The sequence below is a fragment of the Mobula hypostoma genome, chromosome 13 (assembly GCF_963921235.1).
Source record: "Mobula hypostoma chromosome 13, sMobHyp1.1, whole genome shotgun sequence".
Lineage (NCBI taxonomy): Eukaryota > Metazoa > Chordata > Chondrichthyes > Myliobatiformes > Myliobatidae > Mobula > Mobula hypostoma.
In genome coordinates, this window is record NC_086109.1 from 33015907 (window position 1) to 33143762 (window position 127856).

The window sequence follows — 127856 nt, forward strand, 5'->3', positions numbered from 1 at the left end:
GATCTCCATATTTATCGCCCAGGTCTGAGCCCCGGAATGGGCGCATCCATTGTCTACTTAGAGAGACGGAGCCATGGTGATTGAATCAAGTAGGGATTTCAGTCCTGCATCAGCAGCAACTGTTATCAAGTTACAGAGCGACTTCCCTAGTCTAATACTGGCTAAATACAGGAAAACCTGGTTCCAAAACTAAACTTTCATTATATCTAGGTGTTTGCCACAGCCAGCTGGAATTATTCCATTAAGATGAATGGAACAGATATATTTCAACAAGGAGATACAACAGTGAATGGGGGAGAAGGGGTAGAAAGGAAAAGGATGCACACACCAACGAGACCAGTCTGTGCTGTATATTCATTTGAAGCACATGTAAGTTGGGGAGGGGCGTGTTGTGTTCAGAGCCACTGTTCATACTTCAATATTCACATATAACAAATCAACAGCCTCAGCTCAACAAAATGGAATTAAATATTTCTTCTTTTAAAACTCAAGGTAAAGAAGTGGCAAATATTGATGGGGGCACTGTTAATGTCTAATATGCATTCTATCACACTTTGCAGCGAATGCAGGTCCCAGTCTAATACGATAAGACTGGCCCATGCACCTGACTAGCCGATGGCTCCACGGAGGACAGCTCTTTGGTTGCAGTGTGTACTGTGGTGCAGTCCACATTTCTGCAGCTACACACTTCAAAGTAGAATCCAGAAACCCCATGGACGTCAGATGTAAGTCTGCCTGACCTCTCATTCCACTTTAGACTCAATGTACCATCAGTAAGGTCCATCTTATACCATGCTCCTATACTCTATGCATTCATAGCTGGCACATCTCAAGGAGCCATGTTCATGTGAATTTGGTTTACCAATCTCCATTTCAATGAATATTTCATTTAATTTTTTATATTTAACTCTATATTCATGTTATGCATGTATTCAGATCAGCTAAACATGCATTTTTAATTATTAATTTTTTTCCAGCTTCTCCAAGGGTGTCTGCTCATTAAAAACATTCTGAAAGAGTGAAAAGGCCTTCAGCTACAAACAAATCACATTTATTAGGGTAGTCCATGGACAGGACTTGCGTTCCAGTGTCTGTAGCTTCACATTCTAACCAGTGAAACATCCGTGGCAAGATGTGACGTTTGTTGTATCAAGTATAATGCAACGACTGCAAACATTGTATCAATGCCTTCAAACAACACAGTCACAAGGTACATATCTTAGCCATCTACTCATTAATCACTTCTCTCCTTTTGAGCTTTTGCATCTGACTGGGTCAGATACACTTACGTTCTGGCAAGGATTTGTTTATGGAAAGCATGCACAAACCACACTGGCCTTAACTAAGCAACAGACATTTATTTACAACCAGGTATTTGGCAGAATTCTGTTTAAAAAGCATGCAAAGCCTCTCAGGTATTTCCGTATTTCCACATATTTTATCAACAAAAAGTCAGTATAATCTACAATTTACATTTCTTTATTCACTGCTATAAAAATATTTTTAACTCTTAAAGGAGACTGTACTTCCATTTGTCTATTCATTGTAGCTTTGAATGAAGCTTTGCAATAATGGACTCAGTCCCCATTGCCATCCTCTTAAAGGCTGCACAACATTGAAAAGATCATCTCTGCCTTATCAGAGTAACAATTGACATTTGTAAGCACAGATCTAAAAGAATGTTTTAATTTACCATTGTTGTAGGCTGTCTACAATTGCCTTTTAATATCTTTTCTTTCAGGATATATTCATTGGTAGGAATGATATTCTTTGTAAACTGAATATACACACATACAGAAATACACAAAATAATCAAATGAGTATTTTTCATAATTTTATTTTGTAATTAGTTCTTAACCATCCAGGACAGTGGGAGGGAACTCCTCCATTGATGGTGCAAATACATAGATAATCCAACATCAAGGGTGGCATAGTTGCTATTTTGTTGAACGTTATTTATTGAATAACTCAATTCTGATTGGTTGACTTGTTTTTTATATCCAGTAGTTCTTCCTTGCACTTGCAAGAATAGCTTATCATTCTCAAGGACGAGGCATCTGGCTGATTTGTATATCTGTATGGCACCTCACATGGTCTATACACACCAGCTCTGTGGTGAAAAAGGCACAACAGCACCTCTTTCACCTCAGACAGTTGAAGAAGTTTGGTATGGGCCCCCAGATCCTAAGAACTTTCTACAGGGGTACAACTGAGAGCATCCTGACTGGCTGCATCACTGCCTCTTATGGGAACTGTACTTCCCTCAATCTCAGTACTCTGCAGAAAGTGGTGCGGACAACCCAGCGCATCTGTCCACTATTCCGGACATTTACAGAGACAAGTGTGTAAAAAGGGCCTGAAGGGTCATTGGGACCTGAGTCACCCGAACCACAAACTGTTCCAGCTGCTACCATCCAGGAAACGATACCGCAGCATTAAAGCGTGGACCAACAGGCTCCAGGAAGTTTCTTCCACTAGGCCAACAGACTGATTAATTCATGCTGACACAATTGTATTCCTAAGGTATATTGACTGTTCTGTTGTATATCTTATTGTACATACTATTTATTACAAATTACTACAATTTTCACATTGCACATTCAGACGGCGATGTAACGTAAAGATTGTTGCTCCTTATGTATGTGAAGGATGTAAGAAATAAAGTCATTTTAATTCATCTGAACAAACGTGAAGGCTGCATTGTGAAAAACACTCTATTGTTAAATCAGGTCCTCCTCCTCGTCCTCTCCTTTCCTCAAAACACTGTGGCCTACCCATATTCACATCATACAATGACATTACCAGAAAATAATCAATATCTAAACCTGTGACAGGTTTTGACTGCCTACTCCTCATTACTTACTGTGTTAATATTTCTGGAGGTGAGGGTCAGGCAGATTTTGCTTGCCCTCCGCCAATGTTCACTCCTCCCTTCACAAATCTGAGATTGTGAGACTGCTCCAGCTGCTGTGCTTCATGTCTGCGAGGATTGCGGTGACTTGCCCCGCTAATATGATGAATTGAGACCGAGGCTTTCGGCCTACGCTGGGCTGTAGTGTCTTATCGTATATCACACACACAGAGTGTCAGTCCTTCTCTGATACAATGTTTAGAGAGTTGATTTCTTTGCTGCCAATTTCTATCCAGAAGAAACAGGGAAGACCTTCTTTCTTTGGACAGGATCGGGATGTACCACACTGGCTTTGTCTTAGGTACCCATGTCAAAATGTCTGTAAGTGGAATCATGGTGATAAATAAAGTCTGCCGCCTACCATTCAAAGGCAAAATATTCACGTTGCTTTAAACAACCATTCTCTTTGAGACAGCCCCTTAAGGAGAGTTAAGCAACCAAAATTTATGATCCTTATTTATACAGCAGTCATGCAAGAAATTCTACATGCTATTACCGTGCAAAGAAAACAGCATGAGTTCTCCACTCAACACATTTTAGGATACTTTATTTCCATTTGTACCTAAAATATCCTTTTATGACTCGTCTTGTAAACTGGAATTTGATTTCATATAACTTGTCATTCAGTTAAGCTCCACAATAAGTTTAGTGTTTTGACGGAATTAGATGGAATTCAGAAACAAATTACAGTTGAAAAATAAAATATGTGGCATAACATTCGGAGTATTGATTGTGGCTGATGAAATATTTGAGTCTATTTATTTCTCTGCTCCAGACACTCTTCAGTTAATGGATCTTTAAACTTCTTTCAGATTTCAAATTTAAAATAAGAAGCTCTTCTATGTGAACTAATAGTTCTCCGATATAATAATTTTTCATAATCATATTTTCACACGAGGTCAAGGAAGCAAACCACAAGGTGGGTATCCTACAGGAGAGTGATCTCGAACTGAGGTTAGTTTACTATCATTATTTAAAAATGCAAACACGAGGAATTCTGCAGATGCTGGAAATTCAAGCAACACACATCAAAGTTGCTGGTGAACGCAGCAGGCCAGGCAGCATCTCTAGGAAGAGGTGCAGTCGACGTTTCAGGCCAAGACCCTTCGTCAGGACTAACTGAAGGAAGAGTTAGTAAGAGGTTTGAAAGTGGGAGGGGGAGATCCAAAATGATAGGAGAAGACAGAAGGGGGAGGGATGGAGCCAAGAGCTGGACAGTTGATTGGCAAAAGGGATATGAGAGGATCATGGGACAGGACGCCTAGGGAGAAAGAAAAGGGGGAGGGGGGTCTTCTATATATTGGTGAGACCTGACGCAGACTGGGAGATCGTTTCACTGAACACCTACGCTCCACCCACCAGAGAAACCAGGATCTCCCAGCGGCCACTCATTTTAATTCCACGTCCCATTCCCATTCTGATATGTCTATCCACGGCCTCCTCTACTGTAAAGATGAAGCCACACTCAGGTTGGAGGAACAGCACCTTATATTCCGTCTGGATAGCCTTCAACCTGATGGCATGAACATTGACTTCTCAAACTTCCGCTAATGCCCCACCTCCCCCCCGTACCCCATCCGTTATTTATTTATATACCCACATTCTTTTTCTCTCTCTCTCTTTTCTCCCCTCCCTCTGTCCCTCTCGCTATACCCTTTGCCCATCCTCTGGGTTTTCCCCCCCTCCCCCTTTTCTTTCTCCCTGAGCCTCCTGTCCCATGATCCTCTCATATCCCCTTTGCCAATCACCTGTCCAGCTCTTGGCTCCATCCCTCCCCCTCCTGTCTTCTCCTATCATTTTGGATCTCCCCCTCCCCCTCCCACTTTCAAATCTCTTACTAACTCTTCCTTCAGTTAGTCCTGACGAAGGGTCTCGGCCCGAAACATCGACTGTACCTCTTCCTAGAGATGCTGCCCAGCCTGCTGCGTTCACCAGCAACTTTGATGTGTGTTAGTATTATTATTATTATTTTCTTTTAGATTATGTATTGCATTGAATTGCTGCTGCTAAGTTAACAAATTTCACCTCACATGCTGTTGATAATGAACCTGATTCTGATTCTGACTATGCAATGCAGCTCAGGGGAAACCTCTAGTGGTGACAGACGATACATTCACTTTTAAAGAGCTAAATCCTAACTGGCTCAGTTACAGTAAATAATAATTTACTTTGTGTAAACTTGATCAGGTTTTTAAGCTTTAATTAAGTATGATGTGAGTATGCTAAATAGCTAAGTAATAATTTGACCTCATCATCTTGTATGTTATTGATGAAATATTTATATAAATTAAATGTTATTATCATAATGAAATGGCAGCAGCAACTTTTAAAATACAGCTCTCATTACCCACTCTCCATTTGGCTGCTATCAGATTGAATCAGACTTCATGCATCTCCTCCAAAGTTTTCTTTCCTCCATCTCTTATTCTCCATCTCAAAGAATACCTCCACAAAAAAGTTACATATTTCAAGTCCACCACACTGAGCACTGATTAAGGCTGATTTATACTTGTGTGTCAACTCGACGCCGTAACCTACGCAAGTGACCTACTCGCGTTGTGAGCATTTATACTTGTGCGTTGGTGTGTCTGCGTCGCTCTGCAATTCAGGCACATTGCATATGCGCACACACCTGCCCGTGCAAGGCTTCGTGGTCGTGGTAGTCTTTCTCAGGGTAAACAAGTTTAAAGGGAACGTCTTTTTTCGGAAAAGCGAAATGTGTCCTCCATAATTTGGGAGGTCTGTAAAGCTTTATGGAAAGCATTGCAGCCAGAGTTCCTTCCCTGGCCTTCAGTCGGCCAATGAGAAGCTATTGCAGCATAGGAGGAAATGCGATGCTATCAAGCAGACCAATCACAGTTGTTGGGGTCTGCATTGCTGCGACGCGCAGTTACATTTTGGGAGAGGTGCGCGTCAGGCTACGGTGTAGGGAGGGATCCGTGTAGGCTCTGTGTAGGGTTCACGGCAACGCCGTACCTACAGCGTCGAGTTGACACACAAGTATAAATTAGCCTTCAGTGTCTTTGTTACCTGTAGATCTCATAATTCCACTTCTTTTTCCTTTCATTGTACTCTGGAGTTCTGCTTTTCACAAATGAAATGCATCCAAAACTACACATATTTATAATAACAACATACATCAAAGTTGCTGGTGAACGCAGCAGGCCAAGCAGCATCTATAGGAAGAGGCGCAGTCGACGTTTCAGGCCGAGACCCTTCGTCAGGACTAACTGAAGGAAGAGTGAGTAAGGGATTTGAAAGCTGGAGGGGGAGGGGGAGATGCAAAATGATAGGAGAGGATCTAAACTTCTTCGGTGTAGGCATCACCGGAAGAGGCTTCGCAGTAGTGAATTTAAACGTAAACAACAGGAATTCTGCAGATGCTGGAAATTCAAGCAACATACATCAAAGTTGCTGGTGAACGCAGCAGGCCAAGCAGCATCTATAGGAAGAGGCGCAGTTTTATAATATCTTCTTTTGTATCAGTGTGGCATCCATTCCCCCCACCTCCCTCCAACTGCACGCCACCTCCCCCATGTGGCTGAGCTTTATAAACTTCCTATCAAGTTTAAATTCCTTCTGGCCATGTCTTTCTTCAGGCTACAAACTCCTTTAGCCTCTTTGGAAGTTTGGTTGATTGCCAAGTTTGGCAAAATGTTTGCTGAAGTTTTGGCTCCAATCGAGAAGCCATCATCAGTGCTTTTTCAATTGGAGCTAAAACATCAGCAATCATTATGCCAACCCGACCCAAGCTAACCTGAGCTCCCAATATTCCCCTATATTACTTTTGCCTCTGTTGTGTGAAATCAGGTTCACTGAGTGGGGACAGAAGACACTCACCACCGGTAACTAGCTTAACTAGGCGAGCTACCAGAAAAATATGGACAGCCATAAATAGACTCAGAAGTTGACACGCCAAAACAGTACAAACACTACACCAATGGCGGACCCAACAAACCTCTGCTTGTTCCTGTGGTGCCCCAACACAGGATGTTCTCCACCTGGTCCAAACATGTCTCTCTCGCCAAGATCCAAGATGGCTTTGCTGCGGTCCATTGATGCGGCCACAAGTTGGAGGTGTGGCTTGACAAAAAACAATTAGAAGTGTGAACAGGACAAGGCAGACACTAAATAATAAGTAAATCCTTTGAGTTACACTCAGTTACAAATACTTACCTAAACTGAGCATCCAAAGTGGTAGGACAAAACAGACAATAAAAATACACACAGTGACAATTACTTATCTAAAGTGCGCACAAAGGCCCTATCTGTTTACCGTTTCCATGGCACCACTGATCAGCCTGTACCAACCGGGAGAGTGAAAAGAGGCTGCATGGTTTCTGCAGCCTCACAACCAACCATCCTTCCACCTGCAGTTCAATCCCACAAATACAATCAACCTAACATTCCTCCTTGGATATTTCCTTTCCACCAGCTGATGGTGGTGGTGTCGGGCCTGCATAGGGAGACACCACTCAGCCTATACCCAGCTAATAAGACTCACTTACCCCTCATTTCTAACTCCTCACCTGCAGCCTATTTAAACCCAGCTCTCATCCACAATCCTTGTTAACCTATCAAACCAGTCAGCCTCAACCAGTTGCTTCTGGCTTCAGCTGTGTTATTGCCTGTGCGTTCACCAGCAACTTTGATGTGTGTTGTCTTATTGCCTGTGGTGTTTAGTATCTGTTCTCTCTCGTTTTGTGGCCCATTATGGCTTGTTATTTTCACAGTTTATTATTAAAGTTATCATTTATCGCTAAGCTGTCTCCATTATTTTGTTTCTGGGTCAAGCCTCCTCTCCATTTTTTGACAGGATGGGTGAACTGGATGACAAAGTGAGAGTTGTGAGTAGAGAGCCGGGGTAAACCAAGATGAGAGGAGAGTTGGGAGAGCCGACAACAGGGATTGGATGCCAGCGCTGTGTTCTCCGATGCTCACGTGCATAGAGTACACAGTTGCACAATCGACTTCCTCCAGGGCAACACCCCTCCCCGAAGTCATCTGTTCTCCCTTTCACCCAAGCTATGAATGACTATGTTGCTGAAGCGGTACAGCACAGCATCATTCAACCATCCCGGTCCCTAGCTGGTGCAGGATTCTTCTTTGTCAAAAAGAAAGCTGGGTGTCTTTATCCCTGCATTAACTACTGTGGACTCTATAACTGCTACCCTCTCCCCTTGATGAATAGCTCATTTAAAACACTCCGCACCACGCAGATCTTTACCAGGCAGTCTTAAGGAGTACTTCGTAGAGTGCATACGTGATAGCTTTCTTGAATAGCACGTTATTGAACCTACAAGAGAACGTGATATCTTGAATCTGGTCCTGTGCAGGTAAATTTAGCAATCTTGTAGTTAGGGATCTTCTTGGAAAGAGTGATCACAGTACAATTAAGTTTATCATACAAATGGAGGGTGCAATAGTTCAATCTAAAACCAGTGTATTATGCCTAATCAAGGGAAGACCACAATGGGATGAGGGAGGAATTGGATAGGGTAGACTGGGAATACAGGCTATATGGTGGGATAGTTGAGGAAAAGTAAGACTTTCAAAGAGATTTTTCATAGTGCTCAACAAAAGTGAAAAGCAAGGGCAGGGAGAGCCAGCCATGGATAACTAAAGAAATAAAGGAAGGCATTAAACTAAAAGCTCATGCATACAAAGTCACCAAGAGTAGTGGGAAACTGGAAGATAAGGAAAACTTTAAAAAGCAACAAAGAACCACTAAGTGAGCAATAAAGAAAGGGAACATAGATTATGAAAATAAACTAGCACAAAATATAAAAGCGGATAGTAAAAGTTTTTGTAATTATATAAAGCGGAAAAGGGCGGTCAAAGTGAATATAGGTCCCTTGAAGGATGAGAAGGGGAAATTGATATTGGGTAATGAGAAAATGGCCGAGGATTTGAATGACTATTTTGTGTCATTTTTCACAGTGGAGGACACATCTAACGTGCCGAAGAGCGATGATATGGATGCGATGGAAGGTGAGAACCTCAATACAACAGCTATCACTAAAGAGGTAGTGCTGAGCAAACTTGAGGGCCTAAAGATAGACAACTCCCCCGGTCCTGATGGAATGCAACCTAGGGTACTGAAAGAAATGGCAGAGGTTATAGTTGAGGCTTTGGTGATAATATTCCAAAATTCTCTGGACTCTGGGCAGGTCCCAGCGAATTGGAAGAAGGTGAATGTCATGCCACTATTCAAAAAGGATGTAGGCAAAAGGCAGTTAGCTATAGGCCAGTTAGTTTAACATATGCAGTTGGGAAAATGCTTGAAGTTTTCATTAAAGAAGAAATAGCGAGGTATCTGGAAAGAGATGGATCCATCAGGCAGACATAGCATGGATTCAGCAAAGGCAGGTCCTGTTTGACAAACTTACTGGAGTTCTTTGAGGATATAACAAGCGCAGTGGATAAGGGGGAACAGATGGACATTACTTACTTGCATTTCCAGAAGGCATTCAATAAGGTGCCACATAAAAGACTTATCCATGAGATAGCGCATAGAGTTGGCATACGTGGATATTTCTCTGGCTGGCAATCAGTGGTGAATGGTGTGCCGCAGGGGTCTGTGCTGGGCCCGCAACTCTTCACGCTATACATTAACGATTTGGATGAGGGGACCTTGTGTAGGGTATCTAAGTTTGCTGATGACACTAAATTGAGTGGAAAAGCATATTGAACAGAGGATATGGTGAGTCTGCAGAGAAATAGATAGGTTAAGTGAGTGGGCAAGGGTCTGGCAGATGGAATACAATGTTGGTAAAGGCAAGGTCATCCACTTTGGAAGGAAAAATGGAAGATCAGATTATTACTTCAATGGTAAAAGATTGCAGCATGCTGCTTTGCATAAAGTCTTGGGAGTGCTTGTGCATGAATTGCAGAAGGTTGGTTTGCAGGTGCAGCAGGCTATCAAGGCAAATGGAATGCTGGCCTTCATTGTTAGAGGGATTGAATTTAAGAGCAGATAGGTTATGCTGCAACTGTACAGGGTACTGGTGAGGCTACACCTGGAGTACTGTGTGCAGTTCTGGTCTCCTTGCTTGAGGAAGGATATACTGGCTTTGGAGGCGGTGCAGAGGAGGTTCACCAGGTTGATTCCAGAAATGAAGGGGTTAGACTATGAGGAGAGATTGAGTCGCCTGGGACTGTACTCACTGGAATTCAGAAGAATGAGGAGATCTTATAGAAATATATAAAATCATGAAAGGGGTAGATAAGATAAAGGCAGGAAAGTTATTTCCACCGGTAGGTGATACTAGAACTAGAGGACATAGCCTCAAGATTTGGGGGAGTAAATTTAGGACAGCGATGAGGAGGAACTGCTGTTCCCAGAGAGTGGTGAATCTGTGGAATTCTCTGCCCAATGAAGCAGTGGAGGCTACCTCAGTAAATATATTTACGACAAGGTTCGATAGATTTTTGCATAGCAGGGGAATTAAGGGTTATGGGGAAAAGACAGGTAGGTAGAGATGAGTCCATGGTCAGATCAGCCATGATCTTATTGAATGCCAGATAGCCTACTCCTTCTCCTATTTCTTATGTTCTTATTAACATACTGCTATGCAAATTGAATATCCTCTTTCCTCTAATATTTTTTCCCATGATTGTCTATTCTGCTGTGCTGAGCCTCTTACACTGATTGACAGTAACTTTGAGAACCTCTTCCTCCTGTTTGATGCTACTAAGCTTTAATTTATTTGTTTGTTTATTTATTTATTTATTTATTATTTGAACAATAACATGTAGTCACTTGAGCAAAATACATGAATAGTTATAGAATATAAAACTCCAAATACATGATGAGGCTATCTGTGGTACACACGTATACTGAATGTGGTCATACAAATACATATGCAATATCCACACCTTGCCCCCTCCTCCCTCCTTCCCTCCCTCCCTCCACACACACATCTGCTAATGGAACTGGAAGGACTTTCATGAAACTTTAGGAACAGGCCACAGGAGAGCAGTCCAATTAGCCTCTTTAAGGGCCATTACATCATTTGTGCTGCTTCCATTCTGCAATTTTGACTGCAAGTATTAGCATTAGATCAATTGCTTTTTCACTTACTTTGATATCTTCAGTGTCTACATTAAGAGGAAGAACTGCAGTCAGAACAGTAGAATGCAAAGGCACAGGCTTTAGAATAAACTGATCAGATCATTGTTTTGGCAACTCACAACAGAATAGGATATATGCACTGTAGGAGCCATGTATCTGTTCTCTATTTGCATTGTATTCTGTGTTACCTGTCTTTATTAGGGTAGCTAGTCACATGACTGGGGGCATGGTAAAAGCAAAGGTAAAGTTACGTATTCCCTTTCTTTGATTATTTTGTAGCAGTTTCTATCTTTCACCCCATCACTCAACAACACTCAATAATGTTCAATTACACAGCTTACACTTGGGTACGAATAAGCTTCATCGCTTCCAGATTGTTTGTTTGTTAATTGCTAATAAAGGATTTGACTTTTGGAGCAGTGGAATTAAAATGTGTGCATCCCATTCCCATTCTGACATGTCTATACACAGCCTCCTCTACTGTAAAGATGAAGCCACATTCAGGTTGGAGGAACAACACCTTATATTCCGTCTGGGTAGCCTCCAACCTGATGGCATGAACATTGACTTCTCTAACTTCTGCTAATGCCCCACCTCCCCCTCATACCCCATCTGTTACTCATTTTTATGCACACATTCTTTCTCTCACTCTCCTTTTTCTCCCTCTGAATATACCCCTTGCCCATCCTCTGGGTTCCCCCCACCTCCTGTCCCATGATCCTCTCGTATCCCTTTTGCCTATCACCTGTCCAGCTCTTGGCTCTATCCCTCCCCCTCCTGTCTTCTCCTATCATTTTGGATCTCCCCCTCCCCCCCCCACTTTCAAATCCCTTACTCACTCTTCCTTCAGTTAGTCCTGACGAAGGGTCTCGGCCTGAAATGTCGACTGTGCCTCTTCCTACAGATGCTGCCTGGCCTGCTGCGTTCACCAGCAACTTTGAAATGTGTTTGCACCTTAGTTTCCTTTCAGTTGATGATCCACCAGAGACTCTCATTGATTGTATTGTTTTTCATTGTTTTACTGTGAATACTTACTTACTGCCCATTTTACCGTTCGCTTTAGGGCAGCAGTGAAGGTCCACCATCTCTGGCAGTGTTCAGAGCTTCCTTCATCATGTCAGTGGCTTCCCCTCAATTTTCACTACTGTCCGTCATGCAAGTCCCGAGTAGACACTCAGAAACACCATCACACTCAGATGCAGAGGGATTCTTCATTGCTGCATCTGTAACAATTTTGTTTTACCTGTCAGGGTTGTTAGCCCTGAGCTGAACCCCAAACCTGGAGGACCAGTGGACCACTCTTAGTCTGGCCTTTACCCTTTGACCTGTCTGGCATGGGTGACCCTACCAAGAGCCAAAGCATCAAGCCCTGACTCCAGCCAACATAGCTCTCTGGGTCATTGAGACACTCAAGCCTCCAAACCCTACAACAAGGGTTGTGGTCCTCTTGGAGGTCTATTGTGGATGCCTCAAGAAAATGAATCTCAGGGTAGTAAAAGGTGACACCCTCATCCTTCCCTTTTACCCATGATCCACTGTCCTCTCCTACCAGATTCTTTTCTCTCCAGTGCTCTACCCCCTCCACCTATCATCTCCCAGCTTCTCACTTCAATCCTCTCCCATCCACCTTCTCCCTCACCTGGTTTCACCTATTACCCGCCAGCTTGTACTCCTCCCACTCCCACACCTTCCTATTCTTCACCCTCCTTTCTAGTCCATGATGGATCTTGGCCCATAACGGTGACTGTTTACTCCTTTCCAAAGATGCTGCTTGACTTGCTGAGTTCCTCCTGAATTTGGTGTGTGTTGTTCACGTTTATATATTTCCTTCCTAAGTTTTCTTTGGGATTCTTTGGGAATGTTCCTTCAAAACCCATTAAGTTTAGTATAATGTGTATTAAAATAAATTATACACAAGAAATTTACAAAGTATGTTTTTTTTTGTTTATTTGTTTCCCTCAATTTTAAGCCTTTATGCATTTCTATGCTTCAGCATCCCAGAAACAGAGAATTGTTGGTGCCTCAGAAACCATTCCAGTAAAAGTTAGTGGCCTGGAGTTTGCTCAACAACAACTAAACCCAGAGTTAAGGTATTATTTACACTCTTAATTGCTGTACTAAAAGGTGTCCCTGAACTGAAAATTAACATTTACAAGCATGGATTCAGATCTTAACAGTGTTGGAGATTTTAAATCAAAAATAAAAATATTAAGTTTTACCTTTTCCTTTCATCTCTCTCTCTCTCTCTCTCACACTTCCTCCCTTTCCCTCTCTCTTAATCACATCTCCTCCTACCTCTAATTTGCTTTCTAAACTTGATTTGAGTTGAATTAACCATTCTAACTCTACCCGGCTTGGAAGAATTATTTCTGGTTAGGAAAATACTTGTTTGGCTCACAGTTGTGGATGGGTTTGCATTCACAACCACATTCCTGTGCAAAAGCTAATGACTAAATGTAAATATAATGAATTGCAGAAACCATACATTGGCCACCAATTGCAAAATTCAGGCCATGTTAATTCAAAGTAAGATAAGACAATGTAGGAAGAATATATATCTTCTACAAAGACACGGGGATAAATTGATATGCCAACTAGATTGACAGGTAAACAGACTGTTAGTCTGTCAGTTTCTTGGCTATAAACTTCTTAGGGTTTGATTTTGTTTTGGATCAGAGTATCTTAAACTCACTGATCAAAGTAGTTAAACTGTTCTAAGAGAACTTTCTCAACAGATAAACCAAACAAAACTGAGTGAACATTAATTCCAGTGTTTCCAACTCTCTCAATTAATACAAAATGTGAAATTACTAATATCATAAGAGTTGACATAAAATTGTAACATAATGGTTAAGTCCCATTAGATCTGTCAGGTTTTTGGTGCTCCTGGGTCTCTGTTGAATAATAAAATGGAAACAGTTAGCTTCTCAGATAGCAACTGTGTTGAACTCTAAAATCACAGTGAAAAATACATTTGCATGCTAATACTACCTTTTATCGATAATTATTTATTACTTTTATAAGTAGTTAGGGTTAGGGAAATATTCATAAAAGGGATCTTCCATGATAATCCACAAAAGATGCTGTATATTCCGCTTAATATTCACATATTACTTAATGACTGTCTTTCCTTTTAGCTTATCTCACCTTGGCTTTAACTTTGGTAGAATTACTTACCTTCAAAATTTTTAGAAGTTCCCCTCTTTAGCTGAAGCTCATGATTATATCAGGTTTAGGTAACACTCTACTGCCTCATCCATGTAATCATTGCCCAGTTCAAATCCAGATATTGAGCAAAATACGTTGCAGCCTTCTGGACCTAAATGTCAAATTCTCTAACCTTATGTAACTCACTCCTTTTGTCTACCATTAGAAATGGCCATTCTGCCTATCTTTTGTCTGTGTTTTGGGGTCAGTTTTTCTCTTTCTACTAATATAGCTTGGCCTGCTGTACATATCCTTCAGTCCTGCTATTAGCAACACATAACACAGACATAATCTGCTTCTAGATGTAAAAGTAACCCATTTGGTACTACTTTATCAGAGATATTTCCCTCCATTTCTCTCCCAATTAAATCTACATGCTTTTTTTAAAACACTGATACTTTCATTGGATTTTGGTTTCACTGGAAGGGCTATCATTTACTTCCCTTGAGAAGCTGCCAGTGAGTTCCCTTTCTCCAACATTTTATAGTGGGATCCCACAGGGATGTGAAGTGAGTGAAAAAAAAACAGAATCAAGTAAAGGGACAAAAAGGGAAAGTTGAGAAATAAACACAGAAGCTGTTAAGGAAACTCAATTATTATTTATCAGTCAAATTAATGCTAATAAATGAATGACAGATGCCAGAGTTCTTTGGGGTGATTCACAAGAATGGTCAGATTTCTTTGTGAACAATCAAAGGGACAGGATAGAACGAGGTTACGACAGAAATAATATTTGTGGTTAGTCTCAGTGCATAGATTGATAATTGGGAATAAAATTGGAATTTTAGTTGGTTTATACAAGTTGAAATATAGTGAAAACTTTGCCTTGTGTAGTGTTCATACAGATCAGATCATTACCCGTCGAATGGTGAAGGGTCTTGATAGAGTCGAAGGGGAAAAGAGGTTTCCTATGTAGGGGGAGTCGAGGACAGAGGACACAACCTCAGAATAGAGGGACGTCATTTTAGAATGGAGATGAGGAGGGATTTTTTTAAGCCAAAAGTGCTGTATCTGGGTAATTTATTGCCATAGGAAACTGTGGAGGCCAATTCTTTATGTATATTTAAGGCAAAGGTGAAAAGATTCACCACTCCAACGCATGAAGGGGTACAGGAAGAAGACAGGAGATTGGGACTAAGAGGAATAATGGATTAGCCATTATGAAATGGTGGAACAGACTTGATGGGCCAAATGGCCTCCTTCTTATGGTCTTATTACACATTGTATTGATGTAGGACAAGAAATAACAATGCAGACTATAGCATAATAGCTACAGAAGAAGTGAAGTGCAGGAAACCAGTGATATAACATTACTGACATATAAAAATACCACATGCAGCAATGTACTCTTATACTTTTGTTTTTTGATTTGTGCTAGTGGTCATCATGAAAACAGTGACTGAAGTGGCATTTCTAAAGAGGCATTACCCTCTTCCCCACTCGGCATACCATTATCTTTGAACCATTTCATTAGTCTCCTAAAGACTTGGCTTCAACACTCATTTAATCAACTTCATCACAAGAGGTATCATGAAAAGAAACGATACATGATAAAAACTCCTTCATGTGGCTTGGCAACAGAAAACTTTGCACAGAGAGCAGCACCTGTGAGGGAATGTAGACATCCCACCTCTCCCGGAACTTCCGGGAGTCTCCCGCATATGAATAGTGGCTCCCTGATGCCCGCAAATTATATACAATATCACGGAAATCAATTTTTTTGAGAGCGAGTGAGAGAAAGCAAGCGAGTGCGCGAGGGACAGAGAGCGAATGAGAAAGCAAGCGAGAGAGGGAGAGAGAGAGAGGGAGAGAGAACGAGAGAGAAAGCAAGCGAGTGCGCGAGGGAGAGAGCGAGTGAGAAAGCAAGCGAGAGAGGGAGAGGGAGAGAGAGTGAGCGAGAAAGCAAGCGAGTGCGCGAGCGAGAGATAGCGAGTGAGAAAGCAAGCGAGAGAGGGAGAGAGAGAGAGAGAGAGGGAGAGAGAGGGAGAGAGAGCGAGAGAGAAAGCAAGCGAGTGCGCGAGGGAGAGAGAGCGAGAGAGAAAGCAAGCGAGTGCGCGAGGGAGAGAGAGCGAGTGAGAAAGCAAGCGAGAGAGGGAGAGAGAGAGAGGGAGAGAGAGCGAGCGAGAAAGCAAGCAAGTGCGCGAGGGAGAGAGAGTGAGCAAGCAAGCGAGAGCACTTGAAAGCGCGCGAGCGACCACGAGAGAGAGAGAGAACGAGCGAGAGCGAGAGCACCCCATGGCAGAGTGTTCCAAAAAAATATAAAACGTACATCACCCCAGACTACCCTAAAGTGTACCCCTGCCTACTAGGGGTCAAAATAATGACAGTGCAGCTCGCTGCACTGTTTGCAACAGTGACTTTTCTATTGCCCATGGTGGGTTAAGACTGTAAAAGACATGTTGAGGTGAGTTTAATAGGTGTCATTCGTTTATTAGCATAGCTAACGTTATTTAAACTAGCTGGCTAGCTGCTAAGGTGCTACTCTATTGCAAACATCCCACCTCTCCCGGAAGTCTCCCGCAAATTGATGATGCTACCTCCCTGAAATGAGTTTTTGCAGGGTGGGATGTCTGGGAATGCTTGTTTAAAGGAAAGTCAATGGGTTTTTATCTCTATGATATATTTGTATAGAACATTGGTTGGACGTCAGTAGACATTTAGCCTTTGTTTCAGGGAAGAAACAGATCTCTAGCAGTTCCTGACATTCACTGAGATGTGATAAGGTTAAACAGCAATGCCACAGTGCATTAACTTGTCAAGTACTCATTTTTGATTAGAAGGTTATTTGCAGCAATATTTCTGTGTTTCTAGGAGACTGACTCATTTCCCACTTGACTGACCAGTCTCATTCTGTATTCAGGTTAATGAACTACAACAAGAAAGCAGACTGCTCTACGCCCTCTATTATTCCCAAAATAGAGAAATACACTTCTTTCTCTAAATCTCAGTTGAAGATATGACAAGTATGAGCAGCCTGAATATAGAAACACATGGTCTTTGAACTTGTCCTATGTTTGTTCTTCAAATTAATAGTGGACAGGTAGGGAAAAATGGGCATTTTTGTTAAACTGGTGGGAAGAGAATAAATATGCAGAGAAATTTATTCATTAATTCTTCTTCAACGTGGAACACTTCAAATTTTTAAAGCCCCTATGCTGTGCGAATGCACAGTGTTTAAACTTGTAGAAACAGTTACAAAATGGTGAATATCTAGCTCAAACAGCCTTCTGAGTCCCAACCATAACAGACTTCCCCTTCATCTGCCTCCCTCCATCAAATCTGCTCCATTTTCTAACCAAGGATTAACTGAAGGTAAGCAAGGAACATTCCTGACACTTACAAAGCAAAATCACATGTGAAAAAGAGCAAAATGCAAATTTATAGGAAAGGACATTCTGGGACTTCTCATTACAATGAGGAAGTTTACTTCCACATGTTTAACTCCAGTTATAGATAATTGTACTTTCCCAGTTCTCACAATTGTGGTCTCTCCAAGTGCTGGGGTTGGAGGTCTTTCTGCCAATTGCATATTCTCTTTCCAGCAGTTTAACAAAAATAACCATGCTTTTTGCTTCTATCCACTCTTAATTTGAGGAATGGACATAGAGCAAGTTCACAGAATCAGGCCAAGAAAATGTCAGACATAACAGAAACGTCTAACTTCGGTTTCAAAGCTTGACAAACATGGCGACATTCGTTTAAGCGATGATACAAGTTTGAGAACTATGTATATTTATCAAATATAGTTCCCAAATAAAAGTTTGGAAGAAATAAAAATGAGCAGAAATAACTACTCATTGAAATAGTCTAACAAAAATCACACTATTGAGATTATGGCTGTTTGAATAAAATATAATCCACAGTGCATTAATGTGAACATAATACAGTACACATTAATAATAATACAATAAAATATAATACAGTATTACATTCTATAATATTATACTGTATCATTTTGATGGATTATCACCTATTGCAGTGGTTTTATGTATTTTTGTATCCATTGAAAAATAGGATAAAGCTTATCTTGCAATTGCTTTGGAAGAAATATTAAAAGGATATTAATTATGAAGAAATATTTAACCTTTCCCACAGCTAAAAAAATTATATGATATATTTTTTAAATTTGTAGCTCACCACTTAACTTCTAAACCAGGAAAAAACTTCTATAGTTGTACCATGGAGAGCATTCTGACAGGCTGCATCACTGCCTGGTATGGAGGGGCTACTGCACAGGACCGAAAGAAGCTGCAGAAGATTGTAAATCTAGTCAGCTCCATCTTGGGCACTAGCCTACAAAGTTCCCAGGACATCTTTAGGGAGCGGTGTCTCAGAAAGGCAGTGGCCATTATTAAGGGCCTCCAGCACCCAGGGCATGCCCTTTTCTCACTGTTACCATCAGGTAGGAGGTACAGAAGCCTGAAGGCACACACTCAGCGATTCAGGAACAGCTTCTTCCCCTCTGCCATCCGATTCCTAAATGGACATTGAAGCTTTGGACACTACCCTCACTTTTTTTAATATACAGTATTTCTGTTTTGCACATTTTTTAATAATCTATTCAATATACGTAATTGATGTACTTGTTTATCTATTATGTTTTATTTTATTTAGTTTTTTCACTCTGTCTGCTAGATTATGTATTGCATTGAACTGCTGCTGCTAAGTTCACAAATTTCACATCACATGCCGGTGTTGATAAAGCTGATTCTGATTCTGAGTTCCCAACTGAGTTCATGGGCCCCTTGGTTAATGGTATTGGTTCATGGCATAAAAATGGTTGGGAACCCCTGTATCTAAACAGCGAATTATTAAGTTTCAATTTTATGATTTTCTTTGTAAAAGGCAATTATATCAACATAATGTCTGTGTCCAGTATAGTTTACACATAGAGGAAGGGACCCAGCTCTGTAACTCCTGTTAATATTCTAATCACTTCCAGAATTAAGAATATAAGAATATAAAATTTAATATATTATAGTTTGGCTTAGAGTCCTAGAACCATAGAGAAGTACAGCACAGAAATAGGCCCTTTGGCCCATCTAGTCCATACCGAAACCATTTAAGCCGCCTACTCCCATGAACCTGCACTGGCACCATATCCCTCTATATCCCTACATTATTTAACATTATCATTCAGATCATTGATAAAGATGACAAACAACAAAGGACCCATCACCGATCCCTGCGGCACACCACTAGTCACAGGCCTCCAGTCAGAGAGACAACTCTCTGCTACCACTCTCTAGCTTTTCCCACAAAGCCAACGTCTGATCCAATTTACTACCTTATCCTGAATGCCGAGCAACTGAACCTTCTTGACCACCCACCCATTCAGGACATTGTCAAATGCCTTACTAAAGTCCATCTAGACAACATCCACTGCCTTGCCTTCATCCACTTTCCTGATAACTTCCCTGAAAAACTCTAAGATTGGTTAGACATGACCTACCATGCACGAAGCCATGCTGGCTATCCTTAATCAGTCCATGTCCATCAAAATACTTATATATCTGGTCCCCTAGAATACCTTCCAATAACTTTCCCACAATTCATGTCAGACTCACTGGCCTACAATTTCCTGGTTTATGTTTAGAGCCTTTTTGAACAGCCGAACAACATTGGCTATCCTCCAGTCATCTAGTACCTCTCCTGTTGCTAAGGATGTTTTGTCTCTGCTAGGGCCCTGGAAATTTCTGCACTGCCTCCTGCAGCGACTGTGGGAACACCTTGTCGAGCCCTGGGGATTTATCCAGCTTGATTTGCCTCAGGGTAACAAACACCTCCTCCTCTGTAATCTGTACAGGGTTCATGAAGTTGATGCCATTTTGCCTCACTTTTATATACTCTGTATTTGTTTCCTGAGTAAGTACAGGTGCCAACCAACCGGAAGGATTTTCGATCCATCGGATGGACCGCACAGCGTCTTCGGGCAAGACGAGGGGAGGTGGTGTCTGCCTACTGATCAACACTGGGTGGTGCTCGGACACAGTGGCACTGACAAACTCCTGCAGCCCGGACCTGGAGCACCTGTCGGTGAAGTGTCGTCCCCACTATCTGCCAGGGGAATTCACCTCGGTCGTACTGACAGCGGTCTACATTCCCCCCCCAGGCAGACGTGGAGTGTGCTCTGAACATACTGTATGCCAACATCAGTGAACTTGAGACCAGGTATCCGGAGGCTTTGCTCATTACAGCTGGGGACTTTAACCAGGCCAACCTCAGAAAAGCGCTGCCAAAGTTATACCAACATGTCTCCTGCCCCACTAGAGGCCCGAATATACTTGACCACTGCTACACAGCAGTCAAGGATGCCTACCATTCCGTCCCATGACCTCACTTCGGAAAATCAGACCATCAGGCCGTACTCCTCCTCCCAGTTTACAAACAGAAACTGAAGCAGGAGGTCACAGTGTCAAAAGTAGTGTCACGTTGGATGGAGGAAACGGATGAGGGCCTCCATGATTGCTTTGAATTTGTGGACTGGTTAGTATTCAAGGACTCGGCAGCTAACCTCGATCAGTATGCCTCAGCTGTCACGGACTTTATTTGGAAATGCACGGAGGACTGTGTGTCTCGCACGACAATCTGGGAATTCCCTAACTGGAAACCTTGGATGAATTATGAGGTCAAGTCCCTTTTAAAGGCTAGAGCTGCGGCTTTTAGGTCCGGGGATACCAGTCGCTACATGAAATCCAGACGTGAACTCCGGAAAGCCACTATGGGTGCCAAGAGGCAATATCAAGCCAAGTTGGAAGCCCAAGCTAACCAAAGGGATGTCAGTAGACTATGGCAGGGTCTAAATGAGATCACTGGGCGTAAAGAAAAGGCTGGGAATATCAATAACTGTGGCACTTCTCTTCCTGATGAACTTAACGTATTCTACACAAGATTCGAACAGAAGAGGAGCGTCCCATTCTTTCCGGATGAACCGGACCTGGTGGCATCGAGATTCACCGTCACCGAGGAGGACGTTAGAAGGGCCTTCCTGAAGATAAATCCAAGGAAGGCGATGGGCCCAGATGGCGTCCCAGGATGGGTTCTCCAGGCCTGTGCAAGCGAGCTAGCTGGAGTGTTTGCTGACATCTTCAACTGCTCCTTGCTTCAGTCTAAGATCCCCTCATGCTTTAAGAAGGCAACGATAATCCCAGTGCCGAAGAAGAGCAAGGTGGCATGCCTGAATGACTATCGACCTGTGGCTCTGACATCAATTGCTATGAAGTGCTTCGAGAGATTGGTTATGGCACACATCAACCACAACCTACCGGTCAACCTCGATGCTTTGCAATTCACCTACCGGAGCAACAGGTCAATGGCAGATGCCATCTCTCTGGCCCTACATTCCTCCTTAGAACACCTGGAGAATAAAGACGCATACGTAAGGCTCCTTTTCATTAACTACAGCTCTGCCTTAAATACCATCATTCCAAATAAACTGATTCCTAAGCTCTGGAACCTGGGCCTTAGCACTCAGATCTGCAGCTGGATCTTCAACTTCCTCACAGACAGGACCCAGGCTGTAAAAATAGGGGACAAGCTTTCCTCTACAATCACTCTGAGCACCGGTGCCCCACAAGGCTGTGTACTCAGCCCCCTGCTGTACTCACTGTACACCCATGATTGTGTAGCCAAGTTTCCATCAGACTCAATACATAAGTTTGCTGATGACACAACAATTGTAGGCCGTATCTCGGGTAATGATGAGTTTGAGTAGAGAGAGGAAATTAAGACCCTGGTGGCATGGTGCGAAGACAATAATCTATCCCTCAACGTCAACAAGACAAAGGAATTGGTTGTTGACTTCAGAAGGAGTAGCAGACCGCATAACCCAACTTACATCGGTGGTGCGCAAGTGGAACAGGTCAAAGCTTTAAGTTCCTTGGGGTCAATATCACAAATGACCTGACTTGGTCCAACCAAGCAGAGTTCACTGCCAAGAAAGCCCACCAGCGCCTTTACTTCCTGAGAAAACTAAAGAAATTTGGCCTGTCCCCTAAAATGTTCACTAATTTTTATAGATGCACCTTAGAAAGCATTCTTCTAGGGTGCATCACAACCTGGTACGGAAGCTGTCCTATCCAAGACCAAAAGAAGCTGCAGAAGATCGTGAACACGGCACAGCACATCACACAAACCAATCTTCCGTCCGTGGACTCACTTTACACTGCATGCTGTCAGAGCAGTGCTGCCAGGATAATCAAGGACACGACCCACCCAGCCAACAGACTTTTCGTCCCTCTTCTCTCCGGGAGAAGGTTCAGGAGCTTGAAGACTCGTACAGCCAGATTTGGGAACAGCTTCTTTCCAACTGTTGAACGGAACCTGACCCGGATCTGGGCCATACCCTCCAAATATCCGCACCTGCCTCTTGGTTTTTTTGCACTACCTTACTTCCCATTTTTCTATTTTCTATTTATGATTTATAATTTAAATTTTTAATATTTACTAATTTTAACTATTTTCAATATTTATAATATTTAATATTTGTAATCCAGGGAGTGGGAAGCGCAGAATCAGATATCGCTGTGATGATTGTACGTTCTTGTACCAATTGTTTGGCGACAATAAAGTATAAAGTATAAAGTTATATAAAATATAAATGTTATCTGCTAACCATAAAAAGAATTTAATTATTCATAGACACAAACAGCAAATTTGTTTTGCTACTGGCAGAGCAATATTTATCACAAGCTATATTGTTAAATAATTTTACAAAAGAAATTGTAAGAGTCTCAGACATGAGAAGTAAAAAAAACTGGAGAGGTAATAAAAACAGTAAGTGCTCAGTAGGTCAGATTGCATCTGTGAGAAGAGAAACAGAATTAGCATTTCAGGTCATCAAAGTTGGGAAGAGACAAAAGAAACTCAATAATTTGCAGGGAGGGTGGGGGAGATGTCTGATAATGTAAATAGTGACCGTGAGAATATGTTGTAAACAATGTTATCTGATCAGTGAATGAATGGGAACAACTGGACAGTGAACTCTAGCTTGTATCAGTCTGCCAGGGTGAGTGACCCTGAGCTTCCCATTGACTTCCGCTCTGAATCCCCCACCCCACTGCACCGTTACAATGAGGCCCAGCACAAGCTTGAAGAACAGCACGCCAACTTCCAGCTGGTCAGGCTGTAGCTTGTTTGTGAAACTCATACTGAATTCTGCAACTTCAGGGAACTTGATTTCGCTGAGGATGCTGGAGGGAATCCACAGCTCATGCAGGATCTATGGTGAGAAACAGAGAGTTGGTCGATGTTTTGGGTCGAGATCCTTCAGCTGTACACTGGAGGAGCAGCACCTCACGTTCCATCTGGGCAGTCTAGAACCCGACAGAATAAGCAATGAATTCTCCAGCATCTGATAAACTGCTCTCCCTCTCTCTCTTTTCTCACGCTTCCTTTAGAGAGGGGGCAGAGGAGATTTACCAGGATGGTGCCTGGAATAGGGAATAGGTCCTATGAGCAAGCTAGGGCTTTTCTCTTTGGGGCGAAGGAGGATGGGAGGTAACTTGATAGAGGTGTGTAAGTTGTAAGAGGTATGGATGGTGAGTGCAGTCAGCACCTTTTTCTCAGGGAGGTAAAGGCTATTACTAGAGGGCATCGTTTTTAAGGTGTTTGGTGGGAAGTATATGGCGGGGGGGTAGTCAGCGGTAGGTTTTATCCCAGAGAATGGAATGCACTGTCAGGGATGCTGGTAGAGGTAACATATTAGGAGTATAGGCGCATGGATGCAAGGAAAATGAAGGGCCATGTGGGAGGGTAGGGTTACATTAATTTTGGAGTAGGCACAACACTGAGCTGTACTACTCTGTATCCTGTGTTCATATTCATTCATTCTGCTCCATGCAGGTTAACATCATGATCCCTAAAAGGTCCTAGCCTTTTGTTCCTTTATGCATTCATCAGACTGTAACTGGGGCACCACAGTGGTGCTGCAGGGAGCACCTCCTTTTCACGGCTGCGGAGACTCAAGTTCAAACCTGACGTCTGTATGTATGGAGCCTGCACATTCTCCCTCGGACTTCACCACTGGATGCTCTGGTTTCCACCCACATCCCAAGGATGTTAGACTAGCTGGCAATTTTAAACTGTCCCTATTGTATTAGGTGCCAATGGCCACGTATAATGCATAAGGTAACAATGAAATGTGATGGAAAAGGAAAATTAGGATTAGTCTGAGAGCCAGCATGGACTTAATCGGCCAGTAATCTTTCTATTTTACCTTAAGCAAATATGAGAGTTGTTGCACCACAGGAGATTAGTCAGTCCATTGAGTCTAGGTCAGCATCTGGCACAGTTATCCTTTCAGCCCCATTTCTCCAAATGAGCCTGCAAATTATTCTCTCTCACTATCCTTTATGGGTATTTGCTGAGTTAGCAACTATCCATAATCCACCATCACCACCACTAATCCTCCTGTGCACACCCATTACCTCCACAGTCCCCACCCAAAACTCATGTGTCCTAAATCAGAAAAACATTTTCAAAGACAACAGATCAGTTGTTTTTCCCTTGTTGCCCTTAGTGAAAACTCTGTGCCAAGGAATTATTTTTATCACAAATTATGGAAGAATTCACCAAAGTGTTAGAGCCAAAACAAAGGAGTGACTTTCATTTTCATCTGTCAGCATTGGATTCAGGCAAGAAAAAGAGTAGGAGCACTTTCCCGTTTCTGAGCCTCACCCTTCCACACCCTGGGAAATAGAAGGTATACTGCCCATGATTTTCCAGTGATTCATTTTAGAAGATTGAATATAAATTTCTGCTCTAATCTATTCACTGTAAGGCCTTCCTTCCTTCCTTCCTCCTTGCGTCCTCCGGGTGGAGTCGTTGAGGTGCTGTCATGTCAAGCTTTGCAGCAGTCTGTTCCATCTGTTGCAGTTGTGTGCCAGAGCCTGAGTCACCTCAAATGTTTTCCCTGTCCAGTTTTTAATGTTGTCCGTCCATCTTATCCTCTATCTACCTCTCCTTCTTTCCCCTCCACAGTTCCTTGTAGAATGGTCTTTGCAAGGCCACTGGATCTTGTTACGTGGCCGTACCATCTCAGCTTTCTTTTCTTCACCATTGTGAGAAGGTCATCATGGGGGCCAACGTGGTGCTGGATGGTCTTGCGGACCTGCTCGTTTGTGATGTGGCCCGAGTATGAGATGCCCAAGACGTTGCGATAGCATCTCACTTCCAATGCCTATATCTTCCTCTGTAGCTCTGCTGTGAGGGTCCATGTCTCACATGCGTACAGGATGATGGAGAATACCAATGCACGCAGGAGTCTGATCTTGTACTTCATGATGATGTCACTGTCCCTCCATATTGTCTTGAGTTTGGATAGTGCAGCCATTGTCAGTGCGGTTCTTGCCAAGACTTCTGGTCTTGATCTTTCATCATGTAAGGTCATGATCCCCTTATGGATATTTATTGCATCTGCTCATAAAACTTTTTATCCTATTAAAGTCTGGCTGAGAAGATATAAATTGGTAAATTGGTAAATGAGAGAATGGTCATCAGCCATGGCAAATACATATATTCAAATCCAGACAGAAAAGGCTTGAAATCTCCATATTAGAACGAAGATGAGGAGGAATTTCTTCAGCCAGAAAGTGGTGAATCTGTGGAATTCTTTGCCACAGGCAGTCGTGGAGGCCAAGTCTTTATGTATAGTTAAGGCCGAGGTTGTTAGATTCTTGATTGGTCAGGGTATGAAGGGATATGGTGAGAAGGCAGGAGATTGGGGCTGAGAGGAAAATTGGATCAGCCATGATGAAATGGTGGAGCAGACTCGACGGGCCAAATAGCCTAATTCTGCTCCCGTATCTTATGGTTTTATGGAATATGTCAATGATAGTAAATTTGATTCTGAATATTTTAATATTACGTGTTTCAGAATAAAATATTACTTGATTCTCAACTTTAATGTTTTTTTTGCCTTATTTTGGTACTTGTTAAACAAATACAATCAAGGTTACCTTGTGACTGGCAGTGACTAAAGTTCCCAGCTGAGTATCATCTGTAACACAGGTCTGCAGGTGCCAGAAGTCCAAAGTAACACACACAAAATGCTGCATGAACTCGGCAGGCCAGGCAGGAACAGCCTGTTGATGTTTTGGGCTGAGACCCTTCTTTAGGACTCATAATCTCCAGCATAATCTCTGACTTGTTTCCTCTGTTTTGCACTATCAACAACATCAGTCGTTTGGCTTCAGTATTCAGTGTGTAAGCAATCATCAGCGCGCCTTAATTTTACAAAATAAAATACTGTAAAATTAAGGTCTGCAAAGAGAAACCGGGTTTTCTGATCAGTGATCCTTTGTCAGCCTGAAATGCCACCACTGTCTAGTCTGCTGAATATTTCAAGTATTTGCAGATTTTTTTTTAATTTCAGGTTTCCAGCAACTAAATGTTTTGCTTTCATAGAAGTTTAATTATGGAAGCTGGATTTTCTCAAGGTGTGTTGGTATCCTCCAACTTCCTAATGAAACACAGGATGGTCCCTAGTATGTAGGTTATGAGTAGAATCTGGGAAGTTAATGGGCATGTTTGGAGAATAAAATGGAACTATTTTAAATGGGTGGTTCATGGTCAGCACAGACACAATGGCACGAAGGATCAGCTTTTATGCTCTATCCTTCTAAGACTACTTTGAAGGGGACTGTTGGATGAAGGAACTATTGGTTTCACTTTTAGGGCAGTAGTTAACTGGTACTTTAAGCAACAATTACTCAGTTTACGGTTCCTAACACTGAAATTATAACAAGACACACAGGGACAGTACAATTCACCACAATTAAGTGGCTGCTCCAATTGTCAAAGTTTCATAGATATAGCTAAAAAAAAAACAGAGTAACAAATTACCTATTTAAATGAAGTTATAGAACAAATTAGAGCACTACCAATAGTAGTACTACAGTACTATAAAACTGTGTATTAGTTCCTATTAGTTACCAATGAAGGAATTCACCCATTGGAAGCAAGGAACAAAATCAGCATAGACACCTGGTACAGAGGTGCCTGACGACCTTCATACAATGCTTTCGATGCCTGCATCCTTTAAAATCATCACATCAAAGTTCCTATCTTGCTGAAGTAATGAAATCTTTTCATTTTCACTCCCAGCCGTTTCCAACATCTCCAAGCCTGAATGCTTGAAACCGCAGCGAGCCAAGCAGTTTGGAATTGTCTTACTGCTTATTTCTTGCCAACTCTCAGTGACAAAAATGACTGCTTTTTGAACACAAGCGCATGCAGCCGATGGTATTTTAAAACTATCCACTCTAAACAAGGTCTAACAGCCATATAAGAGCACACAACTGTCCAGTTAGAACCTACTTGCAACAGTCTTCTGCCCTAATTAAGCAGTGTGATGTCCCAAATAAATGAAGGAAATACCAGCAATATTCTCAATTAGTTTTCTTCTTTAAGATTTGTCCCAACAAGCAGCTGCCGTTATTAAGTGATGGCTCAATTAACCAGAATACATTGTATATACTGTATATGAACACAAATTATTATTGTTACTGTTTAGGAACGATCTTTCAAGAGTAGAGTACTAGAAGTCAAAAATGAAGTAAAAAGAATATTTTGTTTGCACTGAGATTTGGTCAGACTATATCTGAGTTGGATACTGAACATCAGAAAGGTATCTGGGTCTTTTAAGGGACACAGTGCTTCAATTAACCTGAATAACGCCTGGGGGTGTGTTGTAAGGACAGTAGGCATAAATCCTAAAGATATTTCCTCAATTTCCTGAAGTTGTGGGTCAATCTAATGCAGAATGAGATTTTTTTTTAGAAAATATATTTTCACACCAAGGGCTGCTGATCTCTGGAGCTCTTGCCATGAAATACTGAATATGCTAGGAATGATCAATCTTTATCAGTTAAGGGTATCATTAGAGAACAAAGACAGGGAAATGAAATTAAGCCACAGGATACCAAAGACTTAAGTAAATGGTGCAACAAGCCAGAGGGGTGGATCAACTACTGGTCTTCATTTGTTTCTCAGTTGCTAATAGACGGACTCAAATTTAGAAACAGCTTCCTCTGCTGTCAACACAATCTCAATGTGGGCTGTGCTAAAAAGCAATATTGTATTAAAAAAATCCTCCCTCTATTGTTTGAACAAAAGAAAAATAAATAATCTTTTCTTGTAATCTCTGTTCAAGATTTGGAACACAAGAAAACAAGGAAGAAAGTTCACTCTGTCATTAAAATTAGCGCCCATTCTTCTCAAACATGAGGAAATTTGCAGATGCTGGAAATTCAAGCAACACACACAAAAAATGCTGGTGAACGCAGCAGTCCAGGCAGCATCTCTAGGAAGAGGTACAGTCGACATTTCGGGCCAAGATTCGTCAGGACTAACTGAAAGAAGAGATAGTAAGAGATTTGAAAGTGGGAGGGGGAGGGGGAGATCCAAAATGATAGGAGAAGACAGGAGGGGGAGGGATGGAGCCAAGAGCTGGACAGTTGAACGGATACAAGGCTGGAGAAGGGAGAGGATCATGGGACGGGAGGCCAAGGGAGAAAGAAAGGGGGAGAGGAGCCCACTATAGTGAGAGGGACAAAGGGAGAAAAAAAGGGAAAAAAATAATAATAATAATAATAAATAAGTAAATAAGGGATGGGGTACAAAGAGGAGGTGGGGCATTAACGGAAGTTAGAGAAGTCAATGTTCATGCCATCAGGTTGGAGGCTACCCAGACGGATTATAAGGTGTTGTTCCTCCAACCTGAGTGTGGCTTCATCTTTACAGTAGAGGAGGCCGTGGATAGACATGTCAGAATGGGAATGGGATGTGGAATTAAAATGTGTGGCCACTGGGAGATCCTGCTTTCTCTGGCGGACCGAGCGTAGGTGTTCAGCAAAGCGGTCTCCCAGTCTGCGTTGGGTCTCGCCAATATATAGAAGACCGCATCAGGAGCACCGGACGCAGTATATCACTCCAGCCGACTCACAGGTGAAGTGTCGCCTCACCTGGAAGGACTGTCTGGGGCCCTGAATGGTGGTGAGGGAGGAAGTGTAAGGGCATGTGTAGCACTTGTTCTGCTTACAAGGGTAAGTGCCGGGAGGGAGATCGGCGGGGAGGGATGGTGGAGGGGACGAATGGACAAGGGAGTCGCGTAGGGAGCGAGCCCCTTATTTATCTCTCCTCTCTCCCCCCCTTTTTTCTCCCTCTGTCCCTCTCACTATACTAGGCTCCTCTCCCCCTTTCTTTCTCCCTTGGCTCCTGTCCCATGATCCTCTCCCTTCTCCAGCCTTGTATCCGTTCAACTTTCCAGCTCTTAGCTCTGTCCCTCCCCCTCCTGACTTCTATCATTTCGGATCTCCCCCTCCCACTTTCAAATCTCTTACTATCTCTTCTTTCAGTTAGTCCTGACGAAGGGTCTCGGCCTGAAACGTCGACTGTACCTTTTCCCAGAGATGCTGCCTGGCCTGCTGCATTCACCAGCAAGTTTTGTGTGTGTTGCCCATTCTTCTCAGTCGTTTCTTAAATTCAGATAGCCAGGGGTAAATGATTGGCAGAGTGATACCAAGCTAAAAGCACCAAATTGTGAGAACTAAAATAGAAAGACTGAGCACGTGCTCTCTTGAATTAAACCGATATTTAACTGGATAATTTAAAAGATTTGACCGAATTGATATGGGGAATCTGAATCAGAATCAGGGTTTAATATCACTGGAGTATGTCGTGAAATTTGTTGTTTTGAAGCAGCAGGGGTGCAATACATTACAAAAACTATAATTACAATAAGAAACATATTAAAAAATAAATTAATTAGGTGGTGCATAAGGAGAGCAAATAAATTGTGAGGTGGTGTTCATGGATTGATTTACTGCCTGGTCTTTTGTGAAATCTGATGGCGGAAGGGAAGAAGCTATTCCTAAAATGTTGACCGTATGTCTTCAGTTCCTGTAGCTCCCCCTTCATGGTAGCAATGAGAAAAAACGCATGTCCTGAGTGATGGGGGTGCTTAACGATAGATGCCACCTTTTTGAAGCATCACCTTTTGAAGATGTCCTTGATGCTGCGGAAGCTCGGGCCCCTGATGGAGCCGGCAGAGTTTGGAACCTTCTGCAGCTTTTTCTGATCCTGTGGGGCAGCCCCTCCGTACCAGATGGTGATCCATGGTACATCTGTGGAAACCGGTTTCTTTGATGGGTGAGTTGTAACTAGGCTACTCAAGGGGTAATGTTAAAAACCCCTTTTTCACAAAACTGCTCTTCCTACTTCTTCCACTAAACCCAAATGCTTTGCTGGGATAGGATATTGGGTGAAAGGTGAAAGGTGAAAAGCTTAAGGGGAATATGAGGGAGATCTTCTTCATTCAGAGGGTCAAGAGAGTGTGGAATGAGCTGCTAGCACCAGAGGTGCATGTGAGCTCGATTTCAACATTTAAGATAAGTTTGGATAGGTAAATGGGATGGTAGGGTATGGAGGTCTATGGTCCTGGTACAGGTAGATGGGAGAAGGCAGAATGGCTTAGCACAGATTGGATGGGCCAAAGGGCCTGTTTCTGTGCTGTACTTTTCTATGATTCCATGACTCTATTGCAGAGTATTGAGCCAAGGAAGGTAAAAGAATTAAGAAAGTAGTCAGCCATGACTTAATTGATTAGCTGAACCATTTCAATAGTAACATGAAAGCATATCTCTGTTCCTTCAATATGTTTGATGTAAATCTTTCAACTCCTTAGCCAACAGCAGCGACTGAAGAAGGGAACTCACCGCCATTTTCCTTAATCAGGGACAGGTGTGCTATCCTTACAAGTGACACCACAATTCCAAAATGTGAATGAAAAGCAGAGAAACGCTCTTTTGTTCCATAATGAACAAGCGTTTATGACTTTTCTAAGAAATAGCATGCTTTGAAGCCACTGATTTCACAGTAATGAATATCAGTCTTTAACGGCGGATAGGTTATAATGTATTTATGTTTGAAATAAGATTTCATTCTTTAGAGATTACCATATGCATAAGGAAAAGAGTGAGGTGTGTGGAATTATCCTGTTTAACACTGCAACTCAGTCTACTGAGCTGTAGATTCCCATTCCCGTTCCAACATATTGATCCATAGCCTCCTCCTTTGCCACAATGAGGCCATTTTCAGGGTAGTGGAGTATGGGTAGCCTCCAACCTGATGGCATGAACACCAATTTCTCCTTCCGGTAACTTTTGTTTTCCTTCTTCCTCCCCCTTCTTGCCCGACACCAGCCTCTTACCCGCCTCCTCACTTGCCCATCACCTGCCCCTGCTGCCACTCCATCTTCCCTTTCCCCCACAGTCCACTCTTCTCTCCTATCAGACTCCTTTCTCTCCAGCTCTTTGCTTTTCCTTCCCACTTGTCTTCACCTATCACCTTCTTGCTGTCCTCCTTCCACTCCCCCCCCCCCCCCAAACTTCTGGTGTCTTCACCCTTCCTTTCCAGTCCAGAAGAAGGGTCTTGGCCTGAAACACTGACTGTTTGTTAATTCCCGTAGATGCTGCCTGACCAGCTGAGTTTTTTTTGGCATTTAGCGTGTGTGGTTTTTGTAAGTTGTTTGGAGTAAGTGGAACTTACCTTCTGCATGGTTTAGATAAAGATGTTCAACTCATTACTATGCAAATAGAACTAAACAAAGTCTGGCTGCTGGGGTATTATAAAATATGATCTTCTCACAATAGCTCAACACAGTTTAGATCCCACACCCCGAGTTTGAGTACCTAATAAAACTTCAACTCAGCTGTTTCCGAGGTGGTTGCTTATTATGGGGAGGAGATGATGAATTCAATGATGCAAAAAATCTAATTATAAAATATATCAAAAGGCAATAATAGAATCATTTGCCAGTATTTATATTTTCAGCGTTGGGGATGGGGTATATAACACCCTTCAGACTTGCAGACTATGAAAAAGTGGGCATGTCACCTATGCATTTCATCTGCTTAATCTTAACGGACAGAATATCAAGGATGAAGCTTATTCTTCAGTGTACTATCACTTACACGTAGAAATATAAATTAGTACATACATGGCAGCACATTTCCAAAACTTTCAGAGGTTGATAGATTCTTGATTAGTCAGGGCATGAAGGGATACTGGGGGAAGGCAGGATATTGGGGCTGAGAGGGAAAATGCATCAGCCATGATGAAATGGCGAAGCAGATGCAATGGGCCAAATGGCCTAGTTTTCTCCTATATCTTATAGTCTTATTATGGCAAAATCCATTAGGTGCATAAATAGTAATGGATTGAATATGCACAGATCTTATTAAGAAGAACGAGTGGAAACACTGTGCTGTTTCATCAACACAAAACTTTCATCAATTCTCATAAAGAGGCAGAAGACCCAGGCAACCTTTTATGCCATTCACTTCAAGGTTTCCATTTCTTTTTATGCCTTGTTAACGTTTCACTGATCATTTTTTTTTCAAGAAAAATAGATCCTTCTCTAAGAAATAAAAAGACATTTTCATACCTAATAAAGGCATCGGTTTCATATTCACAATAAATATTCTAATGTAGGAATAAAATGCTTCAAAATGCTGATTTCTTACCTGGGCTTTGTGGCAATTCAGTACCTGTTGTAAAGTAGGAAGAAGGCAGGCTTGTAAATAGTTCAATCGGAGTTTATTGCAAAAAGTTAATCATGATATCATGTACAGTATACGGTAACCCACAATTCTGGGATAGGTGGTAATTATGTTCCTCTGGAGCTAGAAGTTTGGTGCAAGGATAAATAAGTAGCAGATTCCACAGTGGCTAGCATCTACTATCATTCAAAAAGCACAATTTGCCAGGATTCTTCAATCAAGATAGAAGCTCTTTCTTTCTTTCTTTTTAAATCTTTTTATTGAGTAAGTATACAAAAAAGGTAAGCCATATAAACATTAATACAATGTTAAAGTATAATAAAATTCCAAAAGATATCAATACCAAAAAAAATACTACAAACAATGTAATGTAAACATAAGAAACCAAGATAACATAATAGTATACTAAATTTTATATATATCAATGGAAAAAAAAAGAAAAAAAAAACCCCCAAAAAAAACCCACCGTGCAACTAACTAAAAGCAAGGCAAAGCAATGGGCTAACTTGAAACCAAACAGAGTTAAAATTAAAATCACGTCCTCAATCCCAAAGCTCTTTAGTTAAAGGGATGCCACTCAACCTACTTTCAATCTATGGGGGAACATTCTACCAGACTTACAAAAAAATCATTCCTTCTTGTACTGTAGAAGCACATTCTGCATTAATTGTGATAAGAATTTGGACTGAATGTGAGGGCCATGTATGAGGCTTTGTCTCTCAGACCTCACGTTGCATCACATTTATGGAGGAAGAAGAACCGTTTACTGTAGTGGAAACTAGACAGATCAGCAGAGAAATTTGATAATACTGTAATTCAAGTCTAATCCATCCTTGAAACTGTTTAACTCTGATGCATATCTGAGTCCTTCTCTAGAACTCTAGGATGCTGTGTTTTAGTTTTTAAGTAACCACTTTTCATTAACAAGGGTCTGTACATCCAATATTGAAACTTACTGCATGGAAGGGGGCTATTCTGTTCATTGGGTCCATGTTCTCTTTTCACAGATGCCGACTGACCCATTAAGTGTTTCCAGCACTTTCTGTTTTTTTTAAAACTTAGATTTCCAGCATCTACAGTGTTTTTCATTACCATGTGAAAATCTTGGGAGTCTGCCTGTTGCATTGTGAGCAGTTTTGTGCCCCATTTCTGGGAAAGGATGTGCTGGCATTGGAGAGAGTATGGCGGAAGCTTACGACTGTGATCTCAGGAACGGAAGGGTAAACTCAGGAGAAGCATTCGATGGCTCTGGACCTGTACTCGAAGGAGTTTAAAAGAATGAGGGGAGGGATCTCATTAAAACATACAAAATACTGAAAGGCCCAGACAGAGTGGACGTGTAGAGGATGTTTCCAATAGTGAGACCAGAGAGAACAGCCAGAGAATAGGATTCCCTTTAGAACAGAGATAGGAAGGATTTTTTTTAGCCAGAGGGTGGGGAAGCTGTGTAATCCTTTGCCACAGATGGATGTGGAAGCCAAATCTTTGAGCTTATTTAAGGTAGAAGTTGATGATTTCTTGATGAGTAAGCATAGTGAGTAATTAGTAACTGATCCTGGGGCACTCCATATTTATGCAGCACATTCAAAATATTCAAATCTATTGTGGTGTGAATGTTCTGGGGCTCTTGCACATAAATTCACAAAACGTAATAAATATTCTTAGAAATGAAGTAAGAGATTGCCCCTTGAGAAGAGCCATTGACATAAAATTATGTTGGAGAATCTCATGCTTTATATGAGAGAATAATTTTTTTACCTGGACATTTTTTTTCAGGCACAGACTAGTGTAAGTGGTGATCCTTTCACTAGTGAGAGGAAGAAAGAGAGCCTCCAAAGGAAAAAAAACAGTGATCACCAGAAAAACCTTTGGCCCTCCTTTATATTCAGAACAAATCATGAACATTGGCTACATCCCCATAAACAAGCAGCCTGACTTTATCTTGCCCTATGTTTAGGCTTTAGTTGGTGACTAATAATGAGAAAGAGTTTTGAAGCAGAATAGCCTTGGGAAGGAGAAATGAGATTTCTTACCTCCTATATGCTGAGTAGAGGCTGCAAAGGAAACTTAGAATAATCTTCAACTTGAAGTTAAATCTGCAGGCTAAAATTAAAGAGAAAAATTAAATATCTAGTGTAATTAATGTGCCAAAATCATAAATATTAAACAAACTAGTTCCAGAATAAAATGGTTGTTCCTTTCTGTGCCTTCTGGTGCATAGGGCTGCAACCTGGCCTTTCCTTTAGCATTTTTGTCTGTATTTTACGAGGCAGATTTGCTAGTTCAATGCTCAACCCAGCACGGATGGAAAGCGTGCAGGGAACCGGCCAAATTCGGACCTGGGGCCACTCACCTCCACTCCGGTGTGGATGCCATTACAACACCAGCCATCTAATAGTTAGGACTAATGAACATTAATCAAAATTTAGATAGAAGTTCTCATCTACTTTTTTTAGACAGAGATGCACATCCACAATTGGGGTGCTCAATGAAGAATTATATTATTCGTCATCCAGCTCGTCCATCTTTAGAAAGTTATATTGTATGTACTATATTATTTTCTTAGAATTTTGTACCAGTTACTGATTTAAGATACAGACACATGCAGAGATGGGGGGCAGTGAACACGCCTTCATCAAAATCTCGACACTGAGAATGTCTGACTAAACTCCAGATTACACAGAGAGCAAAACTATCCCAGGGACTTTGCCGAATAACTGGAAATTTAATGTGTTGTGGAATTTAATCTGGGATGAGGCAAGAGGAGTGTTGCAGTGACAGGGGACTCCAATATTCGAGGAGCAGACAGGAGATTATTTGGACGTGAAAGTGATACCCAAGTGGTGTGTCACCTCCCAGAGGCCAGGGTCAGGAATGTCTCCAATCATATCCCTAGCATTCTAAAGGGTGAGGGCAGACAGCCAGAAGTTGTGGTGCATATTGGTACCAACAACATACAGTACTGTGAAAAACTGTGTTGGGCACATATACACTAATACAGTAGCTAGGGTGCCTAAGACTTTTGCATAGTACTGTAGTAATTTTATGTATTGCACTGTACTGTTGTCGCAAATAAAAACAAACTTTATGACATGTGAGTAAACCTGATTGTAATATGGGTCTCTACTGTGGACTGAGAGTGGGAAGGGGGCAGGGAGAGTGGAATCATGGTTGGAGAAAGGAAAAGGGAGAAGGGAGGGAGTGGGAGGAACACCAGAGAGACATTCTGTAGTGATCAATAAACCACTTGTTTGGAATTAAATGACCTTGTCTGGTGTCTCAGGGCTGGTTGTGTCTGCACCTGGACATATATGTTTGTGTGTGTGTGCCAAAGACTTTTGTAGAGTTCTGTAGGTAGGAAAGGAGATGAGGTCCTGAAGAGAGGGTATAGGGAGTTCAGTACAAAACTGAAAAGCAGGCCCTCCGGATTGCTGCCTGTGCCACTCACCAGTGAGGATAAGAATAGGATAATTTGGCCATTGAATGCATGGCTAAGGATTTGGTGCAGGTGACAGGGGTTCAGATTTCTGGATCATTGGGATCTTTTCGGGTGAAGGTATGACTTGTACAAAAAGGAACCGAGGGAGATCAATATCCTTGTGTGCAGGCTTGCTAGAGCTGTTGGATAGGGTTTAGACCATAAGACTATAAGACATAGCAGCAGAATTAGGCCATTCAGCCCATCAAGTCTGCTCCACAATTCCATCATGGCTGATCCCAAATCCCACTCAACCCCATACACCTGCCTTCTTACCGTATCCTTTGATGCCCTGACCAATCAGGAAATGGTCAGCTTCTGCCTTAACTATATGCATGGACTTGGTCTCCACCGCAGTCTGTAACAGGGTATTCCACAGATTTGCTACTCTCTGGCTAAAAAAATTCCTCCTTGCCTCTGTTCTAAAGGGCCAACCTTCAATTGTGAGGCTGTGCCCTCTAGTTCTGGATACTCCCACCTTAGGAAACATCCTCTCCACATCCAGCCTATCGAGTCCTTTCAACATTTGGTAGGTTTCAATGATATCCCCCCGCATTCTTCTAAATTCCGGTGAGTGCAGGCCCACAGCTGCCAAATGCCCCTCATATGTTAACCCCTTCATTCCCAGAATCATCCTCATGAATCTCCTCTGGATTCTCTCCAAATGACAGCACATCCTTTCTGAGATATGGGGCCCAAAACTATTGGCAATAATCTAAGTGCAGTCTGACTAGTGTCTTATAAAAGGTCAGCATTATCTCCTTGCTTTTATATTCTATTCCCCTTGAAATAAATGCCAACATTGGATTTGCCTTCTTTATCATATACTCAACCTGTAAATTAACCTTCTGGGAGTCTTGAATGAGGACTCCTAAGTCCCTCTGCACATCTGATGTTTGAGCCTTCTCCATGTTTAGATAATAGTCCGCACTATTGTTCCTTTTACCAAAATGCATTATCATACATTTCTCAACTCTGTACTCCATCTTCCACTTTTTTGCGCATTCTTCCGATTTGTCTAAGTCTTGCTGCAATTGCATTGTTTCCTCAGCACTACCTACCCCTACACCCATCTTCATATAATCCACAAACTTTACCACAAAGCCATCAATTCCATTATCTAAATCACTAACAAACAATGTGAAAAACAGCAGTCCCAATACTAACCCCTGAGGAAACCACTAGTCACCGGCAGCAAACCAGAAAAGGCCCCCTTTTTTTCCCCACTCGCTGCCTCCTGCCTGTCAATCAATTCTCTATCCATGCCAGTATCTTTCCTGTAACACCATAGGATTTTATCTTGTTAAGCAGCCTCATGTGTGGCACCTTATCAAATGCCTTCTGAAAATCCAAGTAAATGATCCAAGTAAGTTGGCAGGGGGATGGGAACTATAGTGATGGGGCAGTTGGTATACAAGTAGATGCAGTGTGTAGTTTAGAAAGCATTTAGCTTCTGATAACAAGGGGGACAATATTGAAAATGATGATGAATACAGAACTGAATGAGTTATATTTGAATGCCTGCAGTATACAGAATAACATAGATGGTATTGTAGCGCAGTTAAAGATTGGCAGGTATAACCTCATGGGCATCACTGACTTGTGTATGAAAGATCATAGTTGGGAGCTTAACATCCAAGGAGCTTAACATTGTACCAAATAGACAGGCAGGTAGGCAGAGAGGGGTGGTGGCTCTTAAAATGAAATCAAATCCTTTGAAACTAGGGCATAGGATTGGAAGCTGTAGAAGGAGAAGGTGCTTGGAACCCGAAAGGTCTGAGGTAGATTAATTATCTGGACCAGATGGATTTACACCCCAAGGTTCTGAAAGAGGCAGCTGAAAAGACTGATGGCATTAGTACTGATCTTTCACGAGCCACGAGTTTCTGGAATGGTTCCAGAGGACTGGAAAATTGCAAATGTCAGTAACTTTTTCAGAAGGGAGAGAGGCAAAAGATAGCAAATTGTAGGCCAGTTAGCCTGAGTTCAGTATGTCGATTAGCTGTTGTGATGCGTCTAATGTTGTAGTGTAGAGGGGAGCACCTGTCACTCTCACTTTGTTTCCACTGCTGATAGCAGTCTTGTCAAAAGGAGAGCTGAATGTGTGAGTTTCTCCCTGCCAGTACACAGGGGTGTATGGGGTGTCAGGGAGGGGTAGCACCTCTGGTGGGGGAACATGTCGCATCCTTTTCAAGGCAGTTAGTCTACCTTTGGTCCCCACCTGGCACTCAGCTCTCACCTGTGGCTCCCCATAGCTGTTTGCATGCGACAACAGCCACACCCCAGACAACGGCTTTGACAAGCTGGCTAAACTAGGTGAGGGTAGCCGACGGGTCTCAAACCCTCGGTGAGATAGGGAGTTGTCTATCCCAGCATGTGAAGACAGACTCCGGCGGACTGAGTGGACGAGACCAATGGAAGGTCCAACGGTCAAGAAGGCAGTCTCTGTAAGCGTCATGGAACGTGTAGAGCATGACAAGACACAGAAGACGTCCTGGTCATCCACTGCGCCTAGTCCCATCTCCAGCTGTCTCGACTCTTGTCTTGCCACTGGATCCAGAGGGGAATTGGGAAGAGAGAGTGAGGCTGACGCTGTGCAACTCTCCCTCACTTAAATCCATATCAAGCACTAGTCTCGACACCATCATGGTGTCGATGTCTTCATCGACGCGATGGACGAACAACAACACAGCCTCTGCAACAACAAGGCTCATGTAGTGCCTCCTCACTGGCGACACACGGAAACTGAACTCCTTTTACACTCAGGCTGAACTACAGAGGACGGGGAGGAGGACTGACCTCTCCACACACAGCACACAGGCCTTGGTTCTTGTGAACCAGATCCCCAGTGATGGGTAAGTAATCCCACTGCCTTGTGGGAAGCCTCGGGAGAGACAAAGGTTATGGGAGTAAACCCAGACCCTAAGGCAGCAAGACATCACTGAACATCCTCCCAGCAAGCTCCTACAGTCAAGCCAATGCCAAACATATTACTTCGCTTTCCTTTGGACTACACCAGTGAGGCCAAGAGGCAGATCTTGACAACTGGGCACCCCAGGATCTCCATACTTTCTGCCCAGGCTGGTGCCCTGGAGAGGTAATCCCAGTGCCGCTATCTATTGTCCTTCAAGACAGACAGATGCCATCAATCAGTGGTTGGTAAAATGTTGGAGTCCATTACTAAGGATGAGATTTTGGGGTATTTGGAGACCCATGATATAATAAACTGAAGTCAGTATGGTTTCCTTAAGGGGAAATCTTGCTTGACCAACCTGCTGGAGGCCTTCAAGAAAATAACAGGCAGGATAGACAACGGAGAGTCAGTGGATGACGGATTTTCAGAAGGCCTTTGACAAGGTACCGCACATGAACAAAATTATAGCCCATCGCATTACTGTAAAGATATTAGCATAGAAAGAAAATTGGCTGACTGGCAGGAGGCAAAAAGCGGTAATAAGGGGGCCTTTTCAAGTTGACTACCAGTGGCTAGTGGTGTCCCTCAGAGGCTGGTGATGGGACTGCTCCTTTTCATGTTATATGATTTGGATGGGGGAATTGACGTCTTTGTGGTCGAGATTGTGAATGATACAAAAATAGATGGAAAGGCAGGTGGTGCTGAGGAAGCAGGGAGAAGAACTTAGACAGATTGGGAGAATGGGCAAAGAAGTGGCAGATGGAATACAACAATGGTCATGCAGTTTGGTAGAAGGAATAAAGGCATAGACTATTTTCTAAATGGGGAGAACATTCAGAAAACAAGTTGTTTGGGATCCCTCATGTAGGATTCTGTAAAGGTTAACTTGCAGGTTAAGTCAGTGGTAAGGAAGGCAAATGCAATGTTAACAGAATGTTAGAATGTAAAAGCGAGGATGCAATACTGAGGCTTTACAGAGCTTTGGTCAGGCCACACTTTGAATATTGTGACCAGTTTGGGCCCCTTGTCTAAGAAAGGATGTGCTGGCATTGGAGAAGGTCCAGAAAAGGTTCATGAGAATGATCCTGGGAATGATAGGGTTAATGTATGAGGGGCATTTGATGTTTCTGGGCCTGTACTCGCTGGAGCTTAGAGGAATGAGGAAGGATCTCCTTGAAACTTATCGAATACTGAAAGGCCTAGATAGAGTGGATGTGGAAAGGACGTTTCCTTTAGTGGGGCAGTCTCGGACCAGAGGAAACAGCCCTTTAAAACAGAGATGTGAAGAAGTTTATTTAGCTAGAGGGCGGTGAATCTGTGGAATTCATTGCCACAGATGGCTATGGAGGCCGAGTCATTGAGTACGTTTAAAGTGGAGGCCAACAGGTTCTTCATTAGTAAGGGTGTTGAGTGTCAAAGCCTATGGGGAGAAAGCAGAAGAATGAGGCTGAGAAAGATAACAAATCAGCCATCGTAAAATATAGCATCAATGGGCTGAATGGGCTAATTCTGCTCCTATGTTTTATGGTTTTATAAACCAGAAAAGAAACAATTGCCACTATTGCCAGTCCACTTGTTGTCAGTCTCAAGAGAGCCTTTAAGCTGTTCGGTATTGAATCCAACTGGCAAGACTAGCACGTATTATGAGCTGGAGTGACATCCCATATGTACCATGTGCCCAGATCTTTATCCACCAATGAACACCTCCCAAATCCCCATCATCCCACAATCTAAAGGCATCGTTTGTTTTCAAAAGGAAGCCATTTTGTAGTGTGGGCCTGTAGAATTTTTACCCACAATCACTAATTCAGCCAATCAATACGATAATAATAATTTCAAATCCTTGTATCGCAAGAAATATATTTCCCACGTTCATCTTTCCCACAGTATTGTAGCACTGTTATACAATGCAAACCCAACCCATCCATCTCATTTCCAAGCTGTTTCCAAATCAGTAACGTTATTATGTGGTCATTAGTATTTGCAATTAAGCATTGATTCTTACCAGTTGTGCCTGCCTTGGAAGCTGCAAAGTAATCAAAAAGCAAACTTCAGTGCTAAAGAGTAACAGTTAAAGTAACTATACAAATTGTCCAAGAACTGAGAAGAATATTGACCAGACTTCAGATCTATAACTGCAGCGTGATGTCAAATCAATATTGTAATAGAAAGAATTAACCCTTCTTCTGATCCTTTTTTTTCCCCAGCTTTGGTTCAGAAGTTTCAGATTTGACTTTTCAAGGGTCAGATCAGCTTTCTGCATCATCCTCTGCCCCTGGGGACCACGAAAATGCGTGAGGTTTGTAAACTGAAGGCTGAGTCGGTCCCTTCAGTACCCTGCTGGTTAAAATTACCCTGGTGCTTCAGATCAAAGGGAATGGGTGAGGTCAACACAGCAGATTCAAGATTCAAGATTGCTTAATGTTATTTCCAGTACACAAGTGATAAGGAGGACAAAATAATTGTTACTCTGGATGAACATGGCACAAAAAATAAGATAATATATATAATAATAATAACACAACAAATATCAATACATATGATAGCTTATATACATAGATTGACTGTGTGCCGTAAAGAGATGCTACGCACAGGATTGTCTATACATAAGGTGACACTGACAGGAAATGATAAAGTAGTGGTGGTGGGGTGTGTGCAGGGGTGGGTTAGTTGGTGGAGGTGTTGATCAGCCTTACTACTTGGTGGAAGTAACTGTTTTTGAGTCTGGTGGTCCTGGCTACGTAGCCTCCTCTCTGATGGGAGTGGGACAAACAGCCCTTGAGCAGGGTGGTTGGAATCCTTCGTGATGTTACTGGCCCTTTTCCGGTATATATGTCCTTGATGGAGGGTAGGCTGGTACCAGTGAATCTTTGTGCAGTATCGTCTGCTCGTTGTAGAGCTTTCCTGTCCACCCCAGTGCAGTTTCCGTCCCGTGCATTGATGCACTATCGTCTACTCGTTGTAGAGATTTCCTGTCCACCCCAGTGCAGTTTCCGTCCCGTGCATTGATGCACTATCGTCTACTCGTTGTAGAGATTCCCTGTCCACCCCAGTGCAGTTTCCGTCCCGTGCATTGATGCACTATCGTCTACTCGTTGTAGAGCCTTCCTGTCCACCCCAGTGCAGTTTCTGTCCCGTGCATTGATGCACTATCGTCTACTCGTTGTAGAGATTCCCTGTCCACCCCAGTGCAGTTTCCGTCCCGTGCATTGATGCACTATCGTCTACTCGTTGTAGAGCCTTCCTGTCCACCCCAGTGCAGTTTCTGTCCCGTGCATTGATGCACTATCGTCTACTCGTTGTAAAGATTTCCTGTCCACCCCAGTGCAGTTTCCGTCCCGTGCATTGATGCAGCTTGTGAGGATGCTCTCTACCGAGCAACGGCAGAAGGACGTGAGTATAGTTGTCTTCACTCCAGCTCTCTTCACCTCTTCAGAGAGACAGGTGTAACAATAGTGATGAGGCAGTGAAGGCAGAATCAAATTGGCTGAAGTGTGGCTTCTGTGATATTGAGGACACGATAACAAAGCTAAGCGGGATCGTCCACTTTGTACTTTCACTTGGAAGTGGTACTGAATGGTTCCATACAGTAACAGACCTTCCAGCCCAATGAGGCCACACCTCCAATTACACCCATGTGACCAATTAATCTACCAATCCATACATCCTTGAAACGTGGGAGGAAACCCACGAGGTCACGGGCAGAACGTACAAACTCCTCAAAGACAACCGCAGAACTGAAGCCGGGTCAATGGCACTGTAATAGTGATATATTAACCGTTACGCTACTGGGCCTCCCATTCTCCGAACCCTAAGTTATTGAGGATGGGAGTGTTCTCGGTCTCTCCTCCTCAATTTAACTGTCTAATCAGGACACGATGTGACAGGACTTCTGATCCATGAGCTGTGAGATCAGAATCGGAATCAGGTTTATTATTACTAACATATATAGTGAAGTGTGTTGATTTGTGGCAGCAGTACAGTGCGATGTGTAAAAGATGATCGTAAGTTACATTGAGAAATATTTAAAGTGACTAAGTAGTGCAAAAGAGAGCGGAGAGTGAGGTCGTCTTCACGGCTTCATGGACTGTTCAGGAACCTAAACCTGGCAGATGGGAAGAAGTGTTTCCTAAAGCATTGAGTGTGTGTCTTCAGGCTCCTGTAACTCTTCACTGATGGTAGTAATGAGAAGAGGGCTTGCCTCAGAAGCTGAGGGCCCTTAATGATGGAATCCATCTTCCTAAGGCACAGCCTTTTCAAGATGTCCTTAATGGTGGGGAGGGTTATGCCCATGACAGAGATTGCACAATTCTGTTCACTTACATGTCGTTTTAGCTCTTTAAAATGCATTTTATCCTGTGTTGTAGCTTCACCAGGCCAGGCACCTCTTTAGTATTCCTGCGGCTGTTCACGACATAACCTTTTGCAGTCCTTTCTGAGGTGAAGTTAATAGAAATAGTTATACCACACCATGAGGTTACAAATGGTGGTATGTACAGTTCTGCTGCTGTTGCTAGTCCACTGAGTACAACAGTAAGGGAGACATGTTGCAGCAATATAAAACTTTGGCTCGGCTGCATTTGGAGCATTGTGTGCAATTCTGGTCTCCCCATTACTGAAAGGATGTGGAGGCTTTGGAAAAGGCGCAAAGGAGGTTTTCCAGGATGCTACCAGGAATAAAAGGAATCAGGAGAGGTCGGACAAAATTGAGTTTCCTCTGGAAGCTGAGGGGAGACGTAATAGAAGTTTATACAATTATGAGAAGTATGGATAAGGTAGATAGTCAGATTGTTTACCCCATAATAGAAATGTCAAATACCACACAGCATAGCTTTAAGGTGAGGATGAAAACGTAAAGGAGATGTGTGGAGCAACGCAGAGTGAGGTGGGTGCATGGAACAGGGATGGTGGTGGAAGGAGTTCAGGCAGTGACATTCAAGGGGTTGTTAGGTAGTCACAGGGACATGCAGAGAATGGAGGGATGGATATGGATCATGTACAGGCAGAAGAGACTTAGTTTAATTTAGAATCGTGTTCAGTGCAGACATCATGGGCCTATGTCCTATGTACTGCTTTCAATGTAACATGGCAGTGGTTTACAGTGGGAAGAAAGAGCCTTAAAGGGGATTTGAGGGAAACGTTTTAGTTTTAAGCACAGAGGGTAATTGATATCTGGTATTTGCTAACAGATGAGGTGGTAGAGTCATATACAGTCATTACATTTAAGATACCTCTAGTCAGGCACTTATGTAGGCAAGACACAGGCTGCACACCTCATGCAGTTAGTAGAATAGGTGTAGATGGGAAAAAAGGTTGGAATTGAAACAGTGGGCTTTAACGCCTGATTCTATTGGGTACAACTCTATGAAGGATCTAACACGGAAGAATGATGATTCCTCTGCGGAGAAAGGGCTATAGGTGCTAACCATCAGGATGGTTTCCATGGGAATGTTTGATCTGGTGCCATTATGATTTCAAGGAGTCCGGAGTCAATGTTGAGATTCCAAATGCCAATCTCATTCACTCATTCATTATGTGCCATGCTGTATGACATAGGTGATCATGATCATTCTTTGCAATTTTTTTCTACAGAGTGGTTTTCCGTTGCCTTCTTCTGGGTAGTGTCTTTACCAGCTGGGTGACCTCAGCCACTATCAGTACTCCAGAGATCATCTGCCTGGCGTTACTGGTCACATAAGCAGTGATGTGCACCAGCTGCTCATATGACCATCCACCACCGGCTCCCATGGCTTAACATGACCCTGATCGGGGCTAAGCAGGTGCTACACCTTGCTCAAAGACGACCTGCAGGCTAGCAGAGGGAAGGGATGCCTCACACCTCCTTTTGGTAGAGATGTATCTCTACCCCACCACCCTACTACTGCTAGTCTCTTCCACCAGTACAAATTGGACAGAACATTTTTTTCCTCATAAGATCTTATTCTATGATGATGTCAGTTCGGATTCTTGTTTTTGGATGTTTATGAGGACATTTTTATGAGGTTGACTGTTATAGCAATATTTTGCCAGACCTGAATTTGGTATCTAGGTTGATGCCATGTGATCATTCATTCTCTCTTTCAGTATTGCAGTTTCATTACAGGTTGATATAGGGTTGTCCAGCTCAGAGGGAATTTAAGAGTCAATCACTTGGTGGGTAAGTATGGAAGACAAATTTCACCTCCTTGATGGGCATCAATGAACTGGATATGTTTTTGCAATAATAATTTTTTTGTAATCATCATTACTAATTTCAAATTAATAATGGAATTTACAAACCATTGCTGGTAGGGCAGGATTTCTCAAATACTTCTCTGACTTATAAAGTTGTTTACTTTTGTTTCGTAATGGCTTGTATGCCTGCTTTCTTTTGATCATTAATCATCATTATCATCAGGTGTCGTGCCCAGTCTGAGCTTTGACTGCCATGGCCCACACACTTCTGTTTCAGGTCAAGTGGATCAATTCATTGGTATTCATTTCCAATTCTCTGGCTGCTGTCTCCATCATCATTTGTCTTTGTCTTCCTTTTGCTTTCTTCCCTTCAGTCTTTCCCATAATTACCACACACTCTAACTCTTCTTTCCTAATCACATGTCCAATGAAGTTACGTTGCCTTTTCATGATCTCATACATTATTTCTCTTTTTGTGTTTGCTCTGTTCATGACATCTTCATTAGATATTCGTTTCGTCCATGATATTCTTTGCATCCTCCTCAAAAACCACATCTCTACTGCTACAATTTGTTTCCTCATGTTACTAGATATCGTCCAACATTCTGAGCCATATAACATAACTGGATAAATGTAACATTTCAGTACTCTGAGGGGGGGTTGTCATGCCTAGTTTAGCATTGGTCAGTCTTTTGCCATCCCTATTCTTCTTCTGATGTCCAAGTCGCACCTGCCACCTGATGTTACCCAGCTTCCTAAGTAGCAGAAGTTCTGTACTTGTTTTATGTCTTCCCCATTTATTCTCAGTTTGCATATAGGATTCTTCTTCTTTTTGGATATCACCATACATTCTGTCTTTTTTGCAATTGATAGATAGACCCATTTTTGCACTTTCTTCAACAATTATATCAATTAAGCTTTGTAGTTCTTCCTCCATACTTGCAATTAACAGAGTGTCATCTGCATATCTGAAATTATTGATCTTTTCATGACCAACTTTGATTCTCAAGATGTCTCTTATTTTTTGTAATATTGTTTCACTGTACACATTAAATAAATCAGGGAAGAAAACACACCCTTGTCTAATGCCTCTCTTGCTTTTTGTAAACTGACTCACTTCTCCATCTATTCTTACAGAGGCAGTTTGTTCCCAGTACAGATTTCTGATTAGGCGGAGGTCTTTCGAATCTAGATCTAGAGTTTCCTGTAATATTTCAAATAACTTATTGTGCTTCACTTTATCAAATGCTTTTGTGTAGTTGATAAAACAAACAAATCTTTTTGCACTTGAATAGCTTGTTCTGATAGTATCCTTAACATCAATATTGCATTTCTTGTACCTTTGTCTTTCACAAAACCACGCTGTTCTTTGCCTATTTCAGCTTGTATCTTACTTTTAGCTCTTGTCATCAAAATTCTTAGAAGTATCTTGGTGATATGACTCATTAAACTTATGTTCCTATGTAATCCACATTCTATTAACCATATAATAATTACAGCACAGAAACAGGCCATCTCGGCCCTTCTAGTCTGTGCCGAACTCTTACTCTCCTCTCACCTAGTCCCACTGACCCGCATTCAGCCCATAACCCTCCATTCCTTTCCTGTCCATATAGCTATCAATATTGCTCCAGCTTTCTAAGGAAGAGTGATAAATACTGATTTTTTTCATCTCTTCTGGTATTATTCCAGTCTCATAAATTTCATTAATTACAATCACTAATAATGGGCCAAAGTTCAGGCTGGCTATTTGTAACAGATGATTGGAACTGCATTTAGTAGATTTTTAAATGGCTTAGCCAAAAATGGCAAAGGTTGCCACTTCCTTTCCCTTCCTTTCTCCCCCACCCTTCATCTTCCTGTGTTCTGTGTCTGTTTCTGTGCAGCTGGTGACAAAGGTCAAGTCCTCAAGTTGGCAATGGCAGGTGGTGTAGAGCAAACCAGCAGGAGTATTGACACCATCTATACTGAGTACTGTAAGCTTTCCCAGGACCGTCCAGTCATTGAGCATTCTGGATCTGCTCTATCACATTCAGTATGTTCATGCCAACAACGTCGGACTGATTCCAGCACCGAGGTCACACACCATGTCCAGACTGGATAAACACTTTCTTACTTTCCTCTGATTACTCTCAGAGGAAGAGGCTGACAAGGAAAGTCCAAGACAAAATGAAAGGGCTTCCAATATTGCAAAGTATGGAATCTAGAAGATTGTGAAATCTTTTTAAAAAACACCAAAAGTCAACTAACAAAGCAATAAAGAAAGAAAATATGAAATTATAAAGTAAGCTAGCCAATAATATAAAAGACGATACCAAAAGTTTTTTTTTCAGATTTAAAAAGACTTAAAAGAGAGGAGAGGATGGAGATGAGACCACTGAAAAATGACCCTGGAGAGGTGGTACTGGGAGACAAAGAAATGGCAGACAAACTCAATAAGTATTTTGCATTAGTCCTCACTGTGGAAGTCACTAGCAGTATGCCAGAGATTGTCAGAGGGCAGAAGTGAATGTAGTTGCTTTTACTGAGAAGGCGCTTGGGAAGCTGAAAGGTCTGAAGACCATAAGACCACAAGATATAGTAGAATTGGGCCATTTGGCCCATTGAGTCTGCTCTGCCATTTCTTCATGGCTGATCGAATTTTCTTTTCAGCCCCAGTCTCCTGCGTTCCCCGTATCCCTTCATGTCCTGACCAATCAAGAATCTATCAACCTTTCCCTTAAATACACATGAAGGCTTGGCCTCCACAGCTGCCTGTGGCAAAGAATTCCACAGATTCAAGACTCTCTGGCTAAAGAAATTCCTCCTCATCTCCATTCTAAAAGGGTGCCCCTCTATTATGAGACTGTGTCCTCTGGGTCTTAGACTCTCCCACCATAGGAATCATCCTCTCTGCATCAAGGCTTTTCACCATTTCAATGAGGTTGCCCCCTCATTCTGAGTTCCAGTACAGGCCCAGAGCCATCAAACACTCTTCATATGACAAACCATTCAATCCTGGAATAATTTTCATGAACCTCTCTGGTTACACCACACGCTTTCTAAGATAAGAGGTCCAAAACTGCGCACAATAGTCCAACTGAGGCCTCACCAGTGCTTTACAAAATCTCAACGTTTATATTCTAGTCCTCTTGAAACGAATGCTAACATTCTATTTGTCTTCCTCACCACAGACTCAACCTGCAAACTAACCTTCAGGGAATCCTGCACAAGAACTCCCAAGTCCGTTTGCACCTCAGTTTTTTGTATTTTCTCTTCGTTTAAAAAAAGTCAGTCGTTTTAGCTCTTTCACCAAAGCGTGTGACATTACACTTACCGACACTGCATTCCATTTGCCATTCCATTCCCCATTCTCCTAATCTGTCTGAGTTCTTCTGTAGCCTCTCTGCTTCCTCAAAACTACCTGCCCCTCCACCTATCTTCAAATCATCTGCAAACTTTACAACAAAGCCGTCAATTCCATCATCCAAATCATTAACATATGAAGTAAAAAGAATCGGTCCCAAAACAGACCATTGTGGAACACCACTAGTCACCAGCAGCCAGTCAGAAAAGGCTCCCTTTATTCCCACTCTTTGCCTCCTGCCAATCAGCCACTGCTTTATCCATGCTGGAATCTTCCCTGTAACACCATGGGCTTGTAGTTTGTTAAGCAGCCTCATGGGTGGCACCTTCTTAAAGGCCTTCTGAAAATCCAAGTACACAACATCACTTGGCTCTCTTTCTCCGGCATGCACACAGGCAGGGGCTAAAGAACAAGGGTCCAGAGATTAGGACAACAAGGAGGTAGTTGTGGGAGGCAGAGGAGAGGCTATGGGATCACTTTGATTCAGTTGCATTGGCCGTGTTCAAGGACTCATCAGTGGATCTGAATGAGTGCACCATGGTTGTCATAGACTTTATAAAAGCCGTGGTAGATGAATGTGTGTCCACAAAATCATTCAGGGTCATCCCAACCAGAAGGCCTGGATAGACCATGAGATCTGTAATCTGCTGAGGGCCATATCAGAGACACCTGGGAATGGCAACCAGTAAGTTACAAGAGGTCCCGATACAATCTCTAGCAAGCCAACTCATGGGCAAAGTGGCAATTCGGGACCAAACTTGAAGTAATGAAGGATGCCTGACAGCTGTGGCAGGGCTTGAAAGAGAACACCTCTTACAAAGTGAAATCAAGTAACATAAGTGACAACAGGACTTTGCTTCCAGATGAGCCCGATTCCCTCTATGCTTGCTTTGACTGTCAAAAGATGGAACAACCTTCTCAAATCCCCACAGGCCCCAGTGACCCTGTGATTTCAGTCTCTGAGGCCGATGTGAGGTCGTCCTTCAGGATGGTGAACCCACGGAATGCATCCAGCCCAGACGGGGTACCTGTCCAAGTACTAAAGACCTGTGCTGATCAACTACCTGGAGCTTTCACCAATACCTGTAACCTCTTGCTTCGTCAGTCAGCGGCACACACCTGTTTCAAACAAGATTCAGTTATACCGATGCCTAAGGAAAACATGGTAGGCTGCTTCAAGAAATATCACCCGATAGCACTTACATCCACTGTGATTAAGTGTTTTGAGAGGTTGGCGATTAAACATATCAACTCCTGCCTAAGAAGTGTCTTGAATCCATTCCAATTCGCCTACCGGCACAACAGGTCCATAGCAGATGGCAGTTCATTGGCTCTTCACACAACCCTGGACTATTTGGACAGCAAAGCTGCATATATCAGGATGCACTTTATTGATTACAGCTCAGCATTCATTACTATCAGCCCCTGGAAGCTAATCAATAAGCTTCAGGACATTGGCCTCAATACATCCTTGTGCAATTGGATCCTTGATTTCCTCTCTTGCAGTTTGGATTGAAAACAGCATCTCCTCCACAACTTCCATCAGCACCGAAAGGCCACATGCTTTGCTCCCTGCTCTACACTGCAAGGTAGAGCTGGTGATCCATGGAGAGGTTCTGCAGGCTATGTACAATACTTCCAAATATTCCTCTTTTGAATTGCTCTCACTGCACCCTGCGGCTTGTAATTTCCTTTAAGCAATGTCCTTTTAAATCAAACTTAGATTTCACAATCTTCTAAAGGACTCAGCGGACCAAGCAGGGACAAAGGTTCATCACCATGGCGGAAAGCAAGGCAGGAAGGGGGTAGGTGACTCCAAGCCAGGCTGAAACACAGAGTGATGAGGCCCCCTCTACCCAGCATCTTGCTGGCAAATGTGCAGTTGCTGGAGGACCTGAGGGCAAGATTGCTGCATGTTCCAAGTATGTCTGAGCAAGGCCTGGGTTTCTCTGGGCATACCAGATACACCAATCAAACTGGAAGGCTTCCCTATCTGCTGTATGGTCCAAGATGCTGATTCAGAAGAAACAAAACGGTGGAGGTGTGTCTTTCATGATAAACTCTTGGTAGTGCTCCAATGTAGTTGTTTTGTCGAACTCATGTTCCCCCGACCTTGAACACCTGACAGTCAAATGCCATTCATTCTATTCACCTAGGGAGTTCTCCTCCATAACCCTGGCCGCAATTTACATACCACCAATGGCTGATTATAATCAAGCACTTAAGACGATATATGATGTCCTCTCCAAACAAAAATCAGTCCATACCAATGCATTTCAGATCATAGTCAGGGATTTCAACCAGGCTTGTCTGAAGAAAACCCTGCCCAATTACCATCAGCACATAACCTGTAGCACCAGAGGTCCTAACACACTAGACCACTGTTATACTAAGATAAGCAATTCCTAATGTTCCATGCCCAGATGGCACTTCAGTAAACCTGATCACATGGTTGTCCTTCTCCAATCTTCAGACAGGCAGAGGCTAAAGAGCAACACTCCAGAGGTTAGGACAACAAAGAGGTCACAGGAGACAGAGCAGCAGCTATGGAGTTGCTTCGAGTCAGAGAGCTGGGCCGTGTTCAAGGACTCATCTGTGGATCTGAATGACTACACCATGGTTGTCACAGACTTCATTAAAAAAAAGTTGTAGACGTGCGAGTTTCCACAAAATCATTGAGTCTTCCCCAATAGAAAGCCCTGGATGAACCATGAGATCCGCAGCTGCTGAGGGCCAAATCAGAGGCATTCAAGTCTGATCAAAAAAGTCACAAGAGTTCCAGATACAATCTCCAGAATGCCATCTCATGGCAAAGTGGTAATTCCAGACTAAATTTGAATCAACAAAGAATGTTCAACAGTTGTGCCAGGTCTTGAATATTATCACCTCTTATAAAGTTAAATCAAGTGACATAGGCGACAGCAGGGCTCTGCTTCCAGATGAGCTCAATACCTTTTATGTTCACAATGATCGGCAAAGCATGGAGGAACCATCACGGACTCCCACAGCCCCTGACAATCCTGTGATTTCAGTCTCTGAGGTTGGTGTGGGAGCAGCCTTCAGTGGGGAGAACCCATGAAAAGCATCCAGCCCAGAAGGGGTACCTGGCCAAGTACTGACGACCTGTTCTGATCAACTGGCTGGTGTGTTCACTGAGATCATTAACCTCTGGCTTCGGCAGTCTGAGGTACCCACCTGCTTCAGGCCAGCTTCAGTCATACCGATGCCCAAGAAGAACGTGATAACCTGCCTCAGTAACTATTAGCACTTACATCCACAGTGATGAAGTGTTTCGAGAAGTTGGTGGTGAAACTTTGAACTCTGAATTATCCATCTAGTTTAGAATCGTGAATTAACCTATGAAACCACATGGCTTTGAGATGTGGGAGTAAGCTGGAACACCCCAGGCAAAGAGAAAATGCAAACTCCATTCAGGCAACTTTAGAAAACAGGATGAAATGAAGTTTGCTGGTGCTGTGATACAGAAGCAGCCCCTGCTGCACCCCTCTGCCACCTCTATTTCCACGTTTTGGTTTGCAGTTGGCCAGATCCAGTTATCATAGAAGTTAAAGATTGAAGTAATCATAGTTGCTGCCATGATACAAGGAACGCCATGTTGCCCTGCAAATGGTCAAACACTTATGGGGTATTAAAGGCATTCAGCTGTTCCAGATCTCAGAGATGACTTGTTCCATCCACAAAGTTATTATACATGCAGTTAATAACACTGTGCCCCATGAGGAAGCCTCTCACATATATATGTTCCCCTGCCAGGTTCTACCTTCTACAGCAAGGGAGTAGGTTGTAACCTGTTCTCTGAACAGAGTTTATCACTGGTCAGTGTGATCTTGACTGGAAACAGCAATGTAGTAACATACAAACTGGTGAAGGAACTTAGTGGGTCAGGCGGCATCTGTGGAAGAAAATGGACAGTCAACGTTTTGGGTCGAGACCCTCTCTCTGGATTGGAATTCAGTGTTGTTTATGGCCTACTGCCAGGTTGTTGCCTTCTGAAACAAGCAGTAGATTTAAGTGAAGATGTCAATGTAAGCAGCAAGATGTCTCCTGCAAGTTAAAGTTGGAAAATTGTTCAGGATAATTCTGTAAAACTCTTCTCTCCCTACCATGCTCCTCCCTGTGGACTTCAGTACATAGAATTATATTTTAAAAAGTCAATAGTAACCAATTTACAACTAACAGTGATTTTGGTTCATATTGCTAGTGGTAGGCCCACTGCTGCTGATTGCTTGTTTAGCTGCACAGGTATCAGAAAGAAAATTAGTCAGGTCATAGTGGTCTAGAATGCAGAGCAGCATCAAATCCACACTGCATGCCAATTGTTGCTACAGCTTACCCACTTGAGAGTGTTTGTTGCACTTACAGTCTCACCAAAATAAATCTGGTATAACTCATGTCAGATATTAGTTTGCAAACTTTTAGTATTAAGTTGGAACAACTTCAAAATCCATGATATTTTAAAGAGATAAATAGCGGAGGAAGATAATAAGTCAGTGAACACAAAATAATCTGCAGATTCTGGGGTCAAAGCAACATTCACAACACGCTGGAGGAACTCAGCAGGTCAGGCAGCATCCGTGGAAACGATCAGTCAACATTTTGGGCCGGAACCCTTCATCACAGGGAGGAGGCAGAGGCCCTATAAAGAAGGTGGGGGAAGGGGGGGAGGGTGGGAAGGAGAAGGCTGGTAGGTTCCAGGTGAAAAACCAGTAAGGGGAAAGATAAAGGGGTGGGGGAGGGGAAGCAGGGAGTTGATAGGCAGGAAAGGTGAAGAAGGAATAGGGGAAACCACAATGGGTAGTAGAAGGAGGTGGAACCATGAGGGAGGTGATAGGCAGCTGGGGGAGGGGGAAGAGTGACATAGGGATAGAGGAAGTTGGGGGGGGGAATTACTGGAAGCTGGAGAATTCTATGTTCATACCAAGGTGCTGGAGACTACCTAGACGGTATATGAGGTCTTGCTCCTCCAGCCTGAGTTTAGCCTAATCATGGCAGTAGAGGAGGCCATGTATGGACATATCTGAATAGGAGTGGGAAGCAGAGTTGAAGTGGGTGGCTACTGGGAGGTCCTGTCTGTTGTGGTGGACGGAGTGCAGGTGCTAGATGAAGTGGTCCCCCAATCTGTGTTGGGTTTCACTGATGTAGAGGAGGCTGCACCAGGAGCACCGGATGCAATAGATGACCCCAACAGACTCACAAGTGAAGTGTTGCCTCACCTGAAAGGACTGTTTGGGGCCCTGAATGGTGGCAAGAGAGGAGGTGTAGGGACAGGTGCAGCACTTGTGCTTACAGGGATAAGTGCTGGGTGGGAGATCCGTGGGGAGGGACGTGTGGATCAGGGAGTCGCGGAGGGACCGATCCCTGCGGAAAGCGGAGAGGAGTGGACAGGGAAAGATGTGCTTAGTGGTGGGGTCCTGTTGAAGGTGGCGGAAGTTGTGGAGGATAATGTGCTGGATCCGGAGGCTGGTGGGGTGGTAGGTGAGGACAAGGGGAACTCTGTCCCTGTTGTGGTGGCGGGAGGATGGGGTGAGGGCCGAAGTGCGGGAAATGGAGGAGATGCGGGTGAGGACGTCATTGAAGACAGCAGAAGGGAAACCATGATCCTTAAAGAAAGAGGACATTTGAGATGTCCTAGAATGGAAAACCTCATCCTTGGAGCAGATGCGGCGGAGACGGAGGAACTGGGATTAGGGAATGGCATTTTTGCATGTGGCAGGGTGGGAAGAGGTATAGTTGAGGTAGTTATGAGAGTCAGTGGGCTTGTAGAAGATGTCAGTGGACAGTCTGTCTCCAGAGATGGAGAATGAGAGATCGAGAAAGGGGAGAGAAGTGTCAGAGATAGACCAAGTGAATTTGAGGGCTGGGAGGAAGTTAGAAGTAAAGTCGATGAAATTGACGGGCTCAGCATGGGTGCAGGAAGCAGCATCAATGTAGTCATCAATGTAGCGAAGGAAAAGTTGGGGAGCAGTACCAGAATAGGTTTGGAGCACAGACTGTTCCACATAGCCAACGAAGAGGCAGGCGTAACTGGGTCCCATGCGAGTTCCCATAGCTACACCCTTAGTCTGAAGAATGTGGGAAGAGCCAAAAGAGAAGTTATTGAGTGTGAGATCCAGTTCCGCCAACCGGAGGAGGGTAGCAGTGGTGGGAAATTGGTGAGGTCTATTATCCAGGAAGTAGCGGAGGGCTTTGCGGCCTTCTTGATGGGGAATGGAGGTGTATAGGGATTGGACATTCATAGTGAAAATGAAGTGGTTGACACTGGGGAACTGGAAGTTATTGAAGAGGTGGAGGGCACGGGATGTATCCTGGATGTAGGTGGGGAGGGACTGAACTATGGGTGACAAAATGGTCTGCCTACCTGGACTCCCTGGGCCCCAAACAGTCTTTCCAAGTGAGGCAACACTTCACTTGTGAGTCTGTTGGGGTCATCTATTGCATCCGGTGCTCCCGGTGCGGCCTCTTCTACATCAGTGAAACCCAACGCAGATTGGGGGACTGCTTCGTCGAGCACCTCCGCTCCGTCCACCACAACAGACAGGATCTCCCAGTAGCCACCCACTTCAACTCTGCTTCCCACTCCCATTCAGATATGTCCATATATGGTCTCCTCTACTGCCATGATGAGGCTAAACTCAGGTTGGAGGAGCAACACCTCATATACCATCTAGGTAGTCTCCAGCCCCTTGGTATGAACATAGAATTCCGGTAATTCCCTCCTCCTCCCTTCCTCTATCCCTATGTCACTCTGCCCCCTCCCCCAGCTGCCTATCACCTCCCTCATGGTTCCACCTCTTTCTACTACCCATTGTGTTTTCCCCTATTCTTTCTTCACCTTTCCTGCCTATCACCTCCCTGCCTCCTCTTCCCCACCCCTTTATCTTTCCCCTTACTGGTTTTTCACCTGGAACCTACCAGCCTTCTCCTTCCCACCCTCCCCCCCTTCCCCCACCTTCTTTATGGGACCTCTGCCCCTTCGCTCTACAGTCCTGACGAAGGGTTCCGGCCCGAAACATTGACTGATCATTTCCACGGATGCTGCCCGACCTGCTGAGTTCCTCCAGCATGTCGTGAGTGTTAATAAGTCAGTGACAATTTAGCTTCAATTATCATGCAAAAGCATACTTACTGCAAAGTTTATCAATGCACTTATATTCAGGTGGACATGCACTGCAGGGAGCTCCTTTCTTATATGGTTTTGAACCAACGTAATTACCTCTGAGAAAAGAAATACCATGCAAAAATCTGATCAGAATTTTCAAATGTTTTGTATTTACAAATAATGCAAATCTATTTTGGATCTGTGACTTTTACTCTTCATGCACTTATTTATATTAATGGTGGCATATTATTACTTCATTGTCAATAATCGAATATTAATTGAAGAGATCAGAGAAGCAAAAGTGTAACATAAGAAAGATATTTTATTCTAGTTTGGCTAAAAGATCCAATTACCTTGCAGATAATTTGTACTTACGGAGGTGCATAGTTGCATACCAGAATAGAGAGGTTTTCACTGTTCAGACCTTGCAGTTTATCACAAAGGTGAGCAGCACAGCCCACTTTGTCACTAGTGGCCCATACTACCTGTAAAACAATGAAATCGAACATTTTGCTAAAGTGAACTTACAATGATCTGTAAATGTGAGGTAAGTTTGTTGGCATTTATGATCAAGAATAAATGTCGTGCCCTCAGATCAGTTCTGAAGAGTCAGAGCCTCTGGTGTGCACAAGCTTTTTTTTAAAAAACTGCTGTCGAAATCTTAACCTTAACCTAGAAAATTTCCACAGTTTTGGTTAAGCCTATGGTTTCTCCATCCTGCCATTGTTGTCTTATTTCTTTTAAAATCTCCACCTTCTGCTTACTGTTAGCGGTTCCACCATTCTTCACTCAAATAAACACAACTAATATTGTTATCACTGGGAAAGGCAACTTGGAATATTTTAGCTTTTAGTTTGCCAAGGTCCAAATTTCTCTAATGACTGTAATATTATTCCAAGTTTTTCACATTCCCCATGCTGTGGAGAAGTCTGTTCCCCAAGCCAATGATTCATTTTGTGATTACTTCTGTAATTTACTTTCTCAGAATTCAACCTCTTGCCTCAAAGTCACATGTCGGTTTCAATTATTTCTAATAGATTCATATAGCATGAAGTCACCCAGCCCACTGAGACCAAAGATAATCATGCACCTTTCTGTAATAATCTCATTCCCTCCCTCCATACCATACATCAGGGCAAATTACATTGCCTATTAATTTATCAATCTACAAACACAAGACAATCTGTGGATGCTGGAAATCCAAAGCAACACACACACAATGCTGGAGGAACTCAGCAGGCCAGGCAGCATCAATGGAAAAGGGTGAACAGTCAATGTTCCGGGCATTGTTCGTTTATCAGGACTGAGCGAAGTTAGAACGGGGGAAGAGTGTTAAAGTCGAGATCGTTGATGTCTCATCGGCAGTTAGCAATAAAAAGATCCAGAGCAGGTAGAAGACCAGGGCAGGGTGTCAAGGAAGAGGAGTATTGAAGGTGGGAGAAGGGGGTCATCAGTGCAGGTTGGAGAGTCCTTGCCAAAGAAGTAGGCATGGAGATGGAGGTGACAGAAGAAGAGCTCAGCGTCATGGCGGGCACAGAACTCACTAAGATGCAGGCACAGGGGGACAAAGGTGAGGCCCATACTGAGGGCAGAATGTTCTGCCTCAGAGAGAGGAAGGTCAGAGGAAATGGTGAAGACCTGACATGGATGAGAGCTGGGATCAGAGGGAGGAAGATGGTTGGTGGTGTCTGAGGAGAGAGGAGGGCTGGGGTGTTCAGGGAAGATGGGGTGGGAGGAATATGTTAGTCCTCAGTGCTGTCGGTCAAGGTATCAATCTACATGTTGTTGGGATACTGAAGAAAACTGGACCAATGTGAGACAAAACACACAACGTCACACAAAGAACATGCAAATTCTGCACAGACACCACAGGAAGTCAAGTTCGAACCCAGGTCACTGGAGCCAACAACTGTTAATTGTTTCACACTTTAAGGCGATCATCTCTCAGCAGCCTCCATTCCGGGCTGAAAAGCCCAAATAGCTCCTCATAACTCTGAACTGTGATACCTTTGATGAAGAGCACAGCTCACTTCTGCATTGCTTACTGATCAGAATAGACAAAGCACACAGGGCCAGGCCTTAACTTGAACCTCCAGCTTCAGAATCAGATCAGGATTAATATCACTGGCGTAAGTTGTGAAACAGCTCTTACTATAGTTTAAAAACATGCTCTCAAGATGAGGCTTTTCATTCCAGGACGAGGGAGATGTCCTCTTTTTTTAAAGAAAGGGACTTCCCTTCCTCCACCATCAACACTGCTCTCAAACGCATCTCCCCCATTTCACGCACATCTGCTCTCACCCCATCCTCCCGCCACCCCACTAGGAATAGGGATCCCCCTGTCCTCACCTACTACCCCACCAGCCTCCAGGTCCAAAATATAGTTCTCCGTAACTTCCGCCACCTCCAACGGGATCCCACCACTAAGCACATCTTTCCTTCCCCCCCTGCTTTCCGCAGGGATCACTCCCTACACGACTCCCTTGTCCATTCATCCACCCCATCCCTCCCCACTGATCTCCCTCCTGGCACTAATCCTTGTAAGCGGAACAAGTGCTACACATGCCCTTACACTTCCTCCTTTACCACCATTCAGGGCCCCAGACAGTCCTTCCAGGTGTGGCGACACTTCACCTGTGAGTCGGCTGGGGTGATATACTGCGTCCGGTGCTCCCAATATGGCCTTCTTTATATTGGTGAGACCTGACGCAGACTGGGAGACAGTTTCGCTGAACACCTACGCTCTGTCCGCCAGAGAAAGCAGGATCTCCCAGAGGCCACACATTTTAATTCCACGTCCCATTCCCATTCTGACACGTCTATCCAAGGCCTCCTCTACTGTAAAGATGAAGCCACACTGTTGGAGGAACAACACCTTATATTCCGTCTGGGTAGTCTCCAACTTGATGGCATGAACATTGACTTCTCTAACTTCCATTAATGCCCCACCTCCCCCTCATACCCCATCCATTATTTATGTGTGTGTATATATATTCTTTTTTCTCTCTCTCCTTTTTCTCCCTCTGTCCCCCTCACTATACCCCTTGCCCATCCTCTGGGTTTTTCCCCCCTCCCCCTTTTCCTCCTCCCTGGGCCTCCTGTCCCATGATCCTCTCATATCCCTTTTGCCAATCAACTGTCCAGCTCTTGGCTCCATCCCTCCCCCTCCTGTCTTCTCCTATCAATTTGGATCTCCCCCTCCCCCTCCCACTTTCAAATCTCTTACTAATTCTCCTTTCAGTTAGTCCCGACGAAGGGTTTCGTCCCGAAACGTCGACTGTACCTTTTCCTAGAGATGCTGCCTGGCCTGCTGTGTTCACCAGCAACTTTGATGTGTGTTCCTTATGATAGATCACAGTTTTTATTATTATGTATTGCTGCACATATCAAATTTCATGATACATGCCAGTGTAGGAAACTTTGTCACATGGTGTGAGCAGAATTATCTACAGCTTAATGTGAAAAAGACTAAGGAGCTGGTGGTAGACCTGAGGAGAGCTAAGGTACCGGCGACCCCTGTTTGATCCAGGGGGTCAGTGTGGACATGGTGGAGGATTACAAATACCTGGGGATACGAATTGACAATAAACTGGACTGGTCAAAGAACACTGAGGCTGTCTACAAGGAGGATCAGAGCCATCTCTATTTCTTGAGGAGACTGAGGTCCTTTAATATCTGCCGGATGATGCTGAGGATGTTCTACGAGTATATGGTGGCCAGTGCGATCATGTTTGCTGTTGTGTGTTGGGGCAGCAGGCTGAGGGTAGCAGACACCAACAGAATCAACAAACTCATTCGTAAGGCCAGTGATGTTGTGAGGATGGAACTGGACTCTCTGACGGTGGTGTCTGAAAAGAGGATGCTGTCTAAGTTGCATGCCATCTTGGTCAATGTCTCCCATCCACTACATAATGTACTGGTTGGGCACAGGAGTACATTCAGCCAGAGACTCATTCCACCGAGATGCAACACAGAGCGTCATAGGAAGTCATTCCTGCCTGTGGCCATCAAACATTACAACTTATCCCTTGGAGGGTCAGATACCCTGGGCCAATAGGCTGGTCCTGGACTTATTTCATAATTTACTGGCATAATTTACATATTACTATTTAATTATTTATGGTTTTATTACTATTTAATTATTTATGGTGCAACTGTAACGAAAACCAATTTCCCCCAGGATCAATAAAGTATGACTATGACTATGATATTAAACCTGATTCTGATTCTGAAACTACACGATTTAAAAAGTTAAATTAATTAAGTAGTACAAAACGAGAAAAAAAGTAGTAGGGAGGTTGTGTTCAAGGTTTCAATGTCCACTCAGAAATCTGATGGAAGAGGGGTAGTAGCTACTCCTGTAACACGAGTGTATACCCTTAGGCTCCTGTACCTCCTTCCTGATGGTAGCAATGAGAAGAGGGCAAGTCCTGGGTAATGGCGGCCCTTAATGATGGATGCTGCCTTTTTGAGGCATCATTCTTTGAAATTTCCTGGATGCTGGGGTGTTTGTATTCTCCTTCCATGGTTTTGTAGTTCCGTAGTTGATAATTCTTCTGAATTATCTTTTGTTAGGCATGTGCGTCTGATACATTCGGATACACGAAAATTCGTACTGTCCCACATTAAATTTGAGATGTCATTTTGACACCAATTTACACTTGGTCCTTCCCATTCTGTTATTTCTAATCTGATTCTTTTACCCCTTCTAGATCTGTGAATATAAGCGACTTTCACATCGAAGTCAGTAATAGTGATGAAAAGACCTTTAATTTTGAAGATGTGTATTCAAAGACACAGAATAGACAACATGTTGCAGCTGTGTAATTTGATTAATTTTAAGCTAACAGGAATCTTTGAATCAGATACACGTTGAATCAGAGAGGTAAACATATAAATGGACATAGGATAAATTTAACAGCTCTATTTGTTTTTTATTATTCTTCCCTGCCCCCAAAACCCATACTTTATTTTATATATGGAAGCGATATACATATGCTTACCCAGATCTAGGGACAGATAGGAGTGAATAATGAGCAAAATGAATGAGCAGGTGACAAAATAAATACGATCAGTGATGTCCTAAGATGGCAGTGTCTGCTATGATGTCAAAAAATACTTCTTTGAGAATTGTTATTAACAGACACTCAAAAAATGAAAAAAGTAGTTGCAATGACAGACTCCAGATTTGGAGTAAAAAGAGTTTGCTTTGATAATGAGTCAGACTTTGAATGCAAAATAAAAACCAATTATGATATGAAGCTTAGATTTAAATGATGAAAGAGAATTGTATGGATGCTTAAAATTCAGAGGTTCAAAAATGGATACTAAGAGAGCTCTCCAGCAGCATTGGCCACTTTGACCCAAATGCTGTAGCTAATAAAGTAATTTATAAAAGCAGGGTTTATGAAACTAGGCAAGTTTTAAGAAGCTGCTTATGTGATTTTAGCCCTTGGATTGGAAGAGCAGTCGAAAAGGATCCACATTCCCTAGAGGGACATGTGAGCAATGAAAGCAAGTGTGCATTTCCTGAACTCAGATGATTGTAAGTAAATGAAGGAGCACACCAAAATCTGCAACAAATCCAATTCACCAACAAATCAGGTATAAAATATAAAGTTATGAGGTGGAAATTCACATTGCATTAAGATAAAGACATAAAAGAGATGGAAAGCCTTATTCTCATTTTCCTCTCTAATTAAATAAGAGATTCAACACTTTTATAAAGGTAATTCACAGAGCAAGAAATTATTTGGTAGTGGCACACTTCACACAATTTGAAAAGGGTATTTAGACTGTATGTGCAAGTTCAGACCTATTCTAAGGTGTTCATTTCATCAATATCAAGCAACTTCCTCAATTTCACAATATTCCAAGCTTGATGAGGTAACACAGTTGCACAGCTTTTAAATAAACTAAGGTAAATAAATACAATAAAGTTTTGAGAAGCAAATAAGAAATCATACCTGGGTATAGTGCCCACACATCTTTCCTGGAGTACACGCCATTGTGTCATATGTGTAATCTTTAACTTCTAGATACCAGTCCTCCACTGCTTTTGCTGGATTTAGCGGACCATTTGTTGCATATAAATTTTCTCCTATCCTCCCTCTCTTTGGATTGTGCGCCCACACACATTTCTTTGCATATTTTTGAGCAATTTTCTCCAACTGTCTGTCCCAGCTCTAAAAGTAAATCCGTTGATCAGAAAATGTAAAATCAGGACGTTATCAGAATTGAACGAGCAGCAATAACTCAGTCCTGTTCTGAGCAAGTAAATGTGGTGATATAAAATTTAATCCGAGATAAACATTATGAGACATTGTTTGATAGTACTATGTAATGCAATGGTTATGCATAGTGAGGTCGTTAATGCAGTCTACAGTATTAAGAATGTAGTCTTTATATTTCAACTTTATTTCTTGTCCTTATGTACAGTCATGCCTACCAATGCTTTACGGATATGCAATCATTCTGTGTATATAAGTTATCTTATGTATTTATATTTACTGTGTTTTTTTAAATTATCACTTTCTTTAACTTATATTTGTTGTGCTGCATCAGATCCGGAGTACTATTATTTCATTCTCCTTTCCACTTGCTTACTGGAAATGGCATTAAACAATCTGGAATCTCCATTGTTCATTGCCTCCAGCAACCCTCACAAGCAGCTAGCTCAGTGAGCGTCTACTTCTCCAAGTCTTGTTGAATTCAACAATCGTTTCCCCACTACTAGTGAGGTTTATTTGTGAGAGACTTCAACAGGACAGTGAAACAACCCTGATGCACCTCTCAGAATCAGTAAGAAAAACTTCACCCCCTTACCCTGCTAGGGATCAGATACAAACAATTGTACAGGAAGTCATTGTTACATTGTCACCTTGCATCTGGTGGAAAATACAGACCTATATCAGAATAGTCCTACGCTTGTACAAAGTATTTTGAAATAGCAGATGCTTCACTATTCTTTTAACTGAAAAATAATTACAAATGATATACAATACTTTTCATGCCCTATGATAATCCAAATGTGCTGCATACATAATGATTATTTTTGAACTTCTGCAAGTTAATACGGCAGCCAATTTGCATGTACTATGATCCCACAAAGGAGAAAATGACGACTGATCAATTGCTGGTCAGAAAATAGACCTGTAGAACTGTTCTAAACTCTGGGACATGCAGACTTATTTGAAAGATTTCCCCTCTGACAGTGCAGAAATCACTCACTACATTACTGGATCTGTTTAGATTGTGTGTTAGAATGGGTTTTGAACCCGCCAATCGATTCCCGTGGGACACGTCCACCTACCTCGAAGAGCTGACAACAACACACTGCATCGATGGAAACCTGAAAAGATGCACTACTTACTGAGGAAGCATGGGAAAACAGCTGGGCTGCTGGTCAGATTGAAGCTGAGGGGCTTCGGGGTCCCTATGCCCACCATCCTACTAGCTAATATGCAAGCCATAGAGAACAAGGTGGATAATCTTAAAGGGAGACTCACCTACTGCAGGGAGATGCAGAACCACTGTGTATTCTGTTTCACTGAGACCTGGCTCTCCCCTGCCACCCCCGACTGTACCATCCGACCGGAGGGATTTTCGATCCATCGGATGGACTGCACAGCATCTTCGGCAAGACGAGGGGAGGTGGTGTCTGCCTGCTGATCAACACTGGATGGTGCTCAGACACTGTGGCACTGACAAGCTCCTGCAGCCCGGACCTGGATCACCTGTCGGTGAAGTGTCGTCCCCACTATCTGCCAGAGGAATTCACCTCGGTCGTACTGACAGTGGTCTACATTCCCCCCCAGGTGGATGTGGAGTGTGTTCTGAACATACTGTATGCCAATATCAGTGAACTTGAGACCAGGTATCTGGAGGCTTTGCTCATTACAGCCGGGGACTTTAACCAGGCCAACCTCAGAAAGGTGCTGCCAAAGTTATACCAACATGTCTCCTGCCCCACTAGAGGCCCGAATATACTTGACCACTGCTACACAGCAGTCAAGGATGCCTACCGTTCCGTCCCACGACCTCACTTCAGAAAATCGGACCATCAGGCCATACTCCTCCTCCCGGCTTACAAACAGAAACTGAAGCAGGAGGTCACGGTGTCAAAAGTAGTGTCGCGTTGGATGGAGGAAATGGATGAGGTCCTCTGTGACTGCTTTGAATCGGTGAACTGGTTAGTATTCAAGGACTCAGCAGCTAACCTCGATGAGTATGCCTCAGCTGTCACTGACTTTATTTGGAAATGCACGGAGGACTGTGTGGCTCACAAGACGATCCAGGTATTCCCTAACCAGAAACCTTGGATGAATTATGAGGTCAAGTCCCTTTTAAAGGCTAGAGCTGTGGCTTTTAGGTCCGGGGATACCAGTCGCTACATGGAATCCAGGCGTGAACTCCAAAAAGCCATTAAGGGTGCCAAGAGGCAATATCGAGCCAAGTTGGAAGCCCAGGCTAACCAAAGGGATGCCAGTAGACTATGGCAGGGTCTAAATGAGATCACTGGGCGCAAAGAAAAGGCTAGGAATATCAATAACTGTGGCGCTTCTCTTCCTGATGAACTTAATGTATTCTGTGCAGGATTCGTCCCGCTCCCTCCGGATGAACCGGACCTGGTGGCATCGAGATTCATCGTCACCGAGGAGGACATTAGAAGGGCCTTCCTGAAGACAAATCCAAGGAAGGCGACGGGCCCAGATGGCATCCCAGGTCTGGTTCTCCGGGCCTGTGCAAGCGAGCTAGCTGGAGTGTTTGCTGACATCTTCAACTGCTCCTTGCTTCAGTCTAAGATCCCCTCGTGTTTTAAGAAGGCAACGATAATCCCAGTGCCGAAGAAGAGCAAAGTGGCATGCCTGAATGACTATCGACCTGTTGCTCTGACATCAATTCCTAAGAAGTGCTTTGAGAGATTGGTTATGGCACACATCAACCACAGCCTACCGGTCAACCTCGACGATTTGCAATTCGCCTACCGGAGCAACAGGTCAACGGAAGATGCCATCTCTCTGGCCCTACATTCCTCCTTAGAACACCTGGAGAATAAAGACCTATACGCAAGGCTCCTTTTCACTGACTACAGCTCTGCCTTTAATACCATCATTCCAAATAAACTGTTTCCCAAGCTCTGGAACCTGGGCCTTAGCACTCAGATCTGCAGCTGGATCTTCAACTTCCTCACAGACAGGACCCAGGCTGTAAAAATAGGGGACAAGCTCTCCTCTACAATCACTCTGAGCACCGGTGCCCCACAAGGTTGTGTACTCAGCCCCCTGCTGTACTCACTGTACACCCATTATTGTGTAGCCAAGTTTCCATCAAACTCAATATGTAAATTTGCTGATGACACAACAACTGTAGGCCGTATCTCGGGTAATGATGAGTTTGAGTAGAGAGAGGAAATTATGAACCTGGTGGCATGGTGCGAAGACAATAACTTATCCCTCAATGTCAGCAAGATGAAGGAATTGGTTGTTGACTTCAGAAGGAGTAGCGGACCGCATGACCCAATTTACATCGGTGGTGCGCAAGTGGAACAGGTCAAAAGCTTTAAGTTCCTCGGGGTCAATATCACAAATGACCTGACTTGGTCCAACCAAGCAGAGTTCACTGCCAAGAAAGCCCAACAGCGCCTTTACTTCCTGAGAAATTTGGCCTGTTCCCTAAAACCCTCACTAATTTTTATAGATGCACCGTAGAAAGCATTCTTCTAGGGTGCATCACAACCTGGTATGGAAGTTGTCCTGTCCAAAACCGAAAGGAGCTGCAGAAGATTGTGAACACAGCCCAGCACATCACACAACCCAATCTTCCGTCCGTGGACTCACTTTACACCGCAAGCTGTCGGAGCAGTGCTGCCAGGATAATCATGGACACGACCCACCCAGCCAACACACTTTTCGTCCCTCTTCCCTCCGGGAGAAGGTTCAGGAGCTTGAAGACTCTTACGGCAAGACTTGGGAACAGTTTCTTTCCAACTGTGATAACTGCTGAACAGATCCTGACCCGGATCTGGGCCGTACCCTCCAAATATCTGGACCTGCCTCTCGTTTTTTTTTGCACTACCTTACTTTCCATTTTTCTATTTTCTATTTATGATATATAATTTAAAATTTTAATATTTACTAATATTTACTATTTTTAATGTTTAATATTTGTAATCCAGGGAGTGGGAAGCGCAGAATCAAATATCACTGTGTATGTTCTAGTACCAAGTGTTTGTGACAATAAAGTATAAAGTATAACCTATTTTATAAATAACAGTCCAAATGTAGACCATTTTGTTTTCTTTTCTTTTGAATTATAATAAAAAATACTCTGTTAACACCCTCTCTATCCATCACCCTCCCCGCCCTGTTCTATAAAAGTACATTTCAAAAACATTTTTACTTGTGTTTCCTAATGCTGCTATTAAACTGCAACTATCTCGAGGAATTATGTGTAAATTAACATTAATCTGATCGGCCCTTAGATCTTAATCAAGGAAAAGTAAATAGCTGCTAAACGGCACAAAATGCTGGAGGTACTCAGGAGGTCAGCCACCATCAATGGAGAGGAATAAACAGCCAAAGTTTCAGGGCAAGACCCGTTATCAGGACAGCAACAGAAAGGGGAAAACGGTGGGGAGAGGGGGAGGAGTTCAAGTTAGCAAGTTTCTGGTAAACCAGGTGGGTGTGTGGAGGAGGGGAGTGAAGTGAAGTGAGAATTTGGGCCGTGGTTAGTGGAAAAGGTAAAACGCTGAAGAAGGAGGAATTTAAAAGGGGGGTGGAGTGGAGGAAGGGCACCAGAGGCCGGTGAGAGACAGGTGTGGAGAAGAGAAGGTGTAAGCGGGGAGCCCGAATGGGGAATAGAAAAAGTGTGGGGGGAGGGAAGGGGTGGAAAATGCAGAGGTTATTGAAATCAATGGTCATGCCGTCAGTTTGGAGGCGACTCAGTTGTAATATGAAGTATTGCTTTCCAACCTGAGCATGGTCTCATAATGGCAGCGGAGGAGGCCATTTACCGACGTATCGGAATGGGAATGGGAAGTAGGATTAAAGTGGGTGGTCACCCGGTTTTCCAGCCTGTTGCGGACAGAGCGAAGGAGCTCGAAAAAGGGTCTCGGCCGGAAACGTCGACTGTTTACTCCTCTCCATAGATGCTGCCTGAGCTGCCGAGTTCCTTCAGCATTGTGTGTGTGTTACTCTGGGTTTCCAATATCTGCAGAATATCTTGTGTTTATTCAGATAGCTCTTTTTAGATATTACATGGACGGACTCCGTCCCACCAGAAAAGTAATAACCAATTAGTTTGGAGAGACCTGCATCTCTCCAATTAGCTTGGAGAGACTTTGCAAGTTTCACCCATTGTGGCCGTTCTGTTCTTCATGAAGCACCCTTTCCTCTCTTCCTGCTTCTATCTGATGGCCATGACCCTTTAAGCTCAGGTAAACTAAACTTCCATTCACTTTATCCACCTCACTCCGGTGCTGCTGTTTCCTTCTCGTCAAAATCATCTCCCTGGTACGAAGCTACGGGTGTGAAAACTGTATTCAAACGGGACAGAACATCGCGGGCGGCGAACTTCAGATGCGCTCCGCCGGGCGTGAGTGTGCAAAGCCAGACTTCACCAGACCGTCGAAATTCGCGCCCTCGCCGCAAGTAATTGAAACACGGTCAGTGAAGAGTCATCGGGCAAATTTTGAGTGACAGGGACAAACCCCGCCAGTTTTTTCTGTTATATTTGGATCCGGTGAGAAAGAATTAACTCCACTTACCATTTTCAGCATGTTGGCTGCATCGGGTACCTCAGAGCGAAACTTATTGTGCTCATTAAGCACGCGGGTCTTTTCTGCAGAGGTGAAAGCGGGAGCTGGCTGGGGCATTTGCAGTGCAATGAACAGCAGCACGAATTGCAGAGTCGGAGCCATCCTTCCTCGCTGCTCCCGTGCCGGATCAGAAGTGGTTCACTTAAGTTTATAGGTGGGCGCTCCCGGTGTGAGGGAGAGGAGCGGGTGCCCATTGCCCGTGATGATAACCCTGGAAACAATGACGCCTCGACTTTGTGACGCCTCCACTTTATTTCGCAGCGCCGTTTCACATCAAAGCCGAGGCTGGTGGCAATTATTAACGGGTTTGAATCAGGAGACACAGATGATGAAGGTGGGGTTCTCTGATCTCCCGGAAAAGGGGCTTTAGGGGAGCCGATGTACACTGAAGCACAACTGTACGTATGTTCCCTGTTGTCTCGGAGAAGGTGGTGCCGAACTGCTTTCTTGAAGTATTGCAGTCCTTCAGAGTCACTGCACATCACTCTGATGTGAAATATATATGTATACATTGTACGTATATATAAATATATATATATTGCTTTAAATATAGACGTTATCAGAATCAGATTTAATATCACCGGCATATATCGTGAAATCATTATATTTCTTATTAACGTACAGTATGATAATAAAGTTTAAGGTATCTCTATATATACACACACAAACGCACACATAGAATAAATAAATAAATAAATAAATACGCACCCCCAAAGATTTGGCCTTCACAACCGTCTGTGGCAATGAATTCCACAGATTCACCACCTGCTGGCTAAAGAAATTTCTCCTTATCTCTGTTCTAAATGGGTGTCTCTCGATTCTAAGCTGTGCCCTCTGGTCCTAAAATCTCTCACTAAAGGAAACATTCTCCCCCACATCCACTCTACCTATGCCTTTCAATATTCAAATGCTTTCATGGGATCTCCCCTCATTCTTCTAAACTCCAGTGAGTCCAGACCCAGAGCCATCAATCATTCCTGATATGTTAACCCTTCCATTCCCAGAATTATTCTCATGAACCTCCTCTGGATGCTCACCAATGCCGGCATATATTTTCGAGATAAGGGGCCCAAAACTGCTCACAATGCTCCGCTGCAGTCTGAGCAATGCCCTTATAAAGCCTCATTATTACATCTTTGCTCTTATATTCTAGTCCTCTTGAAATGAATGCTAGTACTGCATTTGCCTTCCTTACCACTAACTCAACCTGCAAGTTAACCTTTAGGGAATCCTGCACAAAGACTCCCAAATCCCGTTGCACCTCTGATTTTTTTAATTTTCTCCCCATTTAGAAAATAGTCTCTGCCTTTATTCCTTCTACCAAAGTACATGACCAGACACTTCCCTCTACTATATCCTATCGGCCATAAAGCGCGATAAAAATCTTAATATCATTACATCATCATGTCCAACCAGCTTCTCAAAGTGAACCCCAACTCAATGTTGGTGACTGTGAATTATGTATGTTTCCACTCATTACTTTACCCTTCACAGCTCACCCCCACCCAGAAATCACCAAACTGGCATTGTCAGCCTGTCCGGAGCTCTGGCGAGCTGTTCGGCTTGGGGCTTATGCTCTACAGGTGTCATGGTCCGGTCCGTGAAATCTGCATTCCGGTTCATGGTCCGGTCCATTTCCTTTATCCAGGCCAGGTTTTCCGGTTTTCCCCAGTTTCTGTTGAGGCAGCTGATTCTCATTTGTGCTGGCTTCATAAATAGTTTCAGGATGCAGCTTCTGGTTGGTAAAATGATAGGGAAACACCAGACAGGATTGTGTGAGGAACGTCAGGAAGAGGAGTCAGTAGAACATGTAGGGATACAGAGAGAGATGATGAGAAATAAATTAAGGAAGTTGGGGATGCAGGAATTCACATTAAAAGGGTTGCTGGGCATGGGTGAGAGAGCACAAGTCTGGGTATTTTTAGCGTTTTTAAGGGGTACAGGGGTTTTTTATAGAATATGATGAATAAACAGGAATAAGATACTAGTATGGTCAAAGATGGGAGGGTGAAGTGTAGGTTTGTGTGTGTGTGTGTGTGTGTGTGTGTGCGCGCGATTGGGTGAAGGGATTTAGAATGTATGTCTAGTGCACATTCTGGAGCAGAGGGTGGTGGTAATGCACCATTAAGCTGGATGCCAAGCGCTGTAAAACAAGATACAGACAGACAGCTTCTGGTTGGGACAGGAGTTTGGATGATAATAGCTTCATAAATTTGTTTTTCGCTCTTCAGGAATTGTAGGAAGCTGTCCAATCAGGTTCAAACACTTCTCCTGGTAGGGATGGACTGTGTTATGAATTGCTTAAGCATTTAGATGACTCTGTATTAATAGAAATTTTAGTATTGTTTATTCAGTGTGGAAAGAAGGAAAATTACCAGTGGAATGGGAGCATGTGGTGGTAGTTCAAGTTTTAAAGCCAGGTAAGGATGTGTCTAGTCCTAGTTTGTATTGGCCTTAAGCTTTAATGTCAGTGCTTTGTAAAACTATGGAATGAATGGTCACCAACAGACTTGTTTATATTTTAGAAAATAAGGGACATTTTGCTGCCTATCAAAATGGTTTTAGAACTGGAACAATGGAATCTGTTGCCCTTTTAGATCATGATATTAAAAAAGCATTTCAAAATAGAGAAGTAATGGTAAGTGTATTTCTAGATATTGAAAGAGCATATGACTCACTATGGAAGGATCGCTTATTAATTAAACTCTATGATGTGGGAATTAGAGGTAGAATGTTTAATAGGATCAAAGATTTCCTTAAGGAAAGGACAATTCAAGTTAGAATAGATGGAACAAGCTCAAAGTCAGTTAAAGTAAGTAATGGTACTCCTCAAGGAAGTGTCATTAGTCCAATTCTTTTTAATGTCATGATAAATGATATCTTTGATCAGGTAGGGACAGGATTTGGCAAATTGTTTGCAAACGATGGTGCAATCTGGAAAAGAGGAAGAAACATCAAGTATATATTAAGGCAGGTACAAAAGGCTTTAAGATCAGTTGAAAACTGGGCTAATAAATGGGGTTTCAGGATTTCTGCTTCTAAGTCCAAATAGAAGAAAGATTCCTGATTGTGAATTGTGTCTATATGATTCTCCACTAGAAAGAGTCAAGGTATTCAAGTTTTTAGGTGTCTGGTTTGATGAAAGAATTACTTGGACGGTTCATATAGATAAAACAATTGGAAAGTGTGAGAAAGTTTTAAATGTTATGAGAAGTATTGCTGGATGAGACTGGGGAGCAGGGTGGGAAACTATGTACTTAAGATATCTAGCTATGATTAGATCAGTTATAGATTATGGTTGTATTGTTTATGGTTCCGCTGCTACGCAGTGCTTGGAAAACTAGACACTGTGCAGTCCAAAGCACTTAGACTCTGTTGTGGAGCTTTTAGAACAACATCAGTTCCGGCATTATGTGTGGAGATGGGAGAAGTGCCTCTACATTTAAGATGAATTCAGTTGGGCCTGCAGTATTGGGTAAAACTAAATGGATTTAATCACAGCTGTCCATCAAAGTGTCTTTTGCAGGGGAAGTCAGAGTGCCGAAGTAAAATTAAAAGATACCCATTTTTAGATTTGGTTAATAATTGGGCTGTGAAATTGAAACTGACTGAGGAAGACATAGTTGGCCAAATTTGCTTGCCACTGGTCCCTTTTTGGCTCTTTCCAGAACCAGAAGTAGACCTATTCCTCCTTTTTCAGCTTAAAGGAAGCAGTGCAATTTCATCAGTGTTGATCACAAATGAATATTTAAATAATAAATGGAGATCTTATCTGAAGGTTTTTACTGATGGCTCAGTGGACCCAGAGGGCAGGATTTGGGATGTATGTGTCTCAACTTGGAGTTAAAATTGGTCACCGGGTTTCAGATGGTGTTTCTGTCTTTGCAGCAGAATTACTAGCAATCCTCTGGGCCTTATGGTGGATAGAAGACTCTCAACCACGTAGGGTTATCATCTGTTCGGATTCTGCTGCTGCCTTAGAGTCTATAAAAGGGAGTAAATCAAAAGCTCATCCTGACATAGTTATTGAGATTTACTTAGTGTTGTTTAGAGTAGGGAAGATGAGTTGTGCAGTTAGATTTTCATGGATACCTGGGCATGCTGGGGTGGAGGAAAATGAAATTGTGGATGGCATTGCAAAGTCTTTCTTACAGAGCAGGCAAGTAGAAATTAGAGTTCCCCTATGCAGAGCAGAATTGAGAAGTAGGTTTAAAAAAGGTATAGAGAAGTGGCAGGAGGATTGGAAAAATGAATTAAGGGGCAGGCATTATTTTTCTAGTCACCCACTAGTTAAAAAGGTCTCGGACTGTTACCTTTTAAGTCGCAGAGATATGGTGAAATTTACAAGACTTGGGTTGGGGCATTGTGGGCTAAGCTATTATTTAAAGATAATAGGAAAACATCCTAGTGGATTATGTGACTGTGATAGTCCAGAGACAGTCCAGCATGTTTTGCTGAGCTGTAATCGATACAAAATTGAAAGAAGTATGTTGTTCAAGAGGCTATCTGGCTTAAATTTATTTTCGTTTTCTATTAAATCTTTCTTTGGCCATCAAGAGAAGCAACATCTGATTGAAGAGTCTATCATTCAGTTTATACGTGAGACTAAGTTGTAGTCGAGAATTTGAGTTCCTTGAAGTTCTGTAATTAATTATACATCCTGCGGCGGGCTGTAATATGCCTAGATGTGTCTAAACAGCTGGAAATAGAAGAAGAAGCCTCTGGTTGCTGGATTGTCCCCTCCCCCCCTCCCTCCCTTCCCTCTCCCCCCCCCCGTCAAGTTCAATTGCTGGAGCAAGATAAAGAATTGCCTATCGTTATTTTGAACTGTCTCTGTGTCCACGCCTTCACAAGTAGGTCTGGCTGTTTGCTGCTACCTAGTGTTGGGAACTGTCTGTGTCCATGCCTTCGGTAGGTAGGTCCAGCCATCTGCCGCTGCCTTAGCTAAGATAGACTGGCAAATGACACTTAAAGGATTGACGGTGGATATGCAATGGCAAGCATTTAAAGGTTGCATGGATGAACTACAACAATTGTTCATCCCAGTTTGGCAAAAGAATAAATCAAGGAAGGTAGTGCACCCGTGGCTGACAAGAGAAATTAGGGATAGTATCAATTCCAAAGAAGAAGCATACAAATTAGCCAGAGAAAGTGGCTCACCTGAGGACTGGGAGAAATTCAGAGTTCAGCAGAGGAGGACAAAGGGCTTAATTAGGAAGGGGAAAAAAGATTATGAGAGAAAACTGGCAGGGAACTTAAAAACGGACTGTAAAAGCTTTTATAGATATGTAAAAAGGAAAAGACCGGTAAAGACAAATGTAGGTCCCCTGCAGACAGAAACAGGTGAATTGATTATGGGGGGCAAGAACATGGCAGACCAATTGAATAATTACTTTGGTTCTGTCTTCACTAAGGAGGACATAAATAATCTTCCAGAAATAGTAAGGGACAGAGGGTCCAGTGAGATGGAGGAACTGAGCGAAATACAAGTTAGTAGGGAAGTGGTGTTAGGTAACTTGAAGGGATTGAAGGCAGATAAATCCCCAGGGCCAGATGGTCTGCATCCTAGAGTGCTTAAGGAAGTAGCCCAAGAAATAGTGGATGCATTAGTGATAATTTTTCAAAACTCGTTAGATTCTGGACTAGTTCCTGAGGATTGGAGGGTGGCTAATGTAACCCCACTTTTTAAAAAAGGAGGGAGAGAGAAACCGGGGAATTATAGACCGGTTAGCCTAACGTCGGTGGTGGGGAAACTGCTGGAGTCAGTTATCAAGGATGTGATAACAGCACATTTGGAAAGCGGTGAAATGATCGGACAAAGTCAGCATGGATTTGTGAAAGGAAAATCATGTCTGACGAATCTCATAGAATTTTTTGAGGATGTAACTAGTAGAGTGGATAGGGGAGAACCAGTGGATGTGGTATATTTGGATTTTCAAAAGGCTTTTGACAAGGTCCCACACAGGAGATTAGTGTGCAAACTTAAAGCACACGGTATTGGGGGTAAGGTATTGGTGTGGGTGGAGAATTGGTTAGCAGACAGGAAGCAAAGAGTGGAAATAAACGGGACCTTTTCAGAATGGCAGGCGGTGACTAGTGGGGTACCGCAAGGCTCAGTGCTGGGACCCCAGTTGTTTACAATATATATTAATGACTTGGATGAGGGAATTAAATGCAGCATCTCCAAGTTTGCGGATGACACGAAGCTGGGTGGCAGTGTTAGCAGTGAGGAGGATGCAGGGTGACTTGGATAGGTTGGGTGAGTGGGCAAATTCATGGGAGATGCAATTTAATGTGGATAAATGTGAAGTTATCCACTTTGGTGGCAAAAATAGGAAAACAGATTATTATCTGAATGGTGGCCGATTAGAAAAAGGGGAGGTGCAACGAGACCTGGGTGTCATTATACACCAGTCATTGAAAGTGGGCATACAGGTACAGCAGGCGGTGAAAAAGGCGAATGGTATGCTGGCATTTATAGCGAGAGGATTCGAGTACAGGAGCAGGGAGGTACTACTGCAGTTGTACAAGTCCTTGGTGAGACCACACCTGGAGTATTGTGTGCAGTTTTGGTCCCCTAATCTGAGGAAAGACATCTTTGCCATAGAGGGAGTACAAAGAAGGTTCACCAGATTGATTCCTGGGATGGCAGGACTTTCATATGAAGAAAGACTGGATGAACTTGGCTTGTACTCGTTGGAATTTGGAAGATTGAGGGGGGATCTGATTGAAACATATAAGATCCTAAAGGAATTGGACAGGCTAGATGCAGGAAGATTGTTCCCGATGTTGGGGAAGTCCAGAATGAGGGGCCACCATTTGAGGATAGAGGGGAAGCCTTTTAGGACCGAGATTAGGAAAAACTTCTTCACACAGAGAGTGGTGAATCTGTGGAATTCTCTGCCACAGGAAACAGTTGAGGCCAGTTCATTGGCTATATGTAAGAGGGAGTTAGATATGGCCCTTGTGGCTACAGGGGTCAGGGGGTATGGAGGGAAGGCTGGGGCGGGGTTCTGAGTTGGATGATCAGCCATGATCATAATAAATGGCGGTGCAGGCTCGAAGGGCCGAATGGCCTACTCCTGCACCTATTTTCTATGTTTCTATGTTTGTGTTGAGAACCGTCTTGTCGTATTCTGCATTCTGTGTAATGAGTCCCGGCCCTACGTCCTGTACCCAAGGAGGGGTCCCGGCTCTGTGTTCCATGTTCCTGTCTCTCCCTCGACCTAGTCAAAGCTTCGGGGTCTTGTCCAGTCCTAGCCACGATCCGCGAACCTTGTCCTGTCCAAGCCATGGCTTTGTGTTCTCGTCTTGTCCATGTCTTGTCCAGCCCTGTCCAGCCCTGTCCTGTTGCCCCTCCTCATCCTGTAGCCATGTCTTGTCTTCACCTAGTTCTGGAGTCCAAGCCCGAGTCAAGTCCCATGTTCTGGGTCCTTGCCCAGTCTCTGGCTCGGAGTCCATACCCAAGCCCCACCACGTCCTCGCCTCGATCTGGGGTACGAGCCTGAGTCAAGACCCAGATTCTGGGTCCTAGTCCAGTCTCCGGATCAGAGTCCTAGCCCAGACTCCTAGTTCTAAGTTCTATGTCCTGGTTCCACTATCCTAGTCAAAAGTCCTAACCCAGGCTCTGTATCCTTGTCTCGTCCAGGGCCTGTGTCATGTCCAGCATCCTTTCTTCCCCACTTCCCTTGCTTTCTTGACTAACCTAGTCCTGCTCCTAGTACTTCAGTGTCTGTGTCTTGCATTTGGGTCCACCTTCCAGTTCCCCCCCCCCGCTTATGACAACAGGGGGAGGAACAGCCAGTGCTTCTGCCACATCCGGAGGTGTGTTGACATGCTCATGATACCAGGGGAATGGCAGTGGAATCCTCCAAATCTTGGTGGGCCAGTTTAAGGCTATCTACCAAAATACATTCAGATTTACCCCTCCTATCTATGATTGAAGTCTTTTCTCTTCATTCCAAAATGCAGATCAGGCCATCGTAAGGGGGCCTAGGGGGATGTTGGTGTGTGTCATGGTGGACGAAAACAAACGAGGCAGAATGTAGGTCAACAGGAGCCCAAGAGTGCAGTACGCCATGATGGGAGGTAGGAATAGGTGCAAAGGGATTGAATTTACTGAGGAGGGTGGAACACTGAGGATAAACAGGCAGTTGTAACATCAGGAGTAAAATCACCTGGCACTCGTAACGCTGCCCGTATGCCAACTCAGCCGTGGACGACTGTAGTTCCTCGTTTGGTGCCAGTCTGTGCAGATGGGGTGACAAACCAAACAACCCAAGTGTTGATGAATGCCTGAGCCACATCTGTGACCGTCGTCAATGCTGGAGGGTTGACCTCTGGCCACGTGGCAGTATGGTCCGCCATGGTAAGGAGGCGTGTGACACCATGGGTGGGGGGTGGTTTGGGGGAAGAGGAACAACCAGGCCCATATTGACAAGGTCAAACCATTGCTCAGGGATGTTAAAAGGCGTCAATTGTGTCTGAACATGACGGTTAATTTTCGCCCAATAGCACTCAACACAGGCTGTACTCCAATCACGCATGCCCTTTCTAACATCCTGCCACACAACCAGTTTCTGTGAGGCCTTCCACCCTAGTTGTGAGAGGCTGTGAATGCAGTTATAAACAGACCACCTCCAGTTTGTGGTCACAATGGGACAAGAGTGAGTGGTTGAGACATTGCACAGGAGAGAAACCCCATCTTCCCCATACTTAATGTCAGCCAACCGCAGGCCCGTGACTGCAGTTCAGTAAGCCTGGACTTCAAGTCAGTAACTTGGTCAGCTACCATGCCAGCACAGTCAGCCCCCATGTGTACGGCCTCGATCACTGGCCATGAGAAGCAATCGTGGAAGGATTCTAATCCACCTACGGTCTTTTATTGGCTTTCCTCCATTACATCCTGTTTAAGTTTAGAGAAAATAAGAAGATGGACACTTGATACATCCCTTAAATTTGAACAAATCTGGTGACCTTTTATTCAATATTTTCATTTAATTTGATTTATTACTGTTCCAATTTTTTTCGAAGTTTTAGATTTGATTAGAAAATCTTTCTTTTGTTTTGGTCGTATCCTCAGAATGGACTGCCCAGTCCCTTTTTTTTTGTCTTTGTTTTGTATAGTGTAGTGGTTTTCTTTTCTTCATTTAAAATTCAAAGTTTTTTCTTTCCTCTATGAACTGATAAGAGGAGAATTGCTGTTTTCTTTTTTATTATATTATATACTAGCTTAACACTACATATGATTTTGATAATGTCTATCTCAATCTCGGTTTGTATTGTTATAGATATATATTTATTTGAGATAATTCTCTTGTTTGTATTTATGTTCCTTTTAAATCAATAAAAAGATTAATAAAGAAAGAAGAAAGAGAAGCAATCAGCTACAGCATCGTTCTTCCTCTTGATACAGTATGTTGTACATCAGTTGTGAATTCTGATATGTAGGCCAGGTGGAGATGCTGCCTGCAGACCAAGTCTGATATTTTGGCCATCGTGTGCACAAAGGGTTTGTGATCAATGAACGCTGTGGAATGGCGACCCTCGAGTAGAAAGCAAAAGTGGCGGAAAGCCAGATAGAGACCAAGAAGCTCACGGTCAGCCATGCTGTGCTTCCTTTTGGGGAGACGGAGCTGCCGGCTGAAGAAGGCAAGTGGCTGCCACAAGCTTCTGACCAACTGTTTAGTGCACAGAACCCACAGCAGACTGAAGAGCATCATTAGTAATGTAATGGACTTCCGCCTGTAGCGCAATGGAGTAACACACAAATTCTTTTGAACCCAGCAATGGAAAGGGAAAAACTTCAAAAGCAAAATCAGAAGATATGCCTGTCTGGGCTGAGCGTTTGGAACGTGCATTGATGGGTCTCGACAACAGAATGGACAATAACACTTCTGAGTTGAAGTCATTCCGACAGAGTTTACAGACTATTGAGGAAAACATTCTTTCCTTGAATACTGAGTTTGAAGAATTGAAACGTCAGATTGCAGATATTTCAACCCGATTGGAACAATGCAAAAGTGTCGAAATAACATTCGTATTTTGGGCCTTCGGGAAGGGCCTGAAACTGGGAATTTATTGGATTATTTTGCCAATCTGTTTCAATCTCTGTTTCCAGATATTTTATCTCAGCCTTCCGATATTGAAAGAGCTCACAGAATTTTTACTTTGTCAGGTGAAACTCGACCAATTTTAGTCAACTTTCTTCGCTTTAAAGTTAAAGACCAAATCAAAAAATGTGCAAGAAAACAAAGTTTATGAAGATTATCCACGGGAAGTTATGGAACAACGGATCAAATTCATACCGGTCATGAAAATCGCTTACGAAAAAACACATTTTCCATCCTTGAGATGTCCAGCGAGACTAAAGATATTTCCTAAAGATTCTACCCCTCGTGTCGTCTTGGATCCCCAAACGGCATTGGATTTTGTCAACTCTATTGTGGAATCAGCTGATGTATGAAGGATATTAGAGACTCTGAATAATTCTCCGAAAGAAAACAGGTTTTGAAGATTTCGGTATGCTGAAGATATCTTTTGATCGATGGATTACTTAAAGAAAAGGTGGTCTTCTTCGTTTGACTAAAGAATGACTTTTTTTGAAGACTGTTTAGTATACGGAGTGAATTAATACAGCGGATAGATTGTGAACTGGTTTGATTATATGTTTCTATTTTTCTTAATTTCTTTATTAATTAAGTGATAGTTTGCTTGTAGTTAGATTTATTTATACTATGGAGTGTTTAGTAATAGATAATTAGCTTTATTTCTTTTGTTAAAGAAGGTAGTAAGTTAAAGAATAATAGCGCTGCTTTTCTCTCTTTAGAGATTAAACTGTTTGGGTTAATAGTGTTGTTTTGGTGACTTTGGAGACTGTCTTTGCATTCCTTTAGCTCATTTTCAATGATTAAGTATAAACACTTTTTCTTTGCTGGGCTTTCTTATCTTAAGGTTACGTATTTTCTTTGTAAGGGGGAGGGGGGAATTGGGAGAAAAAACTTTTAATCATTATTTAAATTGAGCGGCATGCGGAAGTCCATTCTTACGTCTTTTTCTTGGGGATGCGTTCCAGTTTTTTCTCTTTCGCCAGATTTCCTTCTTTGGGGATGGTGGGAGGTTTGGGGGTATTTTTGAATTTTGGGGTTTATTGTGGGATTTTTTTTTCACATACTTTTTGTATTTTTCTCCCCCCATTATGGAGTTCCGGAACATGTGCGTTTTCTATTCGGTTATATTCATCACCGCCATCTTTGATTAGCCCGCGATGGTATGCATGTATTGTGTTTAAGAATAATATCCAATGGTACTTAAACAGATAAACGTTATTAGTTGGAATGTACGTGGCTGGAATCACCCTATTAAGCGAAGGAAGACATTTAAAGTTATTAATCGATTCCAGCCCAATATAATTTTTGCTCAGGAAACGCATATCAGAACAGGCGACCAAAATAGATTTTTTAAAACATGGAAGGGCCTTCAATACCATGCTACTTGTCAAAATAAAACAAAGGAAGTAATCTATTTTTATTAAATCTAATATTTTATTTATTCAGGAAGACATTGTTTCAGATAATAATGGTAGATTTTTAATTATTAAAGGAACAATTTGTAATAGAAAAATTGTTCTGGTTAAATCTATACGGACCTAATGTAGATCCTTTTTTTAAAAATGCATTTGGTTTATTACCAGACTTAAATGAATATATGCTGCTGATGGGAGGTGACTTCAACTGTTGTTTAAACCCTTTGATTGACAAAAGTTCAACCAATCAGCAGCTTCCGAGTTGTTCAGCAACGCTTATTAATTCCTTTCTAACTGATCATGGTTTGATAGAAATCTGGAGAAATTTGCATCCTAATGACAGAGATTATTCTTTTTATTCACATGTTCATAATAAATATTCGAGAATTGATTATTTTATAGCTGATTTCTGTCCAAAGTCCAGAAATGTGAATATGATGCTATTGCAGTCTCGGACCATGCGCCTTTAAGCTTAACTTTTGAGTTAAATGATGTTAGTTATGTAAACTTGCCTTGGTGCTTTCCAGAAAATTTATTACAAAGTTCGGACTTTGTTAAATTTATAGAGATTCAGATAAAAAAAATTTTCTTTTTAATAATACGGGAGATGTTTCGAAATTGATTATATAGGATACACTCAAAGCATATTTGCGAGGTCAGGTAATATCTTATTTGGCTAAACTTAAGAAACAGACAAAAACAGAGTTGGATAGAATTTCCAAACTAATTAAAAATCTGGATAATACTTATGCAGTTTCTCCTAATGTTGATTTATTTAAACAAAGGCTTGAACTTCAATCACAATATAATTTACTATTAACTTATCCTATTGAAAGAAATTTGCTTAAATTAAAAAGTCAATCTTGTATGTTTGGAGATAAAAGTAACAAGCTATCTGCATCTCAACTTAAAGCAGTTAGAGCCAGAAGACAAATTTTAAAAATTCGTAAGGGAGATGGTAGTTTAGCTTGTGATTATGAAGATATTAATAAAATTTTTCAAGACTATTACAGTGAACTCTATAAATCTGTTTCCAGCTGACCCTTCTAATATGTATGCCTTTTTACAAAAGATTGATTTTCCTAGAATATCTGTTGAAGATCAGCATATTCTTGATGCTCTTTTTACTGAAAGAGAAATTCAGAAAGCTATTCTTTCAATACAATCTGGTAAAGCTCCTGGATTGGATGGTTTTACTGTCTGATTTTATAAAAAAATTTGAACATTTGCTTACTCCTTGTATGTTGGAAATGCTTAAAGATTCTTTTCTGTTAGAGTTACCTTCCACATTTTATGAAGCTTCTATTTCTTTAATTCTTAAGAAAGATAAAGATCCTACTGATTGTGCTTTGTATAGACCTATTTCATTATTAAATGTGGATGCCAAAATTCTTTCAAAAATAATGGCTATCGGATGTAGAATATACTAGCTAAAATTATTTCTCAGGATCAAACTGGTTTTATAAAAGGCCGTTATTCTTTTTCTAATACTTGGAGATTGTTAAATATTAGATACTCATCCCTCTCTAAGACTCCCCAATGTGTTGTTTCTCTAGATGCTGAAAAGGCATTCAATAGAATTGAATGGAAATATCTATTTAAAGTTTTAGAGAAATTTAGCTTTGGTACTAATTTTAATAAATGGATTAGATTGATATATAAAAGCCCTATTGCCACTGTTATTACTAATAACTGTAGATCCCCCTTTTTCCAACTCCCCTGGGGTACGAGGCAAGGATGTCTGTTATTTAATTTGATATTGGAATCCTTGGCTATTGCACCTCATGAAGCTAAAAATATTCAAGGAATTTCTATAAATTGGACTATTCATAAGATCTCCCTTTATGCGGATGATCTTTTGGTTTATGTTTCGAATCCCGAAGAATCTATTCCTAGCTTATTGAAATTATTAAATGAATTTGGATTGTTTTCAGGATATAATTGAAACCTGCATAAAAGTGAATTATTTCCTTTAAATGATTTTGCTTCTATATATGATAATATTCCTTTAAAAGTTACGGATTCTTTTAAATATTTAGGTATTATCATCACTAAAAATTATGGAGACCTTTATAGAGCTAATTTAGTTCCCTTAGTGGATTTTATGAAGCAATTTTTTTCTAGATGGAATCCACTTACACTTTCGTTAGTAGGTCAAATTCATGCAGTTAAAATGATGATTTTACCAAAACTTTTATATGTATTTCAAAACATTCCCATTTTTCTAACTAAGAAGTTTTTTGATCAGGTTGACTCTATTACTTCATCTTTTGTTTGGAATAATAAAAGACCAAGAATTGGAAAATGTCATTTACAAAAATTAAAGGATGGAGGTCTTACTTTGCCTAATTTAAGAATGTATTATTGGGCGGTTAATATATGTTATGCGTGTTCTTGGTTATATTGGACCGATTAAAAAGGAACGACCATCTTAGGTTGATTTGGAATTGAAAATTGTGAAACAATTTCATTTAACTTTGTTATTAGGAGCTCCTTTACCTGTACAATTAGCCAAAATTTCTATTCTAAATATAAATCCTATGATTAATCAATCATTACACATTTGGTACCTGTTTTGTAAGTTTTTTAATCTTAAAAAATTTAACCTTTTTAGTTTAATTTATCAAAACTATTTATTTAAACCTTCACTTAGTGATCCAACCTTTTCTCTTTGGGGTAATAAACTTGGACTTGTTTCAAGAAGGCCGATTGATATCCTTTGAGAAATTAGTAACTAAATACTCTCTCTCATATTCACATTTTTTGCAATATCTTCAGGTCAGACATTTCTTACAAGAATATTTAAGTAATTTTCCATATATACAAGACTCTGACCTGTTAGACATTATTTTAAAAAGAACCCTTTAGTGAAAGGTTTTATTGGGAAAATTTATAAATTACTATTACAGCAGGATAATTATCCTTAAGATTAAACAAGATTGGGAAAGAGAGCTTAATATGATCTTGATAACAGAGGATTGGTTGCGAATTAATTCTTCTTCGATTTGTGCCAGTCATTCTCTAATTCAATTTAAAATTGTACATCGTTATTATTTGACGAAGCAGAGATTGTCTAAAATATTTCCTAATGTAAATAGTCAGTGTGATGGGTGCAAAACTGAGATAGCTCCCTGACACATATGTTTTGGTCGTGTTCTGTGTTGAAACAATTTTGGAAATCTAATTTTTCTACAATCTCTAAAGCTTTAAAAATTAATTTACAACCTAATAAATTGACAGTTTTTGGTATAATTCCTCAACATATTCACGATATTTCTATAACTCACCAATACGTAATTGCATTTGTCATATTATTGGCTAGAAGGGCTATTTTATTAAAATGGAAAGATGCCTCTGCTCCCACTTTGATACAATGGTTCTCTCAGGTGATGTTATGTCTTAGTTTGGAAAAAATTAGAAGTTGAACTTTTGATCCTAAATTTGACTTTGAGAAAAGGTGGGGTTCTTTTGCCTGTTATTATCATTTGACTTGAGTTAATACAGATGGTCCTTTTCTGATGCTTGGTTATATGGATTTGGTTGGCGGTTTGCTGTCTTTTTTTTTGGAAGCTTGTATGGCGCATAGATCCAGGTTTGTGCTCCAAGTGTTTTTTTCCTTTTTTTTTAGTTATTAGGGGTTTTCTCTGTTTTAGTTAGTAGGGGTTCTTTTTTTCTTTTTTCTATTTTTTTAAAAAAAAATTTTAATACTTTGATTATTATTGATATACTGTTTAGCCTGGTTGATAGTTTAACTCTTACTCTACATATGGATATGTTACCTTGATTATTTTGATGTATTTTTCTCTGTTGATTTTCAATAATTAATAAAAAGATTTAAAAAGAAAAGTAGTGTATATGAGTGCATTGGGGAGCGGGTGTGCTACTAGGGTGGCGTTGGAAAGAGCTTGTTCAGTGTCATCAAATGGTCCGGTCATGTCTGCTGACCAGTCAAGCATGAAGTTAGGGGTACTGCCTATAAGGAAACGATGCAGGGGGAGCATAAGTTCAGCATCGCGCAAAATAAAGCTGTGATAGAAATTCACCACACCTTAAAAACTCTTGTAATAGTGAAAGGCATTGTGAGATCCTTAATAGCAGTTACTTTTGTTGGGAGGGGTTTTGCACCTTCTGTGGAAATGCGATGGCCAAGAAAATTGATGTTTGACAATGCATACTGGCATTTAGCAGGATTAATAATCAACCAGTGTAGGCTTAAGCACTTAAAGTCTGCAGAGATGTGATACGTGTTCGGATATGGATGCACTGTCATCAGGTATGTCATCCAGGTAAATAAAGAGAAAGTTTAAGTCTTTTAATATAGAGTCCACCAGCTGTTGAAAAGTCTGTGCTGCACTTTTCAGTCCAAGCAGCATGCCGAGAAACTGAGAGGCCAAACGGGGTTATCACAGCCATCTTAGGAATGTCCTTCCTATGGTAGCCCCTAACTAAGCCAACTTTAGAAAAAAATTAACTTCCTGGCTAAACATGCTAAAATGTTTTGAATATGTGGGACCAGGTAACGATCAGGGGTGGTAAACTCATTAAGACATCAGTAATCACCACATAGGCAACAACCACCATCAGATTTGGGGATGACGTGGAGGGGCAAGGCCCAGGGGTATTCAACCTGCATACAATGCCAAGCCTTTCCACGTGGGCAAACTCAGCCTCCATGGTTGCCAGCTTTTCTGGTTCCAGTCTATGCACACAGGCATGGACCAGCAGGCCAGTTGTGGGAATGCGGTGTTTGACCCTGTTTTGTCTCTGTAATAGAGAATATGGACTTGGCAAGCTTGAAAGGGTGTCCATAATGAACAGTAGATGACGCTTGCAGCTGGAACCCGCAGTGTGCACAGACCTCTGATGCCCCGATGCACTGGCACTTTTGAAGCTGCAAGACCATCGATGCTTTCTAGAGTTCGTACCAAAGCAAGCACGGTAAAGGCACAGACCCGCCATTGCCTGTTTTGCAGCTGCAGGTCTCCATGTGTTGGAGGCTCTGCTGATGGGGCTTACTGAGGCAGAGAAAGTAAGAGGAATGATGCACCCGTGCTTGGCTAAGTGTAGACTATCAGCCATTTCAGCAAGCTCCCTATGGTCCTTCACAGCTGCAGTAGCGAGGGCTATGTGAACTTGATCAGGCACTTGCTGCATTAACAGTTCTTTAAAAATAAAACAAGGATGGTGATTTCTCAGGAGAGACAGCATGTAGTCCATTAGTTCCGAAGGCCTAGCATACCCCAGGTGTGCAAGGTGAGCAACTGTCTGGCGTGCTCAGACTTTGATAGTCCAAAAGTCCGTATTAGGTGACTTTTCAGCGTGCAATATTTTGTTGTTTTGTTTCTATCACATCTGAAATCCTGTCTGCCCAGTACCCTGGACCCCCATCAATTTTCCTATCGCACCAACAGGTCTTCAGAGGACTCCATCTCCACAGCACTTCACTCTGCCCTGATCCACCTGGACAGCCCCAACTCTTATGTCAGAATGCTGTTTATTGACTTTAGTTCAGCATTCAATACTGTGATCCCCTCCAAGCTGATCACCAAACTTCACCAGCTTGGTATCAGCTCATCCCTCTGTAATTGGACCTTGGACTTTCTGACTAACAGATCCCAATCAGTTAAGTTAGACAACCTCTCCTCCTCCACTCTCACCCTGAACACCAGTGTGCCTCAAGGCTGTGTGCTGAGCCCTCTTCTGTACTCCCTTTTCACCTATGACTGCATTCCTGTACATGGTTCTAACTCCATAATCAAGTTCGCAGATGACACCACGGTGGTTGGCCTGATCAGAGGGGTTGACGAGACAGTCTACAGGGATGAGGTTCAGCACCTGGCTGCGTAGTGTGCCGACAACAACCTGGCCGTTAACACCCAGAAGACCAAGGAGATCATTGTGAACTTCAGGCATGCTAGGAGCCACACTTGTGTCCCCATCTACATCAATGGAGCTGTAGTGGAGCGTGTATCAAGCTTCAAATTCCTTGGTGTCCACTTTTCCGAGGATCTCACCTGGTCCCTGAACTCCTCCATCCTGATCAAAAAGGTGCAATAGCGCCTTTATTTCCTGTGGAGCATGAAGAAAGCTCACTTCTGTCCCAGGATACTGGCGGACTTTTACTGCTGTACCATTGAGAGCATACTCACCAACTGTATCTCAGTGTGGTATGGCAATTGTCCCATATCTGACCACAAAGCACTGTGGTGAAAACTACCCAGAAGATTATTGGCACCCAATTGCCCACCATTGAGAACATCTATCATAAATGCTGCCTGGGCAGGGCGAAAAGCATTATCAAGGATGGATCTCTCTCTAACCATGGACTTTTTACTCTCCTCCCATCCAGTAGGCACTACAGGAGCCTCCGCTCCTGCACCAGCAGGCACAGGAAGAGCTTCTTCCCTGAGGCTGTGACCCTGCTGAACCTCTCATCACAGTGCTAAACAGTATTGCACCCATATTGTACTGTCTCAGTACTTTTATATTTGTGTGCTGTAACACTTCTTATTCGCAGTTATTTTGTAAATAAGACTATTCTTTGCATTTCTGGTCAGATGCTAACTGGATTTCATTGGCTCTATCTGTACTTGCCACAATGACAATAAAGTTGAATCTAATCTAATTTTCCGTGTTTGGGCAGTTGTTCAAGCAGACTTGCCACTCTTGCTGCTGTGGAGCTACTGACAAATGCTACTACGTAGTAATACCTGGTGTCATCTGTGGAGATTTCTCACAGTGCAAATTGGGCCTCGGGTTGTACAAACCAAGCAATGGTATTTTGCTCCCAAAACTCTGGCAGTTTCAAAGGGACTGTGTGGCCGACATGTTGAATAACTCTTGAGTCGTCCTCAAGCATTGAGGTCATTAATGTAGGTTTTTGTAATTAAAATGGCAGTGGTGTTTTAAGTTTAAGGGAAACTGTGAAAACTCTTTTAATATCAACCAAACACAGAACAAAAAGTGCAGTAAAAAAACTTCACATCATTTTTGATTCTCCTCTTAAACTGACGCCAAATCAATGTCAGTGGTTGTGAATCATGCATGTTTCTACCCGTTACAGTACCCTACAGTGGCACCTTGTGAAAGACCTTCTGAAAATCCAAGTAAACAACATCCACTGATTCTGCTTTGTCTATCCTGTCTGATATTTCCTGAAAGAATTCCAGCAGATTTGTCAGGCAAGATTTCCCCTTAAGGAAACCATACTGACTGTGGCCTATTTTATCGTGTGCCTCCAAGTACCCTGAAACCTCATCCCTAACAATGGACTCCAAAATCTTCCCAATGACTGCAGTCAGGCTAACCAGTTCTCTAGAACCATTCCAGAATCTAGTGTTACTAATGCCTCCACAATCTCTTCAGCTACCTCTTTCAGAACCTGGGGTGTATACCATCTGGTCCAGGTGACTTTTCTACCTTCAGACCTTTCAGCTTCCCAAGCACTTTCTGCTTAGTAATAGCAAATACACTCACTTCTGCCCCCTGACACTCTTGAATTTGTGGTATACTGCTCATGTCTTCCACTGACGATTAACATAAAATACTTATTAAGTTCATCTGATCCCTCATTTCTACCTCTCCAGTGTTTTTTTTTTCCCCCTGACAGTTTGATATCTACTCTTGCCTATCTTTTACTCTTTATATATCTGAAAAAAAACTTCTGGTATCCTCTTGTATATTATTGGCTAGCTTAACTTCATATTTCATCTCCCCTCTCCTTATGGTTTTTTAGCTGCCTCTGTTGGTTTTTAAACGCTTCCCAATCCTCTAACATCCCATTAATTTTTGCTCTGTTAAATGTCCTCTCTTTTCCTTTTTATGCTGCATTTGACTTCACTTGTCAGCCACAGTTTCCTCATCTCCCCTTTAGAATATTTCTTCATCTTTTGGGTGTACGGTATCTATCCTGCGCTTTCCAACTCACCTGCAGAAATTCCAGCCATTGCTGTTCTGCGGTCATCCCTGCCAATCAACTTTGGCCAGTTTAACTCTCAGCCTCCGTAACCCCTTTACTCCAGTACAATACTGTTACATCTGACTTCATCTTCTCCTTCTCAAACTGCAGGGTGAATTCTATCATATTATGATCATTGCCTCCTAAAGGTACTGTGAAAGGCAAGAGGTAAAATCAAAATCCAGGCGAGGATAGCTGCTGTGGTGTGGAGTCAAACCAAGACAATGGAGACCTTTGAAGTGATTTTGCTGCAGCCAATCTTGTATACTGCTGCAGATGGGTGAGAATGACTGGCAGTGTGTAATTAACCCAGACAAACACAGCTTCTTTTACACAACACACATCAAATTTGCTGGTGAATGCAGCAGGCCAGGCTGCATCTCTAGGAAGAGGTACAGTTGACGTTTCGGGCCAAGACCCTTCGTCAGGACTAACTGAAAGAAGAGCTAGTAAGAGATTTGAAAGTGGGAGGGGGAGATCCAAAATAATAGGAGAAGACAGGAGAAGGAGGCCACCCTGCCGTCAAGTTTACCTGGTCCATTTCTGACACCTCCCTCCACTTTCTAGATCTTTCTGTCTCTATTTCCGGAGACAGCTTATCTACTGATGTCTACTATAAGCCTACTGACTCTCACAGCTATCTGGACTATTCCACTTCTCACCCTGTCTCTTGCAAAAATGCCATCCCCTTCTCGCAATTCCTCCGTCTCTGCCACATCTGCTCTCAGGATGAGGCTTTTCATCCCAGGACGAGGGAGATGTCCTTCTTTTTTAAAGAAAGGGGCTTCCCTTCCTCCACTATCAACTCTGCTCTCAAACGCATCTCGCCCATTTCACACACATTTGCTCTCACTCCATCCTCCCGCCACCCCACTAGGAATAGGGTTCCCCTTGTCCTCACCTACCACACCACCAGCCTCCGGGTCCAACATATTATTCTCCGCAACTTCCGCCACCTCCAATGGGATCCCACCACTAAGCACATCTTTCCCTCCACCCCACCTCTGCTTTCCGCAGGGATCGCTCCCTACACAACTCCCTTGTCCATTTGTCCGTCCCTCCCCACTGATCTCCCTCCTGGCACTTATCCTTGTAAGCAGAACAAGTGCTACACATGCCCTTACACTTCCTCCCTCACTACCATTCAGGGCCCCAGACAGTCCTTCCAGGTGAGGCGACACTTCACCTGTGAGTCGGCTGGGGTGATATACTGCGTCCGGTGCTCCCGATGTGGCCTTCTATATATTGGCGAGACCCGACGCAGACTGGGAGACCGTTTCACTGAACACCTACGCTCAGTCCGCCAGAGAAAGCAGGATCTCCCAGTGGCCACACATTTTAATTCCACGTCCCATTCCCATTCTGATATGTCTATCCATGGCCTCCTCTACTTTAAAGATGAAGCCACACTCAGGTTGGAGGAACAACACCTTATATTCCGTCTTGGTAGCCTCCAACCTGATGGCATGAACATTGACTTCTCAAACTTCTGCTAATGCCCCACCTCCCCTTGTACCCCATCGTTATTTATTTATATACACACATTCTTTTTCTCTCTCTCCCTTTTCTTCCTCTGTCCTTCTCACGATACCCCTTGCCCATCCTCTGGGGTTTTTCCCCCCCTCCCCCTTTTCTTTCTCCTTGGGCCTCCTGTCCCATGATCCTCTCATATCCCCTTTGCCAATCACCTGTCCAGCTCTTGGCTCCATCCCTCCCCCTCCTGTCTTCTCCTATCATTTTGGGTCTCCCCCTCCCCCTCCCACTTTCAAATCTCTTACTAGCTCTTCCTTCCGTTAGTCCTGACAAAGGGTCTCGGCCCGAAACGTCGACTGTACCTCTTCCTAGAGATGCTGCCTGGCCTGCTGCGTTCACCAGCAACTTTGATGTGTGTTGCTTGAGTTTCCAGCATCTGCAGAATTCCTCGTGTTTGCATTCTTTTACACAGTAGGAGGTGCCAGAGACAGACGAGATAGGTATAACAGAAGGATGTGAAATAGACCCAACAACTAAAGGACAAATGTCTTATTAAATTTAAACTGTCACTGGTTGTCAGTTTTAGTTTTTATTGACTTTCAGTTTCTCCATCGTGAATTGTGATTGATCTTTCAAGCGAGGAATTCAAACATATACAATATACCGAGTGGTCATTATCCATAACTGATAAGCCAATTCTGTATGAAAATAATAAGGTTTCTATTCAGACTTCAGAACAGTGTGGGTGACATGAGCTATTCTGTTATCCTTCTACACAAGTAAAATTCAAATATGTTTGAGTCGTAGGAATGCATGTGTCCCAGGTCCAGTTACTTTAGCTATTTTATTTTATTATCAGTGACAAATCTGGTTCGCAACAAAACAGCCAATCCAAAATTTCCTTTCCCCTAGTGGGCTCAACCACAAGCTGCTCTAAAAATCTACCTTATTAGTAATCTACAGATTCCCTCTCTTAGGATCATGCACCAATCTGATTTTCTCAATCTACCTGCATATTGAAATCCCCATGACTATCATCATATTGAAATCCCCATGACTATCATCATATTGCCCTTTTTGCATACTTTTTCTCTTTCCCTTGTAATTTACATCTCACATCTTGGCAACTATTCGGAGGCCTGCATATAATTCCAATCAGGGTCTTTTCACCCTTGCAGTTTCTTAACTCTGCCCAAAAGGTTTCTACATCTTCCGATCCTATATCACCTCTTTCTAATATACAGTGGATTTTGGTTAAGTGGGCCATCAGTTCGGAAGGGCGGGGCAAAATTATGGTGGCGCTGGGCAGTGACTCCTTCGCTTGCATCTTCGGAAACAGCTCTATTTCTATCTTTGATATCTCTTTTTTCCCTTTTCAAGGTTCTTTTGAAGACCCTGACCTGGAGTTACACTCTGACTTCGTTCTTTGCGGGAATGGGACCCACACTCAGGGGCTCATGACCAGTTGCTTTTTGATGTCCCACAGACGCGACCTGGAAGACTCGTGCGCCTTCAGGGTGCTGGATTTTCCAGCCTCTGGAGATGTGCTGATTATAGGCTGGTGCCCCTGACTGAAGCATTGCAAGACAACACGGCACCTTGGGAGCAGTGGGTTAGCTGCCGTGGGTTGTGTGTCCAGAGATCTGCACCTTTCTGGGGCCGACTATCTGGGCACAGAGCTCTGAAAAAGCAATGCAACAGACTTTTAACATCGTAAGTCAGCGAGTTGTTTGTTATAGAAACATAGAAACATAGAAAATAGGTGCAGGAGTAGGCCATTCGGCCCTTCGAGCCTGCACCGCCATTTATTATGATCATGGCTGATCATCCAACTCAGAACCCAGCCTTCCCTCCATACCCCGTGACCCCTGTAGCCACAAGGGCCATATCTAACTTCCTTTTAAACATAGCTAATGAACTGGCCTCAACAGTTTGCTGTGGCAGAGAATTCCACAGATTCACCACTCTCTGTGTGAAGAAGTTTTTCCTAACCTCGGTCCTAAAAGGCTTCCCCTCTATCCTCAAACTGTGACCCCTCGTTCTAGACCTCCCCAACATCGGGAACAATCTTCCCGCATCTAGCCTGTCCAATCCCTTTAGGATCTTATACGTTTCAATCAGATCCCCCCTCAATCTTCTAAATTCCAACGAGTACAAGCCCAGTTCATCCAGTCTTTCTTCATATGAAAGACCTGCCATCCCAGGAATCAATCTGGTGAACCTTCTTTGTACTCCCTCTATGGCAAGGATGTCTTTCCTCAGATTAGGGGACCAAAACTGCACACAATACTCCAGGTGTGGTCTCACCAAGGCCTTGTGCAACTGCAGTAGTACCTCCCTGCTCCTGTACTCGAATCCTCTCGCTATAAATGCCAGCATACCGTTCGCCTTTTTCACCGCCTGCTGTACCTGCATGCCCACTTTCAATGACTGGTGTATAATGACACCCAGGTCTCGTTGCACCTCCCCTTTTCCTAATCGGCCACCATTCAGATAATAATCTGTTTTCCTATTTTTGCCACCAAAGTGGATAACTTCACATTTATCCACATTAAATTGCATCTGCCATGAGTTTGCCCACTCACCCAACCTATCCAAGTCACCCTGCATCCTCTTAGCATCCTCCTCACTGCTAACACTGCCACCCAGCTTCGTGTCATCCGCAAACTTGGAGATGCTGCATTTAATTCCCTCATCCAAGTCATTAATATATATTGTAAACAACTGGGGTCCCAGCACTGAGCCTTGCGGTACCCCACTAGTCACCGCCTGCCATTCTGAAAAGGTCCCGTTTATTCCCACTCTTTGCTTCCTGTCTGCTAACCAATTCTCCACCCACACCAATACCTTACCCCCAATACCATGTGCTTTAAGTTTGCACACTAATCTCCTGTGTGGGACCTTGTCAAAAGCCTTTTGAAAATCCAAATATACCACATCCACTGGTTCTCCCCTATCCACTCTACTAGTTACATCCTCAAAAAATTCTATGAGATTCGTCAGACATGATTTTCCTTTCACAAATCCATGCTGACTTTGTCCGATCATTTCACCGCTTTCCAAATGTGCTGTTATCACATCCTTGATAACTGACTCCAGCAGTTTCCCCACCACCGACGTTAGGCTAACCGGCCTATAATTCCCCGGTTTCTCTCTCCCTCCTTTTTTAAAAAGTGGGGTTACATTAGCCACCCTCCAATCCTCAGGAACTAGTCCAGAATCTAACGAGTTTTGAAAAATTATCACTAATGCATCCACTATTTCTTGGGCCACTTCCTTAAGCACTCTGGGATGCAGACCATCTGGCCCTGGGGATTTATCTGCCTTCAATCCCTTCAATTTACCTAACACCACTTCCCTACTAACATGTATTTCGCTCAGTTCCTCCATCTCACTGGACCCTCTGTCCCTTACTATTTCTGGAAGATTATTTATGTCCTCCTTAGTGAAGACAGAACCAAAGTAATTATTCAATTGGTCTGCCATGTCCTTGCTCCCCATAATCAATTCACCTGTTTCTCTTTGCAGGGGACCTACATTTGTCTTTATCAGTCTTTTCCTTTTTACATATCTATAAAAGCTTTTACAGTCCGTTTTTATGTTCTCTGCCAGTTTTCTCTCATAATCTTTTTTCCCCTTCCTAATTAAGCCCTTTGTCCTCCTCTGCTGAACTCTGAATTTCTCCCAGTCCTCAGGTGAGCCACTTTCTCTGGCTAATTTGTATGCTACTTCTTTGGAATTGATACTATCCCTAATTTCTCTTGTCAGCCACGGGTGCACTACCTTCCTTGATTTATTCTTTTGCCAAACTGGGATGAACAATTGTTGTAGTTCATCCATGCAACCTTTAAATGCCTGCCATTGCATATCCACCGTCAATCCTTGAAGTGTCATTTGCCAGTCTATCTTAGCTAATTCATGTCTCATACCTTCAAAGTTACCCCTCTTTAAGTTCAGAACCTTTGTTTCTGAATTAACTACGTCACTCTCCATGTTAATGAAGAATTCCACCATATTATGGTCACTCTTACCCAAGGGGCCTCTCACGACAAGATCGCTAATTAACCCTTCCTCATTGCTCAAAACCCAGTCCAGAATAGCCTGCTCTCTAGTCAGTTCCTCGACATGTTGGTTCAAAAAACCATCCCGCATACATTCCAAGAAATCCTCTTCCTCAGCACCTTTACCAATTTGGTTCACCCAGTCTACATGTAGATTGAAGTCACCCATTATAACTGCTGTTCCTTTATTGCACACATTTCTAATTTCCTGTTTAATATGTCTTCCCTCTCGCTGTAAAACGGGGACACCTCTTTTTCCCTTATTAGGGAGAGAGAGAGCCTGTGATATGTTGAATTACCAGGTGAATGAGTATTGTTTGGGGTACTGCAAGTCTGTCTTTACTGATGCTTACTGCATGCTTGAGTGCTCAGTGGAGGGTGTTGATGCTTTTTTGCTGGTGGGGCTGAGAAGGGTCATTTTCTTGCTGTTACTTATGCATGGGAGGGGGGCTTTGGGGTTCTAACATTAGACATTAAACTGTCATCCATTCTTTGAGGCACTCCTCTGTTTTTGTCGATGTTTGTGAAGAAAAAGAATTTCAGGATGTATATTGTATACACTTCTCTGACATTAAATGTACCTACTGAAAGTTATTGAGTTAATTTCTGTGCTGCAGTGCTCCATGACTATTCATGACTAATTGGGATGGCCTCTTATTTGGGACAACTACTAAAGAACAGACGCTAATCAAGAATACAGTCAGGATTTTCTTTGTTTATTTGGAAAACTATTCCGGTTAATTGGGACAGAAGACTGTCGCTGAACAGTTTCCAAACTAATGTCAGTTGTGTGCGCTTGTGTGACTACTAGGCACTACTCTATGCTTAGAGTGAACAGGTTTTAAATAGCGCCAGTTACATGTGTTTGTGTTCAAAAAGCAGTGATTTTTGTCACTGATAGTTGGCGAGAAATAAGCAGTAAGACAATTCAGAACCGTTTTGCTCACTGCAGTTTCAAGCATTCAGACTCGAAGATGCCAGAAACGACCGGGTGTGAAAATGAAACAACTTCTCTTCTTCAGCAAGTTAGGAACTATGAAGAATTTGAAGGTATCGACAATCATCTTGAATGTTACAATGACGATGAAGATTTAGAGGTTGCAATCATTGAAAGTATTATCAGCATCAGGTGTCTGTGCTGACTTTGTTCATTTACAGTCAATCTAAAGAACCTGGCAGCATACCCCAGATGAATTCCTCCGTTGATAACTATTAGGAGCTAATACACAGTTTTATCGGGCTGTAGAAGTATTGGTAGTGTTCTAATTTGTTCTGTATTTCATTTAAATACATAATTTTTCCCCCAGTTAAAAGGTTCTTTGTCTTTTTAACTGTTTCCATGAAGTTTCAACTAATTGGGGCAGCAACTTAATTAGGCCAAAATGTACTGGTCCTGATGCGTCCCAATTAACCAAAATCCACTGTATGTATAGTATATTCCATGTCAGAATGTTGAAGTGAATGTGACGTCCTCAGTGGTCTTTTTAAGGGAGTTGCTTTCTGAGTCAGCTGGGTTACTGTAATGTACTTTACAACTAGTACACATGGCAGGCCAGATGTGTTAATACTGAGGATGGCCAATCTAGTGCTTTATCCTGGATGGATCACACTTCTAACCTGTTGTTTAAAGCTGCATACATCCAATCAAGAATGTCTCATCACAGCACTAACATGTGCCTTGGAGATGCTGGAAAGTTATGGTGGTGGGGTGGGGGGGAGGGTTCAAAATTCAAGTCGCTCTTTGCACTGCACCAAATTTCTGATCTGCTCTTTTCACTTAGTGGTTGGGCCAGTAATGTCATAACCTCTGGTCTGATTAATCCCTGTGAATGAATTGACTGAATCAGAAGCAGAGGCTCACATTTACAAACTAATGATTTATTTGACAGATTTTCACTTTTTATTGCATCATCCACAAAAAGAGGAATCTGATAGTAATCTGTGGCATAATTTCATAATATAATGGTAAAACTAATTTACAGTATAGGAGTAAAATTAAAACAGAGTTCATATAAACATAATTATCTCCAACAATGTAATTATTAAATTGTTTTAAAATGTAAATTCATTATCTTCCTTATTAAAGTATGATAATGAAGTTGAAGGTATCTATTCAACCATATGTATGTTGCATAGCTAAACTATCACTGAGCAATGTGGCTGAGCCCACATCAGAACAGGACTCCATTATATCTAGGATGCATCCACAATAGTTGAAAATTTGCCTATAGCCTTCAAGGGAAGAATTCCAACAGTAGAAATTAATTTGTTTTTTCTTTAACGTGCCAGAATGTTATGGGAGCATCAAAGATCCCATTTTACTCATCTGAAACTGTAATTTAATGGAAGTGCATACAGGAGAAAATGGGAAAATTGGCAAAGGAGATCCCTCAATTCTTACTGGCTTGAATCCTTTGTACTTCTTGTGCTATTTAATGCATTTACTCTTTAAAGATTCCTTATCTGATGTAACTATGCTTAAGGAGCATCAGTCAATTTTATTCCAGGCATGAACCGTAAGAAAATTAACTCAAATATTAGAAAACCCAGAACAACTATTTTCTTAAAAACCTTCAGAGGTTTTCATTACATAGGTTGATTCCAAAATTGAATTTATTCACCAATTATGGGGTTGTAAAAGGTTTAGAGATTTGCAAAAAAAAAATAAAATGACGTTTATGAATTTCTTTAATTCAATATTTTTAGCGGGAGTACTACGGCATAAAAAGAAGAATATCAAATCTGCAGACTTACCCATACCTATTTGTAAGTTCACCACGGTTAATTAGAGTCACAGAATCATACAGCACAGAAACAGATCTTTGGCCCAACTGGTTAATGCCTCCAAGCTAATCCCATGTGCCTGCAATTAGCTAATAAGCTTTGAAACATTCCCTATCCATGTAGCTGTCCAATGGTCTTCGAAATGTTCTTACTGCACCTGCCTCAGCCACTTCCTCTGACAGCTGATTCCACATACAGTACATACCACCCTCGGTGGGGGACAAAAGAATTCCCCTCATGTTTTTATTAAGTCTTTCCCCTTTCACCCTAAGCCTATGCCTTCTAGTTCTTGGTTCCCCATCCCTGGGAAAAGAAAGACTGAGTGCATTCACCCTAATTATGCCCCTCATAAATATTTATTGAGGACCTTGCTCATCATCTTCATCTCTACATATACAGTAGCAACCCAGTTTAGTCTTTGAAAGGCTCTATCCTCTCCCTAGTTATTCTTTTCCCTTAGTGTACTTATAAAATATCTGGATTCTCCTTAATATTATCTCTCAAAGTCATCTCGTACTCTTGTTATTGCCGCCAAATAAAATATCCTTCTTGAGAACACTCCTACACCTCCTTCTTGCCTCTAGGGATTCACTTGATCCCAGTGTGCCTGCATCTGACCTATGCCTCCTTTCTCCTGGCCAGTCCACAATTTCTCATTACTTCAGTCTTCCATATCCAGGAAGAACCACCCCAGTCATGCAACAATATAATATGTTTTGTGATCTCATACCAGATTGTCCATTGTCTCCTTATACCCTACCCATTGAAGCAGACATCCAGTTTATCCGGTATTAGTTTAGGTCAGGATGATGTAATGTTTCATGCTTCAGCTGCGGATTCCTCCTACCTTGCTCAACACTGCAAATGACATTTACCTTGTTTTCCCATTGATCTTTTTGAAAAGAGGCAGATATTTAAAATGCCATTGACCTGAAATCTTAATTCTTGTTTCTTTCTCCACAGATGCAGACTACTTACAGATTTTGTTTGTTTTATTTCAAGTCGAATACCTTGAAAACTTCGCAAAAGCTGTGGGTATTTTGTCCTTGAAACCATTTGATTACCTTTAAATGGAAACTCATTTAACTGTTCACAACAGCCTTCAAGCACTACTGTTACAATTATTTCCACCCCTCCACCTCCATCACCCTCCTCAGTGGTACATCGTCGATTCAAGTTATTTAATTATTATAACCACTAATCTTGGAGAGGTCTAGTCAGTATGCTAGTAATGTATGAGGGTCAGTGGCCTTATTACTATGGTGAATTAACTGGAGAATTATCCCCCTGAATAAAATATTTGAAGCTTGAAACTAAGGACAAAATATCAACACCAGTTCAGCATTGAGATTTGAACCTTTTGTCTGGTTTCAAGATGAAATGACAAAATGAAACCTTAGGTTAGAAATCTGGCCATTTTGTACTCATAATAATTAACCTAAATAAGCAGAATCTGAAATATACAGCAAAACAGCCCATGCAGAGATTTAATCAAGAGCTGCTCATCTATTTAAAGTGTCCTTGAATTGAAAGTAATAACTTAACTGAATTTCAGCCTCACTAGAATAATGAAGTAGATTAAAGGACCAATGGCATTGGAATGGACATTTATGTTTTCATGTGTTCTCACTGATGGCAACACCGAACCTTTTGTAAAAATAACAGTACATTCTATACGGACAGCTGGAAGTTTAAGAATGAGAAAAATACATACTGCAAATTTTACGAAAATACAACAGAGAAATTAATTTGATGTTTGACTTCAGTTGTTCTGTTGTTGAATTAGCTCCTCAGTAATTAACAGTAATTTTACTTCAAATTTTATCACCAATATGAACTTAATAACAATATACTAATGATGATCAAATCATTTCTTTGAAACTTTCCATACCTTTAAGGCTGGAAAAAAAGGAATAGTATAGAAATGGCAGCTTCAAATTATCTCTTGGTGTTCATTAGATTAAATCAAAACACAGTAAACATTGTGCTTGAACTCATATGCCCCTCACATGTTTGCTATTTGAAAAACCAATATTAAAATAATATACAAGTTAAAGCAATTTCAAAAGCTCCAAACATTAGTCGTTAATCTATCAATAAAACTGAATATATTTCAGGAACTGATGTTCTGGTCTTTAACAACACAAACAAAACACTGGAGGAACTCAGCAAGCCAGATAGCATCTATGGAAATAAGTACAGTCGACGTTTCGGGCCGAAACCCTTTGGTAGGACCACCTGAAACATCAACTGCAATTTTTTCCATAGCTGCTGCCTGGCCTGCTGAGTTCCTCCACCATTTTGTGTGTTTTGCTCAGATTTCCAGCATCTGCAAATTTTCTCTTGTTTTTTAGTCTTTAACTTCACTTTAGATTTTACAACTGTGTAGATTTCCTGTCAAGTTCAGAGATCGCCATGGAAATTATTTGATTAGGAAGTTTAGTTAGAGTACAAAAACTATCTTTAATTTTACACAGAATACAACAAAACCAATACTGTGGTGAATATCAGAAGAGTACTTGAGCTGACTGCTGAGATCCTGTTGGAGTTATGCTGCAAAGTATCTGTTAAAGAATAAAGTAGAAGTAGTAAGTTGCTTGTATTTTCACTTATGAAATAATGACATAACTTCTTGTAGTTAAAAATACTGAGAGTGGTATAGTTTCAACAGTTGTGTTTGTCACTGCTGCCCCACCTCGTTCACAGTCAATGCAAGGAAATTCACTGAGCAATGGCCCTAAACAAAATGCTCCACCTGTCTCTACTTTTGTTGAATTGGTTTATATTAGTCATCCTTAATAAAGTTACATTTCTAATTTAGATCGGATCTGAAATCATACTTTCCATGTTGCTTTTGCATCTGGATAAGAAGTTGCATTTGTTACTCGAGTTTAGTTTTCCTGTCATTGAACTAACTCTGCAGAATACTCAATCAGTGTTCAAACCACACACACACACACACACACACACACACACACACACGTGTGTTTTTGGCAACTGTTTTAAGGATCTTTGGTTTTATAAAGCAGACCAGGTTCAATGTACACGTGACACTCTGTTAAAGTGCCTTTTCTGAGCAGTAACTATTTATGCCACCATTGTTTGTAAGATTTGCAGTCAGCGATTAGTTACACTACAGGTTTAAGTTCTAAACGGGGGCAAGGCAAACTTTGTTGGTTTTATTCAGGAGTTTGCAAGGTTTGATAGCAAGTTGAGACTTTTAAAAGTGAGATAGTAGCTCCAGCTCTGCAGGTTCTTCTTAGAGTAGAGGGAAAAGTATACATATATCTAAACTCTCAGAAATTCCATCTTTGTGAAGAGAAGAGTATTCAGATTGGCGAGAATGGAATTCACCTGAGTTCAGAAGAACGAAAGTGGGCAAGGAGCAGCTGGACATGAAAAGAGAAATAACAATGTTAGCAGAGATCATTTCGTTTCTTACCATTTTTTGTTGAATCGGACTTGAGCCCTGGTTTTGGCACCAGTTTTCTCCTTGACCCAACCTCTGACTTTCTCCTCGGCTCCAACATGGGTTCCAGTGTAGATTCTGTTTCCTGGCTCAGGTCCAGGTTTGCCTCTGGCTCTGCCCTTGGATCCACCTTGGGTTCAGGTTTTGCCTCTGGCTCTAGGCTTGGTTCAGGTTTTGCCTCTGGCTCTAGGCTTGGTTCAGGTTTTGCCTCTGGCTCTAGGCTTGGTTCAGGTTTTGCCTCTGGCTCTAGGCTTGGTTCAGGTTTTGCCTCTGGCTCTAGGCTTGGTTCAGGCTTGGCTTCCAACTCTGGTTTTTCTTCTACCTTTGGTATCGGTGATGGTTCTGGAGGTGTCTCTGGCCCTGAATTGAGATCCTGCTCAGATGCTGTAAAACAAATTTAAAAAACCAACTTCTAAGCTTATTTTAAAATCACTTCCTCTGATTTTGTGAGATTCTCCCCTTGCTAGGTAGCTAGATTTGAATGTTGCTTTTTATGAACCAGTCCTAACTGTACAGAAGTCAGCAAGGGTTGACAAGATCATTTTACTGTGAGGTAAAGCCGTACTTTTCAAAACATAAAATTGTTTCCAGAGGCATGACATTCATTTTAGAGTCATAGAGAAGTACAGCACAGAAACAGGCCCTTCAGCCATCTGGACAGTGCCAAAACCATTTAAACTGCCTACTCCTATCGACATGAGTAGGGGACATAGCCCTTGATACAACCACCATCCATGTACCTATCCAAACTTCTCTTAGGTGTTGAAATCAAGCTCGCATGCACCACTTGTGCATAGCAGTTCATTCCACACTCTCATGACCCTCTGAGTGAAGAAGTTTCCCCTCATGTTCCTTTAAACTTCCAACTTTCACCCTTAACCCATAACCTCTCGCTGAAGTCCCACCCAACCTCAGTGGAAGAAGCCTGCCTGCTTTGACCCAATCTGTACACTTCATAATTTTGTATACCTCAATCAAATTTCCTCTCAGTTTTCTACATTCTTAAGAATACAGTCCTAACCTTTTGAATCTTTCCTTATAACTCAGGTACTCCAAACCCAGCAACATCCTTGTAACTTTTCTCTGTACCCTTTCAACTTTGCTTTTATCTGTCCTGTAGATAGATGACGAAACCTGCACAGAATACTCCAAAGTAGGCTTCACCAACATCTTATAAAACTTAACATAAATCCCATTGCCTATACTCAGTGCATTGATTTATCAAGGCCAATGTGCCAAAAGCTTTCTTTACAACCGTATCTACTGTACTTGTGATGCCATTTTCAATGAATTATGGATCTATATTCCTAGATCCCTTTGTTCTACCACACTCCTCAGTGCCCTACCATTCACTGTGACAGAGCTACTCTGGGTGGTCCTACTGGAGGGCAAAAACTCACATATGTCTGCATCAAATTCTATCTGCCACTTTAATCCCATTTTTTCAGTTGTTGCAAGTCCCTCTGCAAGCCATGATAGACTTCCTCACTGTCCTAGCTTGGTGCCATCCACAAATTTAGTGATCCAGTTAGCCACATTATCATCCAGATCATTGATATAGGTGACAAGCAGCAAACAACCCAGCACTGCTCCCTGCGGCACAGCACTAGTCACAGGCCTCCAATCAGAGAGGCAATCCTCTACTACCAGTCTTTGACTTCTCCCATAAAACCAATGTCTAATCCAATTTACTACCTCATCCTGAATGCTAAGTGACTGAACCTTCTTGACCAGCCTCCTATGCAGGTCCTTGTCAAGTGCCTCACTAAAGTCCATGTAGACAACATCCACTGCCTTGCCTTCATCCATTTTCCTGGTAACTTCCTCAAAAAACTCTAAGATTGGTTAGACATGAACTACCATGCACAAAGTCATGCTGGATATCCTTAATCAGTCCATGTACTTAGTCCAAATACTTACAGTATATATCCGGTCCCTTAGAATATCTCCCAAAAGCTTTCCCATAACTGAAGTCAGACTCATCGGCCTATAATTTCGTGGTTTATGTTTGGAGCCTTTTTGTATACAGCAGAACAATATTGGATATCTTCCAATCCTCTGGCACCTCCCCTGTCGCTAAAAGGGCCCCAGCAGTTTCTGCACTTGCCTCCCGTATGGTCCGAGGGAATACCTTGTCAGGCCCTGGGGATTTTCCCACCCTGATTTGCTTCATGGTAGCAAATACTTCCTCTTCTGTAAACTGTACATTGTCCATGAAGTTGATGCCACTTTGCCTCACTTCTATAGATGCCATGTCCCTCTCCTAAGTAAATACAGATGCAAAGAATTCATTTAAGGTCTCCCCCATCTGTTCTGGCTTCACATGCGGAGTACCATTCTGGTCTTCCAGAGACCAATTTTGTCCCTTGCAATCCTTTTGCTCTTAACATATCTGTAGAATTCCTTAGGATTGTCCTTCACCTTGTCTGCTAGAGCAACTTCATGCCTTACTTTAGCCTTCCCTTCCTGATTTCTTTCTTAGGTGTTTTTTTGTATTTTTTGTATTTTTTGTATTCCATAAGCACCTCATTTTTTTCCTACTTGCCTATACCTACTATGCACCGACTTTTTATTCTTAACCAGGACCTCAATAGCTCTTGAAAACCAAGGTTCCCTACACCCAACATTTGTAACCTTTTCCTTTTATTCTACCAGGCACATACACAGGTTGTGCTCTCAAAACTTCCCACTTACCAAGGACAGCTTTGGCAGAAAACAGAAAACAGAATCCACACATGCCAGATCATTTCTGACACCATCAAAATTGGCCTTTCTCCAATTTAGAATCTCAGACCTATTTTGTTATATTTACTTTGAAACTAATGGCATTGTGGTCACTAGGTGCAAAGTGTTCCCTGACACAAACTTCTGTCACCTACTCTGTCTCATTTCCTAATAGCAGATATCATGCTCTCACTCATTGGGCCTTCTACATACTGATTAAGGAAACTTTCCTGAACACACTCAACAAACTTTATTCCACCTAGTCCTCTTACAGTATGGGTGTCCCAATCAACATGTGGAAAATTAAAATCACCCACTATAACAACCTTATGTTTCTTGCAACAGTCTACAACCTCTTGACAAATTTGTTGCTCCAAGTCACTAGGACTGTTGAGTGATCAGTAATATAGCCCCACTGATGTTGTCGTGCATTCCTTATGCCTCAGTTCCACCCATAACACCTCACCAGATGAGTTCCCCTGTCAGTCCTGCCAGAGCACTGCCATGACATTTTCCCTGACTGGTAATGCCACCCCTCGCTCTTTAAACCCTCCCAATCTGAAACATCTAAAACATGGAAACCCCGGAATATTAAGATGCCAGTCCTGCCCCTCCTGTACCAGTCTCAGTAATGGCTACAACGTCATAATTCCAAGTGTTGATCCATGCTCTGAGCTCATCCGCCTTTCCTGCGATATTTCTTGCATTGAAGTATATGCAGCTCAGGGTACTAGTCACACCATGCTCAACCTTTTGATTCCTGACTTTGTCTGAGGTCTTACCAACATGTCTCCGCAACCTCTCCACCAACTGTTCTGACACTGTGCTTCCCATCCCCCAACAACTCTAGTTTAGGTCCCACCGTGCAGCATTAACAAATCTTTCTGTTAGGAAATTAGACCCCCTCCAGTTCAGGTGTAAGCTGTCCCTTCTGTACAGGTCCCACCTTCCCTGGAAGAGAGAAACCCAATGATCCAAAAATCGTATACCCTCCCTCTACATCAACTCCTCAGCCATGTGTTAAGCTGTATAATCTTCCTAGTTCTGGCCTCACTATAACGTAGCACGGGTCACAACCCGGAGATCACAACCCTGGAGGTCCTGTCCTTTAACTTAGCACCTAATTCCCTGAACTTCTTATGCAGAACCTGTCATTCGTCCTACCCACATCATTGGTGCCTACATGGACCACAACCTCTGGCAGTTCACTCTCCCACTTTAGAATTTTCCGGACCTTGGCACCTGGGAGGCAACTTACAATCCAGGAATCTCTTTCTCACCCAAAGAATCTCCTGTCCATTCCCATGACTAATGAATCCTCTATCACCACAGAGTGCCTCTTCTGAGTTACAGAGGCAAACTCAGTGCCAGAGACCTGACTGCTACAACTTTCTTCTGTTAGGTCATCACCCGCCCTTCCCCAACTCATCCAAAGTGGGACAACTGTTGTTGAGAAGGATGGCCACAGGAGTACTCTGCACTGTCTCCTTCAACCCTTTCCCCATCCTAATTGTCACCTGGTTTCCCGTGCCCAGCACCTTGGGCGTAACTACCTCTCTACATGCCCCATCTATCATCCCCTCAGCCTCCCGAATGAGCTGGAGTTCATCCAGTTCCAGCTCCAAATCCTTAACGCGGATTGTTCAAAGCTGCAGCTGGATGCACTTCTCACAGTTGTAGTCGTCAGGGACACTGGAGGTCTCCCTGCCTTCCCACATCCCGCAAGAGGAGCATTCAACTATCTGGCCTGGCATTGCTACTGTCCTAACTGAGCAGATGTAGAAAAGGGAAAGAAAAAAAATTACCTAGAGCTTTTCTTTTTCGCCTTCTCTGGCTGAAGTCTCAAAGGGCTAAAGCCTCAAGGTCCACTCTAACGCTGTCCACTCAGATGATGGCCGCAGCAATGGCCTCTGCCTTCCTTTAATTTGTTCTTGCTAATCAATCCCAAAGGCCGATTGGTCGCTGGTCAGAGTTGAAATAAGTTGCTGCGATCCAGTGCTGCCTTTTCTACTCGGGCAGTGGACCTGAGTGAAATCCCCTCCTTGCAAACTTCTGATGTCCAGATTGGTCGATGGTCAGAGCTCAAAATTTTCTTAAGATGTAACTGAAGTCTGCTCAGTTATAAGTACAATATGGAGGGGAGACTGCATCTTTACAGTTCCACTATGTTCAGCTCCAACTATACTTTCAATCAAACCTCCTCATTTCAGCCCACTGAAGGACTTGGGTAACATTTAGGGTTTGTTTGAAAACAAGTAATAGGGAATATTTACACAAAGGGTAAAAGGGATTTGAACTCGAGAACCCAGTACCCACCCTGCAAATTGCCTTATCCAAAAGCTCCTTTTTGGAAAGCGCTATAGGGATACTAAAACAAAAACCTCACACCAGTTTAACAATTTCTTCCCCCCGCCCTTCCACCCCAGGCAGTTAATCTGATAAAACATTCTGGTTAGCCCTTCACTGTACTGTAGCACTTTAAATCACTGTATATAATGCTGTTTACATTGTAAATACATGCTGGTATTTATGTACTTATACATATTTTATCCCACATCCAACATTTAACCTCTAAGTATAATTCTTTATTTTTTATAGTTGTTGAATGTTGGTGTTTTCTGTTGCATGCTGTGGCCTCAGCAACACACCACAGTAAATTCTCAATACATGTTAAATATTAATGTGAATGAAGTTGATTCTTGAACCTTGGTAACTCAGCCATTGTTCACTAACCTTGCACAACATCACCAATATCTTAGAACCACAATTGAACTGGTAACCAAATTAAAAGATGCACCTGTCCTAATTTGGGTGTAGAGTGGAGATACGTCTCTACCAAAGGAGGTGTAAGGGGCTCCTTCCCTCCACTAGTCTGCAGGTCACCCTTGGGCAAGGTGTAGCACCTGCTTAGCCCCCCCCACCCAGGGCCACCTGATCAGAGTCACATGAGCCACGGGAGTGGGAGGTGGACGGTCGTTGAGCAGCTGATCCACATCACAAGTCCTGGTTATCTGACCACTGACGCCAAGCAGACAATCTCTGAAGAGTATTGATAATGGCTGGGGTCACCCATCTTGGAATGGCAAACCATGTCATAAGACACGGTACATAATGAATGAATGAACCCACCCTAATTAACATTGTGGCAACAACTACAGCATGGTGGAATTTGAGTCCTCAGTAATGAATATATTGCCTCCCACACCATCAAAGCTATCTAAAAGCTTTCCAGTACATACTCTCCATTCATATGGACAAGCACAGCTGCAAAGCTCAAGAACCTCAGCACAATCAAGGCTTTAGTGGCTCATTAAATTCCCATACCCACTCGCTATGGTAGCAAGGCCAGGTGGCTGCCACAATTAGCAGCTTACTATCTCCTTCTGGTGTTCTGCCTCCTTCCCCTTCTCCCATGGTCCACTCTAGAAACATAGAAACATAGAAAATAGGTGCAGGAGTAGGCCATTCGGCCCTTTGAGCCTGCACCGCCATTTGTTATGATCATGGCTGATCATCCAACTCAGAACCCTGCCCCAGCCTTCCCTCCATACCCCCTGACCCCCGTAGCCACAAGGGCCATATCTAACTCCCTCTTAAATATAGCCAATGAACTGGCCTCAACTGTTTCCTGTGGCAGAGAATTCCACAGATTCACCACTCTCTGTGTGAAGAAGTTTTTCCTAATCTCGGTCCTAAAAGGCTTCCCCTTTATCCTCAAACTGTGGCCCCTTGTTCTGGACTTCCCCAACATCGGGAACAATCTTCCTGCATCTAGCCTGTCCAATCCCTTTAGGATTTTATACGTTTCAATCAGATCCCCCCTCAATCTTCTAAATTCCAATGAGTACAAGCCCAGTTCATCCAGTCTTTCTTCATATGAAAGTCCTGCCATCCCAGGAATCAATCTGGTGAACCTTCTTTGTACTCCCTCTATGGCAAGGATGTCTTTCCTCAGATTAGGGGACCAAAACTGCACACAATACTCCAGGTGTGGTCTCACCAAGGCCTTGTACAACTGCAGTAGTACCTCCCTGCTCCTGTACTCGAATCCTTTCGCTATAAATGCCAGCATACCATTCGCCTTTTTCACCGCCTGCTGCACCTGCATGCCCACTTTCAATGACTGGTGTATAATGACACCCAGGTCTAGTTGCACCTCCCCTTTTCCTAATCGGCCCCTCTCCCATCAGATTCCTCCTTCATCAGCCCTTTACCTTTTCTACCCATTAACTCACAGCTTCTCACTTCACACGCTCCTCCACCCACCTACCTACCCCCTCACATGGCTTCTCCTTCTAACCTGTACTCCTTCCCCTCTCCCACCTTCTAATTCAGGATTCTGCCGGTTGCAAGGCGGAGATTATGGATTCTTGCTTATCTACACAGGTGGTTCTAAAGGTCTAGTGACAAGTCACACAGGTATTTCTGAAATGTTCCAAAGTTTCAGGTAACTATTTAAAATGAGTATCAGACAAAATATCAGTATTCACATCTGAGATTGTTACTATCATTTTAGCCTTGGTATGGGCCAAAGAAGTACGTCCTGATTATGTATTTCTGCACTCTGACTCATTCTCGTTCTTGTCATCTATGAAAACAGGAACTCCAAATCGCTGGCCAGACAATTCTTCTTGAGATTGGACTACATCTGCTGAGGTTGCAGAGTCTAGGCCTGTGTACACATTTCATGTGGGTTCCTGCCCGTGCTGGGATTGAAGGAATTGAGATGGCAGACGTTCTTGCTTAAAATTAAGTATATATCAGTGTAGTGGTGTATTTGCATGAGGAGGAGCTGAAAGCCATAATTTTAAAAACCTGTTCAATCACCACGCCAACAAAGTTGAGATAAGGAAAAGAAAGGACGGCATTTATATAAAATTCGGATGACGATGGGAACTCAGCCGGTAGAAGGGTTTAAAATGAGAGAATCAGTTATACTTACACGTTTATCTATTTATTGGACATATTAGGCCCCACCCGGCATCTGTTCAGTTAATACGCATGATACTGGAATCTGTAGGGAGTACACTTGTCTAGAAACAGTGCCGCATATATTGTTTGCAGCCCGGAATGTGCCAGTTGGCAGCACCTTTTCCGCGGACGTCTCGATGTGCTGGGAGATCAGCAAGTTTCGAGCCAACCCAAAGAGCGTCCGCATAGTTGATCTGCCAATAGCACCGGATGTTTGTGTCTCCTTGTGTGTCCCTGAGAACAGCCGCTAAATGAGAGAGTCCTCTATCGTGCAGCTGCTCGGGATCAAATGTGACACAGGTCCTTTCATCTTTCTTTCTCCAGACCCACTTTGTGAACCCACAGTCTGCAAAGAGCTGAGCTACTGTCTCTTTCCCACGACTGTCATCCCGCGGCTGCTGGCGTGGGGGTGATACTCTGGGGATCTGACTGGGAGCGCCTGTCTCACCGCCAGCCAGACAGGGTCTTGGTGCCTTTTGGTGAGGCTTAGTGATGAGGTATTTTGCCAGATGGTCTGGACTGTCTCTCTAGTCCCTTAGCTCCGGGGTCAGCAGCTGAACGCTCAGCTTCCATGCCCCACCCCTCTGTCGGTGACAGGAGACTCAGAAAAGGCAGTAGTCGGAGAAGAAGAGGATGTCGATCGGGAATCCGGGCTGGGTCGTCCAGTCGTGACCAGGTAGATTGTGGTACCGTTGTGCTCCGCCTGCAGTGGTGTTGAAGGCGTAGGGCGTAGCGCGACTTGGCTATTTTAATTGTTTCCATCAGGAATCTGAGGTGCTGTCCAGCCTGCTGTCGGCACTACCAGTTCGTGCAGCCGCATCAGTGATTCATTTGAAGTCACCGGCCAGAACAACCGTCTAGGACGTCGCCAACAGCGGCGGAATCTACTCGCGGACGGCCAGCCACTCACTCCGCACAGTTAAGGAGTACACATTAATTAGCCGGAGCGGAGTGTTTCGGTGCATTACGTCTGCCACGAGGAGGCGATCCCTAGCCACCTCTTTGACCTGGGTGATTGAGAAGTTGGCTCCCCGGAGCAGAATCCCTAGGCTGACGATCATCGCCGCCCAACCACAGAGACAAACCATGGGGCCACCATCGCTATTGCCTCCGGTAGTTGTGGAGATGTGGTAGCTCACACTCCTATGAGAAAGTCACATCGGCCAGATACTGCAAAGCGTTGAAACATCGCGCTGTTCTCTTCACACTGTGTACGTTCAAAGATGCCAGTTTTAAGTCCATAATTAGTTCTTGGTGAAATCCTGCTCTTTTTACGGGCTCGGGTACTGACGATAATCCTCCCCCACGTGTGGCGATGCCGGTGGTGTGACTGGTGGGAGGTTGGCCGCTGGTCACCTCTCTGGGCTGGGAGACTGCCAGACGCTGCTCTGCTCTCGGACTCTCCGAGCTGGGGGTGATGGCTCCTGTGCTGCTCCCGGTCTCCCGGAGCTGGTGTTGACTGGGCGCAGTGCTCACTGGAGTGCGGAGGCATAAACTCTATTAGCTGTGCCGCCTTGCAAGCTCGCAGCTAAAATCCCCTAATCCCCTGAATCCTTCTGGTAACCCTTTTCTGCATCTTCTCCAAGACCCTCATAGAGTCATTGAGCAAATCTCGTGCATGCCAGCTGGTGTTCCGCCTCGCCACATCGACCCACAAATGGAACATAGCCTCCATATCTTCCCCCACACCCCGCATCCGTGTCCGTCCCGATCATAATCGCACAAAATTGCAACGAAAAAAAGAGCAACTGGAAAGCAGAAACACACCATAACATCAAGCATAAAGTCCAGTCCTCAAACCGTGTCAATTAAACCTTGACCCGAGACGCCAGCAGCAACAAGGGAGGGGGAGAGAGAAACCGATCGAACACAGGCACCTTCCTCCGGGAGTAGCAAGCAAGAGGCCCGTCACTCGCAGGCAGACGCCGCTGAACACCCGCTCTCGTCCCCCTTGGTGTCAATCTTCCCTGGCCATTAATCGGCGAGATCAACTAGAAATGGGGGCGAAGCTGATTCTATGTTCCCGAGTTTGATTCCATGCTCCCAATTAATTGATCAACCCACCATCTATGGGATTTTGGAGAAAACTTGAACACCTGGAGGAAATCTACACAGTGACATGACATTCAAAGGTCGGGATTGCGGGAGATGCGAGGCAGCAGCCCCACTCGGTGCACTAAAATACCATGTTCATTTTCATTATTCGGCACACTTTCAATCCTGGTGTCATTGATAAGTTTAGAAGTGTTACCCCACGCTTCTATGTAATTAACATATACCAAAAATCAATTATACTTAAACCCATACATGAAGAACATGGCAGTCTTTCTCGTTCATACTGAAATACGTACGTCTGCCTTGCAATCTGCCCTTTTAAGCCAATTTCCTATCCATGCGGCCAGTGGTATTTTAAATGGGCTGCAGTTTTGTTATCCAATTTTTGAATGAGTCATTATCAAACCCTTCTTCATAATGCATATCAAAAATTTATAACCCAGCCCTTTGTGACTGTGCCTCATTCAACTGCATTCCCTTTCCTCAATCACGTTAGTTCATAAAAAAAACAAAGTGCTTTAACATAATGTGCTAATTCCTGTTTTCATTCAGTTTATTAAATTAACTCCTGAATTATTAATTTAGAATTTGGTCAGACAAATAAAGGTCAAAGCTGAAGAGAATCAAGTTCTCGTTGTCGGAGCTCATGAAAGAACGCAGCAGTAAATGTTAAGACTTGCCCCTCGATAACTCCACACAGTGACACTTTGACACCTGTACAGTTGTTACAAGCTGGGCCTCTGGAGCTCTCACAGATATCAAAATTAAAATTCTTTGCAGCTCCAATCATATTATGATTTTCAGATGTTTAGTTAAACCTTTGCCTATCTTTAATGAAAGCTTTTTAATGTCAGTAATGATAAAATTCAAGATTCAAGATTTTTGTTTGTCAATCTTCAGTACACAAGTGTAGAAGAGAGTGAAATGATTGTTACTCTGGATCTGATGCAGCACAAAAACACAATAAGCATAAAGAACTCAATTAATATAAATACATCAGATTACTTTGTATACATAGACTGTTTGTATGTACATAAAGTGTTACTAGGTACAGGAGAATCTGTACATAAGGTGACTTTGACAGGAAATGATAATGTAGTGAGGGTGGGGGGCGATGTCAAGTCAAGTCAAGTCAAGTCAAGTCACTTTTTATTGTCATTTCAACCATAACTACTGGTACACAACATAGTAAAAATGAGACAATGTTTTCCAGGACCATGGTGCTGCATGAAACAATACAAAAACTACACTGAACTACGTAGAAAAAAAACACAAGAACTACACTAGACGACATAACATACATACAGGACAGCATAAAGTGCACAAAACAGTTCAGGCACTACAATAAATAATAATAAATAATAAACAAGACAATATGCACAGTAGAGGGTATAGTAGGTTGGTGTCAGTCCAGGGTCTGGGTATTGAGGAGTCTGATGGCTTGGGGGAAGAAACTGTTACATAGTCTGGTCGTGAGAGCCCGAATGTTTCGGTGCCTTTTGCCAGATGGCAGGAGGGAGAAGAGTTTATATGAGGAGTGTGTGGGGTCCTTCATAATGCTGTTTGCTTTGCAGATGCAGTGTGTGGTGTAAATGTCTGTGATGGCGGGAAAAGAGACCCCGATGATCTTCTCAGCTGACCTCACTACCCGCTGCAGGATCTTGCGATCTGAGTTGGTGCAATTTCCGAACCAGGCCGTGATGCAGCTGCTCAGGATGCTCTCAATACAACCTCTGTAGAACGTGGTGAGGTTGGGGGGTGGGAGATGGACTTTTCTCAGCCTTCGCAGAAAGTAGAAACGCTGCTGGGCTTTCTTTGCTATGGAGCTGGTGTTGAGGGACCAGGTGAGACTCTCCGCCAGGTGAACACCAAGAAATTTGGTGCTCTTAACGATCTCTACGGAGGAGTCATCGACGTTCAGCGGAGAATGGTCGCTCCGCGTCCTCCTGAAGTCAACAACAATCTCTTTTGTTTTGTTTACATTCAGAGACAGGTTGCTGGCTCTGCACCAGTCCGTTAGCCGCTGCACCTCCTCTATTTATGCTGACTCATCATTCTTGCTGATGAGACCCACCACGGTCGTGTCATCGGCAAACTTGATGATGTGGTTCGAGCTGTGTGTTGCAGCACAGTCGTGGGTCAGCAGAGTGAACAGCAGTGGACTGAGCACACAGCCCTGAGGGGCCCCCGTGCTCAGTGTGATGGTATTGGAGATACTGCTTCCGATCCGGACTGACTGAGGTCTCCCAGTCAGGAAGTCTAGAATCCATTTGCAGAGGGAGGTGTTCAGGCCCAGTAGGCTCAGCTTTCCAATCAGTTTCTGAGGAATGATTGTGTTGAATGCCGAACTGAAGTCTATGAACAGCATTCGAACGTACGTGTCTTTTTTGTCCAGGTGGAGAGTGATGGCAATGGCGTCGTCTGTTGAGCGGTTGGGACGGTACGCGAACTGCAGGGGGTCCAGTGAGGGGGGCAGTAGGGTCTTGATGTGCCTCGTGAAGAGCCTCTCGAAACACTTCATGATGATGGATGTGAGTGCGACGGGACAGTAGTCGTTGAGGCAGGACACTGAAGACTTCCTCGGCACGGGGACGATGGTGGCGACATTGAAGCACGTAGGAACGACGGCGCTGCTCAGGGAGATGTTGAAGATGTCAGTGAGAATATCTGCTAGCTGGTCTGCACATCCTCTAAGCACTCTGCCAAGAATATTGTCTGGTCCAGCGGCCTTCCGTGGGTTGACCCTGCGCAGGGTTCTCCTCACATCGGCCAGGGTAAGACATAGCACCTGGTCATTTGGAGGAGAGGTGGTCTTCCTCACCGCCACGTCATTATCTGCCTCAAACCGAGCGCAAAAGTTGTTCAGCGCATCTGGGAGGGAGGCATCACCCGTACAGTCAGGTGATGTTGTCCTGTAGTTGGTGATGTCCTGAATGCCGGTCCACATGCGCCGCGTGTCGCCACTGTCCTGGAAGTGGCCGTGGATTCGCTGTGCATGTACAAGCTTTGCCTTTCTGATGGCCCGGGACAGTTGTTAGGGCTGCCTTGTCGCCTGTTCTGAAGGCGGAGTCACGGGTCCTCAGCAGCGCACGCACCTCCGCGGTCATCCATGGCTTCTGGTTAGCACGTGTAGTGCTGGTCTTGGCCACAGTGACATCATCGATGCACTTGCTGATGTAGCTTGTACTCCTCTAAGTTGGTAGAGTCGCCATCGGTCGCAGCCTCCCTGAACATGTGCCAGTCAGTGTGCTCAAAGCAGTCTTGAAGAGCAGAGATGGCTCCTACTGGCCAGGTTTTCACCTGCTTCTGAGCTGGTCTGGAGCGCCTGACGAGCGGTCTGTATGCTGGGATTAGCATAACAGAGATGTGGTCAGAGTAACCGCTGTGGTACGCGTCGGGAATGTTTGTGTAAACAAGATCCAACGCGTTCTCCCCCCTCGTTGAAAAGTCCACATGTTGATGGAATCTGTGGAGCACTGACTTAAGGTTAGCGTGATTAAAATCTCCGTCGACAATAAACAGTCCATTAGGGTGTGCGTTTTGCACTTCGCTAATAGCCCCATACAGTTCACAGAGCGAGCGCCTCCTTAGCATTAGCGCTGGGGCGAATGTAGACACCGACTATAATGACGGTGGTGAATTCCCGTGCAAATAAAAAGGTCTGCATCTAACAGTCACAAACTCCACTAGCGATGAGCAGTACTGTATCTGGAAACCAGCACAGAGTTCTTGCACCATTCCGTATTGATGTAAACACATAAGCCACCACCGCGAGTCTTACCGGATGTGGTGGGGTGGGTAAATGTGTGAAGGTGCTGATCAGCCTGATGGCTTGGGGGAAGTAACTGTTATTGTGTCTAGTGGTCCTGGCGTGGATGCTGCGTAGCTTCTTCCCTGATGGGAGTGGGTCAAACAATCCATAAACAGGGAGGGTGGGATCCTTCCTGATATTACTGGCCTTTGTCGGGCACCTTTCTTTACAAGTGTCCTTGATAGCTGGTAGGCTGATGACAGTGATGCGTTGGGAAGTTTTAACCACCCATCATAAAGCCAATTGCATTGCAGAGCAAAAATGTCCAGGAAACCTCACTAATCAAAAGTTGCGTTAAGAATGGTGAATATAGATTACCATGCTGTTTGTTAATCAATACGTAATCATATTTAGTTAAATATGAATGGAACCAAAATGGTTGGATTTGTTGTCTCAGAAACATGGTAAGGCTACAGATTCAACTTTTGACTTTGGCTTAAGATCAGAATGTACAGAAGGGTAGTTTTTGATTCTGGTGCTTCCTTAAAGCTGTGATGAGTCAGGTCGAATAATGTTTAAGTGAAAAGGAATTCAAAGGGTGTGGATCTCTGAATTCTTGAAAGATAATCTTTCAGTTTGGGAGAATGTTCAGGGAGGTTCCCTGTTAAGATGTCTACTTATAACCAACTCAGAAAATGTAAAAATATACTCACTACAAAGATTATCAATGCACTTAAATCCATCAGGACATTCGCTGCAGGGAGTTCCTTTTTTGTACGGGTTTTGTCCAAGAACATTGCCCCTGAAAAAGAAGGAAATATAATGATTGTGTTGGCAAATCATCTGACATTACATTAAATTTCTTGCAGCTGCCTGTAAGGAGTTTGTACGTTCTCCCCATGACTGCTTGTATTTCCTCCGGGTGTTCCGGTTTCTTCCCATAGTCCAAAGACATACTGGTTAATAGGTTAATTGGCCATTGTATATTGCCGCACGATTAGGTTGGGGTTAAATTGGCGGATTGCTGGCCAGCATGGCTCGAAGGGCCAGAGGAGCCGATTCCATGCTGTAAATCGATAAAATAAATATAAATACATTGCATTATGTATGTTTTTCAATTTACAAAAGTGCCCAATTTCCAGTGACAGTGGATTCTGGTTAATTAGGCCATTGGTTCATCAGAGGAGCCACTTATTTGGGGCAACTCTTAAAGATCAAAGTCCCACTTGGTGGCACAATAATATCAGCGCCGGACTCTGGAGCAAAGGTTCCCGAGTTTGAATTCAAGTCAGGTTGAGCGTGGAACTAGCAACTCGGCCTCGTAAAACAAGAATAGCTTACTACGGAAACAACGTCAAAAGACGGTGCCCCAGTAACTCCACTGCTGAGTTAAGGGCTATTCTTCTTCTTCTTCCTCCTCTTCTTCTTCTTCTTCTTCTTCTTCTTCTTCTTCTTCTTCTTCAGGAACAAAAACTAATTGAGAAAATGCATCTGTATTTCTTACTGTTTATGCACGTTCAATCCGTTAGGTCTAAGATGGCTCACAATTGGCTCACAATCCTTCAGTCCTATTCCCCCTCTTATTTCCCTATACAATACGCTGGCAAGTTATTCTCTCTCACCTGCCCTTTGATAGTTTAACTCTTATTTCCACAAAGTGGTAAGTAACAGTAGCCACATAACCTACCCTACCAACATACAAGCATAGAACTTTACAGCACAGTACAGGCCCTTCAGCCAATGATGTTGTACCAATCTTTTAACCTACTCTTTAGATCAATCTAGCCCTTCCCTCCTACATAGCCCTCCATGTTTCTTTTATCTATGCGCCTAACAGTTTCTTAAATGTCCCTAATGTAATTGCCTCTACTACCAACCCTAGCAGAGCATTCCATGCACCAACTATACTCTGTGTAAAAAATAACTTACCCCTCTATACTTCCCCCAAATCTGGTCAAAATTGTGCATGTTAGACGTTTCTACTCTGGGAAGAAAAATCTCTGGCTATCCGCCAATGTATGCTTCTTATCATCTTGTACACCTCTATCAAGTCACCTCTTATTTTCCTTTCCTCAAAAGCAATAAGCCCTAGCTCACTCAGCCAATCTTTGAGACATGGGAGGAAATCAGAGTACCAGGTAGAAATTCACAAAATTATGGAGAGCAAAATACAAAATAGCACGGTGTGTATCAAACCTGAGAGACAGCAGCACTGAACATTGTGCCACCATCCTATTTTTAGTGTGAAAGTACCATATTTTTTACCAATTCTACCAAATACCATGTATCATATTTTAACATAGACTGGAGTCTGTAAAGAATTTATTAATATTTATACTTACGGAGGGGAATAGTTGCACACCAAAATAGACAAGTTATTGTCAGTCAGACCTTGTAATACATCACAAAAGTGGCTGGCACAACCCACTTTATCACTATCTGCCCAGACAACCTGTGAACATGAAAAGTTATAAAGAACAGCATGTTTATTCATTTGAAGCTCTTCCCTATGCCAAGAAAATATCCTTAACTTTCTGACACTGCTGAGAAAAAAGAGTGCAAACATCATCATGAATCAGTTCTCACCCATACCAAGAATGCAACTTGTTCAAGCCTGAACAGCAAGTTTCTGGACAGCTGTGTCATATGTCAGGCAGGCATTGAATCAAGAACAACACACAAAACGTTGGAGGAACTCAGCAGGTTAGGCAGCATCAATGGAGGGAAATGCAGAGTCAACATTTCAAGTCTCAGCCTTTCACAGGACTGAGGTTAGAGAAGAGTTTGGTTGTATGAAAAGGTGGAGCAAGAGTTGGTAGGTGATAAGTGGATCTGGGTGAGGGGATGAAAGGTGGGAGTGACAAAGGGTTGAAGATGACGCAGTGTGATTGAAAATGAAGGTGCAGCATGGAGAGAGAAGAACCAGTACAAGGAGTGTGTTTTAAAAACGCAAACAACAGGAATTCTGCAGATGCTGGAAATTCAAGCAACAGACACCAAAGTTGCTGGTGAACGCAGCAGGCCAGGCAGCAACTCTAGGAAGAGGTACAGTCGACGTTTCAGGCCGAGACCCTTCATCAGGACTAACTGAAGGAAGAGTTAGTAAGAGATTCGAAAGTGGGAGGGGGAGAGGGAGATCCAAAATCCATGGCAATGAATTCCATAGATTCACTACCCTCTGACTAAAGAAATTCCTCCTCATTTTGTTCCAAGGAACCTCATTCTATTCTAAGGCTGTGCCCTCTGATCCTGGATCCCCCCCACTATAGGAAACATCCTATCCACATCCATTCTATCCAGGCCTTTCAATGAGACACCCAAAACCTCCTTCACGGGGAGCAGGAGGAGAGAGAAAAGGGAGAAAGGGCAGAAAAGTAGCACTGGCTTGATATTGGAGGTTTAGAATATAACCTAGTACATTGAAGATGGATCCAAAGAAAATGCAAGTCACTGGTATTGAAATGCAGCTGCATATGGCATGGTCGGTCACTACATATTCCTTTGCAAGATCTGTTACGTGACAAGAAACCATTAACTAATGTTTTCTGATAAATCATTCCCTTTGGAAATGTTACAGAATGAACATCCTCTGTTTGATGAAGCTCCTTGGACCTGAAATGTCATCTCTAGTTCTCTTTCCCCAAATGCTGCCTGACCTACTAAGTGTTCCTGCCATTCTCTGTTTTTATTTAAGATTTTCAGCACCTGCCATTTTCTGATTTTTGGTAATGTAAGCCTATTCATTTTAAGAGTATAATTTAATTTCATACCTGGGTGAAGTGTCCACACATTTTAAGTGGACTACATTCCATTGTATCATATGTATAATTTGCAGCTTCCAAATACCATTTCTCAACAGCTAATTTCAGATCAACTGTCCCAGTAACTGAATATAAATTTTCACCAGTTTGTCCTCGGTTTTTATTGTGTTCCCAAATACATTCCTTTGCATGCGTTAAGGCAAGTTCTTCCAAGTCATTGTCCCATTTCTAAAAACAAAATAAATGAATGTATGGATCAGTAAACATGTAGACTAGTTAACTCAAAATAAGGCCACAAATCAATTCTTGATAAATAAAAATCAAGTCCGCACTGTGGAAAGAGAAACCAAATTAACATTTCATTCTCAGAGACTCTTCATTAGAATTGCAGACATGAGATAATAAAAAATGTCATTTTAAGCTGCAGAAAAGGTTGCAGGAGGAATAGACAGGACCAAGAGAATATCTGTGATAGGGCAAGTTAAGGTCAAATGAATAAATTGGACAATTGGATGATGATTATGCTTTCTTGTCTGTGTTATGTAAATCTAATAGAAGGGCTGTGGAATCAGGTCAGGATTACAAATGGCGAGGGAAAAACTGATCCATAATAGCAGGTAGAAGACTAACAGCAGAAATGACTAGTTCTGATACAAAAAGAAAGAAAGAGTGGGTTAATTAAAGATGGAGAATGCGATGTTGTGTCTCAAAAACCACAATGTGCTCAGAAGGAAAATGAGGTATCAATGTTCAAACTTGCACTCAGCCTCATTGTAACAATGCATAAGGCTACAAAGAGACAGATCAAGGTGAGAGTGGGATGGGGGATTGGAGTTCAAGGCAACTAAAAGCTTATGATCCCTCCCTGGAACCAAATGAATTTGCTCCATAAAGTGATAATTTGGTTGGCTTTTTGTTTCTCCATTGTAGCGGAGGATGCATTGTGACTACTGAATGTAGTACATTAGATTAGAGGTACATATTTGCTTCGCAATTGCCTGAGTTTGTTAATGCTCCATTTAATCGTGACAGTTCAGTGTCATATCAGGTCTATCGCATCCAAACTAAATACTATGATAGCTCAGGCATTATAAAAAAAGAGATTGTTATCTGTCTTGGCTTGACATTTTGCCCTCATTCAGAGGAAAGAATGGTATCCAGGACAGGCACAGAAAAATGTTTGCCTTGATTGTAGGTGATCAAAGTTGTTTTTTAAAATGCTGGAGCAGCACAACAGGCAAGGCAACATGATTTGCTGACTGTGTCCACATACAATATTCTGCTTTCTATTTCTGATTTCCATTATTCGCCTTGCTTCCTGAACAACCTGAACAAATGAACTGATAACCATTCCAATACAGATACAACACTGCATCTATCTGATCATTTTGAGAATTGTCTAAGAGCTGCTCACCCAAGGCAGGGCAGATTTCATCTGGCCAGTTGCCTATATGACTGACCATCATCATCAGCAAAGTAATGGAAACTGTCATTGCTCTATCATATCAAACTTAACACCAACAGTTTTCTTGATTAGTTGGCTTTAAGTCTCATACCAGATTTGGTCCAGGCACGGACAAAATAAGTGAAGGAGTCCATTGCTGGACGCAAGACTTGGACAATATTCAATCATTGAATGATAGATAGCAAATAACCTTTGTGTCACACATGGAAAGTGATTCACCTCCGAATTGACCAAAGACATTCTACGATTTACCAGGCATGTCAGGTGTACAGTACCTGGAAACAGGAAACTGCAGTAACAAAACAAGTCATTCTAATTGATTTGCAAGCCCAATTCAGCACCTCAAATATTCTGTTTCTGTATCACTGGCTTACTGTAGGTGCAGTGTTTACAGTGTTTACTGTAAGTGCAGAAACTACAAAATAATCTGCAGTTTCTTGTCAGGGCTATTCCTATAACACCACTCTCCCACATCCTCTACCATGAAGAAAGAGATGAACAATAAGCACACAAGAATCCTTCTATGTCAAACAACATTCTAATTTTGAAACATATTGCAGATGCTTCATCAATATTTGACTTAAACCATTCAACCAATATAGTGAGTGTACCTTCATCAGAAAAACTGTATTGAATCACCACCATCTAACCAAAGTCAACTAGGGTAAACAATAATGCAAAATAGTTGATTTTAATTAATTGCAGGCAACATTGGGCTAGAGGGAAAATAAGAGATCATTAATCATTATTACCTGTGATGGCAAACATTGGAAAAACATAAGACAATCTTATTTTGGGGAATTTGGCTTTGGCAGCATTTTGAGCTCTTGAAGCCATGAAGGTGAAGCTTTAAAGAGTTCTACAGTAGGTATTTGGAGCCAGTGAGAGAGGAAATTCATCTGGGGTAGCTAGAGTCATGGTCTAGAGCATTTGTCATCAGGAGTCACAGAGAGTGCAGACTTAGTGTAGAGTGGATATTATGGGCTTCTGTAGTCCAACAGTTTGCCAAAGTTGATTCTTTGTTGGCAAACTGATTAGTGGTGCCTCTCAGGGTCATGGGAACAATGTTGTGATCTTTCAGAAAGAGTAATAAATGTAGAATGATAGATAAGTTACAGTCGCTTTCTTTAGCTCTTTCAGCCACCAGCCCCATGTACTTGCTCAGAATGCTCAGATCAAGAAAACTGGTCAAACTGCAAAGCTCAGGTCTTCTTGTATTCTGTCCAACGTAAGTTTATGAAAGAAGTTGTCCAAGTACATTTTAAACAAGGATGTCAAAGCATAAAATAGTAACTTAAGGGAAATCATCAATGCCGTGAAAAAAATAGTACAATTTTCCTTTAAACATGATTTTGTACAGGAATTTTAATGACTGAGAAGATATTACAATTTCTGAAATTTTTATTGGACGAATCAGCAATAATTCTTGATGTCAACACAGGAAAGCTGGTCGTGAATATCTTCAACACATTTCAGAATCAGAAACCTCAGAGGATAATTGTAATAAAAATAACTGAGGATTGGCAAATTATTAAGACGATTTCTCAAATGGAAGAATAAATAACTTTTTATAACTGATTTCCAGGCATTTTATAACTCGAATTGGATCTGTCCTTTACCACATAATTTAACCGGGAACAGTGTTAAGCAACTTGCTGGAGGAAGTTGGCGGGCTGAGCATCTGGAGAGCGAGGAGGAATTGCCAGCAGCAAGCAGACTATTTGTTGCTCCAGATTCCAACATCTTCCGTCTCCGAGAACAGTGTTATATTAATGTGATGTGAACGAACCAAACCGCATAGATGTAAAACCTGCGGGTTGATTAATCCAATCTCCATCACTGACGGATGCTTTAATGACAGAAATTGGTAACAATCACAAGACGGGGTATGGACTCCATCACTTTTGATGAAGGCAAGCTACAACGAAAACTCCCTGAACTGAAGCATAAACATTGGCTCTTTCTCCGCCGATGTTCTATCGCCTAACCTGCAGAATATCACCGGCACTTTTTGTTTGTAACCCACTCACAAACTATTTCCTATATACGTCCAATAGAAAATAATCCCTCAATCTCCCAAAATATGGTACAGTACATAATTTACATCAACACCCTTATTTCCACATGCAATGTCAGTTAACTCAATTCAGAGAGAGAGACAGACAGAGACAGAGAGATGGGCAGCCTATCTCATTGGCTGGGCTTTTTCACGGTTCCGAAAGCAACTTGTTGTTTTCCCCGGATGCCTCCAGAAACAACATAAAATTTGATGAATTTTGTAAGATGTCGCTCTCCTGTAAACACTTGGAAACTCGTGTGTTCTATGTGTTTGGTTCAAGTCGTGATGTGCTAATTGATTACAGCCTTTGCTTTGGAGAATCCAGCTTTGTTAGAGTGCCGCCGTGTAGTTTTATCGCAAATCAGTTAGAATCCTGTTCTGCAACTATAAGAAATCCAAATTCGTTCGTCCAGCAGATGTTTACAAAATTACTTCATATTCAGTCTAATATCAATATTGCCAACCGTGAGATAATAAGATGTTCACGCAAACTGGTTTCCATATAGAATGTAGTCTATTACCATTCTTAGCATGTAGGAAGCATCCATCACTCGGGAGCGGTACTCATTGTGAGCATTGACCAGATCCTTCTTCTCTGCTTCCGAAAGAGCGAGGGTCCGCTCGGAAAACATTAAGGAAAGAAGCAGCAACGCTTTCAGTGATCCATCTGCCATCCCTTATCCTGGGCTGGTGGCAACGCAGATCAGATAAGCTAGGCTTTACGGGTGAGGACCCAGTCAAAGAACAGCGAGAACGTAGCTCAGTACTCATGTTTATAACGGTGGAAACAATGACGCGCCTACTTTGATTTGCTCTCCTTTTTGGAAATAAAACCGCAATAATTCTAGGTTCCAAAAACAGCTGACGCCTGATGGAACATGTGTTATTAAATGGAGAGCACCCGAGGGAGATCTTGATGGCATGGGTGGAGAAAGTAGGCTGAACGATGCTCCAAGCCATTAATGAATGGACGTATATTATATACTTCCCTACGGTGTGCCCCATGGCACAATGCCCCGAAGGTTCACTATCTTGTGAATCAGATAGCAAGTTATCCCTTGGGTTTCATGCAATTAAGATAATTATAGGATGACTATAATCATTCTTCTTCTTAGGTAGTTTTTCCTTGCAGAGGATGCTTTGAATCCACTCCAGTGTTATGGGTTTCTAGACCAATAATCTGGTGGAGGTATCACAAACAGGAGAAAATCTGTGGATGCTGGAAATCCAACTCAAAGCTGCATTGGGAGATCGCTTCGCCGAGCGCCTACGCTCCGTCCGCCAGAAAAAGCAGGATCTCCCGGTAGCCACCCGTTTCAGTTCCATTTCCCATTTCCATTCCGAATGTCAGTCATGGCCTCCTCTACTGCCGCGAAGAGGCAGTAGAATAGCACCTTATATTCTTTCTAGGTAGCCTCCAAACTGATGGTATGAATATTGATTTCTCGAATTTTCGATATCTCCCCACACCCCTCCCCCACCATTCCCCGTTCCTGTTTTCCCTTTCTCAGCTTATCTCCTTACCTGCCCATCACCACCTCCCTCCGGCGCTCCTGCTCCTTCTCTTTCTTCCACGGTCGTCTATCCTCTCCAATCAGATTACCCCTCGTCCAGTCCTTTATCTCCTTCACTAATCAGCTCTTTTCTTCATCCCTCACCCTCCCCCCGCCGCCTCCCAGTTTCACCTATCAGCTACCACCTTGTATTTCTCCTTCCCCTCTCCCATCTTTTTACTCCGACTTCTCATCTTTCTTTCCAGTCCCGATGAAGAGTCTTGGCCCGAAACGGCAACTGCACTTTGTACCATAGATGCTGCCTGGCCAGCTGAGTTCCTCTAGCAACAGGAATTCTGCAGATGCTGGAAATTCAAGCAACACACATCAAAGTTGCTGGTGAACGCAGCAGGCCAGGCAGCATCTCTAGGAAGAGGCACAGTCGACGTTTCAGGCCGAGACCCTTCGTCAGGGCTAACTGAAGGAAGAGTTCGTAAGAGATTTGAAAGTGGGAGGGGGAGATCCAAAATGATAGGAGAAGACAGGAGGGAGAGGGACGGAGCCAAGAGCTGGACAGGTGATTGGCAAAGGGGATATGAGAGGATCATGAGACAGGAGGTCCGGGGAGAAAGACAAGGTGGCGGGGTGGGGGGGGAACCCAGAGGATGGGCAAGGGGTATAGTGAGAGGGACAGAGGGCGAAAAAGGAGAGTGAGAGAAAGAATGTGTGTGTAAAAATAAATAACGATTGGGGTACGAGGGGGAGGTGGGGCATTAGTGGAAGTTAGAGAAGTCAATGTTCATGCCATCAGGTTGGAGGCTACCCAGACGGAATATAAGGTGTTGTTCCTCCAACCTGAGTGTGGCTTCATCTTTACAGTAGAGGAGGCCATGGATAGACATGTCAGAATGGGAATGGGATGCAGAATTAAAATGTGTGGCTATTGGGAGATCCTGCTTTCTCTGGCGGACAGAGCGTGGGTGTTCAGCAAAACGGTCTCCCAGTCTGCGTCGGGTCTCGCCAATATATAGAAGGCCACATCGGGAGCACCGGACGCAGTATATTACCCCAGCCGACTCACAGGTGAAGTGTCGCCTCACCTGGAAGGACTGTCTGGGGCCCTGAATGGTGGTAAGGGAGGAAGTGTAAGGGCATGTGTAGCACTTGCTCCGCTTACGAGGATAAGTGCCAGGAGGGAGATCAGTGGGGAGGGACTGGGGGGACGGACGAATGGACAAGGGAGTTGCGTAGGGAGCGATCCCTGCGGAAAGCAGAGAGAGGGAGGGAGGGAAGGATGTGCTTAGTGGTGGGATCCCCTTGGAGGTGGCGGAAGTTACGGAGCATAACATGTTGGATCCGGAGGCTGGTGGGGTGGTAGGTGGGGACCAGGGGAACCCTATTCCTAGTGGGGTGGCGGGAGGATGGAGTGAGAGCAGGTGTGCGTGAAATGAGGAACATTGACTTCTCTAACTTCCGCTAATGCCCCACCTCCCCCTCGTACCCCATCCGTTATTTATTTTTATACACACTTTCTTTCTCTCACTCTCCTTTTTCTCCCTTTGTCCCTCTGACTATACCCCTTGCCCATCCTCTGGGTCCCCCCCCCTTGTCTTTCTCCCCTATCTTCCCGTCCCATGATCCTCTTATATCCCCTTTGCCAATCACCCGTCCAGTTCTTGGCTCCATCCCTCCCCCTCCTGTCTTCTCCTATCATTTTGGATCTCCACCACCCCCTCCCACTTTCAAATCTCTTACTAACTCTTCCTTCAGTTAGTCCTGACGAAGGGTCTCGGCCTGAAACGTCGACTGTACCTCTTCCTAGAGATGCTGCCTGGCCTGCTGCGTTCACCAGCAACTTTGAGTTCTAGAGTTGTTTGTGTGTTAACCTGGTGGAGGTGCTTTAGGAACGGTAGTTTTTGCTGATTCAAAGCTCATTTTTATGAGCGTTGTGTATTTGCAAAGCTCCTCAAGGTACATGAAATCTTTGCTGTTTTACTTTGGGCACAGTACAGGAATTATCATGAATTATTGAGATGTTGGTTTCATTTTGAAGGAAGCTTTTGGAACAACCATGAGGTCTTCCTCATTCCTCCTGGCATTCTCTTGCAGCAATGGAGTTCAGAATAAAATTCATTTTCACAGAAGTCTGGTATCAAAAACATAGCAAGAGCTGATCGAGTATTACTGGAGTCCCAATGCTACACACGTTGGCCTAGAAGAGGGCGCTAATTAACACTTTGCTTTTCTTACAAGTTGATTGTCAACACGCTGGTAGGCACTCTCCACTGTTCCGGGTTGACTGAAGTATGGAACACAAATCCCATGTCTCGGAGAATGGGGATCACTATGATTCACGAGGCCAAAAGCTGTGCTAGGGCATCGGGAGTGAATTTCACATCAATGCTTGCCTTTGCTGAAAGGTCGTTCATGATTGCAAAGTTAATCATGACAAAAAGGCTCTTATAATAGCCCTTTACTCTTCTGCTACAGGGAAGGTTCGTGGAGGTGCTTTGACTTATTCTTATTGTAAAGAATAATGTGTAGTTAAGTAAACGAGTCCAAGGGATTTCCCATCTGTCCTATAAAATAACTCCTTCAGAAAGGAAAGCTTAATGGAAGTAATGTGCAACTTTGGGATGGGAAAGCTTGAGGGGGGTTTTAGGGCAGTGATACAGCCTCGTTTGGCCCTAACTGATGTAATATTGAGGTACATTTCAGAGGGAAGTTCTTCATAATCCCTCTTGGTTGACAGATACCTTCCATGGGGCTGAGGATGGCCACTAATAAATGACTGAAGACCGACTGCTCCTTGTTTTCTCAGGGTTGTCACATGGCTCTAGTACCTCTTCATGGATGAACATAAGCTGAGAATAGACAGAAACAGAGAGGTAATGATATAATTAGTTTTGACTGTCATCATAGTTGGCCTGGATCAAAGACCCTATTCTTGTGTTGTACAGTTTGGGTTGGAAGCTGCCAACATTTAAAGACATTCTACCTAAACAGAAATCAATTAGAAATCAGAGGAGAAAATTTAATTGGAAAAGTCTTGCAAAGTGTTAACATGAACTGATGGACAAGGCTTCTTCCTGTAACTCCTATACAAAGAAAAAAGTCAGCTTTGGTCTGAATAGTCCATCAATTTCCAAATGTTCATGTCATGAAAGTGTTTTTCTTTTCCCTTTGCTGACATTCAGTAGTTTGGACAACTCTCCAAAAATCTGGAAATATTTGTACAGTATAGTTGAGCTTAGGCATAACAGATATTGTCATTCCCCAGGATCCATTCCAAATTATGATTCAGTGACAAAAGAAATTGTAAACAAAATATCTGTTTCTATCTCCACCCTTGTGGACATTAATCCAAGGCACAGCTGCTAGAAAAATTGAAACAAGCCTCGGGAAAAAAATCCCTTATATTGTAGTTTATTGTTTATTTAGTTTTAAATAATTGTAAATTTTATTGGTTTTACAGCAAAGGAAGCCATTCAGCTCATTCGGGACAAAGAGAGAGAGCACTATTTTGATTACTCTCACCTTCCAACGTGTCTCATAAGTTACCTTTCAAGCATTCAGAGTGTTACATTTAAAATGAAACTGCAGCAATATGCTGGGTGGAGAGGGTTGTACCTCTACCACCCTTTTAGGCATGTCCAAAGATTTTTCTTTGTCTGAACTCCCTTCTAATGTCCCTAACAATTAATCAATGCTGCTCATTACTAAACTAATTCAATCCTCTCTATCTTTATTTCCAAGTCTCCACAAGCCAGTTGCTGGCAACACTTCCATAAATCTCATCTGCACCATGTCTGGTGTTGTCCCATACTGCAGTATGGTAACCACAACAAAACACAGTGCTCCACTTTCGATCTCAATTATGCCATTTTGTTTTACAGCATTACATCTATCTTTATATTAAATATCTCAGGCAATACAAACAAAAACAGAATCTATTTTTTTTCTATATGAACTCTTGCTGGCATAATTTCATGCTGGTAGATAATTGTGTGTATAAATATTAAGTAAGGTACAGAATGATTTTGCAGTACTCCTCATTGAGTGTAATAGAACTAAAATGGGTTGTTCATGTCATACTGGCCAGTGATTTACTTTAAAACATCTGCCTGATTATCATTTCCATGCTGTAATTAGTGTAGCAAAGACTTGCTAAGATAGAGTTGTAACTGAAAATCCAAACTTCTGTAAGCTTTCTGAATAACTAGAAGTACCATGGGATTCTTCTATAAGAATAAATTCCAATTACAAGGGAATTCACAACTTCTGAATTGATTTAAGTTAACTATGATCTTGGAATTAGAAACAACACATGAAGAGCGGGCTATGATTAGACCTTCAGCTTGCATAAACATACAGCAGTATTTCAAATGCAACTACATAGAGAAGGCAATCAAAGCTTGAAAGAAAACCTATTGAAACTAAATACGATTCAAATTTCCTTTCTGAATTTAACTGCAATCTCAAAAACAAAACAATAGGGAAGAAAATTAGTGAACAATCAGACAAGAGACTCCCACCTGAGAGGAAAATAAGTGTTATGATGACTATATGCCATCTATTAGGGGTTCCTGTGGGAATAAAAGATTGTCACGAATCAATGTATGTTCAACAAATGGCGGGTTGAGTTCAATCTGGAACAATGCAGTTGGGTCAAACTAGAAGGCAGAGTACAAGAGTAAAAGCAGGATTCTTGGCAGTGTGAAGGACAGAGAGGTCTTGGGGTCCAAGACAGTAAATTCCACAAAGTTGCCACACAAGTAGGGTGGCTAAGAAGGCAGATGATGTGTTGGCCTTCAATAGTTGGGAGAGTGAGTTCAAGAGCTGCAGGGTGATGATGTAGGTCTATAAAACTCTGGTGAAACCATACTTGGGAGTATTGTGTTCAGCTCTGGTCACCTTATTATAGGAAGGTTGTGGAAGCTTTAGAGAAGATGTAGAGGAGATTTACCAGGATAATGCCTGGATAAGAGAACATGTTTTTTATGTGAAAGGATTGAGTGAGCTAGGAATTTTCAACAGGAGGATGAAAGGCGATTTGATAGAGATAAATAAGATTATGAGAGGCTTACTGTGGACAGCTAGTACTTTTTTTTTTATTTTAACCCCAGGGCAGTAATGGCTAGTACCAGAGAACATCTTTTTAATGTGAGTGGAGGAAAGTTTAGGGGAGATATTAGAGGTAGCTTTTATTTTAAACTACACCCAAGAGTGGTAAGTGCCCCTAATGCACTGCAGAGTGCTGATTGAGGCTGATACATTAAGGACAATTAAAGGACACATGGGTGAAAGAAAAATGGGCTATGTGTGAAGGAGGGCTTAGATTGATCGAGGAATTGGTTTATATAGGTCAGGGCCAAAGGGCCCATACTGTATTGTACTGTTCAATATTCAAAATGGCTACTCATTCTTAGTAATATTCAGAGGTATGTAGGATACTACATATTCTAACAGAAGTTATTTACTTAAAAACAGTCATGAGTGATTGAAAACTTACCAGGTCACATAGCATGAGTGCAAAACACAGATATGCTAGCAGTTCAGGCACTGGTGTTTATCATATGAAACAATACTTATAATGCTTAATAATTTCTGAATAAAATTGACCATTTCTTTTCAGTAAACAGTAACATCTGTGTAATTGTCAGAAGACAATCAATAGGATTTCACACACGTGAGGTGTGTTGGAAAATAATCCATGAAGACAAAGATGTCACGATTTTTTGAACATTTACACCAATCATAAATCTGTTAGAAGTCACAATGTAACAATCAAAAATATTTCTAAAATTTCAGCACACACATGAATAAAACAATGAACAAAATGTTAGTTTCCACAAATTTTGCTGCCCTTGTGCTTCTACTTAATTTTCTGATTCATCTATAAGTACTGCAACACACCACTGGATTACAGCGATATTGCCCCCAGAAAACAGTATCACAATTTCCCATAATGCAAATCCTTGACAAACATGGGCAAATTTTGTTGCTTGTTTTATATTTTGCATTTCTTTAGTTATTTTCCCTCATATTCTGGAAGGGCAAATTTCCATTCCCTGAACAGCCAGAAAATGGGGTACACTGCAATTTTTTTCATGTCACATTAAGAATTAATCATCACAAAAATAAACTTAAAACACTAGATTGTGCATGAGTTTTATGTGGCTTGTAACTCATTAGAAAAAGTAGTGCCTCTTGTCTGGACTCTCACGATACTCACATTATTATTCAATTCATGCATGATCCAATTCTCTTGTGTTTAGTGGTAGAATACACTAAAAACTGAAAGTGACTGAATGACTGTGTGTAAAAATATAATGTATTACAAGAGTTCATCACGTTCAAACTGATACTACAGATTGCAAAGTGATGGCATCAAAGGGGTTTTTATTCCCCCTTTTTATGGCCTACAACAAAAGTGAGGGTTGCAATAACACTTGAAACAAATTTTATTTTGAACATACCATTAAATTGCTTAAACATATTTGTGATTCAAATATTTAGCTTTTTCAAAAAAAAACCAAGGCAAATATTTCAATGATTTTTAACATTATACATATACAAATATATAAAATATGTACACAGAGGCCTCATTATTATTATTGTCAATTTTCTAAGTCACCAGATTTTATACAAATTCTATTTTGTAGCAGTCATAATTTTACACACAAATGTTTTGCTTGAAGCAAAGC

General features: G+C 42.6%; 2 protein-coding genes across 3 annotated transcripts; both read right to left on the reverse strand.

Annotated features, from left to right (window-relative positions):
- Positions 1–12894: 12894 nt before the first annotated feature.
- On the reverse strand, positions 12895–67997 carry LOC134355936 (peptidase inhibitor 16-like). Of its 2 annotated transcripts, XM_063066473.1 has the most exons (8): positions 67552–67996; positions 61751–61969; positions 56160–56269; positions 55812–55900; positions 41150–41170; positions 34786–34855; positions 32717–32740; positions 12895–13879 (listed from the first exon to the last, which is right to left on the reverse strand). In XM_063066473.1, exons 1-7 carry the CDS (start codon positions 67702–67704, stop codon positions 32734–32736), a joined length of 669 nt encoding a protein of 222 aa, XP_062922543.1. In that variant the 5' UTR covers positions 67705–67996; the 3' UTR covers positions 12895–13879; positions 32717–32733. The 2 variants fall into 2 exon arrangements, with proteins under 2 accessions (XP_062922543.1, XP_062922544.1); XM_063066474.1 differs by lacking the exon at positions 61751–61969 and having other exon boundaries at positions 67552–67997.
- Positions 67998–94521: 26524 nt separating this feature from the next.
- On the reverse strand, positions 94522–120440 carry LOC134355527 (peptidase inhibitor 16-like). Its single transcript, XM_063065527.1, has 6 exons — positions 120178–120440; positions 116142–116360; positions 114714–114823; positions 113085–113173; positions 98844–99254; positions 94522–97965 (listed from the first exon to the last, which is right to left on the reverse strand). Exons 1-6 carry the CDS (start codon positions 120328–120330, stop codon positions 97871–97873), a joined length of 1077 nt encoding a protein of 358 aa, XP_062921597.1. The 5' UTR covers positions 120331–120440; the 3' UTR covers positions 94522–97870.
- Between the last annotated feature and the right edge of the window lie 7416 nt (positions 120441–127856).

Coding starts and splice junctions, on each gene's coding strand:
- LOC134355936 (XM_063066473.1), bottom strand. CDS start 67,704: ATGGCTCCGACTCTGCAATTCGTGCTGCTGTTCATTGCACTGCAAATG. Junction 41,171..55,811: donor GTGCATTGATAAACTTTGCA/GTAAGTATGCTT, acceptor ATTACTTTGCAG/CTTCCAAGGCAGGCACAACT. Junction 34,856..41,149: donor TTCCAAGGCAGGCACAACTG/GTAAGAATCAAT, acceptor CTTTAATTTTAG/CCTGCAGATTTAACTTCAAG.
- LOC134355527 (XM_063065527.1), bottom strand. CDS start 120,330: ATGGCAGATGGATCACTGAAAGCGTTGCTGCTTCTTTCCTTAATGTTT. Junction 116,361..120,177: donor CTTCCTACATGCTAAGAATG/GTAATAGACTAC, acceptor TTTTGTTTTTAG/AAATGGGACAATGACTTGGA. Junction 97,966..98,843: donor GTCCGATTCAACAAAAAATG/GTAAGAAACGAA, acceptor ATTCTTTAACAG/ATACTTTGCAGCATAACTCC.